This window comes from Brachyhypopomus gauderio, unplaced genomic scaffold, assembly GCF_052324685.1.
Source record: "Brachyhypopomus gauderio isolate BG-103 unplaced genomic scaffold, BGAUD_0.2 sc137, whole genome shotgun sequence".
NCBI classification, from domain to species: Eukaryota; Metazoa; Chordata; class Actinopteri; order Gymnotiformes; family Hypopomidae; genus Brachyhypopomus; species Brachyhypopomus gauderio.
The window spans coordinates 12,405-156,583 of record NW_027506958.1 but is presented as its reverse complement, the minus strand read 5'-3'; the positions used below and the strand labels follow the sequence as shown (position 1 = coordinate 156,583).

The following is a 144,179-nucleotide window of genomic DNA, read 5'->3' as shown; positions in this document are numbered from 1 at the left end:
CTCCGGACTAGAGAAATGTTTCACCATGTGGTTAGACCACAAAAACATCTTACAGGCATGAAAATCTGTCACCTTTCGGCGAAATTCGCCGTTTTGAAGTTGAAAAGGGTGACACACGTGAATCGTGTAGATCCGATGAGTTTTTTGGTTTTTTTTTTTAGGGGGGGGGGGGTCGGGAGGTTATATGTATATATTTTAATTATCATATTGACTTAATAAGCTGCTGCGGGACGAGAAGCAGGACCTATAGTGCTACACCGGAGACAAGTCAGAAGAGCGTACATTTACCAGATCGTACATTTACCAGTGGATTTAATTGGGTTATTAATGGTTTCAATCGTTTTCATATTTTGCGGTAAAACAAAGTTACTGCCGTTCGCTACAGCGTTGAATACTGTCAGAGCCACAAGCTCTTGTGATAAATAGGTAGATAGATAGAACTCTATTAAGTTCGCGTCAACCCCGTGTAGTTAACGGTGACATAAAATAAGAAACGAGATTTTTTTCTAGTGTCTGTAGTTGTAACTGGTGAATCCAGGGACGGGTGAGGATAACATTCGCGCCAGGGCTGAAAACGTTGAAGATGAAGTTGTAAACGCTTGTCGTTTGAGTCTACCCTGTGCTTTAGCCCATGTTAGAAAATAAAAACACGTGAACCTGGTATTTTTACACTCATTTTCGCCGCTGATGTATTTATTGGTTCATTAAGACGTAATGGTTTTGACTGAGCCGTCTGGAATGGCGAAAGCCGCTTCTCGCGTTTAAGGATCTGGCTTCATACATTGAATCCATTGACAAGACAGTCAAAAAAAAAAATTAATAGATTTTACTATATTTTATGGAGCCCGTAAGGTGACATCATGTAAAAAAAATAACGCGTGGCCACGACTTATTAACGCGTGGGAGATACTAATGTCGCCTTTCACACGCGACAACAAAGTTTATTTTTTCACAGCAAAGCAAGCAGATCCCAGGGATGTTCGCGAACTGACTGCCCAAGGAAGGTAAACCTGGCTTTATATAAAGTAATACTTAATTATGTTGTTCGCACGCGTTAGTAAGTCGTGGCCACTCGTTATTATATTTTTTACATGATGTCACCTTACGGGCTCCGTAATATTTGGCATCACCTGTGCTGTATCCCCGTACACCAACAGCCCCCCCCCCCGTCGCCGTATACCAATGACGTCACATGTCAACGCCCCGTCGCCGTATCCCCATGACGTCACACTTTTTAACCCCTGACCCATTTTCATGCCTGATCTTAATTTCCAAGACCCCTTTTGGCAAATAGGTGGATTTCTGTTGTCCTCTTTCTGATACAAGATCTTTTGAGCGCTTCTTTTCGTCAGGGAGCAAAGTGGCATTTAACAGAGGAAGAGCATGGGGTCAAAGGCCAAGCCACTGAACATGAAAGCTACCATGGACCAGAATAACGGATGCTGTGATTTGTCATGTTGATGGCATAGATTGTAGCTAAGTTAGCCCAGATTGTTTCTGTCATGGGTGTAAATGGTATGGGTAGATATTGGAGGCATTCAGTGACAGATTGGTGTTGATGATGATAAAATGGTTGTTGTTAACTAATGAATTTATGTATTTGTTGCATTTTTGCTTAACCAAAATGGTGTCGCGCGCGTCCTCGTGCAGGATGACAACTGGGGCGAGACGACGACGGTGGTGACGGGCACGTCTGAGCACAGCGTTTCCAACGAGGACCTGACACGGGCGTCCAAGGAGCTGGAGGACTCGTCGCCGCTGGAGTGCCGGCGGTTTGCGGGGCCCGTGCTGAGTGCCGTGCTGGGCCTCTTCGCCCTGCTCACGCCGCTGGCCTTCCTCCTGCTGCCGCAGCTGCTGTGGCGGGACGCGCTGGAGCCGTGCGGGACGCCCTGCGAGGGCCTCTACGTCTCGCTCGCCTTCAAACTCCTGGTGCTGCTGCTGTCGTCGTGGGCGCTGTTCCTGAGGCCCCCGCGACACACGCTGCCGCGCTTCTTCGTCTTCCGCTGCCTCCTCATGGCTCTGGTGTTCCTCTTCGTCGCCTCCTACTGGCTATTCTATGGCGTGCGGGTGTTGGAGCCGCGCGAGCGTGACTACAGGGGCATTGTGGGTTACGCGGTGTCCCTGGTGGACGCCTTGCTGTTCATCCAGTACCTGGCACTGGTGCTGCTGGAGGTCAGGCACCTCAGGCCGGCTTTCTGCCTCAAGGTGGTGCGCACGACCGACGGGGCCAGCCGCTTCTACAACGTGGGACATCTCAGGTGTGTGGGGGTGGGGGATGCTGGGGGCGTGGTGGTGTGGCTGGATGTGCATTCTGTAGAAAAATACGTCAGGTGTGTGTGTGTGTGTGGGGAACATAATCTAGAACATGATGGTGGCTGTGAGGTGGGTGTTGTGTGTAAGCTGGCGTTGTTTTTTTTTTTTTCCTTTCGTTTTATTGTTAGCTGAGGTGTAATTTGAGTATTTCAGCAGTGGGTGTGAGTTGTTGAATAGAGATTGATAACCTGTGTGTGGTTTAACTTTTTGTTGTTGGCGAGCAGTAATTTGAGTGGCACTTCCCCCTCGAAGGCCCCAGTTCTTACACAGCCATCATTAAATGCTTGTAAAACTTCTGTGGTAATAATGGTTATCTGAATATTTAGGTGCTTTGGTGTCAGTGATAGTTTGGCTAAGACGAGTTCATGTCTCATTATTTGCATGCTTTATACACGTGTTAGGGTCTTTATTTGCATGTTGGTGGGTGAGCTCCATTTCCTGTTGTGGTTAACAGTCTTTAGTTTTCAGTTAGGTTAGGGCTTCTCTGGGTGTGGTTTCACCCACCGGTAGGTTTGCAGTGACCCATTTCCTGGCACATTTTCCAGCATTGCTAACTGCATTAAAATCGTTCTCCACTAGAGGTCAGCACATTATAGTAGTGCAAGATGCAAAGTTGCAGTTCTGTGAATGCAGCCTTAAATTAGTAAATGTGTGATTTTATTCAGTCACTTCATAGCTTGTCATATTAACATATGTAATACAATAATGATGTATAATAATAATAATGAGATTGCCTAAAGTTCTGGTTTTAGTTTAAGTTCAGTTTAGTTTGCCAGATGTTGTTAGTATGATGGTGGTAATGACTGGTGTGCTGGTCTTGTTCTCCAGTATCCAGCGGGCTGCAGTGTGGGTGCTGGATCAGTACTACAGTGACTTCCCCGTGTACAACCCAGCCCTGCTCAACCTGCCCAAGTCCATTCTGTCTAAAAAGATGTCAGGCTTCAAGGTCTACTCCCTGGGGGAAGGTAAGACCTTCACTCTGTTCTTACGCGCACGTCCGTCTTCTTCATACGATCATTATACCGGTCTCGGCTGCAGTGCAGTCGTGACTGCTAGGCTCGTCGAGTCCATCAGCCCAGTGGTAGAACATCATCTGAACGTTTCTCCCCATCCCTCCTGGGTGGTGTTGCTCCTCTCCAGAGAACAGCACCAATAACTCCACGGGCCAGTCGCGGGCCATGATCGCCGCCGCCGCCCGTCGTCGTGACAACTCCCATAACGAGTTCTACTACGAGGAGGCCGAGATGGACCGCAGGATACGTAAACGCAAGGCCAGGTGAGGGGCTGCCGTCCCGCTCCGCTAACACCGAGATCGGATATCAGTAATTATGGGGCCATATTAGCATACACAGTTTAAAAAAAGTAAGTTTTCTCGAAGGGTGAATGTAGGTTGGTTCAAGATCAGGACGGAGACGTTCTCCTAACCCTCTGTCCTGGGTCAGGACGGAGACGTTCTCCTAACCCTCTTGTCCTGGGCTGCTGCAGGCTCGTGGTGGCCGTGGAGGAGGCGTTCACGCACATCAAGCGCCTGCAGGACGACGAGACGTCGGCGTCGTCGCCCAAACACCCGCGCGAGGTGATGGACCCGCGCGAGGCCGCCCAGGCCATCTTCGCGCCCATGGCTCGCGCCATGCAGAAGTACCTGCGCACCACACGGCAGCAGCCGTACCACAGCATGGAGAGCATCATCACACACCTGCAGTTCTGCATCACGCACAACATGACGCCCAAGGTCAGCGTGCCGCACAACGACATTTGTTTGTTTGCGTAAATGAAATAATAACGTAAAACGTTATTATTTTAACAAAATAACGTAAATCATGAGCAAAAAAAAGGACAAAGGTATTTGTAAAGGGATTAATGTACTTGCTAAAACCTTCTTGTGCCTTATGTATGTGCGTATTGACCCTGTAGGCTTTCTTGGAGCGGTATCTCACCCCTGGCCCAACCATGCAGTACCAGAAGGAGAACGGCAGAGGGCGCCAGTGGACGCTGGTCAGCGAGGAGCCCGTGACGTCGGCGCTGCGACAGGGGCTCGTTTTCTCTCTGCGCCGTCTGGATTTCGCGTTAGTCGTCACGGTGACCACCCTTCCCTTCCTCACCCTGGGGGAGGAGTTCATTGACCCCAAGAGTCACAAGTTCGTCATGAGGCTGCAGTCTGAGACGTCCGTATAGGGAGAGGTAACAAACGCGGAAAGAAACGGATAACGGACGAGGGGCGGAGCATCGAGATGGCGTCATTCATGTAGAGCATGGTGTAAAGAGAGGGAGAGAACCACTTTTTAAAAATAATTTTTATATTGTTGGGCTTTTTATTGGCCTGTTTTTATATCATTTGAATTAGTTCAGAAACTGCCTGTTCCTCAAAGACGGGCAATTTGCGCCTAATTTGGACTGAATGGTTCTTATGCATTTCTAGCCTAGTCGTTGGCATTCCTGTCTTAGATGACTCCAGCTCTGCACAGTTCAGTGTGTTCCCTGCGGACACTCCTATGGCTCCTATGTTAAGCCCTTTGTGGTAGATGGAGGTCAAGATGAACCTGTGAAATGTTGCGGCCCTCTGGGACTTGTCTTGTGCTAGAACGGTTTAATCGAATCCTTTTCAGAGACTGTTCCTTCCTCAGAATAAGGGTCAGTGTCACATGAATAATGTGTACAGGTTGTTTTTAAGTAGAAGTTGACAGTTTTCTTTGGTTTTTCCTTTTGAAATTTGTGTGGCCGATAATGGGACAAGCAGCCACTCAAGTCCAGTGTGACCTGGAGTCACCCAACACTTCGTCCAAAAGAATCCAATCATGGATCCTAAAAGAATGAGGAAATGCCTCCGTGCTCATTGTAAGGGGATTTACTGCAGTATCGAGGTCTTGTGAGGTGTGGACTAATTTGACAGCTTACAGGCATGTGATGATTTGGGGGAGTTGGTAGTAACTCTTATGCTTGGTAAAATAAGGAAGACGGCATATTTATTTAGAAGTGGTTTTAATCACATGCCTTTCACATCCACAGTGTACTGACCAGAGGAAATATGCTCTGAAAGGTGTGAACTAAAACAGACTAACCAGGCTGAGCAAAACACAAATCATTTGTATTCAGGGTGGTCATTGTGAACACTACAGTCCTAAGTCCAAAAGTAATTGACTCCTTTATGATTCAAAACTAAGCGTATCTTGTATTCAGGAATCATTAACAATGTTCCATGCTGGCCTTAGATTTGCAGACTTCCGAATAATGGCTTCTTCTGAGACCTCGATACAAAGTAAATCCTCAGCACTGGCTGTAACACTACTGTAATGTCTTTAAAGTGTGGAGGAACAAGTCTTTCCACAGAGGAGAAGTTATTTACAATCAAAACCTTTGTCTTTTCAAAGCTGTGTACACTCCTCATCACTGCAGTCCTTATTACTGTCTGCTAACAGGGACCAGATTGCAAGGGCTCTGTAAAACTGTACTGTACTGTTGTTGTTGTTGTTTAGGCCTTGAGCACATGCTCCATCTCTCTGGAATGTAGCAAATAGTTCACCCCCAAAATCCTTAACAGCGATGTTAGGAAAGGTGTTTTAACATTATGCAAATGACATCGTACTGAGAGGTCTGCTCCAGCTCCATGGTCATCCACGTTTTAACACAATTTTAGGTGGTACTACTCCTTTGGGCTGAATTTTTGCAATGTCATTATACATTTTTTTGATCATGCAGCCCTTTTAATGTTTGTTTACATTTACAAAAGAAAAAGGTTTGGCATGTGCCCTCAAGCATGGAGTTTTTCCTTCAGAATAACAAAGTAAAGAGTTTTTTTTTTACCACCATCAATAACGTGAGGTCGATTGATTTTGTAATCACAATGGCTCAAATGGACAATTTATTACAAAGGCAAAACTACTGGCTCGCAGTTGAATGTGTGGCGAAACATTTTACTGTAATTGCTGGAAGAAACAGACTTCCTGTCACGTTGGTTATTGGAGGTGCACGTAGCACGTCGGGTTCTGTTCTCCCGCCTGTGTGTGGAGGGGAGAGTGACGGCACACTCATTTGGTTTCCTGTAGAACTTGAGTCACCACAGAGTCTGTGCTTCATGGGTCGTTCATGTGCTTCATGGTTTCACTCTTGCTAGTCCGTTGGCAGCTTTGGGGGGCCAGTTTAGGGTTTTTTTTTTTATTATTATTCTGTACATAACTGTAATATTTCTTTTTTTATTGACAATGGGACTGAAATCTTTTTTTCTTTTTTTTTTTTACCTTTGTGTAGAATTTTTTAACGAACCCTTATCAGCTTTCTTTCTTAGGCCTAATGCATGCATGTAGGTAATGATTTGTAATTTTTTGTATTCTTTGCCTTGTTCTCTTAAAATGAAACTAAAACTTTTGCCTTTTCTTTTCAAAAAAGGAGAAAATGGAAAAACTGTAAAGAGCTGTAGATTTATTATTGTCTTTTTTTGCATTTGATACTTTTAGGTCTGACCCAATTACAGCCATTTTAATAAATATTTCAACTCTGCTCATGTGTTAAGTCTTCTTATGTGGCAGATGCAATTTATGCAGATTTCTTGTATGACGAGTATGTATGACTTGGTGGTCAGCGTTGTCCATTATTGTGGAACAATGATGCAAATTTTGAAATCATTACTGCAAGTGTTCTGTGTATATTTGGTGTCTGATGTTTCTAGACCATGGATGATTCTTGGGAAGAATGAGGACACAACTGAGATGAAACCCCAGAGTCTAAGAACTGACAGGGACTGGTGAAACGGTGCTCTTTGTTTTGTGATTGCTTGGTTTGAACCCAATTAAGGTTTTCTCAAATAGCTTTGCAATTTTCAGAAATTTTTCAAGTTATTTCAATATTTCGAAAAAGTCCACATGACTACTGCTAACCTCACACCAACGTCAGATGACGTATTCTTTTTGTCTTCCCTAAAGTCATGTTCATACTTCATTTATCTTCGGGTAGCGACTAACATCCTCCAACAGTTTTGTCTAACAGTTTTTTTCTGGTTTCTGTGGTTAAAGCAAAGTGGTGCCTGTGTTTTGCAACGATTTGCTATTTCTACAAGACAAGATGGTTCTCACAACAGGAGTTCTAATAATCTATACGCTGATACATTTTTGTCAAGGTAATATTGCTGCTTGTGTGTGTTTACTTCTTTGCTTGTTTGTTTCCTTGTTTTTGTTAATTTAAGTATGCCTTGAACTATATAATGTTCATGTATGTACTGAATTGTCTAGTGTCTTGTTCACCAACTAAAGCTAAACTCAAGGTATGTTAGCATTAGCCTTTACAGTGCGTACAGCTCACATGGATAAAGAAGTGTTAATGTCTGCTGTTTCACAAAGGGAAATAACACCACTTCCTTTATTGTGAGTGTAAGAAACCTGCCTGTTAGAAACACGATTGACTGTTTCTAACACTCATGGCTTGATTTTGAATAGTTTTCGGTAGTTTAATTCTGTATAATGGTACCATGTCCTGAGAGACGCCATTTTTGTCCTTTCAGTAGTAGGAGGAAACGAGAACCATGCTACTGGTTACATCGGCCATTCAGTTATCTTGTCATCAGGAGTAGACCCAGCGTGGAAGCCAGTCACCATTCGATGGTCTATCTACCCCAACAAAACCTACATTGCTACCTGGCAGGGAGGGAAGTTTCAAAACAAAGGCGGGAACTACCAAGGCAGACTTCAGCTAGACAGCATCACGGGAAATTTGGAAATAAAAAATTTAAATGCAAATGATGGTATAAAATACACAGTGACTTTATACAATGGAGCCCTAGCTGAGCAACAAAACCACGTTACTTTGACCGTCCGGGGTAAGCCAACATGCTAGCTTATGAATTAGTTATGCAGCAATAATTGTCTTCATTTATTCAGGAAGTGAATTTTTAGTCATTTAATAATGGCTACAAAAAATAACACAATTTAGATATAATATATGCACAATACATTGGTATACACAGCAGGCTAGCTCACTATGGGTGCATTGTGTCATTTTGTAGGGAATTATACAGCCTAAAGAGATCTCACTGATCTTTTGCTTTTCTTTCAGAAAAATTCAGAGCCCCAAGTATAAATGTTACCTTCAGTACCTTGAAGGGTGGGGTTTGTACCGTTTCACTTCACTGCACATCAGAGGACAATGTCACACTCTCCTGGAAACCTGAACTAGGGTTCAGTGGGCACGTCTTGAGTGGGAGGCCCAACCTGAGCTCCAGTGAAGCAGTGCTGTGGACATCGTTTAGTCCTAACAGAGACGTGACCTTTAACTGCACAGCCAGTGATGGTGTCATTACAGATATACTTCCATATAAGGTGAAATGTCAAGGTATGTGTGCGATTTCACATCACAAGTCATAATAAAACTGTTAATCTTATACACAAAATTTTAAGCCAAAAAACATTAGCATATCATGATTTTGTTCTTCCAGAGGATGGATGTCCGAGCTGTTCACCGTGTATTACAATTCTGGTTCTATTGATTATTGTAATTATTTTGGTATGTGCATGCCAAAACCAAGGTGAGGTTTTAAAATGTTTAAGCTTTCTGTTTTCTCATTTTGGAGCATTAATTACAGTACAGTGGTGCTTGAACGTTTGCGATCTGTTTAGAAATCCAGTTTTTAGGAAACTGCTTAAAATTAGATAAAGAGAAACAAATCAATATGACAGACAACAGAATCAGACTCTGACATTTATGTATTGAGGACAATGATCCAATCACATCGGTGTGTGAATAAAGTGTGATCCTTTGTTTGCAGTATCTGGTATGACCCTCTTGTGCAGCACTGCAGCTAAAGGCTTGTTGTAATTGATTAAACCTGCCCACGGGTGCAGGACACTTAGTCCGTTCATCCATACGAAGCAGCTTCTGTCCTCTTATGCAATGCTCAGTTATATTGGAGTCCTCTCAGGTTTCCGGTTCATCCAGAACATTTATAATGGATTATGGGGACTTTGACTTGGCCATTACAAAACCTAATCTCTATTCTTCTTTGGTAGAACTGGTGTCCTTGTCTCAATTGTTTGATTTGGTTCCCTTTATCTGAATTTAGGATTTGTGTGACAGTCCGATGAAGTTTTAGGTGAAATACAGAAATTTCTAAATAGTTAAACTATTATCGCTACTATTTCACTACTATCATACTCCACTTATATCATTAATATCATGTTCATTTGTATGCGTCTCTTAATGTACATCTATGTCTTTTCCAGGTAAAATCAGCTCCTGTGTGAGGAGTGCTTCAGACAGCATTCGTAGATATTTCCAGGATTTATTCCCAGGTACTGAAGGAGGACACTCACAACAGGCGAGACCCACCTGACCAATGAGCAGCTCTCTGGCACAGTGGCCAGATCACCCATATAGCCCTTCCTACGTGACGGACTCAGACACCCAGTCCAAAGGGGAGGATGGTGTGTCAGTCACAACCTGGTTCAGGAGGCACTGGAACACTGCTTCAAGAAAGGCTAGTCACAGCCACTGCAGTGCGATGAAGACTTGTCTGCCGTCGGGTTTTCCTTTACATTTTATATATAAATAGAATTTGGAATTTTTGTGATGTTTAGCTTTTTAAAAATTTTTAAATAAATGTACAGTTTGTACTTTTTTTGTAATGTCGTGTGTGTGCAGCTGGGTGTGTATGGAGTGATTTTTGTTTCAATAGTTCCACAAAAGCAAAAGTAAATCCAAGAGCAGAAAGTATATGTTATGAATGCAAAACAGAAAAATATATATCAAAAGTATATCTTTTTTATATAATTGGTTATTTGAAACTTATTTTCGTTTGCATTTTGACAAGTTTTTGGTTCCATTGTTTTTGTTTTTTTGGATTTTCCCAGTAAGGTCTTTTGCTTCTGGAATCTCTCTTTGCTTCTGCTTCGTTTTTTGCTTCTGACTTTTGGAACACATTTCACGTGTGGGAGGGTCTTAGATGAAGGCGTTCCTCTGCAATCTCCATTGGTCACTGATTCCGGACTGACACAGAGCTCTGAGACCGCCTCTGGGACCCCGCATTCAGCCATGTTTGAAAACGCTGGGAAGCTGGTGGGGTGGGCGTGGCTTGGTCCCAGAGGCGGTCTCAGAGCTCTGTGTCAGTCCGGAATCAGTGACCGGACTGTTTATTACACACACGATAGTAAACTGGGTCTCACATACAACTGAAGCCAGACAACGACACACACTTAAATATGCAAACATAAACAAGACACATGTGCAACATGAGACAAGAGAAAGGTGAGAAGAGGAAGCCATACAAACACTTGCATGCAAAACCACACGAGCACCCAGCACCAGTATACCTGCAATTGGCCCACCCTAGACACACCCCAGGCCCACCTTACACACACCCCAGGCCTGGCAGAACAGGATCCGGGAACTCTTTAATTTTGAAGCATGCGTTCCGGAAACCATCTGCCTCGATCCGGTAACATTTTACGCTCGCAGCCCCCCCACCCCCCGGTCGACAATTTACGTTCCGGCATCGTTTGATTTACAAATTAAGCACTGGACACAGTCATGGGCACAAAAAGAGGGACAGACACAGTTATGAGAACAAAGACAGGGATAGACACAGTGATGTGCACAAAGACAGGGAAAGACAGTTACAGGCACAAAGACAGGAATAGATACAGTCTTTGGCACAAAGATAAGGAAAGACAAGCAAAAAGAAAAGGAAAGACAGTCACAGGCACAAAAACGGATAGACACAGTCACAGGACAAAGACAGGGATAGACACACTCATGGGCACAAAGACAGGAATAGGTACAGTCATGGGCACAAAGACAGGGATACACCGAGTCACAGGCATAAAGACAAGGACAGACAGTCACGAGCACAAAAACAGGATCAGACACAGTCACGGGCACAGTCAAGGGCAGGTGCACAAAGAGAAACAAAAGGTTAAGGCACAAACACAGGGACAAGCATACAGTACTCAAGCATCTTAAGCAAGTATAAATATGGATTGTACAGAAAATATTGTCCAAACGTACAAAAGTTTATTTTCAGTAACAGCATTGTAGAAAACATAGATTCCGTACCCCTTTAGATTAATGTCAATAAAGAAATGTTACATTAGTCAAATAATTCATTCATGCTAGTAGTTACAAGCCATTCCTTGCATCAGAAAGTTTCCCTATACAGTAAGTAACATCTCATCCAGAGACATGTCCTGTCTGTTTCTGTGTGTTTGGACATTGGACATTTAAAGAGTATATGTTACAGTGCAGAATAATCTAGAGAACTGACTTTAAATCCCTTAAAATTGTTCACTGGAAAATGACGAAATAATTCATTTTTTAAATGAACAATCTCATTACCCATATCATTGATTCTGGGTCAAGCAAGCAAGTGTAAGTATTCATTAGTTGCCTAATTGAATATCTTGTTAAGTAGTTAATTGGCACAAATAAATGAACTAATTCTGGGAGGTTTTCTGTTCATTTCTGTAAAGACATCCATTGCTCTTTATTTAATGCCACAATGATGATTTCAATCATCCTCAGTTAATAATATTCTGTTGACGGACATTTTGCGCTGCATGTTGAGACTAACATTTAGATTTGCACCAAAATAGCTTATATAGTGCTTTAAAGTCTATAGTACAAATGATAACAGAGTGTATGTTATCTAATAATACAGTTAATACATGTAATCTACTAATACAATTTTTAAAACAGGAAAGGAAAAATGTCACAAAACATGTTTTTACAGAACCTTTTGGTAAGGCGAAGACACGGTTGAGTAGTCTCTGGTGGGACGTGCAAAAGTCACCTTGTCATAAAGTGTCTGTGGCTGAGGGGTGAGAAAGAGGAAGATAAAGAAGATAAATGTGTTATTGCTGTTTCACAGTTTCACAGGAAACGCTGCAGCTACATTTAATATTTCACTGGCCTCTGGAAATAATGAAATAACTGTCACAGGCGAGGTCTGGGGCAGGATGTGGAGACTAATCTTACAAAACATACACGACGAGAACGGGACAGGACAATCACACACAATATATACATAACACACAACGAGCCTTGCGTGTAACACATTAGTCTGCCGAGACGTGTACACAAACAACTACTCCCACAGGAAGTACATATATGGACGCGGACAACGTATACGCAGGCCCGAAGGGAGGGGTCCGGGGCTGTAACGTAACAAAATGCTTTCATGGTCACAAAGGTACAGTATAATATAGTACAATATATTAATAATTATATGTGGTTGCAGCATCTTGTCCTACATTTGGAGAGTTCTTTCTCCAGCTTTAGTTTAGTAGTTTAGCAGGGGTTTAGAATATGTATATTCATGTTAAATATTTAAAAACAACAAAAAACGTATGGCGTATCGTGTTTTATCATCTATTATTACACTGCAGTAATTATGAAATGTTATCCATGCAATACAAGGGCAGCTTTAAGACCTTCCTCATATTTTCATTATCATCCTCCCTCGTGGCTGCTGCTTTACTCATCTTTATTCATTTGCTGTTCATTCTGGAGGGAAATTCCTCAAAACCATTTCTAACTGTTGTATGACAATAATAATCCAATTTGCAGTCTGAAGGGAAAGTATATGATCTCTAAGGTGCTAAAATCTCATGCAAAAAAAAAACCCCTTGTAATCAACAACCTTTATGCTACTAAAGGTTATAAAAGGTCACGTTCATTTTTACAAAGAAAACAACACAATACATAAAAAAATTATTGCTAAATTATATAGTACACTTGTTTTTGGAATCTGGAATATGAACAGTGTGTCAACATCTGCAGTTTGTTCCTGAGACATGCAGTCTGTCACTGCTCATCACCTGACCATGACCCCCTCATGAGCCCTGGCCAGAATCCCAAATCTCCCCACCGGTGGTCTGCTGATTACTTATGTCTATGTACCCTGTGTTCCACTCTCTCATTGTGAAGTATTGTTTGCCCTGTGATCACATTCAGCTCTTGATCTGCTGCTGCTGCTTGATCTGGTTAGTTAGAGCTTCTCTACTCTGGCCTCCTGACTAACAAAACCTCTGCATTCCCTTGGTCCTTGTATTTTTGTACCATTGCCGTGCCCAAAAAAAATTTATGGTAACAAAAACCGTCACATGAAAAGAGGGGTGGTCCAAGGCAATAAAAGCAATCCCCAGTGTGGCATAATGGCTTTATGGAAACATTCAAATGCCAAGAGACTATAGCGGGGTCACGTTCTGGGCTTTCAGCAAGATTATTCAGAATATATCTCTGAATCGACACAAACATGGCTCCATGACTCCAGAAGCTGACAACCCAACTGTAAACCTGAGGGGAATGCCAGGCAGAATTTCAGACTTTGCACATTCGTCTAATTTTGGTCTGCGTCCCCACCTCTGTAAGCATTAGAAGAGTTATTATTATCGGCTCTGTATATTTTAAGCAACGAAGATGACCAACCTTGTCTGTGTCTGACGTTACTCTGAGCTCATCCACCGTTTCATAAATGGACGCTCCATTAACGATGCTCTGTGTCCGCTTCTGCAAAACACGTATACACTATTCAAAACAACGCTAAACATAAACACAAAAAGAGTGACTGAACTAATACTGAATACATATCTTTTGCAGCAAGGTTTTGTTTGTTTTCATTAGACTGCACATCTGTGTATACGAATAATGAGAATAACCTTGATCTAAATGTGCACACCTCCCAACTGCCAACGCGCACCTCCCAGGACCTCAGCTGACCCCAGGGAGGCTCGGCCTGCTCTTGCCCCTGCGGGTCAGCACCCCCCAGGACCTCAGCTGACCCCAGGGAGGCTCGGCCTGCTCCTGCCCCTGCGGGTCAGCACCCCCCAGGACCTGAGCTGACCCCAGGGAGGCTCGGTCTGCTCCTGCCCCTGCGGGTCAGCACCCTCCAGGACCTCAGCTGACCCCAGGGAGGCTTGGCCTGCTCCTGCGAGTCAGCACCCTCCAGGACCTCAGCTGACCCCAGGGAGGCTCGGCCTGCTCCTGCCCCTGCGGGTCAGCACCCTCCAGGACCTCAGCTGACCCCAGGGAGGCTCGGCCTGCTCCTGCCCCTGCAGGTCAGCACCCCCCAGGACCTGAGCTGACCCCAGGGAGGCTCGGTCTGCTCCTGCCCCTGCGGGTCAGCACCCTCCAGGACCTCAGCTGACCCCAGGGAGGCTTGGCCTGCTCCTGCGAGTCAGCACCCCCCAGGACCTGAGCTGACCCCAGGGAAGCTCGGCCTGCTCCTGCCCCTGTGGGTCAGCCCCCCCTGGACCTGAGCTGACCCCAGGGAGGCTCGGCCTGCTCCTGCCCCTGCGGGTCAGCACCCCCCAGGACCTCAGCTGACCCCAGGGAGGCTCGGCCTGCTCCTGCCCCTGCGGGTCAGCACCCCCCAGGACCTCAGCTGACCCCAGGGAGGCTCGGCCTGCTCCTGCCCCTGTGGGTCAGCACCCCCCAGGACCTCAGCTGACCCCAGGGAGGCTCAGCCTGCTCCTGCCCCTGCGGGTCAGCACCCCTCAGGGTTCCCCCGGCATGGCAACCGGCACCCTCCCTAGTCTTTGTGCCTCTCTTCCAGTCTTCCTCTTTATGTCCCTGCTCCTTCACCCTCCCTGTCTCTGTGTCTGTCTCTTGTTTTGAAAAGTGTTTTTTTTTTTTTTTAGGAATCTTTTTTTTCAATCGCGCTATCCGCTTTTATTTTGAAATCGCGCACAGCGATCTCAAGACGATGTCGGGGATTGCCTTTATGACAACAACAAACACGTAGCAGACGACCAAATGCGTTCGGTACCCACCCGTCGACAGTTTACTTCGCCACGCCCCCCCATAACCGGTCCCTCCAGTGATTGATAAAATGTGGCCCGTCATGATTTCTATTTGAGTACCCCTGCTATATAGTATAGTAATGTCTTATTGAACATTTAGTAAACCATTGGCATACTTACATCTTTTGATGGACCGCTAACATCTGCATACACTGTATTCCCACTGTCTTGGGGTCCTGCATCTGATTTACATAAATAAATAAGGCATTTTACCAGTTAAGATGTTAGGGGACGTACAATAAATGATGTCATGAACTAAATATGTAATTCACTGGGAAAAGGTTTATAAAATGCTCTAAGTTATGGAACAGAACCTAAATCCTCAATACTAAATATGGAGATCTGTGTGTGTGTGTGTGTGTGTGTGTGTGTGTGTGTGTGTGTGTGTGTGTGTGTGAGACCCGCCAGACACCCTCACCTTTATGACACTTCCACCACCTCAGTGCCACGGCAACCGTGATGATGAGGAGAACACCTGCTCCTACTGCAGCCCACATCATCCATGGGAATGGTTTGGGGCCTGCAAGATTACCCCAATCCACAGTCCTGTTTACTCTCAATATGATCGCTTCTGATAATGATTAGTTATGGTAGTTGTAGTAACTATAACAGTAATACTAGAATGAGTAGGGTTACAAGGTCACTGGTAGGATTTGGGAACTGGGATGGGAATACTTCAACACTAGGAACACTAACACTGGGAATACTTCAACAATGGGAACACTAACACTGGGAATACTTCAACAATGGGAATACTAACACTGGGAATACTTCAACACTAGGAACACTAACACTGGGAACACTAACACTTTAATGCTGGGAATACTTCAACACTGGGAACACTAACACTGGGAATACTTCAACACTGGGAACACTAACACTGGGAATACTTCAACACTAGGAACACTAACACTGGGAACACTAACACTTTAATGCTGGGAATACTTCAACACTGGGAATACTAACACTGGGAATACTTCAACACTGGGAATACTAACACTGGGAATACTTCAACACTGGGAATACTTCAACTTTAGGAACACTTTAACACTGAAAACACTAACACTTTAATGCTGGGAATACTTCAACACTGGGAACACTAGCACTGGGAATACTAACACTTTAAGGGCGTACTCACACTAGGCACGGTTTGCTGGTTCCGTGCTGGGGCCCGGTTATCCCCCCTCCCCACTCCCCCTCCGGCCTGCACTCACACTCGCTTCAGCAACCCGGCCCGAGCACGCTTACGTCATCACAACGTGACTTTATTTGGAAAAATGCGCGCTCGCACAACACTATGGAGTTCACGATTCTCTTTTTATTGTATTTTTGGAGTCGTTTTGGGAGTGCAGAAACACGGTGCAAGCACAGATTTATCGATAATTTAACACAACGATTGTCTGCTAATCGCTTTGCCGCTATGACTGTTTAACGTGAGCATCGCATCACTGACGTCATGTTTGCGTTCCAGCGAAATGAACCAATCACACGAGTCACCAAGCGGGCCCGGGCACGGATAGCGCTCACACTAGAAGCGAACCGTGCCCGAGTCCACATGAATCGTGCCCTGGCCCACCTCTTCAAGCGGGCCCGAGCACGGTTAACTGATCCGGGCCTGGGCACGGTTGGAGCGCTCACACTAGCCAAACGAACCGTGCTTCGGCAGGCAACCGTGCCCGGGCCCGGATCACAGAGCATAGTGTGAGTACGCCCTAGAAGCGAACCGTGCCCGAGTCCACATGAATCGTACCCTGGCCCACCTCTTCAAGCGGGCCCGAGCACGGTTAACTGATCCGGGCCCGGATCACAGAGCCTAGTGTGAGTACGCCCTAACACTAGGAACACTAACACTTTAACACTGGGGGCATGTGTGACATTTAAGCCTTCCACTTTTCTGCTAAAATGAAAATCTCAGATGTCCTGAGTTAAGACATTCAGTGCTCAGTGACCTATAGGAATACTTTACATCAATAGTAAGCGCTCATTATTGTTGCAGTTATTTTTATTTTTATTATTATAAATTGTTTAAACAATCAGTTTTACTAACATGGCTTTAAAAAAATATCATTTTAAATTGCAATTGCTATCTGTGAAGGTAATTACTAAAAAATGCAGAAAATGTCATTCGGTTCCTACACACTTGAGCATCAGTAGTAGTAGTAGTAGTAGTAGTAGTAGTTGTAGATTTATTCAGACATATGTTATTTGTTATTTGAGTAAGCAAACCAACCACATGCACAGCTTACCTGTCTCTGGCTGCTGTGGTCTACATGCCAGTGGTTTTGTAGCAGTCTGGTTGCTGACACTGTTGACTGCAGTGCAGATTAAGGTAATGTCTCCCTCTGCAGGTGGAAGAGTGAAGTGCAGCAAAGCTCCACTCCCATTCTGATACCCGCTCCATGTGTAAGATGCACTTTGGTCGTCAGATGCTTGACACCAAACATGAACATCACAGGCCTTTATATGATCCAGCCAGGTCTGGTTGCTCTGAATAGTGACTGTTTCAATTCGGGCTGCATATGAAGAGATTATATAAGAGCATTTTCTCTATATAAGAGCATTGATGATGTACCTTCATAAATGAGATTACTAAATATCTAAAGTACAAAGGAAATACATGAATGTTGAGTGCACAAGACCTTTGTTTATATTGCATTGTTCGTATGTCACAATATAAATAAAGTCACTGTGTCCAGAAATAAATGGAAATAATCTGTACTGTATAATGTCTATACAAACTGTAGCTATAAGCAGCCTGAAGGTCTTGAGATGACAGGTGAAGGTGTATACAGGTGTACTCACCATCCACTATTAAATTGATCGTCTTTGTTGGAAACTGATTTGGAGACCCATCTGCAACAATAGAGAAGGTCCCAGAGTCTTGAACTCGAAGATGTTCCACTTCTACACTAACAGTAATATTGTCCACCTTTAATCTTCCCTTGAACTGGAGATTATTAGGTTTATGAATTTGCTTGTCTACATACATAGCAAGTATATTCCTATTAAATCTCCACTCTGCATATGTTACATTTTCTTTTGACCATCCAAGTGGTAGAAGGAGGGAACCTCCAGTAGTTCTGTGTTCTGTCACTGTGTTCACATCAGCCACAGCACACAAACCTGCAAGAGACACATTTATAAAACCAAACATGATAAACAGTCTCACTCCATGGCTTCATCAGTAGAGTGACACCAGTACAACACACATTTCCTGAGGTTTGCTGAACCTAAGACACTACATTTGTTCAGATGGAAGTTTATAAAACAGATACAGCATCAATAAGTCAACCATGCGGTGCATTAGTACTGCTGTACTTGTGTAGTCATGAGGGTCTTTAAACAGTCCCATTCTGTTTACACTACACATGAATGCACATTCTGGATCACACTAAATAATATATACTGAATCATTTACATTAGCATTTCAGTTCAAAACAATATTAATTGTAGTTTTAATGTAAAAAAAAATCTACATTCATTTATTTCTAATATACAGTTTGTTACATATTGGTGTAATGTTAGTACCTTTAACAAACGGTGTATTACAAATTCATTACTTGAGTACTTAAAATGTTTGTTAAATACAAAATTCTGACTAGAGAGCTTTTAAACAGAATGTGTAACTACTCATTTTCCAGGCTAAGAATAAGGAAGTTGACTTATGTGAATCAATAAAACAGAAAATCACTAGGTGTCTGAACTGTATGTATATGTGTACATACCCTGAATAATCCCAAACAGCAATATTCCAGAATATGAAGCACAATATTCATTAAAAGCTTTCATCGCTGTTTATGACTGTTGCAGACGGTTTCCTCCTGCTGCAACTTGTCAGAGACGGTTGACTCAACACTACGGAAAAGGGCCAAGGGAACACACACACACACACACACACACACACACACACACGTCCTCACTAACGGTACATCTGTCTCTTAATTGTTAGGTATTTGCTGTAGAACGTCAAAAAAAAAATTCAAGCAGTTGTCAGCCACACACATGTAAACGCTTCACATGGTTCTTCTGCTTCTTGTACGTATTGTCTGAATGTGTATGTGGTTTAGGGGCTTTCTCTGTGTCTAATTGTATCTGCACCACCCACGCTGACCGGTTTTCATATGCTGGGTAAATTAAAACCGCACTAAAAAAACGAACCCAGCTGAGCAGGTTGACTCTGCACACAGCCTCTCCAGAGATACCGCACTAAAAAGGTTTTATTTATTTATCTGAATAAATACTCTAGTAAGGAAAGGACGACATTTCCTCTGTTCAGCCTCGATTAACCTCTGCTGACAAGTTCAGTTTCGGGCAGCTCATCCGGCTGATGTTCCAGTAAATCCCTCCTGCTCTGGATCCCCAGCAGGCGAACGCAGAGCGAAAGGGGAAGTGGTGCCTCCGCCCTGCCCTTCACGAGCAGCCTTGAGTGGGTCAGAGTTGCCCTCAGCACTCCTGCTTTTGCTCCTGGTCCTACTGACTGCACGGTAAAGCTTTAGATAATGACCCCCACACAGGGCTCCGCACGCAGTGACCATGGGGTTCTTTGCAGTGGCGTCTCCTGCTGTAACTTCCTGTGGAATCCTTCAAGCAGGCAGCAGTCAATGCTACTCTGGTCAACCACAAGGCTTCCCACACAGAGCTTCATGAGAACACATATGTACCTACCTACATTTGTATACTCATGTGATGCAAACTGAAAAACCTCTTGTAAACAACGCTGCAAAGATACAAATTCAAAATCAATATGCATTAACTGCTTCAGAACATTTCTGTATATGGACAAGTACAAGTACTAATATTACATATGTGAATGTTAAAAATTACATTTTTATAGGTAGAGAATTAGAGGAACCCTTAATGTTCCTTAGTGTTACTCTGACTACATTACTGTAATGACGTAAAAGGGAAGTGAGACCTAAAGTTTATTGTTGGTCTGGAGCAAGAGCTGACCATTTATGGCAGACTTGCTAAGGGCAGATTATACTGCATGTAACACATACAGGACTCTGATAATGTTGATGTTTTATTACAAATGGAAGGCTGATTTTGTAATGTTGAGTCTCAGCGTGATCAGCCAGTGTAATACATGAACGGCACTATGAGTCTTGCAGAAGACACGTGGAATGTCTGTCAGCAACCTTTTTGACAGACATCAATTAAATGAATGTAAAGGATTACAAAATGAAAACTTAATAAAGACTTAATTAAGAACTGTTAGAATTGAAGGCCTATTACATAAGGAAACACTTTGATAAGGTTACTCTGTCATCTTTGAGTTACTCTCCTTAATCTAGTGGTTTACAGTGTCAGTGCAGTGGAACTATATGAACAGCAAATTTTATGCTGTAACAAAGTGGTTTCATCTGCTGAGGGCTTCATGATCAGAGAAACAGAATGTGGAGAAACCATAAACTGAGATTAGAAACAGATACCAGATAAGACACCAGAGAGAAATAAAAAAGTTCTACACCAAACCCTCAATCAACTTGTGTTGCTAAAGTTTATCTTAATCTTTAATGTTTAAAAACTTCATAGTGAAGTGATACTGCTTCATAGTGAAGACTTGACTGATTCCCAAACCTAACACTGACTCTAACCTTCTCTTGGTGATGGAAATTGATGTGAGTAGATTCAAGGTGGAGTATTCTCCCACCCTACACTCCACCCTCCTGTCTTTCCAGTGCATCCACCCACTACCGCCAGACTCTGAATACAGCGTGAACAGAGGGGCACTCCTTTACACCTGCACTATCTTGTGAACTGTTTTACCATTAGAGACAGTGGCTTTTTATTATTATTTTTGCTGCTACAGATATGTACCCCTCTCATCCTACTACATACACTCACCCCCCATCCTACTACAGACACTGACCCAATCCTACTAGACACTAACCCACATCCTACTACAGACACTGACCCAATCCTACTACAGACACTCACCCCCCATCCTACTACAGACACTGACCCAATCCTACTAGACACTAACCCACATCCTACTACAGACACTGACCCAATCCTACTACAGACACTCACCCCATCCTACTACAGACACTCATCTTCCATCCTACTACAGCCACCCCATCCTACTACAGACACTCACCCCATCCTACTACATACACTCACCCCCCATCCTACTACAGACACTGACCCAATCCTACTAGACACTCACCCCACATCCTACTACAGACACTGACCCAATCCTACTACAGACACTCATCCCCATCCTACTACAGACACTCACCCCATTCTACTACAGACACTCACCCCATCCTACTACAGACACTCATCTTCCATCCTACTACAGCCACCCCATCCTACTACAGCCACTCTCCCCATTCTACTACAGACACTCACCCCATCCTACTACAGACACTCATCCCCATCCTACTACAGACACTCACCCCATTCTACTACAGACACTCACCCCATCCTACTACAGACACTCATCTTCCATCCTACTACAGCCACCCCATCCTACTACAGACACTCACCCCATCCTACTACAGACACTCACCCCATCCTACTACAGACACTCTTCCTCCATCCTACTACAGCCACTCTCCCCATTCTACTACAGACACTCATCCTCCATCCTACTACAGCCACTCTCCCCATTCTACTACAGACACTCATCCTCCATCCTACTACAGCCACTCTCCCCATTCTACTACAGACACTCATCCTCCATCCTACTACAGCCACTCTCCCCATTCTACTACAGACACTCATCCCCATCCTACTACAGACACTCACCCCATTCTACTACAGACACTCATCCTCCATCCTACTACAGCCACTCTCCCCATTCTACTACAGACACTCACCCCATCCTACTACAGACACTCATCCCCATCCTACTACAGACACTCACCCCATTCTACTACAGACACTCACCCCATCCTACTACAGACACTCATCTTCCATCCTACTACAGCCACCCCATCCTACTACAGACACTCACCCCATCCTACTACAGACACTCACCTCATCCTACTACAGACACTCTTCCTCCATCCTACTACAGCCACTCTCCCCATTCTACTACAGACACTCATCCTCCATCCTACTACAGCCACTCTCCCCATTCTACTACAGACACTCTCCCCATCCTACTACAGACACTCACCCCATCCTACTACAGACACTCATCCTCAGGGCTTAATTTGTAAATCAAACGTTGCCGGAACGCATTGTAACCTGAGTGAGGGGGGGTGTGGCGTTGGCGAACGTAAATTGTTGAGCGGGGGGGGGGGGGGGGCGGGGGGGGGTGGCGTTGGCGAACGTAAAATGGACACAGATTGAGTGTTATATCGCCGGTGGTTGGCGCCAGAGCTAGCGAATTAGTAACTCACGCAATGCGTGAGAGTTGGCAAACCAGCGGACAACATTAAATGTTACCGGATCGAGGCAGACAGTTACCGGAACGCACGCTTCTAAATTAAACAGTTCCCGGATCCTGTTCCGGCAGGATCCGGCTCAAATTAAGCCCTGCTCATCCTCCATCCTACTACAGCCACCCCATCTTACTACAGACACTCTCCCCATCCTACTACAGACACTCATCCCCATCCTACTACACTCAACCCATCCTAATACAGACACTCATCCCCATCCTACTACACTCACCCCATCCTACTACAGACACTCCCCCCAACCTAATACTGACACCCCATCCTACCACAGACACTCACCCCATCCTACTACAGACACCCCCATCCTACTACAGACACTCACCCCATCCTATTACAGACACTCATCCCCCATCCTACTAGACACTCCCCCCAACCTAATACTGACACCCCATCCTACCACAGACACTCACCCCATCCTACTACAGACACTCATCCCCCATCCTAATACACTCACCCCATTCTACTACAGACACTCATCCCCCATCCTAATACACTCACCCCATTCTACTACAGACACTCCCCCCCAACCTACTACAGACACTCTCCCCATCCTACTACAGACACTCATCCCCCATCCTACTACAGACACTCACCCCATCATACTACAGACACTCATCCCCCATCCTACCACAGACACTCACCCCCATCCAGAATTTGCCTTATTATGGTGTCCTGATGTCCAGGGTGTCTGGTGTTTTTCGAGCCTATGTGACCGTTCCCGTCCTTTAAATGTTCTGGGTACTTTATTTCCTGCTGTTCATCACTTGTCACTCTTGTGTAACACACACACTCACATTCAATGTCATTCTCCGCGTTGCTGTTTCTGGGTGTTGCACCATAGTCCCAGAGAAACGACATCCAACCCAACAAGAAACACAAATGTATGGAATAGTACAATAAAACCTGAACTTCACTTGAACTTGTACCAATGACTCCTGCTGTCACAATGTTAATTTCTAACATCAGCATTACCAATAAATGATTTTATTCACAGTCTCTAGTCTGAAATGCTTTGATCAAGAGTTTGGCTTATCTGGAACTCATTAAGACATTTGACCATCATGCTTCATATGTAGGTTTGAGCCCTCTAGAAGAAGCCGTGCTCCAGCGTGTAACACCACGTTCATATAAAGGTTCTCTGTGCTCTTTATCACTGTGCTGTTTACGGTCTCTACTGAAGCTTCCTCACTTAGTGGGTCTTACTGTAGTTTCATATCTTACATCTAAAAATATCTGAAGAAAGAAGATCAACAGATAAATATGCATCAGCAACATGCATGCAAACCTAAGAAGCTTGAATACTGCAATAATTTTAGATGTGCTGTCTGATGGCGTGTGTGGCTCAGGCTTGCTTAGCTTTCAGTGACAGTCTGCACACTGGCTTTCATCTTAGACCATCAGCTAAACGTTTGCTTGTTTATATTTTTTTGTTTATTTTTATCAAGTTATATAACGCAGACTGCACAGGCTTCTCTGTTCTCTGTGTCTTTGTTTTTTAGGTTATCGAGATAATCCAGATAACAAACCAACCTCCTGAAGAGCTTCCAGAAACCTTCATATGTTGCTGCTGTGCACTTCAGTGGACAGAACCACCACCGTTTCTGCTGTTCCACTGCTGGTCCAGTTTGAAGTATTTGACCTTTTTGCGCCTGTTCACAGGTCATAAAGGTGGTAAAAGCTGCAGAATTGGTGCGTTGATGTTCTCAGAGCTGATGTGTGGCAGACTGACCTCTACATGATATACTGTATTTGTTTCTCCTAATGCTACTGGATGGGAGAAGTAAACGTGTAGATGAATCTGGGGTCTCTATGTGCATACTGACTGGTACAAAGTGCACTGGTCAACCACAAGGTTTAACTCACACTCACAGTGAGTTTCTGCGGAAGTGTTCTTCACAAAACCTGCTCTCAGACCATAAACCTGCAGCTACACTGGCCTTCTGTACCAGAAAGAACAAAGATTTTTATTTCAAATGAGCACTTAAACTATGTTTTGGCAAGAAAACCATTATAGAACCAGTTTAACAACTGTTCGATTGTGTGAGCATTGTGTAAACCTTTAGCTGCCTGGAATTTTTTTTTTTTTTTAACTTAAACAGTGAAGATAATTAATTCGCTTTCAACACGAATATGTGATTACCCTTGTGCCACTTAAGAATATCACACACTCTTCTCACCAGAGGTTTGTCACTGATCAAAGATTGTTAGATAATTGGTGACCATTTCAGAAATACCGTGACAACAATGTTTCAAATGTTGTTTATCTTTCTGCACTCTTGGTGCCAAGTAAGCGGTTGCCAGCATCTTGAAATCAATAGATTAGTTACAGTGAGGAAAATAAGTATTTGGACACCCTGTGACTTTGTAAGTCCTCTCACTTAGAAATCATGGAGGGTTCTGAGATTTTCATCTTAGGTTAATGTCCACTGTGAGAGACATGATCTAAAATCACAATATTTGACACCGCCACATAAGAGAACCTGTGGGGATATATCTAGTGGTTATTGACACTCACACCGATTCCTGGTAGTGTTGGTTCAGGTTATCCCGGCAGAGTAAAGTCCCTAATTATCTCGGACTGTTCATTGAGATGAGTTGAGAGGGAGTGTGGTTTTTCTTTTGGTTGTGTCTGGTTTGCGAGCATATGGGGGTAGGTGCATATATCCTTATATATTTTGAAACACTTTCTTGTGAATTCCCAGAGAGGGAGGCTTTTATTTTGAAATTGAACCCTGTTTGGAGAACAGGAAAAGGAAGTGGAGCAGCCATCTTTTGGGATGGTAAAAGTTTGAGATGGAGACAGGTACTCTTGGGGGAAAGGAGGCCTGGAGAGCATTGCTGAGGAGGCCTCATCAAACAATCACCTTTTCTTGCACTCTCATTCTTGTCCTTGAACAGTGGATTGCCCTTTTGAAGAGGATACAAATGGAAATATATCAAGGAACTGGGTGAGCTCATTCCATTTTTAAAAATTTATTTGGGTTTTTTCTTATAAGCCGGAACTGTTGGTGTTGTTTGGGACTCTTTTTGGGGGGGTTTTGATTCTACTGGCCTCATCAATGGACTGCAACACATTCAGGCCTCGGACTGGTTGTAGTTATTGAAGTTCTGAGCTTGGATGTTCTTTTTGTAGCTGTTGCTCTGAAATGTCAAGTAAAGACTAACCTGAACAATCTCTGTGGATGTCTGGTGTTTGCATGGTTTGTACTCACCTAATTAGACCTCGAACCTTATTAGTAACGGCTGAGTTGGTCAGATTGATTTTTGAATATGATTTTTAAATAATGAGCTAATGAGCCAACCAGTTAGCTAACTGAAGTACACATAACTTAATGTAAGGTGTTGTTATTAGCATTTCTATTACATGCATTAAAATGACAAAATAAGGCTGGATGCTTAAGACCTTTGCACAGTACTGTACATAATTTTATGGTTTTTCTTTCATCTCTTTTCAATCACTGTATTTCCTTCAGGAAATGTAAATCTAGTTAGTGTGTGCTTTCCACAGCAACAGGAAGGCTAGATGCTGTGATCCATTTCCTCATTAATGTCCATGACTCGATGCCTCTGAGATGATCCAGCACACAGTGAAGTGTAAGATGCTAGTGGAAAGAGAATACATGGAACGCCATAACCAATGTATGCAGACACAGTGGTGGACAAACAGCAGTAGATGTAGATAATTTAAAATAAAGTTACGAAGTACATTTTGTAATGTAATGCAAAATGTTTGTAAATGCATTACAAAATGTAATGAAGATATTTTGACAGTGTCTTATGGTGGCTGTGGTACAGGTGAGAGGTGTGAGTGGAGTACATATGGTTGCATGGCTTCTGCAGGTGACATTAACCTGTAAGTCTCAGTGAGCCTCCACGTGTGTACAGTTCCATCCACTTAAGAATTTACGCTTCATAGAGAAATATTAGAGAAATCTAATTTTTACTTTGAAACGTTTATTCACTGCACTGATCTGAGAGTTCTGGCTCGCAATGCCTGTGAGCACCACCAACATGAGACAGGAGCTACTCATGGAGCTACAGCCTGCTGGTTACTGCTGGTTTCATGGACAGTGATCCTCTGTTGACTTTCTTACCTGTCCTCATTCCTCTTGTGTCTTGTATAATTTACAGTTCTATATAATACAGAATTACCGGTACTTAAAGATAACAAAAAAGATTAACAATTGACACCAGAATTTTTACATAAATGTGTTTTAATATGAAATGTTAAGATATCTAAGGTATTGTGGTGTGGTGTAGGAAGGAGAGGCAGCAAACAGATCCATTTCAACGCAACAAAGCTTTTAATGAGTTTCCTCAGCAACGTAATCACATATGAAACCGTAATTCCATAGAACTTAACTTAATACACGACACATGAGGGCAGGTCATTAGCATAGTAACACTACACAAACATGGCAGGGAGTAAACACATCTGTACACGTACTTAAACCGATAAGGGGGGGACTTAACTGACAAGCAGGCATAATTACACACATATCAATAACCACATGACATAACCATACACAAACTCAAAGCAATACCGGAGCCACAGGGGCTCATGGGAAAGTAGCCGACACTACAGTATTTATAAAATAACTAATTGAATTAATGTGATCGAGTCGGAGGCTCCGACCCATCACCAACCTCAGGTAACAAAGGACCGCAGGTCACCAAGGAGGTTATAGTGAAGGTGCAGAGACATGTAAAGACAACCCCTTTTTACATATTATCAGGGACAATTTAGTGTGGGAATGTATTGAATGTATGATGACGGCTGTTGACACTAGTCATTGTGGATGTTTGTGTAAAAAAAATAAAGCGTGAGAAATGGAAGAAACGGAGTCCTGATCTTTGTGAAACATTATTCTGAGGGGCCTTCGCACCACTACTGGCTCACTCTACCACAGTTAAATATTTTTAATGGTTCACATTATTTTATTGTGATCATTCACATATTTGTCTCCGTTACAGCATACTGACTCTCATATTCAGTGCCAGCTGAAACACACAACACATAAACCAATAAGTCACAGCACCTTTACTGTTATTTTATTTACAGTGATTGATTCTTTGAGTAGTGAATTCTTACCTCGAGCTCTGTAGCATTTAACCCCTAGAATGATGGACACTAGCAGATATGGAGCAGCTGCCAGGAGACTACTGAGAGGTCTGAGGACTGAGAATGGATCTGACAAACGTGATATAACCGACATGAGAGAGGGAGAGAGAGGAAATTAGTGTGGTTCACAAATATTAGAGCTTTTGGATTAAGGATATTTTTTGTAAAAAAAGAAATGCAGTATAATATAAAATTACATTTGAAATGCCTGCTCTACAAAGATTTTTCTTTAATAATTTCAGTGACTATTTCTTGAATACATTGTAGGTGGTGTCGCTGGGTAAGAGGACATAATGTATTAGATCCCAGGGAAACTGATAACTGCTCCTGGGAAGCAGCATCCTTAGTTTTTTCTACACACACACTTTGACTATAAGAATCTGGACTGAGAGAGACAGTTCAGAGTTACTGCATGAAGCGTACGCTTCACATCATACTTTTATACTTTTATATTTTGTAACTCTCTTGCCATCAAATAAATACTGCTTAATATATTATAAGACCTCGACTTCTGTGCCATCAATTCCACCACAGCATATACAGGTAAATGAGTTTGGTGAATATGTGGCACTTGGAGCACAGTATTTGTGCTGGTAGGCACAGAAGAGAACGATTAACATGTGTATAGCGTGTTAGCATTATAGTTCCGAATAATTTTGGCTCAACTTTGTTCGTGAAGCTCATTACACATCTGACAGAAGCTAAAGGAATAGCTCATGCTCCTTCATACTCCCCTCATTAAAATCCCCCTGTTGAACTTACAGACATATATTTTATATGGTTTAACCTACACAAGTCACCAAAATAAATGAGATGTTAACCAGACATTACAATCCTGAGATTATTAGTGGAGTATAATTTCGGTACTGTGATTATAACTTAGTTCACTGAGCACTCTAGTTTTGTCCAATATCTTATTAAAAAGTAAATAAGTTGGTAAGATGTATAGGCCCTAAGATGTAAAGTTGTCAGTAATGACAAGAAGCAAAGTAACACTGCGAAGTCACATGGTCAGAGGTGAACTTCTGTATAGCAAATGTTACTGCTCCAGACCTAAAAATATAGGTGTTCTTTGCATGACTGAAAGGCATTCTAAGTGCTACGGTAACAACCAATCTTTGGTACAGGTCTGTTCCAGGAGGCAGTGCTGCTGTTTTGTCTGCGTTGCGATTAGTGGTTTGTGATTATCTGTCTGCTTTGTCTTTTCTGTTATTGGTTGTTCGTTCTGTCTGTTAGATTGTTTTACGTTTCTTGGTTTGGTGGTTGATTTGTTTCTTTATTTGCACATTGGATTTGGTTAAGTGGGTTTTGGTGTGTTTTTTTTTTTTTGGTGGTTTAGGTAATTTTTTGCTTTCCTTAATTTTTTGTGCCAAGCTGTTTTTGGATTATGTTTAGTGTCAGTAATTGTGAAGAGAGTTTTCATTTTATCAAGTGTACATGAGACGTCTCCTTATCCATCCCTGTTATTGTGTGTAACTGTTTTGTTTGTGAGCAGGACAGGAGATGCAGGCTGGACAGGGGCAGATGATCCTGGTGGTGGAATATTTTGCAATGGTTTGGAATCATAGAGTATTCTGGGTGTGAGACTTGTGATGTGGTCATGGTGGATATATAGTGTAGGAGATTTCTGATCCCCCTGTTTTCGTCCTGTTAAGCCACAGTCCTGTTCCTCCTTGGACTTATTAGTTAATTGCGTAGGTGAATATTGGTGCTTATATTGTTAATAAATGAATCATTGGAACTACATCTCAGGTCCAAGTGGTGTTGAACCTGTGCCTTCCTTTAGTTCTTGTTTTCTGTTTTGGGGCCTCATTAGATAGTTAAATTTCCTGGAGTGCAGTTCCCTTAGGTGGCGTAATCATGCAATTTGCTTTCGCTTTTCCACCCGCCTCACCACATAGTTTAATACTAGTTTAACAATGTCACTCTGAATTGATCTGGTCTGATCTCAACCCCATACAGTCCATCAACCAAGTCCAACACTCGACTGATGTTATTTGAGTAAGCAAAACATGCACAGCTTACCTGTCTCTGGCTGCTCTGGTCTACATGCCAGTGGTTTTGTAGCAGTCTGGCTGCTGACACTGTTGACTGCAGTGCAGATTAAGGTAATGTCTCCCTCTGCAGGTGGAAGAGTGAAGTGCAGCAAAGCTCCACTCCCATTCTGATACCCGCTCCATGTGTAAGATGCACTTTGGTCTTCAGATGCTTGGCACCAAACATGAACTTCACAGGCCTTTTTATGATCCAGCCAGGTCTGGTTGCTCTGAATAGTGACTGTTTCAATTCGGGTTGCTATAAGTGATATTAGTTGATATACAATTATGATATACCTTCATAAATGAGTAAAAAGGATAGGGTGAACCCTCACATGAGGGTTGAGGGCACAAGGCCATTTATATTGCAGTAGTTTGTACATAATGGCATCATGTCCATAAACGGTGTCCAGAAATAAGTGGAAATGATCTGTACAGTATAACCCAGAATGACTCTACAAACGGGTGAAGGTGTATACAGGTGTACTCACCATCCACTATTAAATTGATCGTCTTTGTTGGAAACATATTTGTAATCACATCTGTAACAATAGAGAAGGTTCCAGAGTCTTGAACTCGAAGATGTTCCACTTCTACACTAACAGTAATATTGTCCACCTTTAATCTTCCCTCGAACTGGAGATTATTAGGTTTATGGATTTGCTTGTCTACATACACAGCAAGTGTATTCCCATTAAAGCTCCAAACTGCATATGTTACATTTTCTTTTGGCCATCCAAGTGGTAGAAGGAGGGAACCTCCAGTAGTTCTGTGTTCTGTCACTGTGTTCACATCAGCCACAGCACACACACCTACAAGAGACACACTTATAAAACCGAACGTGATAAACAGTCTCACTCCATGGCTTCATCAGTGGAGTGACACCAGTATAACACACATTTCCTGAGGTTTGCTGAACCTAAGACACTACATTTGTACAGATGGAAGTTTATAAAACAGATACAGCATCAATACGTCAACCATGCGGTGCATTAGTACTGCTGTACTTGTGTACTCGTGAGGGTCTTTAAACAGTCCCATTCTGTTTACACTACACATTAATGCACATTCTGGATCACACTAAATAATATATACTGAATCATTTACATTAGCATTTCAGTTCAAAACAATATTAATTGTAGTTTTAATGTAAAAAAATCTACATTTATTTATTTCTAATATACAGTTTGTTACATATTGGTGAAATGTTGGTACCTTTAACAAACGGTGTATTACAAATTTATTACTTGAGTACTTAAAATGTTTGTTAAATACAAATTTCTGACTAGAGAGCTTTAAACAAAATGTGTAACTAGGGGACAGTGGGGACAGTTGCAATGTGTGGCAGTTGCAACACTGCAGATTTATCAAATCAGAAACAACCTAGAGTGTTGACAGTCATACTGCACATGCTCATTTGGACCCTCCTTCTTTCTGCAAGATTGCAGCCACTTTTGAACATCTCTTCTGGATAAACAAAAAACCAAGGTAAAAAAAGTCTCATAGTGTCTAATCTGTTTGCATCAAGTATTGGAAAGTTGTCATTTTAATCTGCAGTTTCTTAACTTTTAAAAGACAAAGCTACCATTTGTCATGTGCTAAGCTATTATAGCTAGTTATAAGATGGCTGCCAGTGTGGGGACAGTTGCAACATGTTGCAACTGTCCCTCATGACAATAATAATGGAAATTAGATAAAATAAATTGAACAATTTTATTGGCCTGATCATGAATACATCATGTATATCAATAGTTTATTGTATTAAAGGAACCAAACATGGCTGTGTTGTTTTTCACAAGTCTATCTTTGTGTTTTTTGTAAGGATGTTACTTACGCCTATGGTACAACAGTTTTTGCAATAGGTTAACAAGGCTGTTTTGCCTTCCCCACTTTTTAATCAAGTCAGTAAACTCATTGAACACTGTCAGATCACAATTAAACAAAACAACATGAATAATGATTCTCAAGAATAATCTTTGATTACATTTTTATAAGTGTTACAACTGTCCCTTTATATGGGGATGGTTGCAACATTTCACTTTCTCCATTATAATATTTAGACATGTTGAATCAGTATGGCTAGATAGGTGACAGATGTGGGTTTAATGTATTTAAAAAATTGTCTTTCTATTGCTGTAACGCTGGGGTGGTACCATGACTAGGGGGCGGACGCACTGGCGCTAGAGAGCGGGACTCAAGGCTGCTAGAGGTAGCCATACTGGCTAACCGTAAAGCGCCCACGGATAACTCTACTCTTGCGTGGCATGGCACAACACAAACACAATGACTACAGACTCAAGGAAACTCATAACCAGATTTATATGAAGTATACGAGAAAGATGATTATATACAAAGAACCACAACATACGACGAGAGGCTATACAAAGACACCGGGACTAAACACGAGACCTAAGCAGAACAAACAGAAACGAAGACCATGATACATACTATACACTCTAAACCTGAAAACACTGAACACATTGTAACAGTCAGAACAGTTCTGACTGTTACAACATCGACTACTACACTGAACACAGACACTCAGAATAACACACAGCTTGATTACAACCTAAGGACACGATAACACTGAATCACCTTACACACTTAAACTAGAAGGAAGTACACACAGCAGACTTTAACAAGGAGAACGGATTCAAACATACAAACCGAAGTACATGCAAGACGTAGAGTGAAACAAACAGAACAGAAGCACACGCAAGATTCAACCTTCTATATACACGACCTGAAACAAGACGCTCAAACATCAACATATGAAATGAAACATTGACCCACACTGAAGACCTGAAACACACTGAATAAATACAAACCCTAACGAACACTCAAACAAGCAACAGCTGAAATCAATGACAAAACGAGAGGTGGAACTAAACAGAAGACCAGGGGAGGAGGAGCCGGGCTAGACAGACAGGGAGGGGGCGGAGCCAGGCGTGACAATTGCAAATGGTCTCTGAGATACTGAAGGAAATACATAAAGTGTTGCAACTGTCCCCACTCTCCCCTACTCATTTTCCAGGTTAAGAATAAGGAAGTTGACTTATGTGAATCAATAAAACAGAAAATCACTAGGTGTCTGAACTGTATGTATATGTGTACATACCCTGAATAATCCCAAACAGCAATATTCCAGAATATGAAGCACAATATTCATTAAAAGCTTTCATCGCTGTTTATGACTGTTGCAGACGACGGTTTCCTCCTGCTGCAACTTGTCAGAGACGGTTGACTCAACACTACGGAAAAGGGCCAAGGGAACACACACACACACACACACACACACACACGTCCTCACTAACGGTACATCTGTCTCTTAATTGTTAGGTATTTGCTGTAGAACTTCAAAAAAAAATTCAAGCAGTTGTCAGCCAGGGCTCCGCACGCAGTGACCATGGAGTTATTTGCAGTGTCATCTCCTGCTGTAACTTCCTGTGGAATCCTTCAAGCAGGCAGCAGTCAATGCTACTCCGGTCAACCACAAGGCTTCCCACACAGAGCTTCATGAGAAGCTACCTACCTACATTTGTATACTCATGTGATACAAACTGAAAAACCTCTTGTAAACAATGCTGCAAAGATACGAGTGCAAAATCAATATGCATTAACTGCTTCAGAACATTTCTGTATATGGACAAGTACAAGTACTAATATTACATATGTGAATGTTAAAAATTACATTTTTATAGGTAGAGAATTAGAGGAACCCTTAATGTTCCTTAGTGTTACTCTGACTACATTACTGTAATGACGTAAAAGGGAAGTGAGACCTAAAGTTTATTGTTGGTCTGGAGCAAGAGCTGACCATTTATGGCAGACTTGTTAAGGGCAGATTATACTGCATGTAACACATACAGGACTCTGATAATGTTGATGTTTTATTAGAAATGGAAGGCTGATTTTGTAATGCTGAGTCTCAGCGTGATCAGCCAGTGTAATACATGAATGGCACTATGAGTCTTGCAGAAGGCACGTGGAATGTCTGTCAGCAACCTTTTTGACAGACATCAATTAAATGAATGTAAAGGATTACAAAATGAAAACTTAATAAAGACTTAATTAAGAACTGTTAGAATTGAAGGCCTATTACATAAGGAAACACTTTAATAAGGTTACTCTGTCATCTTTGAGTTACTCTCCTTAATCTAGTGGTTTACAGTGTCAGTGCAGTGGAACTATATGAACAGCAAATTTTATGCTGTAACAAATTGGTTTCATCTGCTGAGGGCTTCATGATCAGAGAAACAGAATGTGGAGAAACCATAAACTGAGATTAGAAACAGATACCAGATAAGACACCAGAGAGAAATAAAAAAGTTCTACACCAAACCCTCAATCAACTTGTGTTGCTAAAGTTTATCTTAATCTTTAATGTTTAAAAACTTCATTGTGAAGTGATACTGCTTCATAGTGAAGACTTGACTGATTCCCTGACTGAACACTGACTCTAACCTTCTCTTGGTGATGGAAATTGATGTGAGTGGATTCAAGGTGGAGTATTCTCCCACCGTACACTCCACCCTCCTGTCTTTCCAGTGCATCCACCCACTACTGCCAGACTCTGAATACAGCGTGAACAGAGGGGCACTCCTTTACACCTGCACTATCTTGTGAACTGTTTTACCATTAGAGACAGTGGCTTTTTATTATTATTTTTGCTGCTACAGATATGTACCCCTCTCATCCTACTACATACACTCACCCCCCATCCTACTAAAGACACTGACCCAATCCTACTAGACACTCACCCCACATCCTACTACAGACACTGACCCAATCCTACTACAGACACTCACCCCATCCTACTACAGACACTCATCCCATCCTACTACAGACACTCATCCTCCATCCTACTACAGACACTCATCCTCCATCCTACTACACTCACCCCATCCTACTACAGACACTCCCCCCAATCTAATACTGACACCCCATCCTACCACAGACACTCACCCCATCCTACTACAGACACCCCCATCCTACTACAGACACTCACCCCATCCTACTACAGACACTCACCCCATCCTACTACAGACACTCATCCCCCATCCTACTACACTCACCCCATCCTACTACAGACACTCCCCCCAACCTAATACTGACACCCCATCCTACCACAGACACTCACCCCATCCTACTACAGACACTCATCCCCCATCCTAATACACTCACCCCATTCTACTACAGACACTCCCCCCCAACCTACTACAGACACTCACCCCATCCTACTACAAACACTCATCCCCCATCCTACTACAGACACTCACCCCATCATACTACAGACACTCATCCCCCATCCTACTACAGACACTCACCCCCATCCAGAATTTGCCTTATTATGGTGTCCTGATGTCCAGGGTGTCTGGTGTTTTTCGAGCCTATGTGACCGTTCCCGTCCTTTAAATGTTCTGGGTACTTTATTTCCTGTTGTTCGTCACTCTTGTGTAACACACACACTCACATTCAATGTCATTCTCCGCGCTGCTGTTTCTGGGTGTTGCACCATAGTCCCGGAGAAACGACATCCAACCCAACAAGAAACACAAATGTATGGAATAGTACAATAAAACCTGAACTTCACTTGAACTTATGACAGTTACATTGTACCAATGACTCCTGTTGTCACAATGTTAATTTCTAACATGAACATTACTAATAAATGATTTTATTCACAGTCTCTAGTCTGAAATGCTTTGATCAAGAGTTTGGCTTATCTGGAACTCATTAAGACATTTGACCATCATGCTTCATATGTAGGTTTGAGCCCTCTAGAAGAAGCCGTGCTCCAGCGTGTAACACCACGTTCATATAAAGGTTCTCTGTGCTCTTTATCACTGTGCTGTTTACGGTCTCTACTGAAGCTTCCTCACTTAGTGGGTGTTACTGTAGTTTCATATCTTACATCTAAAAATATCTGAAGAAAGAAGATCAACAGATAAATATGCATCAGCAACATGCATGCAAACCTAAGAAGCTTGAATATCCATCCATCCATCCATCCATTATCTACCGCTTATCCGGAGCCGGGTCGCGGAGGTAGCAGTCTGAGCAGGGAAACCCAAACCTCCCTCTCCCCAGACACCTCAGCCAGCTCCTCGGGTGGAACACCGAGACATTCCCAGGCCAGTCGAGAGACATAGTCTCGCCAACGTGTCCTGGGTCTTCCTCGGGGCCTCCTCCCCGGGGGACATGCCTGGAACACCTCCCTAGGAAGGCGCCCAGGGGGCATCCGAAACAGGTGCCCAAGCCACCTCAACTGACTCCTCTCGATGTGGAGGACCGGCGGTTCTACTCCGAGCTCCTCCCGAGTGACCGCGCTTCTCACCCTATCTCTAAGGGTGCGCCCAGCCACTCTGCGGAGGAAACTCATTTCGGCCGCTTGTATCCGCGATCTCGTTCTTTCGGTCATTACCCAAAGCTCATGACCATAGGTGAGAGTAGGAACGTAAATCGACCGGTAAATCGAGAGCTTCGCCTTTTGGCTCAGCTCCTTCTTCACCACAACGGACCGGTACAGCGACCGCATTACTGCGGAAGCTGCACCAATCCGTCTGTCGATCTCACGCTCCATTCTTCCCTCACTCGTGAACAAGATCCCGAGATACTTAAACTCCTCCACTTGAGGCAGGACTTCTCCACCCACCTGAAGGGAGCAAGCTACCCTTTTCCGGTCGAGAACCATGGCCACGGACTTAGAGGTGCTGATTCTCATCCCAGCTGCTTCACACTCGGCTGCAAACCGCCCCAAAGCATGCTGAAGGTCCTGGCCCGAAGCTGCCAACAGAACAACATCATCTGCAAATAGCAGAGATGAGATCCTGTGGCCTCCAAACAGGACTCCCTCCGGCCCTTGGCTGCGCCTTGAGATCCTGTCCATAAAAATTATGAACAAGACCGGTGACAAGGGGCAGCCCTGACGGAGTCCAACATGCACCGGAAACAGGTCTGACTTACTGCCGGCCATGTGAACCAAACTCCTGCTCCGATCATACAGAGACCGGACAGCCCTTAGTAGAGGACCCCCGATTCCATACTCCTGGAGCACTCCCCACAGAATACCACGAGGAACACAATCGAATGCCTTCTCCAGATCCACAAAACACATGTGGACTGGTTGGGCATACTCCCATGAACCCTCGAGCACCCTATGAAGGGTATAAAGCTGGTCCAGTGTTCCACGGCCAGGACGAAAACTGCATTGTTCCTCTTGGATCCGAGGTTCGACTATCAGCCGAACTCTCCTTTCCAGTACCCTAGAGTAGACCTTACCAGGAAGGCTAAGAAGTGTGATACCCCGATAATTGGGGCACACTCTCCGGTCCCCTTTTTTAAAAAGTGGAACCACCACCCCAGTCTGCCACTCCAGGGGAACTGTCCCAGATTGCCATGCGATGTTGCAGAGGCGTGTCAGCCAAGACAACCCCACCACATCCAGAGACTTAAGATACTCAGGACGAATCTCATCCACTCCCGCTGCCCTGCCACTGGGGAGTTTGCGAACCACCTCAGTGACTTCGGCTTGGGTAATGGACGGGTCCACCACTGAGTCGTCAGTCTTCGCTTCCTCCATGGAAGACATGACAGAGGGATTTAGGAGATCCTCAAAGTATTCCTTCCACGGTGCGACAATATCCTCAGTCGAGGTCAACAGCTCCCCACCCGCACTGTAAACAGTGTTGACAGAGTACTGCTTATCCCTTCTGAGGTGCCGGACGGTTTGCCAGAATTTCTTTGAGGCCGACCGATAGTCCTCCTCCATGGCCTCACCAAACTCTTCCCAGCTCCGAGTTTTTGCTTCTACCACTGCCTGAGCCGCCGCACGCCTGGCCTGCCGATACCTATCAGCTGCCTCGGGAGTCCCAGTGGCCAACATGGCCCAATAGGACTCCTTCTTCAGCTTGACGGCATCCCGTACTTCCAGTGTCCACCATCTGGTACGGGGATTGCCGCCGCGACAGGCACCAGTGATCTTTCGGCCACAACTCAGTACAGCAGCTTCAACAATAGAGTCGGAGAACATGGTCCACTCAGACTCCATGTCCCCCGACTCCCTCGAAAGCTGGGAAAAGCTTTCCCGGAGGTGGCAGTTGTAGACCTCCCTGACAGAGTGCTCAGCCAGACATTCCCAGCAGACCCTCACCATGCGTTTGGGTCTTCCAGGTCTGTCCAGCCTCCTCCTCCGCCAGCGGATCCAACTTACCACCAGGTAGTGATCAGTTGACAGCTCAGCCCCTCTCTTTACCCGAGTGTCCAAAACATAGGGCCGGAAATCAGATGAAATGACAACAAAGTCGATCATCGACCTCCGACCTAAGGTGTCCTGGTGCCAGGTGCACTTGTGGACACCCCTATGTTCGAACATGGTGTTCGTTATGGACAAACCATGACTAGTACAGAAGTCCAATAACAAAACACCACTCTGGTTCAGATCGGGGAGGCCGTTCCTCCCAATCACGCCCCTCCAGGTGTCACTGACATTGCCCACATGGGCGTTGAAGCTTGAATACTGCAATAATTTTAGATGTGCTGTCTGATGGCGTGTGTGGCTCAGGCTTGCTTAGCTTTCAGTGACAGTCTGCACACTGGCTTTCATCTTAGACCATCAGCTAAACGTTTGCTTGTTTGTATTTTTTTGTTTATTTTTATCGAGTTATATAACGCAGACTGCACAGGCTTCTCTGTTCTCTGTGTCTTTGTTTTTTAGGTTATCGAGATAATCCAGATAACAAACCAACCTCCTGAAGAGCTTCCAGAAACCTTTATATGCTGCTGCTGTGTACTTCAGTGGACAGAACCATCACAGTTTCTGCTGTTCCACTTCTGGTCCAGTTTGAAGTATTTGACCTTTTTGTGCCTGTTCACAGGTCATAAAGGTGGTAAAAGCTGCAGAATTGGTGCGTTGATGTTCTCAGAGCTGCTGTGTAGCAGACTGACCTCTACATGATATACTGTATTTGTTTCTCCTAATGCTACTGGAGGGGCGAATTAAACGTGTATATCAGGGTTCATACACTTTTTTGACAATTAATTTCCATGACTTTTCCATGACTTTTCCATGACTTTCAGGCAAATTTCAATGACTATACATTCTCTAAACATATGTGTAGACATGAAAAATAAGAAAAAATCCAGGCCAAAATTACACAGTATATCATAAATTAATGAAAAGCCACGTGGTTTAATTGAAAAAATAAACATTTACCGTATTTTCAATATCAATATACGTCGCACCTACAATGTTTTTTAAATGGAAAATGTTGTAGCTATAAGCCGTATCCGGGCTAAAAGTGAGTCCCCGCTTACCGACGGGTCTGGTTAACGACGGACTGGAGTTACGACCGACTTTTCGTAATTTTGCGCGGTGCGCGAAGGTGCAGTGGCAGCACAGTGGAGTGTAGTGGAGTGGTGTATAGTGTATGATAAGCTGAAGCAGCGCAGCCTCCACCGTAGCCCATCTCGACAACGCGATCGCTCTTTCTCGCGTTGTACGCACGCAGTTTTTTTCTATACTGTATTTATGATTAAAGCGTATCTAAATCTAGGGTCACGCTTAACGACAAAAACTGCTTTACGACAGACTTTTCAGTCTCTAACCCCATCGTTAACCGATTGGTTAACCGCACATTTTGCACGTGTCCTTGTCTTTCTCAAACCACAGCTTGTATTTGTCCAACTGAAGCAGCCATTGTTGAATCGGCATTTACCAGCATTACGCTGATTTACATGTCAAAGTACAATCTACAGCTCCGTTTGGAGTCCGTCGCTAACGCAGCGAACTAACGTGTGAAGTTACGTTAGCGGTCCGCACAATGAAAAAAAAGGCTATATATATATTTCTTCCGGTTATCAGAACGACAAACATTTATTGTGTCAAGCAAATTTCCATGACTTTTCCAAAACATTTGAGTATTTTTATTTTTTCCAAAACTTATCCAGGCCTGGAAATTGCTATTTTCAAATTCCATAACTTTTCCAGGTTTTTCATGACCGTACGAACCCTGGTATATGCATCTGGGGTCTCTATGTGCATACTGACAGGTACAAAGTGCACTGGTCAACCACAAGGTTTAACTCACACTCACAGTGAGTTCCTGCGGAAGTGTTCTTCACAAAACCTGCTCTCAGACCATAAACCTGCAGCTACACTGGTCTTCTGTACCAGAACTCTCTACCCCTGCTTTAAAAGAACAAAGATAGTTTTTAAATCTCTTTATTCAAATGAGCACTTAAATTATGTTTTGGCAAGAAAACCATTATAGAACCAGTTTAACAACTGTTCAATTATGTGTGCATTGTGTAAACCTTTAGCTGCCTGGAATTTATATATTTTTTTACTTAAACAGTGAAGATAATTAATTCGCCTTCGACATGAATATGTGATTACACTTGTGCCACTTAAGAATATCACACACTCTTCTCACCAGAGGTTTGTCATTGATCAAAGATTGTTAGATAATTGGTGACCATTTCAGAAATACCGTGACAACAATGTTTCAAATGTTGTTTATCTTTCTGCACTCTTGGTGCCAAGTAAGCGGTTGCCAGCATCTTGAAATCAATAGATTAGTTACAGTGAGGAAAATAAGTATTTGGACACCCTGTGACTTTGTAAGTCCTCTCACTTAGAAATCATGGAGGGTTCTGAGATTTTCATCTTAGGTTAATGTCCACTGTGAGAGACATGATCTAAAATCACAATATTTGACACCGCCACATAAGAGAACCTGTGGGGATATCTAGTGGTTATTGACACTCACAACAATTCCTGGTAGTGTTGGTTCAGGTTATCCCGGCAGAGTAAAGTGCCTAATTATCTCGGACTGTTCATTGAGATGAGTTGAGAGGAGTGTGGTTTTTCTTTTGGTTGTGTCTGGTTTGCGAGCATATGGGGGTAGGTGCATATATCCTTATATATTTTGTAACACTTTCTTGTGAATTCCCAGAGAGGGAGGCTTTTATTTTGAAATTAAACCCTGTTTGGAGAACAGGAAAAGGAAGTGGAGCAGCCATCTTTTGGGATGGTAAAAGTTTGAGATGGAGACAGGTACTCTTGGGGGAAAGGAGGCCTGGAGAGCATTGCTGAGGAGGCCTCATCAAACAATCACCTTTTCTTGCACTCTCATTCTTGTCCTTGAACGGTGGATTGCCCTTTTGAAGAGGATACACATGGAAATATATCAAGGAACTGGGTGAGCTCATTCTATTTTTTTCATTTTTTTATTTATTTGGGTTTTTTCTTATAAGCTGGAACTGTTGGTGTTGTTTGGGACTTTTTGGGGGGGGGGTGATTCTACTGGCCTCATCAATGGACTGCAACACATTCAGGCCTTGGACTGGTTGTAGTTATTGAAGTTCTGAGCTTGGATATTCTTTTTGTTGCTGTTGCTCTGAAATGTCAAGTAAAGACTAACCTGAACAATCTCTGTGGATGTCTGGTGTTTGCATGGTTTGTACTCACCTAATTAGACCTCGAACCTTATTAGTAACGGCTGAGTTGGTCAGATTGATTTTTGAATATGATTTTTAAATAATGAGCTAATGAGCCAACCAGTTAGCTAACTGAAGTACACATAACTTAATAAAAGGTGTTGTTATTAGCATTTCTATTACATGTATTAAAATGACAAAATAAGGCTGAAAAAAATGCTTAAGACCTTTGCACAGTATTGTGTATAATATTATGGGTTTTCTTTCATCTCTGTTCAATCACTGTGTATTTCCTTCAGGAAATGTAAATCTAGTTAGTGTGTGCTTTCCACAGCAACAGGAAGGCTAGATGCTGTGATCCATTTCCTCATTAATGTCCATGACTCGATGCCTCTGAGATGATCCAGCACATAGTGAAGTGTAAGATGCTAGTGGAAACAGAATACATGGAACTCCATAACCAAGTGGCTGGCATAGTATACAGAGACACCTGTGCTTATGCTGGACGTTCATAGGTCAAAGTGAGACACACTCCCGAAAGTGGGTGAGAATGGCCAAGTTATGGACTGTAATGGTAATGGATAAGTATGCAGACAAACAGCAGTAGATGAAGATCATTTAAAATAGTTATGAAGTACATTTTGTAATGTAATGCAAAATGTTTGTAAATGCATTACAAAATGTAATGCAGATATTTTGACAGTGTCTTATGGTGGCTGTGGTACAGGTGAGAGGTGTGAGTGGAGTACATATGGTTGCATGACTTCTGCAGGTGACATTTAACCTGTAAGTCTCAGTGAGCCTCCACGTGTGTACACTTCCATCCACTTAAGAATTTACGCTTCATAGAGAAATATTAGAGAAATCTAAATTTTACTTTGAAATGTTTATTCACTGCACTGATCTGAGAGTTCTCGCTCGCAATGCCTGTGAGCACCACCAACATGAGACAGGAGCTACTCATGGAGCTACAGCCTACTGGTTACTGCTGGTTTCATGGACAGTGATCCTCTGTTGACTTTCTTACCTGTCCTCATTCCTCTTGTGTCTTGTATAATTTACAGTTCTATATAATACAGAATTACCGGTACTTAAAGATAACAAAAATGATTAACAATTGACACCAGAATTTTTTAATAAATGTGTTTAATATGAAATGTTAAGATATCTAAGGTATTGTGGTGTGGTGTAGGAAGGAGAGGCAGCAACAGATCCATTTCAACGCAACAAAGCTTTTAATGAGTTTCTTCAGCAACGTAATCACATATGAAACCGTAATTACATAGAACAGACTTAACTTAATACACGACACAGGGCAGGTCATTAGCACAGTAACACTACACAAACATGGCAGGGAGTAAACAAATTTTTACACATATGTAAACCGATAAGGGGGGAGGGGGGGACTTAACTGACAAGCAGGCACAATTACACACATATCAATAACCACATGACATAACCATACACAAACTCAAAGCAATACCGGAGCCGCAAGGGCTCATGGGAAAGTAGCCGACACTACAGTATTTATAAAATAACTAATTGAATTAATGTGATCGAGTCGGAGGCTCCGACCCATCACCAACCTCAGGTAACGAAGGACCGCAGGTCACCAAGGAGGTTATAGTGAAGGTGCAGAGACATGTAAAGACAACCCCTTTTTATATATTATCTACAATTTAGAGTGGGAATGTATTGAATGTATGATGACGGCTGTTGACACTAGTCATTGTGGATGTTTGTGGAAAAAAAAATAAAGCGTGAGAAATGGAAGAAACGGAGTCCTGATCTTTGTGAAACATTATTCTGAGGGGCCTTCGCACCACTACTGGCTCACTCTACCACAGTTAAATATTTTTAATGGTTCACATTATTTTATTGTGATCATTCACATATTTGTCTCTGTTACAGCATACTGACTCTCATATTCAGTGCGAGCTGAAACACACAACACATAAACCAATGAGTCACTGCACCTTTACTGTTATTTTATTTACAGTGATTGATTCTTTGAGTAGTGAATTCTTACCTCGAGCTCTGTAGCATTTAACCCCTAGAATGATGGACACTAGCAGATATGGAGCAGCTGCCAGGAGACTACTGAGAGGTCTGAGGACTGAGAGTAGATCTGACAAACGTGGTATAACAGACATGAGAGAGGAAGAGAGAGGAAATTAGTGTGGTTCACAAATGTCGTAGCTAGTCCTCCAGTTTACAAAACATCATATTGTACGTGAAGCTCATTACACTTCTGACAGAAGCTAAAGGAATAGCTCATGCTCCTTCATACTCCCCTCATTAAAATCCCCTTGTTGAACTTAGACATATGTTTTATATAGTATAACCTACACATCAGTCACCAAAATAAATTACATGTTAACCAGACATTACAATCCTGAGATTATTAGTGGAGTATAATTTCGGTACTGTGATTATAGCTTAGTTCACTGAGCACTCTAGTTTTGTCCAATAACTTATTAAAAAGTAAATAAGTTGGTAAGATGTATAGGCCCTAAGATGTAAAGTTGTCAGTAATGACAAGAAGCAAAGTAACACTGCGAAGTCACATGGTCAGAGGTGAACTTCTGTATAGCAAATGTTACTGCTCCAGACCTAAAAATATAGGTGTTCTTTGCATGACTGAAAGGCATTCTAAGTGCTACGGTAACAACTGTGACGGTCGTGGACGGACCGCACATTTCCTCCATCTTTTCCCTTTTTATTTCACGCACACACACACACACACGTATACGCACATGCTCATACGTTTGCTCACATGCTGACGTTGGCGTTCAGTTCCCCAAAGGCGCTGGATGAAAGTGCTGCCCAGAAACGCTATGAGCTAATCGGCAACCGAGAGACTTTTGTCCCGCTATGGACTGCGGCGGAATGAACGAAATATTTAAAATGAAAAGAGGACGCTAGACAAATTGTTTCCAATGCTTGTCTTTTATTGTGCTTACAAAGTTATTGGTGTTTCTTTTAAGTACAAAAAGAGAAAATAACGAGAGTTCATACCACTGTTTGTTCTTCAGGGGCGACGGACTTGCGGGCGGCAAAAAGGGGTCGGCGAGGAACAAAGGCCTGTTTATTTGTTCCGGCCGGAAACGGTCCAGTTCAGCTTGCCGAAATGTCAGGGGGTTGACGGAGATGGGTTGTGGCTGAATGGTCGTTTCTTAAATGTTGGCTGCAATGTTAGATTTGGATTTTCATTCATGTAAATTGTGTTGTAAATTGTGTGTAGTGTTTTACTGATGCATCAGAGTCTGTCTAATGTATGTTTGGTCAGGTGAATGTTAAGTGTTCCCCTATTGTGTAGGAATGGTGCTGGCCACCTTCTTTATATGTGTAGTTTGAGTCCTATGTGAAGGCCAAGCATTTGATCTTGTATAGGGAGCGACCCTCTTTTTGAATTCTGCTGCCATAGTGGTTTCTGACTCTTGGAGAGAGACTCAGCAAGTTGAGATTTTTGAATAGTATGTTACTTTTGAGATGTTGATGCTTGATTATTGTTATTATTATTTTTGAGTAATTATTTGCACAAATATTCACTTTCTAAAGAAAAATAATAAAAAGAAGAGAAAAAGAGAATTTTTGCTTGGACTTTGTGCTCCCTCTGCTATCTTGGCCTGATCCACTTTGCATTTTTGCAAGTGCTCGTCAAATCCTTCACAGCTGGTGTCAGAAGTGGGATCAAGGCTATAGAGGGTAGCAGTTTTTTTTTTGTTAGTTCGTTTTGTCTTTTTCACTACCCTGGATTGCTGTGGCTTCTCAAAGTGCATGAGATGGGTCCCAAGAAATGCAGCGCTAATCAATCTAGCCGAGTCAACCAATTAGAAGGTGCCACCGGCGGGGAGGATGATAGTGGTGCTGACCCGGAATTAGCTGCGGTGGCTGAAGACTTGTCAATGCAGGAGCTTCGTGATATGTTTCGTGCACTGATGGCAAGGCAGGAGGCACGTGAGGACCAGCTTGAGCAAGAAGCGGTACGACAGGAGGGTCGATGGAAGTCCATACAACACCAGTTCAACATGCTGCAAAGAGAGGTCCATACCCGAACAACTCTTGAACCAGACACTGTCATCACTATGCCCGTAAGGGTCGCTAGTGCCGATCCGGCGGCTCCCTCGCTGTCTGCGGCGCCATCTCGTCCAGCTTCAGTGGCACCACCCCGTTCGAACAATCAGGGAAGGACAGTTTTAGAGAGAGAACCTAAGTTGCAGTGCCTAGGTGAGCATGATGACATCGAACATTTTTTAGTTACCTTTGAAAGAGTAGCGGTGGCGTGTCAGTGGCCGACCGTGGACTGGGCAGTCAGGTTAGCGCCCCTCCTGACGGGCAAAGCTAGGGCAGCGTACGTTGCCATGGACAGCGCTGAAGCCCTGGATTATGAGAAAATGAAGGACGCCATAATGGCCAAGTTCAACATTAATAGGGAGACTTATCGGCTTAGCTTCAGGAACACCGAGGTAAAAAGAGAAGAATCACCTAGGGAGTTGTATGTCCACCTGTGGGACCTTTATCAGAGGTGGGTCCAGCCGCAGAAGAGAACCAAGGAGGAGATCGGGGAAATGATCGTCATGGAACAGTTCTTTCACTTGCTGTCACCAGACCTCCAGGTGTGGATTAAGGAACGCGACCCGAAGTCAGCGTTAGAGGCTGCGTCCTTGGCAGATGTCTTTGTAGCAGCCCGACGAAAGAATGAGCCATGGACCTATGCCCAATGGAGAGTAAACAAAGACCCTGGCAGACCCCGCCACCAAAGAACAGCGCGCTGCTAAAAGCCGGCATTAGCAACAGCACGTCTGTAGGTGGTAAGAATGGCCCCCCTAAGTTTACCTCTGCTTTTAGGGCTAGCCCTACACCTAGACCTAGTAGCCCTAGAGTACCAGTGTGCTTTCATTGTGGGGAGGAAGGACATATTAAACCTAAATGTCCCAATAATCCTGCCAACCAGTCCAATATATGTACAGTATCAAGGGATAGCGCTCCTTTAAAATCAGAAGCTCTTAGTTTGCATACTGTAATATTAAATGGGCAGGAGGTTGAGGCATTGGCAGACACGGGCAGTATGCAGTCTTTAGTCAGGGCAGATGTTGTTCTGGTACATCTCTATGATTATTCGGTAATGACCAATTTTAAGTGTGTGCATGGAGATGAGAAGGCGTACCCCACTGCCAGCGAGCATGTGAAGGTGTCAGGTCAGGTTTTTTCGCTGGAGGTTGGGATAGTGGATAACTTACCATACCCCATGATTTTGGGTCAAGATTTTACGCTTTTGTGCCAGCTTGTTGCTGGTGTTAACGAGTGTAACGTGGCTGTTACCCGAGCTATGGCTAAGAGTAGAGAGGAAGAAGCTCCACTTTCGGCCTTGCCGTTTTTCAATGCAGACATTGAGGCTCGGCCGGGTAAGTCCAGAAAGTCAAAGAAACAGAGGAGGCGAGAGAAGTTGCAATTTGGAGGTGTTGGGGAGCAGGAGGATTCTTGTCTTGCTTTGGAAGGTGTACCGGTAGAGATTCCCCAAGGTATGGCGTTAATGCAGCAGCAAGACCTTGATATCGGCCTTTTGTATCGGCAGGCCCAGGGCAACGTTGATGCGGGTGAGGTGTCAGGGCAGGATTTTGTTATTAAGGATGGAGTATTGTACAAAAGTGAAGGAGCTAGTTCTAGGATGGTGGTCCCCTTGGAGGCTCGAAAGATAGTTCTTGAGTTGGGCCATTCCATACCTTGGGCAGGCCATTTGGGCAAACATATGACTGTGGGCAGGATCATACGGTACTGTTACTGGCCAAACATGGCAAAAGACATCGCTGAGTTTTGTAAGACGTGCCCAGAATGTCAGAAGACTGCTAACAGGTCCCCTCCTAAGGTCCCCTTAGAACCGCTTCCGGTTGTGGGTACTCCCTTTGAGCAGTTGGGTATGGATGTTGTAGGCCCCCTTGAGCGTAGCAAGTCTGGAAATAGGTTTATGCTTGTGATTACGGATTATGCTACAAGATATCCTGAGGTGTTTGCTCTTAAAGCCGTCAAGGCTAGGACTGTTGCCATGTGTTTGATCCAGTTGTTCTCGCGCGTCGGGTTCCCCAAAGCTATAATAACGGATCAGGGGTCAAATTTTATGTCAAAACTCCTCAAGCAGGTGTATGGGTTGTTAGGTATTAAGAGGTTACGCACCACGCCTTATCATCCGCAGACGGATGGCCTGACTGAACGTTTCAATCAAACTCTCAAGCAGATGCTGCGCAAGTTTGTGGATGAGTCAGGCGCGGATTGGGACAGTTGGCTTCCTTATCTCCTCTTTGCCTATCGCGAGGTGCCACAGGCCTCAACAGGATTTTCACCGTTCGAGCTGCTTTATGGACGTGAGGTGTGGGGCCCTCTGGCACTGTTGAAGGAGACTTGGATGAGTGAGGAGGACCCACCAGTGCAGAACACCCTCACGTATGTGTTACAGATGCGCGAGCGGCTGAAGAACATGACCGAATTGGCGCGGCAGAATCTGGAGCAAGCCCAGCAGCGACAGAAGTTCTACTACGACCACAAGGCTCATGCTCGCAGTTTCAAGGTCGGGGACAAAGTGCTGGTGATGTTGCCAAGCGACACCAGTAAGCTGTTAGCCAAATGGCAAGGCCCTTTTGAGGTGACCCGGAAACTGGGGTCGACTACTTATGAAGTCAGTGGGCCGGGTTCGAAGCGTTCCAGACGAGTGCTACACATCAACCATCTGAAGGAGTGGAGGGAACGGCCAGGTACGAGTGTGGAGGCGCTGCTGATCCGGCGGGTGCAGGAAGAGGATGAGGTTGAGGAGCAGTACCTACCTTCACCAACAGAGGGCACCCTTGACCTTAACCATCTCTTCCCTGAACAGCAGGCGGCCATCAGGCACCTATGTACACCCACCCTGTTCAAGGAGCAGCCCGGACACACTCAGCTCGTCAGTCATCACGTTACCCTGTGTGAGGGGGCGGCTCCTCGCCGCATGAGTTACAGGATACCGGAACGACTTCTGGTCGGGCTGCGGAAGGAAACTGACCAGATGCTGGCCCTGGGGATCATAGAACCATCACATAGTGAGTGGTGTAGTCCGATAGTCCTAGTTCCGAAGAAGGATGGTAGTCTTCGGTTCTGTGTTGATTTTAGATATTTAAATTCAGTGTCAAAGTTTGATTCCTATCCTACTCCTAGAATTGATGATATCATTGATTCCCTTGGTTCAGCAAGATGGGTGACAACATTAGATTTGGCAAAGGGATACTGGCAAGTCCCACTGAGTGACTCGACCAGAGAACTCACTGCGTTCCGTACCCCTTGGGGCTTGTTCCAGTTTTCAGTTATGCCATTTGGGCTCCATGTCGCCGCCGCAACCTTTCAAAGACTGATGGATCAGGTGTTGGAAGGTACGCAGGGGTATGCGGCCGCCTATCTAGATGACGTAATCGTGTACAGTGCGTCTTGGGGGGACCATCTACAACTATTGAGTGAAGTCTTCAAGAGGATTGAGAGGGCGGGCCTTACTATCAACCCGGCTAAGTGTACCATCGCTGAGAAGGAGGCGGAGTACCTGGGGTATGTTATTGGGGGTGGAGTGGTCAAGCCGCAGGTGCAGAAGTTGGAGGCTATCCAGCAGTGTCCTTTACCCCAGACTAAGACCCAGACAGATGCTTCCGATACAGGTTTGGGGGCGGTGCTCCTGCAAGGTGACCCAGGCGAGAGACATCCAGTGGCGTACATCAGCCGGAAGCTCTACCCGAGGGAGGTGCGGTACTCAACCATCGAAAAGGAGTGCCTGGCGGTGAAGTGGGCCCTCGACGCCTTCAGGTACTACCTCCTCGGCCGTGAGTTCCGGTTGGAGACGGACCACCGGCCCTTGCAGTGGATGGACCGCATGCGTGACTCCAATGCGAGAATTACCAGGTGGTACTTGGCCATGCAGCCATTCCGATTCACCGTCCACCATATTCCTGGGAGGGATAACGCCATTGCTGATTTCCTCTCCCGCCTGCCGACGTGAGACAAGAGGTGGGGGGGTGTGTGACGGTCGTGGACGGACCGCACATTTCCTCCATCTTTTCCCTTTTTATTTCACGCACACACACACACACACGTATACGCACATGCTCATACGTTTGCTCAGAGGCGGACGAAGTACTCAATTTCATTACTTGAGTCAAAGTACAGATACCACTGGTCAAATGCTACTCCAATACAAGTGAAAGTTGCATGCTCAAAATCTTACTTAAGTGAAAGTACTGAAGTACTTGCTTTTAAAAATACTTAAGTATTAAATTACACCTTCCGTCACATTTGTAAAAAAGTTATAGTTTAAAAGTATTATACATCCTACCAAATCCTCTTTGGGCATAATATTCATACAGTCTTTGATAATAATCCATAAGGCATATTCCAATGATGTACATCATTCAGGTAGTGGTAGCAGAAAAGTTTAACCTACACTTTAGTTTAAGGAACAAAAACATTTTCTAAAACCACAATTCACTGATTAGCCTAGCCTAACCTGTTTAAGCAAATTATGTTACCATATTAAAAGTCAATAATAAAATGACGGTTTTCTCTCTTTGCTAGTTAGGTATTCAGTCATCCAATACAACATTATGCTACAGTCAATATAACAAAGACAAAGTAAAATTAGCAGTGTGGCATCTTGGTAGTCTAACCTTGCTACAACCTTTTGCAGTATGGCTAAAGCCCACCAACTCCATGCCACCCAACATGCTAACAAACTCTTTTCAAACTAGAAATCACAGCCACATTAGAATTATTGACATTAATTCTACACTGACATTAGAATGGAAACATTATTTGACAAGATTCGATTAACCCACACGGTTTCCCTTATTGATGTTTCCGTAGTTTGAATTACTTGCCAATATAATGTTAACATTATTTATAGTGATCCTAGCAGACCTAGCAGTGGAGTGAGCAGGCAAAGTCATTTCACTAGCCTTACTGCAAAGCTCCTCTGACTACATAGTCACTTAACAAAACATTTAGGCTGCATACCGTAATATACTTCCTCAGGTGGGACGGTGAATTTTGGTATGCAGTGATATAGTTTGTTTTTGGCAAACAAAGCATGCATTTAAAACGATAGGAATGATTCATCCGTTCAGAAAACTGGAACATTTTGTCAAGATACGGCCATGGGTGCAAAAGAGCATGCCAGGGTTGCCAGCTCTCACGCGTTGAGCGTGAGACACACGCATTTGACCGTTTTCACACGCTCTCACGCCACAGTTCCGATATCTCACGCCGATAAAAAATCTAGTTTATTTACCTCTGATCTATATCTATCAACCACCGGCGATCGCGATATAATACTTAATTTGTGTCCATTTTTCACCGCCCCGGTAACGTTCGCCACCCCCGATCAACAATTTACACTCACCACCAAGTCCAGGTTCAAATCTCCCTCCAAGCGATCTTGAAAAGTTGGCAACCCTGGCATGCTCCATCACCGCCGTCTCCGCTCATGTTGCTGTTATTTAGGAAAAGAACGACTAGCGACACCGAACTTGATTTTACACCTCACAGACACATCCTTGATTGCTGATAGGCTGTCACCTGTGAAAATACTATCGGGGGAGGGGAGGAGAGTTGTGTGTGGAAGTAACGAGTAACGAGAGCTGGACAGAAATGTAGTGGAGTGATAAGTACTGTATTTGTTATTCAACTGTAGTGAAGTGAGTCATAAGTATTTTAAAAAGAATCAACTTAAGTAAAGTACAAATACTCAAGAACTGTACTTAAGTACAGTACTTAAGTAAATGTACTTCGTTACTGCCCACCTCTGCGTTTGCTCACATGCTGACGTTGGCGTTCAGTTCCCCAAAGGCGCTGGATGAAAGTGCTGCCCAGAAACGCTATGAGCTAATCGGCAACCGAGAGACTTTTGTCCCGCTATGGACTGCGGCGGAATGAACGAAATATTTAAAATGAAAAGAGGACGCTAGACAAATTGTTTCCAATGCTTGTCTTTTATTGTGCTTACAAAGTTATTGGTGTTTCTTTTAAGTACAAAAAGAGAAAATAACGAGAGTTCATACCACTGTTTGTTCTTCAGGGGCGACGGACTTGCGGGCGGCAAAAAGGGGTCGGCAAGGAACAAAGGCCTGTTTATTTGTTCCGGCCGGAAACGGTCCAGTTCAGCTTGCCGAAATGTCAGGGGGTTGACGGAGATGGGTTGTGGCTGAATGGTCGTTTCTTAAATGTTGGCTGCAATGTTGGATTTGGATTTTCATTCATGTAAATTGTGTTGTAAATTGTGTGTAGTGTTTTACTGATGCATCAGAGTCTGTCTAATGTATGTTTGGTCAGGTGAATGTTAAGTGTTCCCCCATTGTGTAGGAATGGTGCTGGCCACCTTCTTTATATGTGTAGTCTGAGTCCTATGTGAAGGCCAAGCATTTGATCTTGTATAGGGAGCGACCCTCTTTTTGAATTCTGCTGCCATAGTGGTTTCTGACTCTTGGAGAGAGACTCAGCAAGTTGAGATTTTTGAATAGTATGTTACTTTTGAGATGTTGATGCTTGATTATTGTTATTATTTTTGAGTAATTATTTGCACAAATATTCACTTTCTAAAGAAAAATAATAAAAAGAAGAGAAAAAGAGAATTTTTGCTTGGACTTTGTGCTCCCTCTGCTATCTTGGCCTGATCCACTTTGCATTTTTGCAAGTGCTCGTCAAATCCTTCACAACAACCAATCTTTGGTACAGGTCTGTTCCAGGAGGCAGTGTTGCTGTTTTGTCTGCGTTGCGATTAGTGGTTTGTGATTGTCTGTCTGCTTTGTCTTTTCTGTTATTGGTTGTTCGTTCTGTCTGGTAGATTGTTTTACGTTTTTTGGTTTGTGCCAAGCTGTTTTTGGATTATGTTTAGTGTCAGTGATGTGAAGAGAGTTTTCATTTTATCAAGTGTACATGAGACATGTCTCCTTATCCATCCCTGTTATTGTGTGTAACTGTTTTGTTTGTGAGCAGGACAGGAGATGCAGGCTGGACAGGGGCAGATGATCCTGGTGGTGGAATATTTTGCAATGGTTTGGAATCCTAGAGTATTCTGGGTGTGAGACTTGTGGTGTGGTCATGGTGGATATATAGTGTAGGAGATTTCTGATCCCCCTGTTTTCTTCCTGTTAAGCCACAGTCCTGTTCCTCCTTGGACTTATTAGTTAATTGCGTAGGTGAATATTGGTGTTTATATTGTTAATAAATGAATCATTGGAACTACATCTCAGGTCCAAGTGGTGTTGAACCTGTGCCTTCCTTTAGTTCTTGTTTTCTGTTTTGGGGCCTCATTGGACAGTTAAATTTCCTGGAGTGCAGTTCCCTTAGGTGGCGTAATCATGCAATTTGCTTTCGCTTTTCCACCCGCCTCACCACATAGTTTAATACTAGTTTAACAATGTCACTCTGAATTGATCTGGTCTGATCTCAACCCCATACAGTCCATCAACCAAGTCCAACACTCGACTGATATGTTATTTGAGTAAGCAAAACATGCACAGCTTACCTGTCTCTGGCTGCTCTGGTCTACATTCCAGTGGTTTTGTAGCAGTCTGGCTGCTGACACTGTTGACTGCAGTGCAGATTAAGGTAATGTCTCCCTCTGCAGGTGGAAGAGTGAAGTACAGCAAAGCTCCACTCCCATTCTGATACCCGCTCCATGTGTAAGATGCACTTTGGTCTTCAGATGCTTGGCACCAAACATGAACTTCACAGGACTTTATATGATCCAGCCAGGTCTGGTTGCTCTGAATAGTGACTGTTTCAATTCGGGTTGCTATAAGTGATATTAGATGATATACAATTATGATATACCTTCATAAATGAGTAAAAAGGATAGGGTGAACCCTTACATGAGGGTTGAGGGCACAAGGCCATTTATATTGCAGTAGTTTGTACATAATGGCATCATGTCCATAAACGGTGTCCAGAAATAAGTGGAAATGATCTGTACAGTATAACCCAGAATGACTCTACAAACGGGTGAAGGTGTATACAGGTGTACTCACCAGCCACTATTAAATTGATCGTCTTTGTTGGAAACTGATTTATAGTCCCATCTGCAACAATAGAGAAGGTTCCAGAGTCTTGAACTTGAAGATGTTCCACTTCTACACTAACAGTAATATTGTCCACCTTTAATCTTCCCTCGAACTGGAGATTATTAGGTTTATGAATTTGCTTGTCTACATACACAGCAAGTATATTCCCATTAAAGCTCCAAACTGCATATGTTACATTGTCTTTTGGCCATCCAAGTGGTAGAAGGAGGGAACGTCCAGTAGTTCTGTGTTCTGTCACTGTGTTCACATCAGCCACAGCACACACACCTGCAAGAGACACATTTTTCACTCTATACATACATGGATGCTGATTCAAGAAAACTGCGTGTTAGGCCAGTATACTGAAAACTATAATTTCATTTGAAAAACAAGCAGGCTTACAATTAGGTTCAGGTTAGGTTTAGACTTCAGTTTAGGAATCACTTAGAACATGCACAATCTTCTCAGACATTTGTTTTTAAAGACTTTATATGACTACACTTTTGGCTTAGAAATGAAGTCCACTTGTTACACAAATCATTACAAGAAGAACTCATTATGTGCATTACCTGAGATACAGTACACATATAGGTACATACCCTGAAGAACCCCTAGCAGCAGTGAACTCCAGTATGAAACACAATATACATGACAGACTCTCATTGCGGCTATAGAGGACTTGTCCGAGATGACTGACCTGATAGTGGTAAAGAGAAAAAACTAAATTTTCCACTTCCTGTGGATCTGATGTATATGTACATGTATACTTCCTGTACGTTTTAGAAAAGGCACAAATGTCAGTTTCCTAGTGACACCATTTTTTTTTGTACGAATAGTATGCTGTTACAGCAGGGACATTTGCTAAGGACATTTGCTAAGGACATTTGCTAAAAGAACTATTCCTGTCTTGTTTGTTTATCACTTATGCATAATTGTTCATGATTCTTGCAGTGTTTTCTTATGTTCTGCTGTGCTGATTCCCAGACATTGTTATTGTGTGCAGGGCTCTTTAAAAATCTTCCCCTTGACCCTCTGCTTCTGTAACTCCGCCCTTCTTCTTGCATCATTCGTTTGCTGTTATGTTTTTCTGCCTGTGTGTCCGAGGAGCCATTACTCTTTCACCCTCGGCTTAGGAAGGCATTCTGTTTTGACCGCGTTATTACAACATCTCTTCTCTCAAGGTATGACAAATAAAGTACCTAGAAACGTTCTTCACGCATCTATCTTCATGGAAGCTTGAACATCGGGAATGAATGTTTATGCGAGTTCTGCTATCTGCCATTAGCTTATATACGGAGACTGCAGCATATCTCATGAACCTTCTCTACATATATCTGTGGCGGAATAAATAGACTGGTCCTAAACCAATATTACATTTTTTTTTTCTTGATGAAAATTGCTGTTAGACAGTTATTACACAACTCTGTTGTGTTAATAGAATAATTGTAGGCCGTACATGAATCTATTTAAAATTAACAAATGTAATATTAAATTATTTATGCAAGCTAAGAACTTATTTCTATGTTCTTAAAACAGTATCACTATGTAACTATTGTAGGCATATAGGTACGAAACCTGAAACGGAAGAAATGGAAGGCTGATTTTGTAATGTTGAGTCTCTGCGTGATCAACCAGTGTAATACATGAATTGCACTATGAGTCTTGCAGAAGGCACGTGGCATGTCTGTTGGCAACCTTTTTTGACAGACATCAAATAAATGAATGTAAATGATTACAAAATGAAAACTTCAAACTATTAGAATTGAAGGCCCATTACATAAGGAAACACTTTGATAAGGTTTCAGTGTCATATTCGGGTTACTCTCCTTAATCCAGTGGTTTACAGTGTCCGTGCAGTGGAAGTATATGGACAGTAAATTTGATGCCCTAATAAAGCGATTTCATCTGAGGGCTTCATGAACAGAGAAAAAAAATGTGGAGAAACCATAAACTGAGATTAGAAACAGATACCAGATAAGACACCAGAGAGAAATGAAGTTCCTCCATCAGCTTCTTTTGCTAAAGTTGATCTTCATCTACAGTGTTCAAAAACTTTGCTTCATAGTTTGGTCATTTAGTTTAGGTTCTTCCCATCTGTATCTCTCTAGTAATCAGCATGTAGTCTCAGCATTAATCAAGTTGACGTCTGTGCCTGAATTTGATTCCTAACCCACTCTAAGATTTTCTTGGTGGAGATGTATGGCATAGTGACAACCTGAACTTCATTTGAACTTATGACAGTTACACTGTACCATTGACTCCTGCATCATTGAGAATTTCTTGAATACATCGTAGGTTTTGATGCTGTGTAAGAGGACATAATGTATACACGCATCTGTAGAGTCTGCAAGAAATGTTACAGAAACACTACATATAATTCTGTAAGTCCTTAACTACTTAATGTTCATACAGCGGTGATCTGGGTAGCTAGGGGCAGGTCTAACAACCTGTGCACAGAGCCCATATGTCTAAGTGTGCAGGTCTAAATATGTTCCATTCTGCATTTTTTAGATGTTCACTTATATCTATTAAATAAGATCTATGAGGAAGGACTACAAAATAAGGTATTTGTAGGAGTGTGAGTGAAGGGCGGTGGTGAAGGTTGGAAGGATGTTCAAAACAAAAACAAAAAACCCACACGGCGCCACTGTGTGTGTCATACTTGCCACGACACTTCTCCTGTTCACAGCCCTCAAAGTGAAGGAGGACAACAGAACAGAAAGATCAAAATGGAGCAGAACAGAGTGAGGGAATCAAGGAACATTCTGCTGTACCTAGTCTTGTGACCAGGACGTGCACGGGGTCAGATGTTTTCTCCCCGCTGCCCTGTGGTAGCCACACCTTGACCTGGCAGGAATACAGGCCGGAGTCCGAGCGTTGTGCCTTGGGAAGGAAGAGCCTGAACGTGCCTGGCCCAGTCCTGCTTGTGCCCAACACCTCCGAGCTTGTCAGTATCTGCCCATCACGGGCCACACTGAGCAGTCCAGGGCACCAGCCGGCCTGAACAGCCACGTAACCTCCAGACTCAGAGAGTCCAGGCCTTCAGCAGTCACTAAGCAGGTCAGGTTGAGAGTGTCTTCCACGCTGAGGGTCATATTCTTGTGTGCAGTAACTGTCAGAGACTGGGCTGGTGGTGAGGAGGAGGGACGTTAAAAGCAGCCAAGTTACCAATGAAAACAACCAAACTGCACAGGACCTGCAGGATGGACTCCCAGTAAAGTCCTGGTTATGGCCTGAATGTCCACCTAAGCTCAGCAGAACCACGTTGAGAGGGCCCTGGAAGGAAAACGTACATGCAGTGGTGCGCTGAATAAAATACAGTAGAACCCTGGAACTTGACCGCCTCAAGTTTTGAGAATTTTGTCTTTGAGCTCGAACAAAACTTCAGAATCCGACCGACTCATTTGACTTTTGTAAACAAAATACAGTTCGTGCTTCGGTCACATGCTGCTAGTTGGCGTTTAAGCTAGGCTTATACTTGACGCTTTGTGACCGGCGCGAGGGTCGTGCAGGTCATGCACCTCTCAAATTTTGTAACTTTGCGCGTGCCACACTTCAGTGCAATGAATAAAGTCATGTTTGCAGGGTTCATACACCTTTACAAGATGGAATTCAAACACTTGTATGTCATTAAGGTCCATTTTCAATATTTTCCAGCAACTTAAGCTTAATTAAGTTATATATATATATATATATATATATATATATTCAAAATTATTTGCAATAATTCACTTTATCACATTATTAGCGCTACGGTCACTCGCGAAAGTATAACTGAGCCTTTAGTTGCCGTTGTTGTTCAATGGGTTTTAAACCATTTTGAGGTTGTGCCCCAAGCTTTTGCTGTATTTTTGTTGTTTTTTGTGAGTTTTGTACTGTTTTAGACAGAAAACATGAGTCCCAAGAAAGACAGCAGAAAGCAGAAGAGGAAAACGGTAATAACAAAAATAGAGTTGAAAAAGGCGATCGTGTGACGGACTTAGCATTGGAACTCAACTTGTTGAGAAGCAAGGTTGCCAACTCTCACGCATTGAGCGCGAGACACACGCATTTGACCGTCTTCACATGCTCTCATGCCACACTTCCGATTTCTCACGCAGAAAAAAAAATCTAGTTAATTTATCTCTGATCCACATCTATGATTCAATGAGTTACTAGTTTGCTCCGGCGCCAACCACTGGGGATCGATAGATTGCGATATAATACTTAATTTGTGTCCATTTTACAGCCCGCCCGGTAACAACTTATGTTGGCCACCTCCCCAGTCAACAATTGACACTCGTTACCTCCTCCAGGTTCAAATCTCACTCCAAGTGATCTTGAAAAGTTGGCAACCCTGGTAAAGGGATTAATCCGTTTTCAGTTATTTCTTATGGGGGACAATTGATTCGGAACTCGACTGAATCGCTTCTCGATGCTCCTTCCGGAATGAATTGGCGTCGAGTTCCGGGGTTCTACTGTACCATAAAGAGACCACAGTGCAAACTGAACACTCCAGCACCTAACTCTCATTGTTCTTGGAGCTTCATTATTATAGATAGGTTTTAAGAGAACTGATCTTCTGTTCTACTCAAGTAACCTTCTCTTCTCAGTTAACCCTGCTTTCATCATGAGAGGTTCTGTTAAGGACACCAAAGTATTGACACCAGCACAACTTTCCTTGACTGTGAACTCAGCCTGGATACCAACTGCTGGTAGAAAAACAGCCAAGCAGTTACCTTTCCCTCCTCCAGGCTGTCTGGTCCACTCCCTGGCTGTGCACACATACGCTCCCTGATCCTGCGCCTTGACCCCCTTCAGCTGCACCCCGTAATGGCCATCACCACGCAGGTCCAAGAAGAGGCCGCCGTCCTCATAACGCTGGGTAAAGACAAAAATGACTGTAACTCTTGAAATATTGAACATGGAACAGAAATACTTTGGATTTTTCCACGAAACATATCTGCCTACAAATGGGGAAGGTTTGAAGAGATTCTGAGATGGTCAATCTAAATTTTGGTTGATTTGACATGGAATGACCCTATAGAGAGAGAGTTCCTCTCTGAGAAAGTCATTATCTCTTGTATAAACTGCAGTAAAATCTTTAAACCTTCACAGAGAAGCTACACTTAAATTGTACATGGTAGACAAACCTGTCCTTTCTGGTAGTCCTAAATGTCATTTGATCAGTTAGCTCTAGAGTTATGAGCATTTGTTTGGCCCTAAGCACTCAGAGAAGATTAGAGATTCTGCTTCGTAGAAGCAGTGATGGAGTGAAAGTTATTTTTGAATGTCTCCCCCCCCCCCCCCCCCCCCCCCCCACACATATATATATATATAGATACATCTCTCATACCGACACCACACACACACATTCACACACACACACCTCTCATAACCACACCACACCACAGTCACACACTCTCTCATACCCACTCCACACAGTCATGCATATATACACTACAGAGATACACACACACACACACACACACACACACACACCATACCCACTCCACACAGTCACGCACATATACACCACACACACACACACACACATACATACATCTCTCTCATACCCACCACACACACACACACACACACACACACACTCACACACACACACACACTTACCTAAGGAGGTGTTGTCATACACACAATAAACCCTGCACACCTTCATACACAAAACATATAATACAGATCAGTAGTGCAAACTAAATGTTCACCGACGACAAACATCGGCATAAAGAACCCAGCAGAGCCCAGTAGTCACGTTAAAATGCCACATCGAACACTCTGCGATGAGGCCAAGAAACGCTATGATTACATTTAGGATGTTAATAAAAGATGTAACTCACCAAGTTCCACCACTAAAACAAAAAATAAATAATGTTCCTTTTTCTTTTCGCATCTTGAGAAAGCGTAGATTTTCCCACGGGAACGCCTTTGTCAAACCAAATCGACCAAAGAATGGCCGCTAGTGAACGCCAGACCTCCTCTGTGTAGCAAACTTCTCTCAAGTTGTGTCACTACCGTAGCGTTTTGAGCTGAAAATGTTTTTACAGAAACAGCAATCCAAAAGTCTGTGTGAGATGGTGCGTATGTTTCATGATGAGGAGCTGGCTACCTAGACTGGAGTGCGTGACTATCTGAGCTATGACGTGTGTGTCTTATTCCTTTCTTATTGGACAAGGGAACGGACAGGTGAACTGCTACAACCCCATCACGAACCTGCATAGATGTGTGCCACTAATTATCTCTTCCAGAATAGCTCAATATCTAGAGAGATTTTGGTCCTTCTGGTTTAGATCCAGATTTTCGAGTATTCTCTGAACAGCACCAAATAACTTATTTACATTAAGGAGAAAGACAGGGTGTAGGCAGGAAACTGTTAGTCAAAGTGTTGTACTAGAAGGAAAAGCATACCAGTTTCAGCTGTTTAAATGTTTCGATTTGAGAGCTGTTTTATTGCATCTATTAATATCATTATCTTTAACAGATTGAAAACACCAGTGTTAGATGCCTGGATAGTCACAGTGAATGAATGAATGAATGAATGAATGCTTGATTTATATAGCGCCTTTCCAAACTCCCAAGGCGCTTTACAATTTAACACAGGTACAAGTCACAAACAACCAATCACACACACACCGGCGAGAAGCGGCAGCCAATTGCGCACAGCGTACTCTCTACCGGAAGCCACAGCCCCCTGGGGGACTGAATGGGGTGCAGGAAGGGGAGAGAGGACAGACCCTAGTGGCAGAGCACCATCCACCACTGGGCATACAAGCAAACACAGACACACTCAGACACTACTTTGCTGTCTGCACTACAGTGCTTAACCAGCTCGGTTATGGACCTTGCTGTCTCTTTCCACCAGACATCAGACATCATGGTGCACAACCCACAGAACCCACACAGCCTACATTCAGACTCTACCCTCATTCTCACAGACTCCACTACATCTGTAGAACATATAACTATGAAAGGGTCTTCAGTTGCTATAGGATTCATGAAATGTTGGTAAGTGCAAGTTTATGTAAGTTGAGTCTGAAGCATTCTTAAAAGCCAATGGCGTTTAGGCACAGGTGTTTTCCCCAATGCCATTCAACTGAAAATGGTTTTAAGGAGGTACCATGGTTGGACATGTCATGAGGGCAACACTGTGGATTGGTGGACAGCATGTTTGCCTCTCAGCAGTGCTTTGAACAAGGTTGAATGATAAACTAAAGCAGTCATACCTCAAAAATAAGAGAATAATCCTTTGACTGACTCCTACAGTCTACACGCTATCTCAGGTTTAGAATGGGTCAGTTGGTTCTGTTTTTACACTGTAAGATCAACAACAGACTGCAGAATATTTTCTGGGTTAAAATTAAATTCTTTGGGAGAAGCACAATATCAAGTTAGAATGAGATTTAAGCAGTGTGGTGTGTATTATGTTGTTAAAAGAACATTAGGTGGCATAATTCTGCACATTAGAAAGTGTCAAATGTTGCAAATTCTCCATTTAGATTTTCAAACATTCTTTGCAGGATTCCAGTGGTCTGTCATTATTTATAATGGTGGATATTATTAACACCTAAATTAAAAGGCCCAGTTGCAGCCAGATACTTCTGCTGCTCTCCGTCTACCACATCAGTCCAGGGTGAATTATAATGAGTTTATAGTGAGTAGTAGAGAAACTCACCAGCACTTCACTTTTGTGACAACTTTTCAAGGGCAAATTCTTTACAACATAAGAAAATGTATATTTAATTAACAAATATATATGAATTAAGATGTAATAGTAGTCATATTTTTTTAGTTGAATTAATTTATTTACTTTGAATGTAATTAATCTCAATTGTATAAGCATGTGTAATGTTGACAGAGTGCCTATTGGTGTTAAAGCCTGCTGAAGTCATGAGGGTTTTGTGGTTAAAAGCAGGATTGGTGGTGTTTGTTTGGTGGTTTGTGCATTTCAGCTATTTTCCTTTCTCCTAAGAACATGGCCATTTTTGCTCTTTGTCCTTGTCTATTTTGTAAACATGAATTTTCAAAACCTCATTTAAAATCTAATTTTTTTGCACCTAAAGTAATTGTGCACAGTAAATAAATCCTCTGCCATATTACATACCAATCATTCAAATACTCTCTCTGACTTATAGCTGTCAGGGACAACTGACCTTTTTCCCCACCATCACTTCTGCTCTGATCACTTTGCTTAATTCCTGAATTTCCAAGGGTTGGAGGATGTGATGCAGAATGTTCAACCGTACCCAACAGTGCTACAGTACACACCTGTGTCTGAACAGAGCAGTTGGACATCTTTGCTTGTTTTCTTACTGACTTTGTTACTTAATGTGCAAGATACATTTTCTCCTACACCAATCAGAGAGAAGTCTAAAGTCAGTGTTTGTTTCGTCGTGTTTATCCATGGGATTCCGTGTTTGCTCCAGGACACAGACGTGTCAGGGTAGTGTTCAGCACCACACGTGAGTGTTACCACTGCCTTCCCACACGTGGCTGTCAGCCAAGGTTCGGACAAGGGCTCTGAAATGCATCAAACTCAGAAGTGAACTGGTGATTTTTTCCCCGACTCTGGAGTCATAGCTGTGTCCACAAAGCTTGTACTCACCAAGAACACACAACCTCACTGTGGAGGAGTGTAGCTGAACTCAGTCCTTGCTGAAGACTGTGGCGTGATAATGCCCAGCACTGCTTAACTGGACATTCTCCAGAACGAGCGCTCCGTTAGGCTTTGCTTTCAGCATGGCTATCCTGACGCTGCTGCCCCTCCGATAGAAGACTTTTGTCTGGTTATGGATCCAGGACAGATGACTGCTGCGGTCTAAACCACCAAATCTCAGGGGCAGTTCCACCGCAGTGCCCACTGCTCTGTAGATGCACGGGTTGCCCTCTTCTTCTAGATGAATGTTACAAATTATATAACATTTTACACAAAAATAAATTATGGATGACATGAGACAATTATTAGAAAATTTGAAAATCCTTTAGTTTTCTTGTTTGTTTTCTGCTTTGGGGCCTCATTGGACAGTTCAGTTTCCTGGGGTGCAGTTCCTCTAGGTGGCGTAGTCATGCAATTTACTTTCTCTTTTCCACCTGCCTCGCCACATAGTTTAACACTAGTTTAACAGAAGGTCTCTACTGAACTGATCTGGTCTGATGTCATCAACCCCACATAGTCCATCAACCTCAAGTCCAACACTCAACTGATGCTCAGATGTTATTTGAGTAAGCAAAACATGCACAGCTTACCTGTCTCTGGCTGCTCTGGTCTACATGCCAGTGGTTTTGTAGCAGTCTGGTTGCTGACACTGTTGACTGCAGTGCAGATTAAGGTAATGTCTCCCTCTGCAGGTGGAAGAGTGAAGTACAGCAAAGCTCCACTCCCATTCTGATACCCGCTCCATGTGTAAGATGCACTTTGGTCTTCAGATGCTTGGCACCAAACATGAAAATCACAGGCCTTTATATGATCCAGCCAGGTCTGGTTGCTCTGAATAGTGACTGTTTCAATTCAGGCTGCATATGAAGAGATTATATAATAAGAGCATTTTCTTGTGTTGTAAGAGATATTAGATGATGATATACAATTATGATCTACATTCATAAATGAAGACACAATTTCTAAAATACAAAGGATGGACATGAGGGTTGAGGGCACAAGACTGTTTAGTTATGTTGCATTAGTTTGTACATAACAGTGTCATATACATAAAGACGGTGTCCAGAAAACTGGGATTAATCTGTACACTATAAACCAAAATGACTTTACAAACTGTAGCTATAAAGCAGCCTGAAGGTCTTGATGATGGGTAAATCAGTACTCGGGTGTACTGATCAGAGACTCTCAAATTGATCGTCTTTGTTAGAAACTGATTTATAGTCCCATCTGTAATAATAGAGAAGGTTCCAGAGTCTTGAACTTGAAGATGTTCCACTTGTACACTAACAGTAATATTGTCCACCTTTAATCTTCCCTCGAACTGGAGATTATTAGTTTTATGAATTTGCTTGTCTTCATACATAGCAAATACATCTCCATTAAAGCCCCACTCTGCATATGTTACATTTTCTTTTGGCCATCCAAGTGGTAGAAGGAGGGAACCTCCAGTAGTTCTGTGTTCTGTCACTGTGTTCACATCAGCCACAGCACACAAACCTACAAGAGACACATCTCAGACTATACATACATGGATAATGACAAAAGCTGATTCATGAACCTGCTTATAAGGCCAGTATACTGAAAACTATAATTTCATTTGAAAAACAAGCAGGCTTATAATTAGATTCAGGTTAGGTTTAGACTTCAGTTTAGGAATCACTTCGTATGACTGTTTTTGGCTTAGAAATGAAGGAAGTCCACTTGTTACACAAATCATTAAAATAAGAACTCATTATGTGCATTATCTGAGATACAGTACACATATAGGTACACACACAAAGATAAATACCATGAAGAAACCCAAGAAGCAGTGAACCCCAGAATGAAACACAATATCCACGACAGACTCTCATTGTTGCTATAGAGGACTTGTCTGAGATGACTGACTCAATAGTGGTAAAGGAAAACTCACTTTCTCACTTCCTGTGGATCTGTTGTATATTATGCACATATTTCCTGTACATTTTTGAAAAGGCACAAATACATTAGTCTCCTAGTGCCACCATGATGATTGCATCCTGTAGAAAAGATTCATTCTAAACATTTTTAAAGATACTGTTTTTTGTCAAAGTTAAATTTATTTATATAGCACATACATATTTACTTATATATTTATTTCTATAGCACAAAGCAGCTTTACAATCTCATGGGTCCAGATCCCTAATGAGGAAGCCAGGGGTGACAGTGGCAAGGAAAGCTGCCTATTTTGGCAGTGATTAATATATTTAATGATTTATGTAAGCTAAGAACTTGCTTCCATGTACTTATTAAAACAGAGTATCAGTATGTAACTATTGTGTGTATATATATATATATATATATATATATATATATATATATATATATATATATATATATGTACAAAACAGAAGAGGCAGCCCTCCATGTGATTAAGCACCATTTGCTCAAAGTGATTCGCTGTCCTTTATCACTTGTGTGGGATTAAAGAATGAGAGAAACGCTGTGGGTCTTGTGTGCAAATCATACATATTTGCAGCTGGTGGATGCAAAGACAAATGTCAGCAACATGCATGAGAACTGTTATGGTATCATTAAGCAACAGCATTTTTGCGCGTGTGTGTGTGGTTTCATTGACTTACCAATAATCCTGTACAGCCGCATCACTTCCTGCTAGAGTGGCCATCACTGTCATCACCATAGGAACTTACACAGAGTGGTAAGGTCAGGTGATCTCTTCATAGGCAAGTGTAGCAAACTACTCAAAAAGGACTGACAGAAAACCAAATAAGCAAAAGCAAATATAAAGTTTAGCAAATACACCAGAGTCTGTAATTCAACTACCAAATGGAAAGACGTCCTAATGTTACTCACTCACCATGCTCAGCACACGCAAGTCTACCAGAACCACCTGTTGCACCATATCTACACGGCATCTACAGCTACCACCAACCACCAGCACTACAGCATGTGAACCTCCACCTCACTCAGTTTAGCAGGACGTACTTTCCACAGACCCTGGCTGTCCTTTTATCTGAAAAAAGGGCATTAAATACAACACCAGCAGGACAGGACCCTGGTTTCAGCTGCTGGCATTCATGAAACATTACTGAAGCACTCACATGCACACAGACACAGCTACTACCACCAAGCCATCAGACTGCAGGACACTGCAGGACATTGAGGGAAAGTCAAAACCACACTGGAGTATTGCTCTACTGTGTGAGCAGCTTTCATCAGTTTATGTTGTAGAGTTTTCAAATGCAGGCTGGACATGATGTTTTCTGGACTTGGTTCTTGTGTCCAAAGAGGCTTTGCTGCAGGAGTTTGTGCCTTTTCATGCAAATGAAAGAGAGGCAGGGTTAGGGTGACCAGATGTCCTCTTTTTCCCGGACAAATCTGGTCACCCTAGGCAGGGTCTACTAACAATTTCTTTGTGTGTTGTGATTTTCACTGTGTTCATTGACCACTTCAAGGTCTCGTGTCTGTGATACTGACGTTACCAGACAGTGATGCAGCTACAGAGGATGCTCTTATGTTATGAGAACGGAGTTTGGTTCTAACGCCCTTTGCTCTGCTAATCAGATGACACTAAAATGCACGATCATGCAGATTCTCTCCTTCACAACATTCGGAGGATTCGGCCATTTCTCTCTAGGGAGGCCACTCAGGTCCTTGTCCAGTCCCTTGTCATCTCAAGACTGGACTACTGCAACTCTCTCCTGGCTGGTCTTCCTATGCATGCCATCAAACCCCTGCAACTGATCCAGAATGCTGCAGCTCGGCTGGTCTTCAACCTTCCCAAGTTCAGCCATGTCACCCCCTTGCTGTGCTCCCTCCACTGGCTTCCGGTAGCTGCCCGCATCAAATATAAAACCCTGGTGCTGGCCTACAAAGCAAAGAATGGTCCAGCTCCTCCTTACTTGATGGCCATGGTAAAACCCAGATGCATACCTAGAGCCCTCCGCGCCTCAAGTATGTCTCGTCTTGACCCTCCATCATCCAGGACACATGGGAGACAAGCATCCAGACTTTTCTCTGTCCTGGCTTCAAGTTGTTGGAATGAACTTCCCTTGTGTGTCCGAACATCAGAGTCACATGCTGTCTTCAGACGCCAACTGAAGACCCACCTCTTTCAAGTGCACTTTACATAATTATACTTTCGTCTACTGTGCTTTATCGTCTCTTTCCTCAGGTGTTTGTTACAGGTATTGCTTACTGTCCTTTTCCTCAGGTGATGTGTATATTCAGGTATAATAATGACTTGGCATAATTGTTATCATATGGTATCATATGACTTTCGTCTAGTGGTTTTTCCAGCTTAGAGTACCTTGTGTTCAGGACTATCTATACTACCTTGGGGATTCCAAGCAACTACGTGGCACTTTTGTAAGTCGCTCTGGATAAGAGTGTCTGCTAAATGCCATGAATGTAAATGTAATGTAAATGATTAACGAGTGCTAGAAATCAATTCCCTGAGAACTCTCTACAAAAGGATTTGTCAAATTTATTAAAACATCTTTGTTGTCTGACTGGACACTGCTGGACACTGACTGACAGGGCTGAAGTGTTATTTCTTAACAGATGCTGATTCTGCAACATTTGATTAAACACTGGTTTATCGAATTTAATAACCCAAATAGCCGTTAAGCCAATGAGAATAATTTTGCCATTTGTGTGTGCATATCTCAGAAAAGCAGATCATGAATACTTGTGTGTTTAGTAAAATTATTATTTATTTTGCATTAATTTAGGGAATTATGTCTGTCATTGCATGTTTGCTTAAATTGCATTCCTTTAGTTTTAAAAAAAGGTCAATATAAGAAACTGTCAGAGGCAGGAATTCTAACAAACAAACTAAAAATAAGAAATCAAGCAAACCAACAAAAACACAAAATAAAGACAATAAAGTTCAAGTTCAAGTATTTGTGTTGTGATGGAGGCAAGAATTTGTAGAACACTGTAGAATTCCTGTACGACACTCTAGTAAAGCCCAACACAAATCAGTTAAACAAAAATAAAGATAAAGATATCAAATTTATCACATCACTGATTAAAGATGTAAGTTGCACAGTGGCCCTCCTCCTTTAGAGACCTACAAGAGAAAGACACTTTATAAAATATCTTGACAAATTACTTTAAAGAACAACAGATATTGTTGTGGAGATTGCATGAAAGTTTTAAAAAATAAACTTTATGCCTCATCGTTAAAAACATTGAGAAATGTTCATTTTAAATGCTAATTTATTTATGTCCTGTAGGGCACTTCTTTAAGCATGCCCTACAGGAAATATAGGAAATGTTGCAGAGCTGTGGTGCTGTAATATTCACCATTAGCTGATGTCTGTGTCAGTTCTGAGTACAGTGTACACGCACCCCCACTGGCCTCTCTGGTCTTCCCTAACAGTGGGCAACACACAGGAGGGAGCTTTCACCACAAACACCACCTCACAGGAGTGAGCTTTCACCACAAACACCAACTCACAGGAGTGAGCTTTCACCACAAACAACAACTCACAGGAGTGAGCTTTCACCACATACAACAACACACAGGAGTGAGCTTTCACCATATGCAATGTCTCCTTTTATGGAACAGCTACCATAGTTGCCATGTTCTGTTACAGGACCATTCAGTCTATTAAATACCAAAGTGCTATTACTGCATAATTCACAACAGTGTATATTCACATATACTTTCTCAATCTCACTCACAAGCACGTAGTCTCACACAGTCTCACCTGTTCGTTTTGGTTTCTTCTTGGCTTTTACTTCAATATCAGCATAAGTCACCACACTGGGTCCTGCATCATCTATAAAAGAAAATAAACCCTGTTCTTTCCCCATGGTCATTTACTAACATACTGCGTCATAAATGACCCTCCAAGTTCATTGTTCAGACATCCCCACCACAGACCTTGGCCAGTCACACCCTGTAGACTTCAGTAAGTCTTTGCTGCATAACCCAATACTGAGTACTGGTCTCTATCAAATTAAAATTACAAGATTTGGTTGGACTTCAATTTCTCAGAGAAGACATGAATAGATTTATATATATTGGCTAAATTCAGTTGCCATCTTAACACTTATATAACAAAGACAATGTCACTATTGTTCTTGCCACTTGTGTAATGCTGAGTTAGCAGAGTGATAAGGAGACGGACACACGCTGAAGTCTGAGGAGTCTTCATGCAACAACCAACACATTGACGGTTTCCATTTCAACTATTAGAATAGATAAAATAGCACAAAATTCATTCCAAAAATATACAAGTTTCCAGGTATGTAGCTGCAGTCTACACACACACACACACACTGCCTGGCCAAGAAAAAGGTCACACACTAATTTCGTTGGTTTGATTACTGCATGCACTCGCTGTGACATTGTTTCCACAAGCTTCTGCAACATCACAATATTTAACTGTCCAGAGTTGCATACCCCCCCCCATAATGAAAGGAGAGCCATTCATATGAGACAGGTAGATAGGCATACTGACAAACTAATAAAACAAGGCAAGATAACGCAGAACAGGCAGGTATACATGATAGAGGAAATAATACTAACGACAAGACAAAACAACAGATCGCAAAAGGGCACAAGTACAAGGCAAAAAGCGAACTGAGCAAATGAACAAAGAGCATGAATGAACAAAATACAATGAGCACTAGGATCGCAAAAGCACAAATGGCACGAAAGAACAAACCAAACATAACAACCGAAAACGACTAGGAAAACACAGGGACTATAAATACACAGAACTAACAAGACACAGGTGGAGATACTGATGACACAGGCGTAGCAGACAAAGGGAAATCATGGTAACAGACAAGCAGGGAACAACACAGACACAAGGAGCAGGGAACTGGAGTGAAAGCTAGAAGAGGGGGCGTAGCCCTATGTGACATTTTAGTAGTTTCAGCAATCTTCTTAGATGTCTTCGGTAGTTTCAGCAGTCTCCTCAGATGTTTTAGTACTTTCAGCAATCTTCGTAGATGTCTTTGGTAGTTTCAGCAGTCTCCTTAGATGATTTTAGTAATTTCAGTAGTCTCCTGTTGATTTTAGTAATTTCAGTAGTCTCCTCAGATGATTTTAGTAATTTCAGTAGTCTCCTTAAATGTTTTCTCTGCTTGATGCATGCCAATAATTTCCCCTTTTTAAACGGATTATCATCTTTTCCACAACCACAGCATGTGTCTTTCCACATGGCTGTTCAAGGTCGGAGTGGGCTCCTTTTTCAGCCCGGGAGTTTCATGCCCAAATCCGGCCCAAAATTATTTTTCCCTCCCAATCGGCCCAAACTAGAGATTGACATGAGCCGGCCCATCGGGAATCCTCCCGAATCTCCCGATTAGTCACTCCGGCTCTGTGACTGTTTAACAAACGAGAAGCTACTCAGTGCATCAGTTAGGGATAAATCACTTGTTGCCAGCTTGTTATGAAATCATAATCTCCCATGCAATAATTATTATTACCTATTTGCTTAGTTATTTATTACCTATTTGCTTAGTTAAATCCAGGCAGTGATTTTTTTGGCCAGGCTGTGTGTGTGTGTGTGTGTGTGTGTGTGTGTGTGTGTGTGTGTGTGTGTGTACACATGACAAACCCAACAATCCTACCTGTTTGTATTTCAATTTCAGCATAAATCACATCGCTGGGTCCTGCACCATCATCTATTAAAGAGAAAATAGACTGATTTGCCTCTTTTTCATTCTACTGTCATATTATTTTAAATTTGCACTGTGTGCTTTTTTGTTATTAAAATTACATTGTGTGGCATTACTGAGTCAAGAGGAGAAGATGGTAAATGTGTGTCCTTGTGCTGCTGCATAACACATTACATAAAAAGTCATTCAAATCACATGAACATGGTGAGAGAGAGAGAGAGAGAGAGAGAGAGAGGGGGGGGGTGAGAAAGAGAGAGATTGAGAAGAATTTATAGCATTTTTTGTGTCTTTACTTTCCCTTAAATGTTATCTATGTATTTTACATGCATTATTAAGTAACAATTACTAATTGATGGTTTTCTGTATGTGTGTCTAAACATTTTTGTACATGAAGTGTGAATGCTGCTGGTATCCAGCTGATATGACTGTGATAGATCTGGCAGTAACTATAACACTAAAGTCAGAGTTATTGGATAAAATCTACTAAGAACTACAGCAATGTCTTGCTTGTAAAAACAAGGGATAAAATTGTAGACATTCGACAACTGCTTTGCCTCCTCTCTCTTACACACACACACACACACACACACACACACACACACACACACACACACACACACACACACACACACAATATGGCATATTTACATTTGTATTTACAAAATAAAGTGTAGTCGGTGGTATTTACCTCTACTGTGACGTCTGAAGTTTTTCAGCTCAATTAGGGCATATGTTCCATCCAGTGGTCCAGTTGATGTGTTATCTGCTATCAAAACCAGACATCAGATCTATTTGATGAATTAGTAGTAAAGATAAATCTCAGACATACAGAGTTATTATTATTTCTAATGTGTTTTATTAGTCACCGTGTGTGCACATCGTTGGATGAAGCAGTAAAAATCAAACATGAGATGATCTCTACCTGAAATCCTATTACCAACATTGGCATAAACATGATCGCTGCCTATTAAAGAGGAAATAAGCCCTTGTAAATGAATGGGTTAATTCACACACAAAAGCTGGAAGGTTCATTAGAAACACAGACCAACCTGGCTGTAACAGTGAAGGTCCTGAAAGAGAACTCCCAGGCCCAGAGCAGCTCTGGCTAGTGTTCTGCTGACGTCCAGTAGGGGGAGACGGAGATCCTGAACCTTCTCACACAATAAAACGGCAGAAGAGTTAACACAATAACTTACATGGTCTGTCGTTAATGTGCATTCGCTAAACATTTGGGGAAAAACATGAAAAAAACTTTTTATCCTATAAATTGACACCTGACAGACAAGTTATTGATATCACACTGAAGAGCACATTCACCATGGTGTAGAGCAAGGGTCGGCAACCCTTGAGACAGGGAGTGCCAACTTTAACATGTCTAGTCAATGAGTGTGACACTAAATTGGAGCGGGGGGGGTATTGGGGGGTATTTGGCGGCGGTGAGTTCAAGTCGATGACGGGGGGGGGGGGGGGGGGGGATTGGGGGGTGTAAATGGACACAAATTAAGTATTATATCGCGATCGATCGCCAAGTATAAACGCCTCCGCCGCTCACACAGGTTCGCGCGAGGTGTGCGGAGTCACGCGCTATGGTCACTCGCGAAAGTATAATCCATTAATATAAATATTTATATTAATTTATAACATTTTTTGCTGATCTGGTCCAGCGTGACGCGTGCCAGTGATTATGTCTCGGCGTACCACTGCTGGCATGCCATAGGTTGCCGACCCCTGGTGTAGAGAGTTCATTTGTCTTTAGATAGTCTATAAAACTACCACATGCTACAGGAAAATGTCTGCTTTCAAACCTTTGTTCTTCTTAAAGCTCCAGAGTAAGATAAGTAAGATAATGAACAACAGGGTTAAACAGAGTCCCACGATCAATCCAACTGGTACATCACTGGACCCAGAACCTAAAATAAATGTACAAGAGCACTTTAGGTCTACTGAAATGATGGAAAATAAATTAAATATCAAGAGATGGATTTCTCACCTTTGACTGAGACCCAGCTGTGTGGAGACTCTCCACCCTCTGGGTATTTACAGTAGTAGAGACCCTCGTCTGATTTTGAGACAGCACGGATGGTTATCTGTCCTGTGGTCTGAGTCTGAAAGGGTGATCCATCTTTATAGAAGGACGCTGTGAGGTTTGAAGGTGTCTGGCTGCATAAACATCGTAGAGTGAGAGAATCTCCCTCAGTCACGGGGTGGACAGGACTGTCCAGGATCACATCACCATCTGTGAATAAGAGACACCAAAAATAAAATGTGGAAAATACACACAGCACAGGTATATTCACATGCATGGAATGTTATTCATTTACAAACAAAATGTACATTTATTGGATTCTATGTTTAGTCTTATACTGAAAATAAGAAGTACTGAAATCTGACCATGCACTGTGATGTTGACAGCATTATTGCTCCCTGCAGATTCAGACTGACACCAGTACACTCCAGTGTGGGATGTGGAGAGAGAGCTGATGGTGCATGTAGATCCTGTAACTGATCCCCAGCCTGATGAACAATCTGACACACTCCTGTTCTGTGTGTATTTCATGACTGTCCATGCAGTAGAGTGACTCTGGTCCTCACAGCTCAGTGAGAGAGAGTGACCACTGAAGTGTTGACTTCTACTGGGACTGATGATCAGAGACACTAGAGAAGACACACCTGTCAAAGGCAGACAGATCAGACATTGTAGAAACCTGCTCAATACTGGCAAAACTAAAGCCACATAAATGAACAGTTCACTATACTACAGGGACACTTTTAATTGAAAATACTAAGAAGGAAGGCAGTTCATTACATAAATAAATGAATTTATTTACTTTACCATACCACACAGTGTGAATGTCCAACCACACCAGCACACACCTGATCTCAGATCTGTACTCCTAATGTTCTGGTCACTCTGAACTTTATGTAGTTTTTAATTCTACAACAGCAGATTGTTAACTGTACTGTCTACTTAACACAGTGTTTAATGTGTCATCTTCTTAACAGTGTAATTAAAATGTTTTACTGAATTAACTGTATTACCTTTGCAACACTATGTACTTTTAACTACTATCTTCGTAACACTGTATTACTGTTTTATCTTTGCAACACCACTGTTAGCTATATTGCCTTCATAACACTATTATTAACGGTATTGTTATCTCGGCACTCTATTGTTAAATTGTATAATAACTATTATATTCTTAACACTATATTGCAGTGTACAACTTAACTGTAATTGTATTGTCTTAACACTACATTATTAACTGTACTGGGATCTTAACATGACATTATTAACATTATGTACTGGGATCTTTACGCTACATTATTAACTCTACTGGGATCTTAACACTACATTATTAACTGTACTGGGATCTTAACACTATATTATTAACATTATGTACTGGGATCTTAACACTACATTATTAACATTATGTACTGGGATCTTAACACTACATTATTAACATTATATACTGGGATCTTAACACTACATTATTAACTCTACTGGGATCTTAACACAACATTATTAACATTATGTACTGGGATCTTAACACTACATTATTAACTCTACTGGGATCTTAACACAACATTATTAACAATATGTACTGGGATCTTAACACTATATTATTAACATTATGTACTGGGATCTTCACACTGTGTTCCAGTCTAAAGGTGGTGCTCTGCTCCCACTTATGCTGGTACTGACACATGTTGCCACTGGGAGATCCTGCCTGTGTCTGTAGCTGGAACTCAGTGAAGCTTCTTTTGTGCAGTCATCAGTCCATCAGTCTAAACCAGCCTTGTGTCTCCTCTGCTGTATGGATGCTGTTTATGTGTTCACCAGTATATACTATGACTTAGCAGAAACACCCTTACCAGTAACGTTTACCCAGAGTGCATCACTGTAGTGTGTGTAGTAGACTGGGTTTCCTCTTCCAGCTCTGCACCAGTACTGGCCTCCATCAGAGGGCATCACTGAGCTGATGGTGGTGGAGCTGGTTTCAGTGCTGGTCTCATTATCCGGGTTCTGTGTGTGTTTGGACCAGTAAAACCTCCACCCAGCAGACTGCTCCAGCTTACAGTACAGAGTCACTGGGTTTCCTATCAGTGCAGCTCCTTGAAGGCTGGATGTGAGTTCAGGTTTAGGTTTCACTGCTGATGGAGATGAATCAAATGGTTCAGGACATAAAGTGAGTTCACACACTGCTATACTAGGATGTAACATCTCAACCTGAGGAGGAACTGATACTGATCTGATCTGCTGGTGACCTGAACCTGACAGTGAAGTATTTAACTCAGACTGATGGACTACAGAACTACTGCTGGTTTTACACCACTGGTATGTTCAGTTAATTTATCTCACTCAGCCAGAACAAGTCAATTTCAGGTCAATGTGGCATGAGGTTATTTCAGTTCAGTGTGACTTCTTGGTGGTCATGTGATGTTGAGATTAATATTAATAAAGATTAGACCACACTCACCTGATACAGTCAGTGTAACAGCATCACTGGTGTGGGAGTAGCGGGATCCTCCTGCAAATGTTCCTCTACAGGTGTATTTACCTGTATGATAATCTTTAACATCATTGACTGTGTACACCTGTTCATGGCTGACGAGACTGGCTGGACTGTCTTTCATCCAGCTGTACTGCCACCTAGTGGCACCTCCTCCCTTTATGTCACATGTGAGAGTGACAGTCTCTCCCACAAATACCTGTGGATCAGGATCTATGGAGGCCACAGCTGTTGGTCTTTCTGTGAAAAGAAAACAAAATATTTTTTATGTCAAACAAAAAAGACTAATTTACACTAAACACTAGATTTGATTAAGGTAATCACACATCTGTGTATTCTAAACCTACTGGTATTACAAAACTAGACCAGCATCTATAGCAACAATAGGCAACAAGGCAGATACTACACCCAGTACAACCAGTATAAGAACTCTACTCTCATACAAGAATAAGCTGTGTTTGAACTTAGTTCTCTTCTGTAAGGTCCAGGACTCATAGGTCTAAAGGCATGTGGACTAACAGTAGCATTAATCAGTACTGATGTCTCAGATGTTTGTATGCTGTATGTACTTCACTTGACCTAAATTAATGTCTAGCACTACATTTCATGTCTGCATGTCTGCATTGTCTCTGTTGCACATGTTCTAAGGTCTTTGTAGTGGTAGATCAATTAAAACCTAATTAAAAGTCAAATGTTATTTTTATCCTGACGCATACACAGTTGTCTGGAAACAGATTATTTATGTACTATGTGTACATCTAGGCTTATACAATTCAGGCTGTCATAAGGCAGGTTGTGTCTGAATTAACCATTTAGGGAAGCTGTACATGTCAGCATCTGGAAACCTTGTGTTTGAAGATTAAATTTTAAACCGACCTTGAGGTAATTTGTCCGTTTCTTCAAGGTACATGTTAGCTATGTTAACCATGTTACATCCCTTCTAAACCTGTAACATGACTCAAGCCAAATAAGACTTAAACAAGCACTGTGGAATATTAACCAACTTCTCTCATCAGTGTTCTGAGGTGTAATTCCTCTGAATTTATTTTAACATGCTTCTACCCAGCCAAGAGTGTATTATAGGTAGCCAGTTCATGACCACATCCTCTCATTACGATTCCTCACTGACTACTTGTTTTACCACCAGGATATTCTCTGTTTTGCACTACAAATTTCTAATTGTAAATTGCCTTACTGGATAATATTAGTCACATGTGTGTGACATCAACTTCAACATCGACTACTGCCATCAATTAAATAATTTATGAATATGAATATGAATATGTGGCACGAGATACATGAATATGTGGCACAAACTCTGTAGATCGGTGGAAGGGATCAGCCCCTCTATTCATGTTTTAGTATTTACACATTTTACACATATTTGTATTATCACTTCTGTCAAATAATTTATAAAGAAAATAATAAAGCTTGTTAATTTTTCACCTGTCATGAAAAAAAGAATGATTACCGTAAATGTAAATAAAATATGTTACAGTAAGCTAAAAACTATAGCACTGTAATGATGTATGTGTCTAATCTCTGTCAATACATAAAAAGTCAGTTCAGGGTGAGGTTGAGGTTAATGAATATTGAAGAGATGATCAGACTCACCTGATACAGTCAGTGTAACAGCAGCACTGGTGTGGGAGTAGCGGGATCCTCCATCCTCTGTTCCATTACAGGTGTATTTACCTGTATGAGCCTTTCTAACATAACTGATTCTGTACTCCTGATCAATGCTTACAACACCGTATGATCCCTCTTTCTTCCAGCTGTACCACCACCAGTAGACATCTCCTCCCTTTATGTCACATGTGAGAGTGACAGTCTCTCCCACAAATACCTGTGGACCAGGCTTTATAGAGACCACAGCTGTTGGTCTTTCTGTAGAAAACAACAAAATATTTCTTAACTTTACTATGTGTCAAGTAAAAGAAGAACTACTTTTGATGAAGATTTACACAAATCTATATGATATAAACCTGCTGGTATCACAAAACCTGAACTGTTTCTTCTCTTGTATTTTCTTCTCAAGTAAAACCAGTGTGAGAGCTCCACTGGTCTGTGAGTATTTTAGCTCTGCTGACTGTGTTCTCATACAGGAATAATCGTGTTTATGTATCTGATAAACATTATGGATTGTGGACTCCTCCTTATTAACATCATCACTAATCCAACTGTACTGCTACTCCAAATATCATGTGTGAGAGTGATCTCTCCTAGATCAGATGTGAGAGAGATCTCTCCTAGATCAGATGTGTGAGTGTGTACAGATGACTGTACTTTGTTTTTGTAACACATCGCCCCTCCCCCCTGTCAATCATTCCTCATTTTGCCTTTGCTTCTGTGTTTTTCCTTTCCCCTGTATTCCCCAGTCTCAGCCCTTCGTTTCTGTCATGTGTTTCACCTCTCGTCCCCACCCTCATTTGTCATGTATTTAAACCCCTTGTTGGTCTTTGTTTCAAGTTCTCTGTGCGTTTAAAACCCCACTTCCTCTGCCCTTGTGTCTGCCTCCCACCTCACTTAAACCTGCAACGCTAGTTTTTAGCCTATGGATTTGCTTTCCAAAATGATCTCAGTGAAATCATGATTAAAAACAATATTTTTTGTAAATGTGATAAATATGTTTCTAAACAAAAGCCAAGTATTAAGTTAATTAAAAAGTAAAACATACCTGTTACTGTGATCTCTACATCTCTGTAATATGTGGAGAAGTTTCCCCTGTGCGCCATGCAAGCATACTTGATACTTCCTAAGGCAATTGCTTTCTGACTTATTGTTTTTGTGTTTTTAGCTATCTCAGTCCACGTTGTGAGAGGTGCATAACTTCTGTACCAATACAGTTGAAATGTCCATCCAACATACGGATGCACCTCACAGTTCAGAGTAACAGTGTCTCCAGTGTAGACAGAACTTTGAGGACTCACACTCACGGTTGCTGTAGGTTTATCTGTTGAGAAAATGTTGAATGAATCAGATTCTTTCACTATATTAGTAGAAGTTGTTTGACATTTAAAGATATGCTTTGTACCTAATGGAGTATTTAGTTCAGAGATGTAAAGTAATTAATTAATCAGGTTCTCCCTTTACAACACACGTCATATCATCAATACAATATTTATCATCTTAAGATTCTTTCTGCCTAACACAATATTCAGATTCATTGTTTATTGAAAATGTTGTAGTGGTAAAGACTGGTATGCAATATATTGTCTAAATGACCACAGTGCTGTAACAACTGTGAAATATCTTTATAGCAAAGTTAATGCTTGCTGGGTGAATTTGGTTTTTAACTTGATTTTTCATGAATGTTGAACCAAATCTTTCTTAGTATAGAATATATATGCACTACCAAATCACACATCTGTTTTTATAATAATTAACTAAACAGACATATATGACAGTATGAGGCATAAGTGTCAGTAGAGATGGAGGGAAGTGAGAGTTTCTCACAGTAACAGGGTCTCCAGATCTATCAGTATTCACTTTCATACTGGGCTTTGTTGTTGTAAATTAACAATAAATAAAATATCACCTCAGGTTGATCATAGTAAAGTTAAGAAAGACACCACTGTAAGGATGAAGGTACCTAGTCTCTCTGAAGACAGTAATGAGTGTACAGTGAGGTGAGGTTGAGGTTAATGAATATTGAAGAGATGATCAGACTCACCTGATACAGTCAGTGTAACAGCATTACTGGTGTGGGAGTAGCGGGATCCTCCTTCAAATGTTCTACTACAGGTGTATTTACCTGCATGAGACTTTGTAACAGGACTTACTGTGAACACCTGACCACTGTGGACATGTCTGTTTGATCCCTCTTCATTCCAGCTGTACTGCCACCTAGTGGCACCTCCTCCCTTTATGTCACATGTGAGAGTGACAGTCTCTCCCACAAATACATGTGGATCAGGCTTTATGGAGGCCACAGCTGTTGGTCTTTCTGTAGAAAAACAACAAATATTTCTAATGTCACAAATCTATATACTACACTCAGTACAACCAGTTTGAAAGCTCCACTGGTCTGAGTATTTTATCTCTGCTGACTGTGTTCTCATACAGGAATAATCATGTTTATGTATCTGATAAACATGGATTGTGGACTCCTCCTTATTAACATCATCACTAATCCATCTGTACTGCTACTCCATATATCATGTGAGAATGATTTCTCCTAGATCAGATATGAGTGATCTCTCCTAGATCAAACCCTGCTAGATGCACAATATCATTGCACGAGCAGTTACACATCTCATGATGTGCTTACAATGAATAAACAAAAAGACATCTGACAATATGTGTGTGTCGTCCCAAACAGGCACATGTTGAAGAGTTGATCAGACTCACCTGATACAGTCAGTGTAACAGCATCACTGGTGTGGGAGTAGCGGGATCCTCCTGCAAATGTTCCTCTACAGGTGTATTTACCTGTATCAGACTCTGTAACATAACTGATTGTGTACTCCTGAACACTGCTCACAAGACTGTCTGATCCCCCTTTCATCCAGCTGTACTGCCACCTAGTGTCACCTCCTCCCTTTATATCACATGTGAGAGTGACAGTCTCTCCATCAAATACCTGTGGATCAGGCTCTATGGAGGCCACAGCTGTTGGTCTTTCTGTGGAAAGAAAACAAAATATGTTTAATGTCAAACATAAAAGACTAATTTACACTAAACACTAGATTTGATTAAGCTAATCACACATCTGTGAATTCTAAACCTATTGGTATCACAAAACCAGAGCAGCATTTATAGCAACAATAGGCAACAAGGCAGATACTACACCCAGTACAACCAATTTAAGAACTCCACTGGTTGGTGAGTATTTTAGCTCTGTTGAAAGTGCTCTAATAGAAGAATAAGCTCTGTTTGAGCTTAGTTCTCTTCTGTAAGGTCCAGGACTCATAGGTCTAAAAGCATGTGGATTAACAGTAGCATTCATCAGTACTGATGTCTCAGATTTCTGTATGTACTTCAGCTGACCTAAATTAATGTCTAGCACTACATTGCATGTCTGCATGGTCTGTGTTGCACATGTTCTAAGGTCTTTGTAGTGGTAGATTAATTAAAACAAAATTCCAGTCAAATGTTGTTATTTTTATCCTGACACATACACAGTTGTCTTTGAAGCAAACAGATTATTTATGTACTATGTGTACATCTAGGCTTATACAATTCAGGCTGTCATAAGGCAGGTTGTGTCTGAATTAAACATTTAGGGAAGCTGTACAGTGAGCATCTGGAAACCTTGTTTTTGAAGTTCAAACTTTAAACTGATCTTGAGGTAATTTGTCAGTTTCTTCAAGGTACATGTTAGATATGTTAACCATGTTACATCCCTTCTAAACCTGTAACATGACTCAAGCCAAATAAGAATTAAACAAGCACTGTTGAATATTAACTAAGTTCTCTCATCAGTGTTCTGGGTGTCATTCCTCTGAATTTATTTTAACATGCTTCTACCCAGCCAAGAGTGTATTATAGGTAGCCAGTTCATGACCACATCCTCTCATTACGATTCCTCACTGACTCCTTGTTTTACCACCAGGATATTCTCTGTTTTGCACTACAAATTTCTAAATGTAAATTTCCTTACTGGATAATATTAGTCACATGTGTGTGACATCAACTTCAACATCGACTACTGCCATCAATGAAATAATTTATGAAGAAATATATGTTGCATGAGATATATGTGGCACAAACTCTGTAGATCGGTGGAAGGGATCAGTCCCTCTATTCATGTTTTAGTATTTACACATTTTACACAATTTTGTATTATCTCCATCACTTCTGTCAAATAATTTATAAAGAAAATAATAAAGCTTGTTAATTTTTCACCTGCCATGAATAACGAATGATTACCGTAAATGTAAATTAAATATGTCACAGTAAGCTAAAAACTACAGCACTGTAATGATGCACATGTACATGTCTAATCTCTGTCAATACATAAAAAGTCAATTCAGGGTTAGGTGAGGTTGAGGTTAATGAATATCGAAGAGATGATCACACTCACCTGATACAGTCAGTGTAACAGCATCACTGGTGTGGGAGTAGCGGGATCCTCCATCCTCTGTTCCTCTACAGGTGTATTTACCTGTATGTGACTCTGTAACATCACTGATTCTGTACACCTGAGCAACGCTTACAACACCGTATGATCCCTCTTTCTTCCAGCTGTACCACCACCAGTAGACATCTCCTCCCTTTATGTCACATGTGAGAGTGACAGTCTCTCCCACAAATACCTGTGTATCAGGCTTTATGGAGGCCACAGCTGTTGGTCTTTCTGTGGAAAACAACAAAATATTTCTTAACTTTACTATGTGTCAAGTAAAAGAAGAACTACTTTTGATGAAGATTTGCACAAATCTATATGTTATAAATCTGCTGGTATCACAAAACCTGAACTGTTTCTTCTCTTGTATTTTCTTCTCAAGTAAAACCAGTGTGAGAGCTCCACTGGTCTGTGAGTATTTTGGCTCTGCTTTTCTCATACAGGAATAATCATGTTTATGTATCTGATAAACATTATGGATTGTGGACTCCTCCGTATTAACATCATCACTAATCCAACTGTACTGCTACTCCATATCACACATGTGAGAGTGATCTCTCCTAGATCACATGTGAGTGATCTCTCCTAGATTAGATGACTGTACTTTGTTTTTGTAACACATCGCCCCTTTCCTCTCCCCTGTATTCCCCCGTCTCAGCCCTTCGTTTCTGTCATGTGTTTCACCTCTCGTCCCCACCCTCGTTTGTCATGTATTTAAACCCCTTGTTGGTCTTTGTTTCAAGTTCTCTGTGCGTTTAAAACCCCACTTCCTCTGCCCTTGTGTCTGCCTCCCACCTCACTTAAACCTGCAACGCTAGTTTTTAGCCTATGGATTTGCTTTCCAAAATGATCTCAGTGAAATCATGATTAAAAACAATATTTTTTGTAAATGTGATAAATATGTTTCTAAACAAAAGCCAAGTATTAAGTTAATTAAAAAGTAAAACATACCTGTTACTGTGATCTCTACATCTCTGTAATATGTGGAGAAGTTTCCCCTGTGCGCCATGCAAGCATACTTGATACTTCCTAAGGCAATTGCTTTCTGACTTATTGTTTTTGTGTTTTTAGCTATCTCAGTCCACGTTGTGAGAGGTGCATAACTTCTGTACCAATACAGTTGAAATGTCCATCCAACATACGGATGCACCTCACAGTTCAGAGTAACAGTGTCTCCAGTGTAGACAGAACTTTGAGGACTCACACTCACGGTTGCTGTAGGTTTATCTGTTGAGAAAATGTTGAATGAATCAGATTCTTTCACTATATTAGTAGAAGTTGTTTGACATTTAAAGATATGCTTTGTACCTAATGGAGTATTTAGTTCAGAGATGTAAAGTAATTAATTAATCAGGTTCTCCCTTTACAACACACGTCACATCATCAATACAATATTTATCATCTTAAGATTCTTTCTGCCTAACACAATATTCAGATTCATTGTTTATTGAAAATGTTGTAGTGGTAAAGACTGGTATGCAATATATTGTCTAAATGACCACAGTGCTGTAACAACTGTGAAATATCTTTATAGCAAAGTTAATGCTTGCTGGGTGAATTTGGTTTTTAACTTGATTTTTCATGAATGTTGAACCAAATCTTGCTTAGTATAGAATATATATGCACTACCAAATCACACATCTGTTTTTATAATAATTAACTAAACAGACATATATGACAGTATGAGGCATAAGTGTCAGTAGAGGTGGAGGGAGGTGAGAGTTTCTCACAGTAACAGGGTCTCCAGATCTATCAGTATTCACTTTCATACTGGGCTTTGTTGTTGTAAATTAACAATAAATAAAATATCACCTCAGGTTGATCATAGTAAAGTTAAGAAAGACACCACTGTAAGGATGAAGGTACCTAGTCTCTCTGAAGACAGTAATGTAAAGTACGATGAGGTGAGGTTGAGGTTAATGAATATTGAAGAGATGATCAGACTCACCTGATACAGTCAGTGTAACAGCATCACTGGTGTGGGAGTAGCGGGATCCTCCTGTCTCTGTTACTGTACAGGTGTATTTACCTGCATGAGATGCTGTAACATAACTGATTCTGTACACCTGAGCATCGCTCACAATACTTTTTGATCCCTCTTCATTCCAGCTGTACCGCCACCGGTAAACACCTCCTCCCTTTATGTCACATGTGAGAGTGACAGTCTCTCCCACAAATACCTGTGTATCAGGCTCTATGGAGGCCACTGCTGTTGGTCTTTCTGTGGAACAATAACAAAATAATGTGGTGTGTCTCAATAACAAAATAATGTGGTGTGTCTATTGCAACAAGATGTGAGACAGATACAACTCCCAGTACAACCAGTGTGAGAGCTCCACTGGTCTGTGTATTTTGGTTCTGCTGACTGTGGTCTCATACAGGAATCAGCACCTTCATACATGATCGCTAAACTGTTCATACTGCTACTCCATATCTAATACATGAACATGAACTCTCCTAGTTCATATGGCTGTATCTTTAGCCCATGGTCTCAGGTTTTGTATGAAAGCTACATGTGTAATACAGGACCTCACACATCCACTTCACTGATCCTTTCAGCTTCTCTCATCATACTGTTACTATAAAGATCCACAGGCTGAATGAGATGTAGTGAAAAAGTCTTTTACCATGACAGCTACTATTTATCAGTAAATAACAGCATTGATCTTACTATTAATTATCATAGTGTTTGTTGAGCCAGTGGAACTTAACAGTGACCTGATGGGAGAAACTGAAAGGAGGAGTGAAGGAGACGTGAAGGGTCCTTTATTATGGATGTAGCTTTACTCTCCACACACTGATAGAGCATAGTCTGATAGTCTGATAGTGGATAGTCTGACAGTGGATAGTCTGAGAGTCTGATAGTGGAGTTTGCCTTGCCTGATTGGATAGTCGGATAGTGGATTGTCTGATAGAGCATAGTCTGATGGTGGATAGTTTGATAGTGGATAGTCTGATAGTGAATTGTCTGATGGTCTGATAGTGGATAGTCTGATATTGGATACTTTGATAGTCTGATAGTGGAGTGTGCCTTGCCTGATTGGATAGTCTGATAGTGAAAAGTCTGATAGTAAAATTACTGTACTGTGCATTTTCCCATTTTAGGAAAGAGATTTAAAATGCTGAACTTATACTCACTGAAACCACTTTCCTCATTTTAACTTCAGAACAAGTGTTCTGGTTGTTGCGTTTACAGTGTCACTGACAGAATCGGTAAATGTACCAGGATAAGGAGGAAAACTTTCATCACATAAATCACTTTGAAAACCTGTTTAAAATGTGTCAAAATAAATATAAAAAACATTAAAATAAAATATTATCTTCCCATTTAATCTTAATCATGATCATATATGTGAGGAGGTGCTGTCTGTTCCTGTCTACTCTCTTTGTGCATCTATGCATGTAGGTTACCTTTGTCTGGGTCTGAGGATTTATTTGGTGTCTGAGGATTTATTTGACTTCTTTGGTCACCACTGGTGTGGTACTCGTGATCTATAATTAGAAGGTAAATGAGAATAGCTGAAGCGATTTCTGCTGACCTTTGAACTCTGGTGAGACAGTTGCACTCCAACATCCCTGACACTGCTAGTGTTGCCAGAGTGTGAATGATGCGTCTGAACACAAGTGTTAGTTAAGCATGTTGTGTTCATGCAGTTCATGTGTGTCACTGTTTGTCAGCTGACCCTGAAAGAGTTAGTAGGTGTAGAAACTCACACTGGCACATATAATTCATTTACATTTGTATTAGAGTTTCTCCCTGTTCCTCTCTCCCCTCTTCATGTGTGTCTGTGGCAGGTCTTCCTTTTAAATGTGGGAACATGTGTGAACTTCTCTTTCAGTTTCTGTTTTAACACTGAGCTGGTGGTTGTTTCCCTGTGAGTTCCAACCAAACAGGAAACACGTCTGATTCCACCCAACCAGCTGTTTTAATCTTCAGTAAGTGGATTATTCATGCTGGGTTGCTTGTATTGTTTTGTGCTTGAACTTTTAACATGTGCAGTACCACTGGCCCTTGTGAATAAACCTGCACACATCTAAGTGAATATATGAGTGTGAATCACCTTGAGCTTGTACATTGCAGATGACCAGGACCAGCACTAGAAATGTGGAGAAACACAGTACATTATTTATTAATGTGAAATATTCACCACTGTCACAGGACATTATGCATTAATGGGAAATATTCACCAGTATTACAGGACAATATGGGAAATATTCACCACTATCACAGGCTCCAAATGCCTGCAGAGCTGAATTTGATTAAACATCTCAAGTTGAACAGAATCTGTGCTAATGCTGCTTCAAACATCACATACATTATTCTCAGATACTCATGGAGACTCAAAGGAACAAACGTTCATATTGTTCACCGTTTTATTCTGTACCGTGTCAAACAGACATTTTCATTGCACTTTTCATTTAATCTCCACAGCAACTACCTAACAAATCTAACAAAGTACAAATGTTCAAACTGAGAAATAAAACTTCTGATATAATCAACTATCAACATCATAAACTGTCTCTTTCAACATATTAGCATTCACTGTAATGAAGACAAAGACATAATTCACTCACAGAGTATCACAGATAGACGTCTGAACTCCATACCATCCTAATACTGACTGAGTGACTGACAGCAATAATGTGAGTTAAAGTCTGAGCACTTCCTGTGGTCTTACAGTTACACACAGAGAGCAGGGCAGAGACAGACATGAACATTCACACACCTCTCATTTTCAGGAAAATGTTTTTGCATAGTATTAATAAACTATTCTGTTAAATTAATACCCCTAAACACCTCCAGACTCATACAATAACAAAGACAGGTGGTCAGTAACAACAAGACTGACACATTAGGGACGAACACAACTGCATATACTAAATACAAGTAAAGTATCGGCCATCTTCATATGTGGTACTTATACACTGAATAATTTAGAATATTAAATATGCAGATATGCTGGTGAGGAGCAAAAGCAACAGTGAGTTTGTTGGAGGAACTAGAGAGTGAACAGCTGCTGGTTCTGTATGTGACACATTTATATTTCTGACTTCTCTAGTGTCGTGTCAGTGTGAACTGCATACTGTGTTCATGCAGTTAAACTCTAAACAGCTTGTTGGTTTTACCCACAGAACTGGTGATGTTGGCTAATGACATATGGCTGATCTGTGCAGCTCCCTCTGTCCTTGCTGTGGTGGACGATCATGGTGCATGGAGATGCATGGTGGGACTCACTGCTGTGGTAAACTGAAACTGGCCCAGTGTCTGGAAGACCATCCGGATTCTCCAAACTACTTGAGGTTTGTACCCTTTTCTTCCATCATGTTGAACATCATATACATCTACCCAGAGTTTAAATAAAGCTCAACTTCAGGAAGTATTTCTGTTCGTTGTGTTTCAATTCCTCAATATTTAAAATTGTCATCGTCATGGCAAGATCAGAAATGAAGCTACACCACATCCCCTTATCAAATGCCTCTTCTCTGTCCGACACTGTGTATGTGGCACGTTAGTGTGGCTGTTTCGCAAATTACTTTTATTCATTTGCAATGGGTGTTTTTTTGCAACTGTTCTTTTGAAAACGATCACATCAAATTGGATGGTGGAATTGGAATGTTGAGATCATGTCATTGATGACCTCACTGATGACCTCACTTGTGCACATCACTCATGACCTCACATCACTGATGACCTCACATCACTCATAGTGCACTGATCTTGCTGTGCTGAGATGCCTCTGCTGGACAATATACTATGCAGATCTCAAACATTTTTATTTCAAATGATAAGTAAAATTACTGGACAATGGTTCTGCTGCCCCTGCATGCCACTGCCCGTCCCCAAAGCAATCAGAGGCCCCTGACACTTCTTACCCACGAACAACCTCCCCCACATTCTGACTAAGAGCACCAGCTGTGGTTTCCAGAAATTAACTGTTGTGTCTGCACCACCTCCTTCTGCATGTGTTGTTGTCTGTTTGCTTCTATAAACCTTTCTATTCTGAATTATTGCTCAGAGAAGCACATAGAATGCATAGCTGTATAACTGGATGATTTCTGCTGGTCTTACTACCTGAAACTGCATCTTTCACGTCTGCATGACGTTAACATTCATACATTTACGTGATCTTGTAGGATGACTTGCGTTTGTTGCATCCTGGATACAATACTGCATACTACTATGGGGACCAGTATCCATTATACAGTACATACTGAGTGGAGTATGCAGTATGTAGGATGCTATTTCACACAGAGCCTTACACACCAGTTAGTTTGTTGACTAGGATTGCTTGACCATGTTATCATCAGTAAAGCTCCAGTGGACCTAAGCACCTGTGTCTAGTGTGAAGGTTGATCTCCTCATCTGTACAGTCCTGCTTCTTCTCAGCTCCTGGTCTATGACCAACAGATGTGAATGCTGAGTGGGCCTGTTAAAGGCAACACTCCTGCTCATTATGCAAAGCTCACAACACAAAGCTGGGAGAAGATCTGGACATCCTGCTGTCTTCTGATCATGGAGCCAAACAGGAGATTCTTTGGCCATGCTCTGATCTATGAAGTCTCCTCTACAAGCATGGCTATGTGTGGCCTCCTAGAGATGGGGGTTATAAAACCCCAATGGTCACTTCAGCCCTGCCGCACCACAATTCAACTTCCTCCCATATTGTTTTCCTTCATTTCCTGTTTACCGTTCCATCCCTTCAAGTGTTTGCCCATTATTAGTCTCACCTGTTTTTCTCACCTGTATTTAACCTTGTGTGTCCTCTCCTTCCAGCTATTGGCTGCAGTGTGGTGAAGAAAATACAGTAACACTATGATGCTGGATCAGCTACACTGACATCTACACACCGGCACTGGTTTGTTCTTTGCCCCATTTGCTCATGTACTTGGTTTGAGACTCTTTGCTGCAAATACAAAGGCGATGCCACAGATGTTAGATGGTGGTGTGAATGTGCGTGTGTAGTTGTTTTAATTTGGTCTTTAGTGAGAAACTGAAGAACACAGCCCATCCTCCTTTCACAGTGACTAAACCCACAGAGCTGAATGAGCACAAAAACACAACCACAACAACCCTGTTAACCTGCTTCATTAGGAAGTGCAAATATGCACAAAACAGTTACACACAGCCATAAAATACAAAGTACTAAGTTTCCAAGTTTGTTAAAGATTCAATTAAGAAAATAACTTGACTCTGTATAAACCATTCAGTCATTACTTTGTAAATAATATAAACAGCTTTACTCCATCCAAGTTACCAACACTTTAGTTTAGAGCAAAAATGTGGAATGTACTGGTGGACCTCAAGGACTGTGTTGAAAACCCTGATCTAGCCCACAGGACAAACTCAAGTTTAGGTTTGTGGAACATGTTGGATGAGTTAAATAAAGATTTGGTTTACATTATCCTTTGACTGCATGTCAATCCCAATGACTTCGTTCTTCTAACCCGATGTTGTGCCGAATTTCGACTCCTCGGAAGAATCTGACTCCCCTCGTTTGCACGCACATAAAGACGCTGCAGATGATATTCAGGAGTATAATATTGGCAGGCATTGTGTTGGTCTCATCAAAATACTTCCCTTAGCGTAGAGACATGTGCTTCATATGGAACAGCCAACACATCCAGATAAGTCACAAAAACAAAAAAAAGAGTTAACCAGACATTTAAATCCTGTGAGTTACAGTGATTATAACTTAGTTCATTGAACACTCTAGTTTTGTCCTAACTAGAAATTTAGACATAATACTGCCATAATACTGCAAAGTCATGTGGTCAGAGGTGATCGGTGCAGCCAGTGTTTTTTATTTAAAATAGTTAACACCCTTGAGTCAGTGTGTCTTTAGACATAGATAATGTCGTGCCTTTTGCTGTGATGGATAATTAAAGTCAAGCTCTTATTTATGCATAGAAGCGTAAATTGTGAATATCATCTGTAGCGTCTTTATGCGCAGGTAAACAAAGGGAGTCAGATTTGGCACAACACCGACTAGTTGATCAAACTGATCGTTTAATTTCACCGGTCTTAAAGCACAATTACTAATTAGGAGTTTAGGGGAAGATAGAAGGCCATAAAAAGCAGCGATATCTTTGGAGAAAATTCCAGGCTGAACCTAAAACACCATTAGTCTAGCGTAGTCGCAGACACGTGTGACACATGCGCATTTTCCTCAGACTTCCAATGAGCAGGACAGCAGTAACAGTGTATGATGTAATGGTCATAAATCTTGGATTTTTCTAGGAAAAGAGCGGTCAGCCCATATGCCACTGTGTATGGGGATGAGCGTAATATATATCATACATATGCCACTGAATATGAGGATGGGCTAATATATATCATATACATATGCCACTGAATAGGAGGATGGGCGTAATATATATCATACATATACATATGCCAGTGTGTGAAGGGGGGAAAACCCCTAACCAATAAAGCTGGACCCTAAGGAGCCAATAAGGTCTATGGGAGATCCTACTTTTTTCTAAAAGGTTGAATCAGACTTAAAGACAATGGTAAATCCAATAGTAAATTCTGTAGACTAAAAACAAAGTGATATGATTGATCACTTTCACTTTTTGGATAAGGATAAAACGGGAATACAAAAAGGTAGTGATGGGATTTTCAGCTCTATTTTGATATGCGGCTCCAATAGCTCTTCATACTGTGGAGAGCCGGCTCTTTCGGCTCCCAGTATATATTTTTTACATTACATATACATTAATTCATTAATAGCTTAAACCTAATTTTATAACATTTTGTTTCATTACTGACATTGTTAAGCACTTGTGATGAGTAAAAATGCTGCATAACAATGCTTTATACATAAGACTTATTATAACCACACACTCCCCAGCGACAACGAGCCACCGAAGGACAAAAAAACGACGTTGGAAAGAAACTGTCGGTTCTGTGCAGAGTTGCCTAGTGATGGGCAAATGAAGCCTCTTGAAGCAATGAAGCTTTCCAACCCTTTGCTTTGCAAAAAGGTTCATTACTCGAGGCTTCATTCATCACTCACTAGTGACATCTGCTGGTGAAACTGTAACAGCCTCGTCATTCAGTTGGATCATACTTTCAAAAATGTGTAAATGCAATATTGTCACAAAGTTTCCATCAAACTCATGTTTAGCAACAGGAGAATCATTTAAATCATACTTAATTGTCATGTTTTAATTATTAAAATGATTTGTAGCCAATCTAATCCTTGACCATTAGTGGTTGTGTTGGGTTTTCTTGTATGTCATGAACGTATTTGACAATGAAGATATGTTGTACTTTACTATGTTGGGAATTGAGTGATTGTTGAGTGACTGAATATTTGGAGTTAGAAACTGATTAAAAAAAACAGAATGTGTTTAAAATAATTGCTTCTTGGGGCTTCTAGATCTGGTTTGGCAGTCATGACCTGGTGGTTAGGGAAGGGAAGTGGTTAGGGAACTGGGCTTGTAATCGGAGGGTCGTGGGTTCGATCCCCAGGCCTGAGGCCATGACTGAGGTGCCCCTTAACCCTCAATTGTTCACTTATATAAAAATGAGATAAAATGTAAGTGGCTCTGGATAAGGGCGTCTGCCAAATGTAAAATGTTTTTAACATTACAAATAAGGTTTGCCTCTTCCAATGGTTTTTAGTCTGTTTTTGATGTGTGAATCTGATGTACATCCTGATCAAACAAAAAGAATTTAGAACGTTCCAGATTTTAAATTTAACCACCTACTACAACACGAAGCAACAGGGTTCATAGCGCTTTTATTTAGAAAAACGATACGCAAAATGAAGCAATGACGTGGCCGATGTAATGCGAGGCCTCGGTTGTTGCTGATCACGTGATTTTGCTCAATATGACAAGCTCCGAAGCGGGGCTTCATCGGACACGCCCCTTTTTACCCGGTACACGCTTCGAAGCCTAGCTTCAGATGTCCCATCACTAGAGTTGCCAGGTTCGCGGTTTTCACGCCAAATTGGGATTGTTTGAAAATCCTGCCGCGGTTAAAAATTCTGGGGTCGCGGGGTGCGGTTTTTTTGGGCTACTTTAGAGTTGGGCTACTGCGGGAGTTACAAGTCAACACTAAGAATCGATCGCGATATAATACTTAATTTCCAATCGTTGACTTCAAAGAACCGGATCGTTCGCGAACGACACATCACTACAAAGAGGAGCAAGCCTGTTGTTCTTGAGGCAACTCCTTTGTTTTTACCCTGTGTGGTTGCAATAAATTATTTATTTCTCATTTTCACTTTCCTGTGTCCATGTATTGTTTCTTCAGTGGCCTGACATAGATTGTTTATACGGTTTTCTTTGTGTTAAATCTGTTGCACCCTTGAATGATTATCGTTTTTGTGGAACTTTAACAAAACCAAAACCCAGCAAGTCATGTTCGCTGCAGTCACATATTTTTTACACATGCATGCGCACCACAAACGCGGCTTGTCGTACGTTACATCGCTCTTATAACAGTAATCAACGAAACAATAAAATCAGTTTAACAAATGTTTAGCATTACTTTTAACCAGCTATTACCAAATATGAAATAAACGTTTGATCAAAATATGTCAATACATTATACATACATCTGTAGTACATCCGAGCCCTACACATCATCGCTGATGTTTCCTTTATTCGACAGTTTCACACGCAAACTGTTAATAGAGAAAAACACACATAGTGTTACCCAGAGATCACAATATAAAAGTGATCCACGTTCACTGGTAATCCACATCATTATGTCCCCAACATACGTTAAATGTTTTCCGATTAAAATCAGTATAAAACCCAATCTAAATTAACTATGCAATGCAAACAATATAAACATCATTACATCGCTCTCATTCAGCAGCGTGTTAAAGACTCCATCTCGGTTCTCTCAACATTAGTTTGTTCAGCTGCTCTCGCGATTAACGGATTGCACCGTTTGACCCAAATGAGCGATAAAAACAATTCCTGCTCCCAATCTAGGTTTGATCATGTCACAATAAAAGTCTCACAAACCACGAAATACTAATTGAATAGTAATGAGAAATTCTAAACGATATACTGACTAAAATATTTCCCTTAATATTTATATAAAATTGTTCAAATTAAAACAAACAGTAATTTAAATAAACAGGTTTCTATTTCTGTAATATATAACTCAGCTGTACATGCTAACGATTTGATTTTAACAGAGACTTTACAAAATGCCCCCGCACGCTCATTCAGTTCAGAAGCAGCGCTGAGCTTCTCTTACTCAGCGCAGACTGGAGATGTTTAAAATATACAGCAAGCACCACCAGACTTTCCTTGAACATCCACATAATCATGAATTGCTGGGAAAGATTTTTTGATCCATGCCCGTTGTGGTGTATTTATATAAAAATTCTTAAAACTAAAACAAGCAAAAAACAGTAATTTAAATGAACTATACATCTCAGCTATACATGCTAACAAAAATTGTAAAAATAAGAACCCAAACCAGCTAGATATATAAGAAACAACAAATCACAACAAACCAAACAGATTTCCTTTATTGACGTACTGACCAAACATGAAAAACTAATGAAATTATATAGAGTTAAACGCTAAAAATGAATAAAGTAAAGACGCTGCTTTCTCTGTCCACCAGATGGCGCCAAGGTCCACTGGTTCATGATGCCTCATGAAGTGAACCTTTTTCGGTACAATTGGATGGGATGCTTCAGTGTTTCAGAAAGCGTCGAATTTCCATCACTAACATACAGATTAAGCAACAAGAAAGAGTTCCACTTGCTAACATCCAGAAACTCAAGTTACAACAGCGTTCACACATTCAATAACCAGCACTGAATAAGACAAAGAACAGGGATTAAATACACTGGAAAAATAAAGGAAACAACTAGAAACAGGTGGGAATGATAATCATGGGGTTACAAATGGCCTGTGATTGACAAGAGAAACGCATGGTAAACCAAAACAGACACATGTCTATGTCAAACATACACCTGACAGGTGGGGGCGGGGCTAGACATGACAAACAGCAGAGCAGAACTAGAAATACTGAGAGGTTTTATTAAACACGTTTTGTACAAGGTGTGCTGGTCTTAAAGGTTTCTCTTTGAGTAGTGAGGAGAGATACCTCTCAGATCTTCCTAAACAGAGCTTTATAACAAACTGAACTGTAATTGTGATGTAAAAACACACAGCACAAAATTGTACAGCATTTCATCTCCTTAAGCAGACGTTTCAGCCTCTGTGATTTCATAGAGTCGGTTCTCATCAAGTGTGGCTGTAAAACAATAATGAGTGTTACAATAAAGCATATTTGTTTGTTGGGTTCTACTGGTGTATTTTATCCCATAATTGCATTTATTGGCTTGTTTTTTTTTTTGCTAAAATACTGTTTTTCTTAAGTAGTCAAATCAAAGAACTATTTCTAAAGTTTAGTAAGTAAATGATCAGGAAATGATTCTTACTTTGAGCTCTGTAGTATTTGACAGCCAAAATAAAGGACAGGAGCACATACGGAGAAGCTGCCAGTAGACTACTGAGGTGTCTGAGGACTGAGACTGGGGCTTCAGAAACTACACCTACACACAAACACACACACACACACACACACACACACACACACACACACACACACACACACACACACACACACACACACACACACACACACACACACACACACACACACACACACACACACACTTTGTACTGAGTGGCAGCTACCAGCAGCAAGCTGTGACAGGAGAGGCAGAGTCAAATATAACACTCATACTAGCATGTATTCTATAAAGGTAGCAAGCTCCACTAGAGGAGAAGAAAAGGTCAGCATTTAGTCTACTAGCCTACTAGGGTGTTGGTAATCTGGGATTACAGAGATCCCTGTCTATTCCTGTGTAACCCCTTAATGCAACATAGAGGAAATCTGACATTTTATCCACTTTCACAAGTGTTTAGCTGAATTGTTTTACAGAAAACTAATTTGTCACTTTTTGTCTGCCTTTCAGCATCGGCCTGTGTAAAAGTGTATGCTTTACTCCTTTAACATCCTTGTACATGGAGCTGGAAGAAGGCAGCCATGCGTTTGAATGCTGAGTCATTATGGTCTGCTGTCCTTTAATATAAAACCTTATTCATCTAATCCATCTATCCATCTAATTTAATCCATCACTCACTTTCAGAAGTTAGTTAAACGTTTCATATTAGCAACCATTCTTGATATTCATTCCTTTTTCATCCTAGACTTAATCATGATGTTTGAGGTTAATTGGTTCTTTAATTATCCCATCAGAATAAAACTGATTAAAAAATAAGACATTTTTTGATGTTTCACATTCCATAAAGAAGAAAACAATAAAACAATGTTTGAACACAGATCCTGATGTAATTCTAAAATGTTCTGATGTGTTTTTATGCCTTTACCCTGAGAAGGTTTTAATAACAGATCACTGCTTTCTGACCTTTGACTAAGACCCAGCTGTGTGGAGACTCTCCTCCCTCGGGGTGTTTACAGTGGTAGAGACCCTCGTCTGACTTTGAAACTTTATGGGTCATCATCTCTCCTGTAGTCTGATTTAGGATAAGTAATCCATTCTTATAGAAATCAGCACTGAGGTTTGAGGATTATGTGAGGGAATATAAACAGCGTAGAGTCAGATTATCTCCCTCGGTTACAACATGGACAGGGCTGTCCAGGATTACTTTACCATCTAGAACAGAAAAATACCAGATATTTACAGTGAGAATGATTCCAGCAAGAAAGATTCAATAGTAACATTTGATTTGTCATTATTGGGATTGTTGGGATATTTTTTCTTGACCCAGATAGGCCCCAACACTGCCCCGATGAACCGATTGGTTTTGACTGAATTACCCAAGCAAAGTCTTAACACCAAAAGTTCTTTTAGATTAATTTATATGGAATATAATTGAATACGATATAGTCAAAGTATACGTGGTACAAACTCTCCAGTGCACTGGTGCTAGTTGCCTAGAACTCTACCTAACCCAAGTGGATCTCAGCAGCGTCCAAGCAAAAAGTCCTCGTGCTGGGCGATGTCCTCCCTTTCATACCTCATCTCTAAGTTTCGATTCTTCTCTAAGTTTCCATATCTGCCCCCACCTTTGCTACTCTTCCTTAGAGCCCCCCCTGCTCTTCACTAGCCGTCCATCTCCTTATCTCAAACTGCTTGTTTTGCAGCTTACACTGAATAGGCCCATTCTATTCTCCTCAAGGCCATTGAGGCCTTCTCACTTCTGCTCTTCCACAGTCTTTCAGGAAAACATTAAGTTTAAACATTAAGTTATTCACCTTTAAATTTCTTTTTTTCAACATTCCCCCTTTTAGACCAAAACATTGGTCTTGTCAGGGCTGGCTCGGATGCCGTGCCGTCTACATCCACAAGGGGCACCCGAGCCAGTCCTAGACTCCGGCAACGCAATCAGCAATGATCTGTCTCACCTGTTGCCATGGCTTCTTAAGGAAGCCAGTGGAGACAGATCATTGCTGATTCGTTGTGGTTATGCCGTTACGCTCTCAGCCTCTCTCTTACTCTGTTTTGCAGCGTTTGCCTCTTTAGGTGTCTCGCCACCTATCTCTCTTCTCTGTCTTTTTTCAAGTCCTCTCCTGCGTCCCTTACTGACCTCCCTCAAGTTTTCCTCAACCTGTTTACCTTCCTATCCCGTTGCTGTTTGTATGGGAAGGGTTTTTTGTTTGAATAGCCTTTTTGCTATTAGTCAGCTCCTTCCCCTGACGTCCTTGTTTTTGCCTTATTTCTTTTTACGCGTTGAGCAGTCCGTGTTTATTCAGGCGCTCCTTTTAGTTCTGTTATTTATTGTGGCACTTGGTTCCACCTCTCTCTCGCTCTCTCTAACACGGTGTGTGCGTCCCTACCACCGTCGTTACAGAACGAATCAGCCAGTGACATGGAACCAGCCGCTTCTAACGAAGCAGCAGAACTAAGGGCAGCCCTCTCCCAGCAGGGTCAGTTGTTAGGCAGCCATGACCAGGTCCTCCGCCAGATCATGGATCAGCTCAACAACGTGACCACTGCCATTCGGGCTTTAAGTAACCCGTCTCCCGCTCATCGGGATCCGCCTCCCGCAAGCCCAGCCGAACCCGCAGCAGCCCCGCGGCACTTCGAGCCTACTCTCCCCGCCCCGGCTCGCTATTCAGGGGATCCTGAAGGGTGTAGGGGTTTTCTACTACAGTGTTCGCTTGTATTCGAACAGCAACCTCTACGCTTCCCTACCGAACGCGCAAAAATAGCATACGTGATAGCCTTACTTACAGACAAAGCCCTGGCTTGGGCAACCCCGGTATGGGAAAAACAGAACGAAGTTTGTGCTACTTACGATAGCTTCTCCCGGGCCATGAAAGGAGCCTTCTACCATCCCTCGTCGGGCGGGGTTGTCGGTCAGCGGCTTCTGCGTCTCAAGCAGGGAAAGCGGTCCGTAGCAGAGTACTCCATAGAGTTTCGCACGTTGGCAGCCGAAAGTGGTTGGGGTTCGGACTCCCTCATGTCCGTGTTTTTGGAAGGGCTAACGGAGGAGTTGAAGGACGAACTAGCTCTCCGCGACCCTCCGTCTGATCTAGAAACGCTGATCAGCCTGACGGTACGGCTCGATAACCGCCAGCGCGAGCGCAAAAACACCAAAAAGCATTTCCATCGCGAAACACCCCGCATGCCTGACGTTGTGCAGTCCGGTGAAACCGATAATCCCAGTAGTGAACCGCAACCCATGCAGCTCGGTCATACACGCCTGTCACGGCAGGAAAGACAGGTGCGTTTACAGGAGGGGCGGTGTCTGTATTGCGGGGGCGGGGGACACCAACGTACCAAATGCCCCGAGCTGCAAAAAAGACACGACCCACCAGTAGACGGGAAGGCTCTGGCGGGTCGTAACACAAGTCCTCCCACAACCGGTTTATCCATCCACGTTTCGTTGTCGTGGCATAAAACGCAGGAAAAGCGCCTTATGGCTTTTGTTGATTCTGGTGCCGCGGCAAATTTTATCGACAGCTCTTTAGCGCAGGAATTACAAATCCCTCTGGTTCGCCTTGAAAAACCCCTCGCTGTCGCCGCGGTGGACGGCCGCGCCCTTATCTCCGGCGGTATCGACCGCCAAACCATACCGCTGGAGATGCACGTCGGGGAGCACTTTGAGTTAGTCACCCTATATGTCATCAGCGCCCCTCACATGCCGCTCATACTAGGGTTTCCATGGCTGCAACGACACAACCCTGACATAGACTGGCTCTCGCGCAGTATCGGGTCTTGGGGTGCTATGTGCAAAAACACATGTCGTAAGAGCCTCCCTGCTTCTTCTGCTGAAAAGCCGGTCGAGATCGTTGACCTGTCCTCTGTCCCTGCTGAATACCACGACCTCCAAGCGGTGTTCAGCAAAAAGAAGGCCAGTTTTCTTCCGCCTCACAGGTCTTACGACATCGCCATTGACCTACTTCCCGGGTCTAGTCCTCCTAGGGGTCGTCTCTTCTCTTTGGCCGCCCCCGAGCGAAGAGCCATGGAAACGTACATCCAGGAGGCGTTAGCCGCTGGGTTCATACGGCCCTCCACGTCTCCAGCCGGTGCTGGTTTTTTCTTTGTCGGCAAGAAAGATGGTGGGTTGAGGCCATGCATTGATTACAGGGGTCTCAATAAGATCACTGTCAAAGACCGTCACCCCCTGCCACTTATGTCAACGGCCTTTGAGGCACTCCAACAAGCTACCATTTTCACTAAGCTAGACCTTCGGAGTGCCTACAACCTAGTGAGGGTCAGAGAGGGGGATGAGTGGAAGACAGCCTTCATCACACCATCGGGTCACTACGAGTACCTTGTGATGCCGTTTGGTCTGATGAACGCCCCGGCTGTCTTCCAGAGACTTATTAATGAGGTGTTGCGTGAGGCTCTCGACCGGTACGCCTTCGTGTATCTTGACTACATCCTTATTTACAGTAGTTCACGGTCTGAGCACGTCAAACACGTCAGGAGGGTTCTCCAACTTCTGTTGGAGAACCACCTGTTCGTTAAATTAGAAAAATCCCTGTTTCACGTCCAGGAGGTGGCCTTTTTGGGCTACAGAATAGCCCAAAACGTTCTTGCTATGGATCCTGCTAAGATCAGAGCAGTCGCCGACTGGCCCACTCCCACATCGCTTCGTTTGGTTCAACGGTTCTTGGGGTTTGCTAATTTCTACCGTCGCTTTATTAAGAACTACAGCACTCTGGCTGGTCCCCTCATTGCGCTTACCAAGAAAACCCCGGGTCCCTTTGTCTGGTCTCCTGCTGCCCAGGAGTCTTTTGATAAGCTCAAGGAGCGGTTCACCTCGGCACCTGTTCTGTGCATGCCTAACCCTGACCTACCGTTTGTGGTGGAAGTCGATGCGTCTGACTACGGGGTTGGGGCCGTCCTTTCCCAGAGAACGGGTATGCCACTTAAGCTCCACCCTTGTGCTTATTACTCACACCGTATGTCTCCTGCCGAGCGTAATTACGATGTGGGTGATAAGGAACTCTTGGCTGTAAAGCTAGCCCTGGAAGAATGGCGGCATTGGCTGGAGGGGGCCAAGCACCCGTTTCTTGTGTGGACAGACCACAAGAACTTGGCCTACCTCCAGCAAGCCAAGAGGCTCAATCCCCGTCAGGCCAGGTGGTCGCTTTTCTTTGGGCGCTTCGAGTTTACCCTCTCCTATCGCCCAGGGACTAAAAACGTTAAGCCCGATGCTCTCTCTCGTCAATGGGAGACACCCCCCGACTCCACCGAGCCCGGTACGGTCATTCCCGCCTCCAAAATCGTTGCGCCCATTCAATGGGAGGTCGAGACTGCCGTTAAACGGGCGTTAGCAGCCGATCCTGGCCCAGGTGGTGAGCCATCGGGTCGTCTCTTTGTCCACCCTAACCTGCGAAAGAAGGTCATGGAATGGGGTCACAACTCACCCTTTGCTGCGCATCCTGGCTCTCGTCGTACGGCAGAACTTATTCATAGACGGTTTTGGTGGCCGGGGATTGATAAGGACGTTAGCGACTTCGTTTCGACCTGTGCCACGTGCGTACAAAATAAAACGACCCACTCTAAGCCCTCGGGTCTTCTTCGCCCCCTGCCTATTCCATCCAGGCCCTGGACTCACGCCTCTTTAGACTTTGTTACGGGGTTGCCACCCTCCCGTGGCAACACTACCATATTAGTTATCGTGGACAGGTTCTCCAAGGTAGCTAGGTTCGTAGCCCTCCCCAAGCTCCCGTCTGCCAAAGAGACCGCCTCGCTCTTCCTGCACCACATTGTCAGGCATTTTGGGTTCCCCGTCGACGTGGTTTCCGATCGTGGGCCGCAATTCACTAGCCGGTTTTGGGGGGCTTTTCTGGGTCTGCTGAACGCCAAGGCCAGTCTGTCCTCGGGTTTCCATCCCCAAACCAACGGTCAGACCGAGAGGACCAATCAGGACCTGGAGCAGACTCTCAGGTGCCTGGCATCCTCCAACCCCTCCTCCTGGGCTGACCAGCTCCTCTGGGCCGAATACGCCCACAACACCCTATGGCACTCTGCCCTCGGGATGTCACCTTTTGAGTGTCTCTATGGCTATGCCCCTCCTATGTTTGCTGACCAGGAGGACGAGGTGGCGGTTCCGGGTGCCCGTGCCTTGGTGCGGCGGTGCCGGTTGGCGTGGAGTAAGGCCCGTAGGGCCCTTCTGTCTGCCTCAGCCGGTTACCGTCGCAACGCTGACAAGCACCGTCTTCCGGCTTTGTCTTTCCGCCCCGGGCAGCGGGTCTGGCTTTCCGCCAAGGATCTGCCGGTCCGTGGTGGAACCAAGAAGCTGGCCCCTCGGTTCCTGGGTCCCTTCAAGGTGGACAGGCGGATCAATCCCGTCTCTTACCGGCTGCTGCTCCCTCCTTCCATGAGGGTCCATCCGGTGTTCCACGTCTCGCGTCTCCGCCCTGTTTTATGTCACATGCCCCGTGCTCCGGCCCCGCCGCCTCCCCGCATGGTTGACGGCGGTCCGGTGTACACCGTTTCTCGGTTGTTGGATCACCGCCGTGTTCGTGGTCGGGACCAGTACCTCGTTGACTGGGCGGGTTACGGGCCCGAGGAACGGTCATGGGTCCCCGCCTCTCGGGTTGTCGACCGCTCTCTTATTCGTGACTTCCATCGTGACAGGGCTGTCGCTCTGGGCCCGCGGGGTCTCGGGCCTAGAGGGGGGGGCTCTGTCAGGGCTGGCTCGGATGCCGTGCCGTCTACATCCACAAGGGGCACCCGAGCCAGTCCTAGACTCCGGCAACGCAATCAGCAATGATCTGTCTCACCTGTTGCCATGGCTTCTTAAGGAAGCCAGTGGAGACAGATCATTGCTGATTCGTTGTGGTTATGCCGTTACGCTCTCAGCCTCTCTCTTACTCTGTTTTGCAGCGTTTGCCTCTTTAGGTGTCTCGCCACCTATCTCTCTTCTCTGTCTTTTTTCAAGTCCTCTCCTGCGTCCCTTACTGACCTCCCTCAAGTTTTCCTCAACCTGTTTACCTTCCTATCCCGTTGCTGTTCGTATGGGAAGGGTTTTTTGTTTGAATAGCCTTTTTGCTATTAGTCAGCTCCTTCCCCTGACGTCCTTGTTTTTGCCTTATTTCTTTTTACGCGTTGAGCAGTCCGTGTTTATTCAGGCGCTCCTTTTAGTTCTGTTATTTATTGTGGCACTTGGTTCCACCTCTCTCTCGCTCTCTCTAACACGGTGTGTGCATCCCTACCACCGTCGTTACAGGTCTAACTCTAGTCTAATACAAAATTTTATCTAGCCCAGTGCACTTCTTAAAAGAAAGACAATCATAAAAATCCCTAAATGTGTATACATTCATAGTGTGACTATGTCAGTTAGTACAATGTCTATGTGTTCTTTTATGTGATTTGTGGGTTCTGGATCACTCCCCTGTCGTGGGCCGAGACCTTTCAGACTATTTGGAGATGCCCCCCTTCATCTCCCACGGTCTCGTGACTTGACGTTGTCCCCGAGACCCAGGTCCCGCCTGGTGGGAGATCACCTCGACCCGTTCTAATAATGTGCCCATGTGTCATGCATATTACTTCTTAAACTAGTGGATTGGCTTTCATGTACTGTTGGTTGTGCTCTAATATGTGGTGCGTCTTCATTCTTCATCAGTCGCAGACGCTGCCAATAACTATAAAGCAAGCATAATTAATCAAAAACAAGTTTTTCACACAGAATCGTCTTCTTCGGATGATAGGTCATCATCATCCGCCGTCACCAGTGGCATGGTACATGGCGGTGGGTTCTTCGTGTCCCCCTTCTCGATCACAACACTGCTCAACCTTTGGGCGAGAGCTCTGATACATGTTATACAACATCCACATTTAACAACAATCGTGGTTAATACCAAGGTTATAATCCTTAACGAAAATGAACGAAAGAACGAAAACTGTGACAAGTAATAACAGTAATTAAAATCTTGAAATATTAAGTATATTACAAAAAGTTCACTACAAAAATAGCTCTGTATTTGCAATTGTTGTGTATTTACATACATGGTGTGGCGTCTAAATACTACTATCGGGACAGGGATGCGGGGAGAGATTGTATTCTCCCATGGGGTTGCTCTCATGGAAGTCAGCACTAGTGGTAGTGCCTGTACATAGTCCATGTCCCCCTTTGCGCTAAATGCTTTGGCCAGTTTGGTCTAGTGCAACCATTTCTGCCAGTTGAGCTGAGGCTGGTTGTGGAATCTCTCCTGATTCCACCTCCTCCCACTCTCCTCCACACGCTTGTACCACAGCGTAAGAGGCCTTCAGTTCGTTACCTTGTCTCCAACAACTCCCATCTGAACAGAGCTCCCATGCTCCTGGTTTAGTAATTCTGACCTTGTGCAGTTCTGGTCTGAGCTGAATGTGTCTTTCTGTGGCGTCAGCACAGTCATGTGATGTCCTATCTTCTGCTACTTCAATGTTATCAGTCAGATTCACTAATTTTGACTCAGTATTGTATGTGATGTGTGGCTGTGTGAATATGGCTTTTATCTTATTCTGTTGTGCTCTTGATAAAGAAAAGGCTTGTGAATTTATGAACGCCATTACTCCATGATTGGTGCTGATTATTAGTGGATGACATTACCAAGTGTGCTGTTTTCTCTATTGCTATGGTGAGTCCTGCAATGTATGCTGTGCATGGTCCTGTTCCTATTACTGGTTGATCCAGCTTTGAACTATGAAAAAATTTTCCTGCTTTCTTCACCCTCCCCCTTTTACTGTAAGAGACAATCATTAACAAAATTGTCTCTTACAGAAACATTAAGGTTAATTGTTTTAGTGTAATCTGGTGCTGCTAATTCAGTTGCGCTAGCAAGTGCTTGTTTCAAAGTTATTAAATCCCTCTCTGCCTCAACCATCCAGTCCAGCTCCACTTTCCCGTTACCCAGACCCTTAGACACTGTTAGTTTCCTAAGACTGTGAGCCAAATCACTATAGTTAGGTATATAGCTACGCCAGTAGCCTGTCAGGCCTAATAATGACATAATTTCAGATACTGTTGTGGGCTTTGTCAATGACAATATTGACTGTCTCTGATTTCTTGGGCTTTTAATTATTTCTCTTTTAACAGCTTGAGTAACTCATCTTTCATTAACTCATCTTCTTCTTGCCTTATGGCTTTCTCCACATCACATACCACTGTTGTGGAATTGATGTCATGCAAGTTGAGGTCTTATAATTTATGAATCAGTATTTATTTGATAGCAAGAGAGTTACAAAATATAGAACTATAAATGTGAATTTTGATGTGAAGCTTACACTTCATTTAGTAACTCTGAACTGTCTCTCTCAGTCCAGATTCTTTCTAGTCAAAGTGTGTAAAAAAACTAAGGATGCCTGCTTCCCAGGAGCAGTTATCAGTTTCCCTGGGATTCAACCTTGGGTGCATAGAAATGGATAATCAGTATTATCGCTAACTCTGCTACTGCACAGAAGACTTCAGTCTTGCAGGAAAATATCTTCAATATGGTTACAGTTAGTTACTAATCAGTGCAAGCAGTACTTCACACACAGACTGTGCTATAGTGTCTGCATGGATCTAACATCATTTAAGTATGTGTTCTGACGGTTCAGAGTGTATGGCTAATTTTAACTATTAATGTTATGTATTTATAGTGCTTGAAAAGCACTATATTGTTATTCCTCATACTTCTTCTTATTATTCTTCTCCAAATTTTTCAATTAATTCAACCCAAACCGCTTAATGTACACTCTGTTCCAACTGCGTTTCTGAGGTCTCTGCTCTGACAGGTGTGCTATCTGTTTTTGGAGTCGATTATAGTTTTAGATTTTAATCAAATTTAGTTTAAAAATAAGAAAGCCCCATTAAAATGAATGGTGTAATGTTCATAATTTCAAATATCAACTGCCAGTTAGTGTTCTGGCACGAAAGTGATCAAAACGCTCCTGGATAAACTGCTGTAAAATCCTTACACATTCACCTAGAAGCTCAATTTAAATTTTAAATGGCAGATAAACCTGTCCTTTCTGGCATGCAGAGATATCTTATAATTTGATCAATCAGTTTTAAAGTTATGAGCATTTGTTTGTCACTAAACACAGAAAGCTGCCCCATTAGCTCCCATGTTAATTTCTCTCAATCAGAATTGGCTTTTTTTTGTGTTTAACTTGACATAAATCAGACACTATTTGGTCAAACCACACAAAAATACATCAATCATCAGCAAGCTGTCCTCTCTCACACAAACTCTCCAGTTAAGCGATAAGTTAAATGGGTCCCGAATTACGACCGTTTGTTTGGATGGTCCAAATCACACTTAAGGCAAGACTCTACAGGTGACTAGGTTAAAAATTTTATCCAATAGCAATCACTGTGAAACTACATATATACATACTAACTATATAAAGATATACATTTTGAAATTTAATGGATTTGTATTGGAAACCATTGTTTACTTACTCAAAATCTAATCATATAGTTATCAGCAGTGATATAGATCATCCCCAACGATAGAAAGACAAACAACAGCAAAACAGAACTATGTAATGACTAATTTTAACATCAATAGAACGGAAACACAGCGCACACACTGTGCTCAGGATTGCATTTATGTTTCACGCTGGCGGACATGTCAGATGTTACGGCCTCTGCTTTTGATACTCTGATCATATCAGCTTCATTACATTGACAGTAAGATTGTGCTCTGCAGCCACAACCTCTCCATACTAGTCAGCATGGCAGAATCACATTCACTAAAGGTAGAAATGGCCATACCTGCTGCTGCCTCAACCCTGCATTTACCAATAAAATTAAATGTATAGGATATCACTACCTGTTCATCTCCTCAGGTTTAATTGGTGCATTTATTTTTTACTTTTACATAACATAAAATAGGTATGTGTTTAAAACTTTTATTCATAAAACATTGTATTCATTCACTCTTATTCGTAATTTGTATTAAACTTAATGTTTTGTCCATTCTGCCACTAAATAAAAATCTGTAGTGTAAAAGTAAAACTAACAACAAATTGAAAGTCAGGGCACTTTATTAGTCTGTGGATCAGCTTCTTGTCTCTATCTCAACAGTCACTGATCTCAACCCTGTCCCATACCTGTATTATTTTTGTAAACCTGCATGTCCCAACCCTAACTCATGTGCTAAGAGCATCATTCACACGTTCACTTCAAATGCCACATCTTCCCTAGTTACACCTTGAAGACGCATTGATGTATATAGTTTTGCGGCGTCCATCTCTTTCACACAGACTTCACTCTAAATTCAAACTGCTGCAAAACCCGTGGTCTGATATTAATTTTAAGCCCCGTACCTACACAATTAGGACAAATTAATCCACTAATTAGTTCAAACGCGCTTCACTGTGTGGCGCATCGGTCCGACCCGCTATCTAAAGTCTACTTATTTCTTAAGGACAGCTTACGCATCGATGCACTGCGTGAAAGCATTTCATTATCTAATTGGTTTTTGCAAGTTTTCCCTTACATCTTCTCACAAGTGACAGTTTTTGTCTTTTCTGTGATGCTGTTAAAAGTAATACTTTCGGCGTTTTATATTATAAAGATACTGAAAAGCTAAACCAGGAAATGTAAGTGCATGTGACCACGTGACCCATCTGAACCAATCACGTTCTCAGAAATCGACACCTGCCAACGAGATGTCAGGCTTGCGTTTAAATCACCCTCTTTTCTTTCACGATTGGTTGCTGATAGAAAGGAAATGACCATATTTGAATCAGTTATTCTTGTTCACGAGAAAGAGAGCTTTACAACGATACCCACGATATGTTGTTCATGCTCCGTAATGATGCTAACTTTTCATGAATTTAGAAAAAATCTACAGGCGCATCCAGACAAAGTTTAGATAAATAAACACCTAAATGTTTAACTTGGACATTTTCTTTCCAACATTTTGAAATAATGCATGTTACAGAATCAAAATAGCCTAAAACCTCAAAATTGACCAGTGCATGATAAAACAATGTTCTCGCCTTGAACAAGGATTCTCCAGTCAGTGAGACAGTGAGTGTCTCTGTCCCCCACGCACACACTCGCACATTCATACATCTCTACCATACAAACTCCACACAGACACACACATGCATACTGTACATCTTTCTCGAATACTCACTCACACAGACACACACACAAACATACATACATCTTTCTCACACGCACGTCTATCAAACCCACTACACACAAACACACATACATACTGTTCATCTCTCTCCCACAAACAAAGGCGCCATCAGCCTCTATCTAGGGAGGGGCTGAGGAGAGTCTGCCTTTTTGGTCTCAGACTTTTCTTTGGAGTTAATATTTAGACAATTTTTTCTGAATGTTCTTACATATGGCATAAGTTTCTGCTTTTTCCAGTTGGTTTTTACGCTTCTTTTTTGTCAAAACTCCACTAGTTTCTAATTTTCTTTTCTCTTTATTGATTTGTGTAACTCAGTGCTTCTCAATATGTTCCCAATCCACCTTATACATACCGCGATCGTCCGGGTCTGGCCACAACCCTTCGGATCGCATTTTCTCAAAACACCTTTTAACATACACCACTGTGTCCGATCTCACTTTCGGCACAGCGCGCTTCTCCATAGTATCAACCAAATAATCCTCCAAACTTTTAATATTATCCATGATGTAACTCCAATTTTTCAAACTACACCCAATTCACTTTTGCTTAAATTTATTACTTTATCGTATAGTATTACCTTATTACTTTATCGTCATACTCGCAAGCGCTTTAATTCGCCAGCGCACACACCAAGGACAGACAGACCCAAAGTTACTATCTCCATACTCCAAACAACTCCAGCTCAACAAAGCTCGCGCGAGTTTCACTTCCAGCACTTAAATCGTACATCTAGAGTGTCACAAACCAAATTATAATTTCATGCATGAAAATAATGCAATAATTTTTGTTTTACTCTTTAACCTCTTATGAAATGTTTCTCTTGTGCTTGTGTACACAATGATGAACGTCTTTCTTGGGGGCTCATGCAATTTACTCAGGGGTTCAAATGTCCTCGCATAAGAGGCTCATAGATTTTATCTAGATTTTAAGTTCCTGGAAAGAGGCTTATATTTATTTATTATTCTAAGTCCTCAAACTGAGGCTCATGGGTGTGGTCCTAATTTATAGAACACCTCTTTCTCAAGGCTCATGTGATTTACCAGGTTCTAAGTCCTCCTTCTCTGAAGCTCATATATTTCACGAGATCAAAAAGTCTCTCAAAACAAGACTCATAATGTTTATTACATCGTTGTTTAACAACAATTTATATAGGCCTTTAGTCAGCATAAAACCACACAATACATGGGAATCAACCGAACACTGCAGATTCACACACACACACACACACACACACACACACACACAGCTGCAATTTCACCAACCTCACACGGAATTTTAACAAAACACACGGGGCCCCCAATAATCAAAATGGCGCGTCCTCCGGAATCCACAGGATTCCAGGCTACCTGCCTTAATTAAAATAATAAACTGGCGCGACCTCCGGAATTCGCAGAATTCCAGGCTACCTGCCTTAATTAAAATAATAAACTGGCGCGTCCTCCGGAATTCACAGAATTCCAGGCTACCTGCCTTAATTAAAATAACAAACGGCGCGACCTCCGATTGTTCCAAGAATAATCGGGCTACCTGCCAAATTTACTGCAGTTTACAGGGCGTCCTCCTACGACTTTATGAGTCGTAGGGCAATCCTCCTGTCTATATATCGAGTTTGTAACACGTATACAATTTTAATACTAAATTTACAGAGAGTATTTCGCCTCGACCATTCAGTGACTGAACTTTAATTTCGCCTATGATATATCAGTCAATAGGAGAGAATGGCTCCTTACCTTTTTAACAGGCCGCGCGGCTTAGTTCAGTCACCTCACGGGCGGATTGACCTCCTCTCTCGTCTTAATTGCAGAATTCGACTCCAGTCAAAACCATCCTCTGCTACCATTTGTTGGGATATTTTTTCTTGACCCAGATAGGCCCCAACACTGCCCCGATGAACCGATTGGTTTTGACTGAATTACCCAAGCAAAGTCTTAACACCAAAAGTTCTTTTAGATTAATTTATATGGAATATAATTGAATATGATATAGTCAAAGTATACGTGGTACAAACTCTCCAGTGCACTGGTGCTAGTTGCCTAGAACTCTACCTAACCCAAGTGGATCTCAGCAGCGTCCAAGCAAAAAGTCCTCGTGCTGGGCGATGTCCTCCCTTTCATACCTCATCTCTAAGTTTCGATTCTTCTCTAAGTTTCCATATCTGCCCCCACCTTTGCTACTCTTCCTTAGAGCCCCCCCTGCTCTTCACTAGCCGTCCATCTCCTTATCTCAAACTGCTTGTTTTGCAGCTTACACTGAATAGGCCCATTCTATTCTCCTCAAGGCCATTGAGGCCTTCTCACTTCTGCTCTTCCACAGTCTTTCAGGAAAACATTAAGTTTAAACATTAAGTTATTCACCTTTAAATTTCTTTTTTTCAACAGGATATATAAATCCATCACTGCACATCATTCTGCACTAACTCGGTTTAGGTTTTTTAGGTTGTAGGTTTGTTCCCACCCTTGTTTTGAGCGAGCCCCATTTTACATATATCTTAAAGGCCTCAGCATCTGCAGGTATTTTATTCTCCTCTACAGCAACTGCAGAGAGCTGCGCCCTGTGGAAAATCTGAAACAACCAATTAAACTGCAGCCTCAGATCACCTGCTTGCCAAAAGTTTATGCATCTACATGCGATCTCATTAGACCGGCGCCCCGCACACAGGAAGTGTGCACAATGTAAGCAATTAAATTAAAATTGCTCAGGTTAAAATAGACACATATATGGCATTTTAAGGACTATTTGATTTGTTCTGATTGAATTACAGACATGTACAGCCAGAGATGTACCTATCACTGTAAGAGTCACTTCATTACTCCACTGAGAACCTCCATAGTCACTTCTTCCATAACATTTGTATGTGTGACTTTGCTCTTTTAGGTCCCTTATGATGTAAGAGTTTAAATCAGAAGAGTGAACTGTTTGGCCATTTGTGTCCCAGTGGTATTTCCAGGAGACCCTCCATCCACGAATGAGACATGTGAGTTTGACCTTCTCTCCACTGAATATTTGAGGCCCTGGAGGGTCTGCACTCAGAATGGGGGAAACGTCTGATGCAAAAATCAAACATACATGAGTATTAAACTAAAACCATTCTCTTCTCAATTTCTGAATTTCTCAATCGCAGAATACAACAACATGTTTGGTATCTATACAAGCCAAACATACAAAAAAGTACAAAAATTGTATATAATAATCACCTTGAGCAAGACCAGATTGAGCAAGAGAAAGCATCACTAAAAAGGGAAGAGAAAGAGGAAAGTGAATAATGTGCTTTAGACTCTACAGGAAACATAAGAACAGCCATCCAGTTTATCTAAAACACAGTGAAAGCAAATACAATGTGTAAACAGATAATAAAATACATACAAATTTTTACAAATTCCATCTTGAACAAAATTGAAGCCATGACTCTTCTAGTAATCCACAGGTATGTTATAAGTGTTAAACAGCACTGCGTACACTGACCATCTCTTTACTGGTGGTTCAGAGACACCATCGGGCCTTTCAAAATATTACCACAAAAACATACACTATGCACCATAAAATATATTGCTCAGAACAACCAGGTCTGAAATATCATTGTTGAAATGTCAGCTTGGTTGTTGCTTTAATAATTAAAGCAGAAAAAGATTAAAAGAGATCAAGAATTGGTTTCAAATGTTATAAGGACCACAAGGAACTAAAACCTACTTGTTGAACTTTTCCACATATGTCTAATGTACATGTCTAATACACATGTCTTCAGAATCCACAGATATATTTCAGTAACTTCAGTCACCACCACCTAATGTAATGAAGACCTAATACACATAACAATTATTTACTTACGGAGCAACTGAGAAACTGGCTTGAACTCCATATTGTCACACTGGCTGACTAGCAAAATGTCAAAAAAACTGAATACAGTTTGAGGGCTAAATGGAGAGTTAAGTATATAGACAGAGAGTCACTATACACCACTGGAAATCTGTAATGATACCAAATACCCAAGACACAGAATCCAATTGTGAGAGGTTTGAGCAGGTCCCTCAGGACTCATGCATTGAGTGCATTGGGTGAAACATGCATCTCAAGCAGTTCACATGCTCACATGCCACACCTTGTATATCCCACACACAGATTACTAGGACAACGCCCATCAAGGTGTACCACATTTTTTTTTTACTGTGGATGAAGGCAGGCATGAAGCAATGATCTCTGCTGTGATTCTGATCGCTGCTGTGATTCTGATCTATAGATCTTGACATTTTGAACCTTAATTTATAGCCAGAAATATGAAAAAATGACTAGGTCAACACCTTTTGGCTTATGTTTTAATAGGGTAAAACAAGGTTCTGTGCTTATGAATGAATAAAGACATCACAGTATGCAATAATTTTGCAGACACACAGATGTTATTGGTGTCTTTTAAACATACTGTATTACAGATTATTGATTTATATGAATGCATTTAAACTGTGGCTAAAACCACTAAGAGGCCTCAGGTCAAGGGTGTAAAATGTCATCTCAATTTCTCCTTCTCTTCCAGCTGAATCCTCTCGCCCCCTTGTAGCTCCAAGTTGAAGGCCAGTATTGACCACCAAATGTGACGGGCAGGGTGAGCGAAATAAAATGGAAGAGATCACGCAGAGTCTCAGGGAAAAAGGATGGTTTAATTGAAAAAGTGCGCAAACCAAAACCCGTGAACTGATCCAAATTAAGGATATAATAACCAGCGGTCAACTGGTACAAAGACAAGACATATATAGACAAACAAACGACCCTCAGGTGAGACGGATCCAGGGCCGGCGCCACGGGAGGGCGAATGGGGGCGTCGCCCCCTCAGGCGAGGTGTCCCACCCCCTCAATGTAAAAAATAAGACCCATTTATTTTACAACAATCGTTACACGCACCCCCCCCCCCGCTCAACAACTTACGTTCGCCACCCCCCCCGCTCAACAGCTTACGTTCGCCCCCCGAAATTTTCTGACGCCCCCTCACTGTATATGTTCTGGCGCCGGCCCTGGACGGATCACGGGCTCCGCCCACCCGAGGGACGAACACAACGCAACAATTGACAGGACAGTTGCCGCTGTAGACGGGGGCAACCAGTAGGGGGCCTGCCGTACCGTGACACCAATGTATAACTCCCAACAAGAAGATAACTGTAGTGAACATATTTACCTTGGATCAGTAGCTACCATTATTACGTCTGCTTTATTGCTGAAGCCACTGTGAAATGTTAATGCCTATGTTTAGGCCAATTCATATGCATTTAACATTCCTTGTTTAGGAAGACAAATGTAAAGATCAGCATGCAAAGCATGAGAGCAGTTGAATTTCTCAATATAGAATTGTAATTAAATAATGAATGTACATATTCCTCTTCATTTGTGATTCACAGTGGCTGTGGGTCGCTGTACTGTGTCTGATTGGCTGGTTCTCCACTCTCTGCTCTGCCCACATACACTCCTGTATGATGAAGAGCAGCAGGACTGAGAGTGTATGGCAGGCCGTTTTAACATATAATGGGCTTCGTCTGATTATCTGTAATTACATTCTGGATATCTAAATATTAGTTTTGACAATAACAACTACAATTTGACTATCCGGAATAACAATTCAAGATATGTACATTTGCATTCTACCTAGTAAGAAGAACAATTCAAGATTTCTGCAATTTCAATTTGACGGATCAAACCGGCTTTTAAGATATCTAAAATGACGTCACTGGATTCGTCATTTTATGAGTCACACATATGGCAAGCCGTTTTAGCTTTTATTCCTTTTTTCTTGATATCAGGAATTAAATTAATACATGTGAAAATACAATTTCCACTAGTACAAATTTAATTATTGATATCATAAATTAAATTCATTCAAGTAAGAATTCATTTTTCACTAGTAAAAATGTTATTTCTGCTAGTAAATATTTAATTTCTACTAGTAAGAATTTAATTATTACATGTACAAATTATATTTTTGATATCAACAATATAAATTTTACTAGTGAAAATTATATTTTTGATATCAAGAATAGAATTCTTACTAGTAAAAATTTTATTCTTACTAGTAAAAATTTTATTCCTACATGTAAAAATTTAATTTCTACTAGTAAAAATTTAATTATTACATGTTCTAATGTTAATTAGCTTGATTTGCATGTGGATACAAAGGCGGAGCTAGTTAACGTTGCACTTTTCTTAAAGAGACCACATCAAGTATTGTCTAGTTTTCAAAAAAAAAAAAAAGTAGAGCTTGCTCCTTTCTTCATGGTGTCATACACACAAGATTACTCCTTACTTTAAGTGTGGGCTTAAACTCTTGTAAATTCAGCCAATTTAGGTTTATCACAGATTATGAGGAGAGTCAGACTACTTCATAGGGAAATGTAATGGGGGCTTGCGTGCGTGGAGGTTGCCAGACAACTTGCTACAAGTAGAAAAATCAAAAGCTCTGTTATCTTAAGCGTCAAAATGACCCGCCACCACATTTAACTGAAGAGACTGCATATAACCCCTTATTGATCTTTTTTCAGCATGAAGTTTGATTACTTTTCCTACAGTGTCTCAAAGATTGGACAAAGTGAAGAAAACCTTTGTTAATATTTTCATGAAAGCTGTACAACTCCAGGGTACAAAGATTTTTGTAAGGTCATTTTTGACCCACCAGTCTCATATTCAGGTACACACACACACACACACACACAGTCTTGTGCCAGTTCACATGAGTTCAAAGTTCAGTTCATACTAATGAAAACGAGCTACAGTGAGTCCCCACATAACGATGGGGTTAGAGACTGAAAAGTCCGTCGTAAAGCAGTTTTCATTGATAAGCGTGGCCCTAGATTTAGATATACTTTGATCATAAATACAGTATAGAAAAAACTAACAATGTTCTTGTGCGTGCGTACAGCGTGAGCGTATCATACACAACACTCCGCAAACCGCGCAAAATTAAAAAAAGTCATCGTAACTCCGGTCCGTCGTTAACCAGACATGTTGTTAAGCTGGGACTCACTGTAGTTCAGGGGTCGGCAACCTTTGAGACATGGCGTGCCAACTATAACATGTCTAGTCAATGAGTGTGCCACTATGGCGGCGAGTGTAAATTGTTAGCGGAGGGGGGGGGGGGGTGTAAATGGACACAAATTAAGTATTATATCGCGATCGATCGCCAAGTATAAACACCTCTGCCGCTCGCGCACGAGTTGTGCGGAGTCACGCGCTACGGTCACTCGCGAAAGTATAATCCATTAATATAATAATTTATATTAATTTATCATTTTTTTGCTGATGCTGGTCCAGCGTGCTGCGTGCCAGTGATTATGCCTCGGCATGCCAACGGTGGCACACGTGTCATAGGTTGCCGACCCCTGCTGTAGTTCATATTCATAGTTCATTTTTTAAAGCACTGCAGATCACCCACAATGTAAACCAGTACAAGCCTGTCCACGTCTTGGGAAACAGGCAGCAGATACTTTACAAAATGCTCGGATGAATGGACTTTTGCAGTTGTTGCATCATACTTCTTAATTTCTTGTACTCAAGTCGTGTGTATTCCACAAGACGCCTATAATGCTTCCAAAAAAATGTCATTTTAAATTTTATGCCGATGTGGCCGATGTCCTGACTTGTTTTTTCAGACCAGGTGAGCACATTTTGCATGAAAACATGCACAACACTGCACACTGCAAAATGTAGGATTTGCATTGGACAGGACTGCTCGGCCTGGATATTGAACAATAAAAATGAACTGCTACTAACTGGACTGCCCAATGGAGCATGGGTTCTAATCCATCCCTGGAGTTTTTCCTTGCAACGGTATTTTTTGCTCTTACGACAGGATGTGTGTACATTATTTTAAGACAACATGAGGGCTAAAAAAAAGTATGCTACCATAAATGCATACAATTTTGTAAACATGGAAAGCTTCTATTAAGATACTGAATCCATTGCCATTTTGTCAGGAACCACTCATATTAAAGATGGCTGCATACTTGGCAACCTTAGATCTTTGGAGCCACTCCCACAGACCGTGACAATGGGCCACTATTGGATAAGTTTATACACATGCTTCATTAGCTCATTTGTATAGATTTATACTAGTAAAAATGTTATTCTTACATGTATGAATTTAATTCTTGATATCAATAATGTTATTTTTACATGTAAGATTTCAATTCTTGATATCAAGAAATAAATTCTTACATGTAAAATTAACATTTTTGACATCAAGATAAGAATTCTCACATGTAAAAATTAAATTTTTGATATCAAGAATTACATTGTTGATATCAGAAATAACATTTTTGATATCAGAAATGTAATTCATGATATCAAAAATTTAATTTTTACATGTAAGAATTTAATTTTTACATGTAAGTATTAAATTCATGATATCAAAAATTTAATTCTTGATATCATGAATTGCATTCTTACTAGTAAAAATTCTATTCTGATTTTTCACTAGTAAAAATTTAATTCTTACATGTAAGAATTGCATTCTTACTAGTAGAAATTGAATTCTTACATGTGAAAATTATTTTTGTACATGTAAGAATACAATTCTTACATGTAAGAATTTAATTTATACTAGTAAAAATGATATTCTTACATGTAAAAATGTTTCCCCCATTCAAAATGAATTGGAAAAGTCATGAATTATCACATGTAAAAATTTAATTTTTGATATCAAGAATGTAATTCTTACATGTAAGAATTCAATTTTTACTAGTAAGAATTTAATTTTTACATGTAAGAATTACATTCTTGATATCAAAAATAAAATTTTTACATGTATTAATTTAATTCTTGATATTAAGAAAAATAGGAATAAAAGCTAAAACGGCTTGCCATACACACATCCGTAATTCTTATTCAAGATATCTCTAATGTAATTATGACTAGTCAAAATGACATTTTTAGATATCTGAATTAAAGAAGTGCGTGCACTACGCCCCTTTTGCAATGTTGCCGAGTCGTCGAAACTGCTGCCTGCGGAATTTTGGGTGGCTAAAATGGCGTTAGCTGTTCTTGAAAAGAATAATTTCAGTGCGCTTTCTGTGTGCTTAACTACTCAATATGCCGTGTTTCCAGGTAGATTTGAGGTATTAAATGATGTTGGATCAGGCTAAAATCAGGTTCCTCTTAGAGTGACCTGTTCTTCATAATGCATTTGTTATTTCTCTGGCCCACCATCAATAAGGCCTTCAATAAGCCTCTGAAACTGCCCCTTTAAATCCGTTAACCTATGCCCACTGCTCAATGCCATGTTGTGTGCTGGTATTTCTTCTTCCAATTAATTTGTGTTCTAGAACAGCATTTCTGTATTTTTAGTTTTCAAATCTAAGAATATGTTTCCTTACGTTAGAAATGCTGGCGAATTCAATCATCATGTACAAACCGCGTACAATTGGAACAACTTGAAATAGAAACCATTTACAAAAGGAATGCTTTCATTAAATTATTTTTTTTCTACATGCACAAAATCAGTATGGGAAACAATAACCTCTTAAATGTTTGCTCGTATGCTCGTTTGTTTAATCTATCGCTTTTAAACAAAGCGGGCTGCAAACACGCATCGTGAACACACCCTTTTTAAATAAGGAACCACTTCAGCCGCCGAATAAGTAACCAAACGAATCTCAAACTGCGAATAAGTAACCAACTTCAGCGTCGTGAAAAATGGCACAATCTTGAAAGATCTCAACAGTATGGATTATGCGGCACTAAAAATCGTATTAAAAACACGAGAATGCGAGTTCGACTGTCCTGACATCGCGTACAGACCACTGATTAGCTAGGGTGACCAGATGTCCTCTTTTTCCCAGACATGTCCTACTTTTGAGACCTAAAAAATGTCCGGGGGGAATTTCAAAATCGTCCGGGATTTTGTTCGTGTGTGTGTGTGAGAAGAAGAAAGCGTGGGCCTGCCAGTCTACCCCCGAGTGTTTACAAGCGAAAGCACGTGTGTCCGCCGGTTCTGGGGCAAAGCCGAAACGAAAGTGAACGTTTACGGGGGAGTTAAAGAAAAAATTCCTGTGCTTTCGCCGCGGTCGTGATCCGTATGAGGCAGAGTGCTTGATGTGTACGGCAGGTACTATGTTGTTTTGTGCTGTTCAATAAATGCAATTTTTACACAGACACCATGTCATTTGTGTCATATCAAACACCGATACACCGATGACCCCAGCAAAAAATGTGTCCTCCTTTTCAGAAACCCAAATCTGGTCACCCTAGATTGGCAAATACAAAGAGTGCCAAGCTTGGCGCTAAAATGCTACGTAAATCTGGGACGTATTGACTAGACAAAATGATTATTGAAGATATCTACAAACACATTCCGACTAGTCAGAATAATTATTCAAGATAACAGAAATAAAAAAAAAACGTCTAGATAAAAAATGTTCAAGATATCTGCAATTTATTTGTAGATATCTTTAAATGACTTTTGACTAGTCAAAAATACAGTTCTGGATATCCCTAACTTTGTTTTGCCTAGTCATTACTTACTTTCAAGATATCTGATATTTAATTTGCACTAGTCAAATCTTAGTTTCAGATATCTAAAAATATTTTTAAGATACCTTAAATAATGAGTATGTTTAAGATATCTTTAATTAGAATAATGACTAGTCAGAACAAAAAACTAGATATCTGTAATTGACTTTTTGACTAGTCATAATTTAATTGTAGATATCTTAAATGTACATTTCAGATAGTCAGTAATTAATTGCAGATATCTTGAACTTGAGCCTCCATACAAATCAATGGTGAATATGATGTAATTTATACTAGTCAGAATGTAATTGGAGATATCTCAAATTGACATTTTGCCTAGTTAAAATATAATTAGAGATATCTTAAATTAAATATACAGATATCTGTAATGTAGTTACAGATATCTGGAATGTAAGTGGGGTGAAGCCCATTTTATGATAAAACGGCCTGCCATAGAGAGTGTAGGGGCCTGCTGCTAGTGATGGGGAGAGGATACCTCAAGGAGTGTATCGACACACTACACAAACTGTGTTGGTCACTCAATAGTGACCCCTGCAGTAGTTATAATATAGCAGGTAAACAATATGAAAATAAGTTGGAAAAGCATCCTGAAAACACAACTTGTGAAATATTTAATCAACTTTTGTTTACTTAGAATATAATCCCAATATTATAACTTAATTTGCTCAATTTGTTTGCGGAGTTCAGATGTTCTTTAGAAGAGTCCAAAATTTGCTTAAAACCTTGTGTAAATGTTTAACAGTAAAATATAGCAAATTCTTCTAATAAAATTCAGCAAAAATGTGGAACTTGTGTATGGATTTTCATGAATGAAACAAACAAAAAAAATACATTCCAGACAGTGGAAAACTTCCTGGTTCGATCCGTGAGGGCAAAAATACAAAATCCAAAAGCAACAGCAAAACTCCATCCAACAAATCCACAACATTGGCGATACAGTTTGTTTCCTTATAAACACAATTTGGCATGACACATCCAAACGATACTCTTCCTGTATCAGTCACATGATTTATGTTTAAAGCAATACACGCACCAATACGTGGTTTCACTCTTGTGCGATCGGCACAGTGCTGACGCACCAGTGTCGTTCGTCCCATCACTACCTCCAGCTCCTCTGCTGCTGTCTGAGAGGAGCTCTGTACTACACTCGACTGGAAGATCAACGTCTCTTCTTTCAGCTCAGCCTGCAACACACTGCTCTCAGAATCTAAGAGTCCAAAGAGGTTCAGTGAGCTGATCTCCTTTGAATCAGCCTCCATGATGCAGAAATAAAACCTGCTCTCTGTTGCATCTGTTTCAAATTAGAGCCTTCAGTAGCTACATATTCAATTTCACAATGATTATGTAACGTTGGGGAGCTAAGAGGCGGACACAAATGCTGAGGAGAGCAGGCTTTAATAACTGGAGTGTTAGCATTGAGGGTACGAGGGTAATAAGGCATACTAATTAAAATACAGCTATAACAAGAAACTAACAACCAGACAGGATAACTCAGATAATGAAAGACTCAGAACAAGGTGACAGAAAACAGGCAGATAAACACAGGAAAACTTACAGGGCAGGAATGCAATAAACCAGGGTTACCAACACAATCACTAACCACAGGGAATCTAACACAAGAAGTACAACACATTGACTTACAAAGAGGGAGAGAAACAGGGAGTACAAGTACCAAACAAAGTACCAAACAAATCAAGACAAATTACAAACACCTGAGCAGAATGCAAGGAAGGGGGGACAGACAAGACAAGATGATCAACAGAAGACACGGACTGGACTAACTGGGGAATTGATCTAAACAAGATTACACAGAAGACATGGACAGGACTGACAGCAGGAGAGAACACCGACAGGGGTGTGACAGACAGAGGGAAACCATGGAAACCAGGTGGGATAAACAGACAAGGAAAACACAGACACATTGAACAGTACCGGAGTGACAGCTAAAAGAGGGAGGCGGAGCCCTACATGATTACAACTAGTGCTTTACTTAAATTTACACAATTAGAATTTGTGCTTTACAATCAAACAAACCCATAGACATAGTTGAATTCAATGGACACAAATTATATTTACAAATCTAGCTTTATCTGCTAAAATAAATCACACAATTTCTACCATTTCAACACAGTGTTTAGATTTTATCCAACTAAGGCCAATGGCATGGCTAACAGTCACCTTCTTGTGGGCTTGAAGTGTAATAACTTAATCTTAATATTCTCATAAAATACAAAGTGACATTTCATAGCTGTCATATTTAAATAAAAAAAGAAAAACCTTGATAATAAAATATTACATCTCTTTTCTTTCCAACGTACTATATGAGGGCTGATGGAGCAGTGTGTGGGGTGCGACCCAGCGGAGATCTGAACGAGTGTACTAGCATTAAACATTCACAAACAACCAGCCACACACAACCACATGCACACGTGAGCACACCTGAGCATTAACCCACATCCACATGAGACTGAGGTAGAGAAAAAACCACGCAAAGTGACATACAAACACGAGACACCCGAACAGTGTGGCAATGGGACTATTGTAACACCACAGCATCTATAGCTCCATGGAAACGAAATAACTGTTCACCAACCCGTACATAAACCAAATGGAACTGAAATCATCATTTATAAACCCCATTACAAGCCACAGTGTAACTACAATAAGTTCAAGAACCCCTTTACAACCTGTCATGTCTAGCCCCGCCCCCACCTGTTTGTCATGTCTTTCTCACCATGTGTTTAATAGCCACGCCCCTAGGCGTTGCCTCCCCAGCTGTTCCGTTAATTCGTCTTTGCATATATTAGTGTCAATGTTGTTCTATCATGGGTGTTGTCCTCTCTCCCCTCCCTGACCTGATTAGGTCCTCTAAGTGCTGCTTAGGTGTCTAGATGAGAGTATGCTGTGTGAAATTGGCTACCTCTTCTCACTGGTGTGGATGTAAAAGCTGGGTGTGTTAATTATGAAGTGACCCAGGATTTCTTGAAAGGTGCTATATGAATTGAACTTCATTTCCTATAAAAGCTCCTGCCATATGGAATAAAGTTCCGATCATTTTCTGAGATTCAGACACAATCTCAATATTTAAGCCTTGACTGAAAACCTGTTTATATAGTCAAGAAACGTCTTATTTCTCATCTTAGATCTGGGGTTTTGTGGGATGTGAGAGTTTTGGTAAACTGGGATGTCATGATCCTGTCACTTCACCTCATTTATGTTTCTCAAGTTTGTTGAGATCAGCGGAGTGCTGATGTCCCAGGGAGCCATCATGTCTCCTTCTGGCTCTGTGGCATAGCTAGATCTGCCAGAGTCCATCTTTACACACTATAGAGTGCCTATCTGTTTACTTTGGCCTTTGATTAATCTGTTACATATTCACCACATCATGTATCTTTTCTCTGAGGTTCACCTGGGGAGTAGCACTGCAGTCAGAGCCTACAATACCAGCATCACTGCTCCGACACGGAATGAAAGCCTGGCGTTCATCAACAGACATTTACAGTGACAATATCAAAGCCAAGAACTTTAATTTTTACCTTTTACTTAGTCTGATTGTGTGATTTGTGTGTGACTTGTGTATTTGTCTGTATTTTGTGTAATTCGTGTGTTAACGGGCCGCCCAATGGAGGATGGGTTCCCTTTTGAGTCTTGGTTCTCCCGAGGTTTCTTCCTATTCCCCACCATCATAGGGAGTTTTTCCTCGCCACTGTGGCCTTTGGCTTGCTCATTAGGGATCTGGACCCATAGTATTGTTAACCCTGTACATCCTGTAAAGTGCTTTGTGACAACATGTGTTGTGAAAAGCGCTATACAAATATATTTGATTTGATTCGATAGAGTCCTAACTGACACCCAATAGTATAATACAGCCTCAACCCATCTCTGCTGCACTGGCTCCTCCCAACACCCCTGATACGCCCCTAATGTGACTCATCCCAGCACCCCTGATACGCCCCTAATGTGACTCATCCCTACACCCCCTGATACGCCCCTAATGTAACTCATCCCAGCAGCCCTGATACACCGCTAATGTAACTCATCCCAGCAGCCCTGATACGCCCCTAATGTAACTCATCCTAGCAGCCCTGTATGCTCCTAATGTAACTCATCCCAGCAGCCCTGATACACCCCTAATGTAACTCATCCCAGCACCCCTGATACGCCCTTATTGTGACTCATCCCAGCACTCCTGATACGCTCCTAATGTGACTCATCCCAGCCTCATCCCAGCCTAACTAACCTCCATGTCTTTGGACTGTGGCAGGAAACCGGAGACCCCGGAGGAAACCCACACAAACACAGGAAGAACATGGAAACTCCACTCAGGGACTTGAACCCAAGACCCCAGTGGTGAGAGGCAAACATGCTAACAACCAAAGCACCATGTTGCCCATATGGGTTTCAAGAACAGCCACATGCTTTTAACCCAGACCAGCACCTCTAGAAACACAGAATAGACTATTTGTTACAATTTGTGGCAATAGTACCAGGATAATAGTACCAGATTGTCATACAATCTCATAAATCCTCTGGAATATGTTAAGAAATGAATTGCCCTATAAATTTTGTTTTTTTCTTATGCTATCAAAAACAAGTTTATGTAAAGGGAATAACTAAAGTTATATACAAGAATAACACAAATGTTAATGTGATCAATAAAAATGAAATTTTACAATTAAGTATGAGGAGATAAAACCTTATAAAAACATAAAAGTTTAGCATGATCAAAAATTATAATAACGCATCGTTACTCTTGACTGTGCAGTTTTGATTGGATTGATACTGTATATACTGGAAGGCCAAATTGGCAAGGTTAGGGTATACAAACCCAAATACCTTCAGTTCAGATCCTGCTTCCTCGTGTTCCCTAAAACCACAAACAGGACCTTGAAAAAGCTTGTGTACAGCAAGACCACAGGGAACTGAACAACAACATGATCTCCAAAAACTACACTGAGCATAGTTGTTAGCACATGCTGATATAGCCTGACACTGGCAGCTCTGACACTCTTCAAGATTTAAGTTCCACAATATTCCTCTTCCTTTAGAGACCTAGAAGAGAAAGAAACTTTATAAAATATCTTGACAAATTACTTGAAAGAACAACACACATTGTTGTGGAGACTGCATGGAAGTTTTTAAAAACAAACTTCATGCCTCAGTGTTTAAAACATTAAGAAATGTTCATTTTAAATGCAAATTTATTTATGTCCTATAGGGCACTTCTTTAAGCATGCCCTACAGGTTAATCTAGGAAATGTTAAGGAACTGTTCTCTTCTTGCTGGGATCAGTTCTTCCTCACTCCACAGACTCCAGATGGTCCAGACTCAATGCTGCTCCCTGCCTTCTCACTCACACTCGCTGTCACACCCATATTACACCTGGTCTCAAAGATCTCAACTAGGCTTCTTGTAAAATATCGCGTTTGAGTCAACGTCTTTCTACTCACTTGTGAAGCTTTTAATAGCTTCACTTCATCCTGCATGTCTGAACTTCTCCATCCTTACAAACCCAGCAACACTCTCCAGATGATGATGGAGAACAGGTGTGATATGGTCATGAGTGGAGATGATGGAGAACATGTGTGATGTGGTCATGAGTGGAGATGATGGAGATCAGGTGTGATGTGATGGGCAGTCATGGCCTTGTGGTTAGGGAACTGGTCTTGTGACCAAAGGGTCCTGGGTTTGATTCCCAGACCTGAGGCCATGACTGAGGTGCCCCTGAGCAAGACCCTTAACCCTCAATTGCTCACTTGTATAAAAAATGAGATTAAAATGTAAGTCGCTCTGGATAAGGGCGTCTGCCAAATGCCATAAATGTAAATGATGTGGTCATGAGTGGAGATGATGGAGAACAGGTGTGATGTGGTCATGAGTGGAGATGATGGAGAACAGGTGTGATGTCATGAGTGGAGATGATGGTGAACAGGTGTGATGTCATGAGTGCAGGTGAGTAGCTGAGCAGCAGTTTTGTACCATCTGAAGTTTATGGAGTGAGGAGGAGATAATTCCAGCCAACAAGGAGTTACAGTAATCTAGTCTACTGGACTGAGAAAGGGATCATTGAATTATGGCTTTTCTACGCATTTGAAAGGAGATACATATGAATATAGACATATCCATATATTAACATAAACACTGACTCATGAGTCTCTTGAGTCTTTCCCCCCTCATATACACTGTTTCACCCCATCTCCCATCATTAAATGTTTTACACAGTTTTGATAATTTTGTGGTTATGGTTGTTAACATGATCATTAAAAAATTATGCAAATATGTGTGTCCAAGATGTACAGTGAAGAGCAAAAGGACTGGTATGTACTGTAGTCCCAGACTGTACTATAGTACTGTAATTTAGTACTGCACTTTACTATAGTCCTGTAATTTAGTACTGCACTTTACTATAGTACTGTTTAGTACTGTACTAGACTACAGTACTGTTTAGTTCTGTACTGTAATTAAAGTACTGTGTAGTTATACATATACATATATAGGCCAAAAAAGTAACAAAGAGATCAAAGGTCAATACATAAATCAGTGTTTTCCTCATGTGCCCAACATATGGCATGGTGATCAGTGGTGTTGTGCCCACTACCACTGTCTGGTGTTTATGAAGCAGAGCTGTGGTGCTGTAATGTTCACCATTACCTGACGTCTGTTTCAGTTCTGAGTACAGTACACACGCACTCCCACTGGCCTCACTGGTCTTCCCTAACAATGGGCAACACACAGGAGTGAGCTTTCATCACAAACAACAACACACAGGAGTGAGCTTTCACCACAAACACCACTACACAGGAGTGAGCTTTCACCACAAACAACAACACACAGGAGTGAGCTTTCACCATAAACAACACCACACAGGAGTGAACCTTCACCACAACCGACAACAACACACAGGAGTGAGCTTTCACCACAAACAACACGACATAGGAGTGAACTTTCACCACAAACACCACACAGGAGTGAGCTTTTACCACAAACAACAACACAAATGAGTGAGCTTTCACCATAAACAACACCACACAGGTGTGAGCTTTCACCACAAACAACAAAATACACAGGAGTGAGTTTTCATCACAAACAACAACACAAATGAGTGAGCTTTCACCATAAACAACACCACACAGGAGTGAGCTTTGACCACAAACAACAAAATACACAGGAGTGAGCTTTCATCACAAACAACAACACACAGGAGTGAGCTTTGACCACAAACAACAAAAAACACAGGAGTGAGCTTTCATCACAAACAACAACAACACAGGTGTGAACTTTACCACAAACAACAAAAACACAATAGTTTTCCTTTCTGAAACATATTATCATCTTTTCCACAACCACAGCATGTGTCTTTCCACATAGCTGTTTAACAAATGAGAAGCTATTCAGTGCATCAGTTAGGGATAAATCACTTGTTGCAAGGTTGTTATGAAATCATAATTCCCCATGCAGTAATTTTCCAACGTCTCTTACCTATCTGCTTAGTTAAAGCCAGGCAGTGGCTTTTTTGGACAGGCTGTCTGTATGTGTGTGTGTGTGTGTGTGTGTGTGTGCGTGTGTGTGTACAACAATTCTACCTGTTTGTATTTCAATTAGAGCATAAATCCCATCTCTTTCTCTATTAAAGAGAAAATAAACTGATTTTCTTCATTTTCATCTACTGTCATATCATTTTAAATTCGAGTTTAAAATTTGAGTTTAAAACACACAAACACACGTGGTAAAACTGTTCTTTAAAGGGGTTTTGGTATTTTTACCTTTGCTCTTTGGATTTTTGGTTTCAAAGGAGTAAATCACATCCTTTGACCGACATATAGTATCATCACATAAAAATAAAATAATTAATGATTTAGGGCAGTATAGTTTGATATAAAGAATCAGTGTCATCTCTCCCTCCATTTGTTCATCTTTCAAAATAAAGTGTAGTCGGTGGTATTTACCTTTAATGTGACGTCTGAAGTTTTTCAGCTCAATTAGGGCATATGTTCCATCCAGTGGTCCAGTTGATGTGTTATCTGCTATCAAAACCAGACATCAGATCCATTTGATGAATTAGTAGTCAAGATAAATCTCAGACATACAGAGTTATTGTTATTTCTAATGTGTTTTATTAGTCACAGTGTGTACACACTGTTGGATGAAGCAGTACAAATCAAACACAGAGTGAAATTTCTTTGAGATGATCTCTACCTGTAATCCTATTACCAACATTGGCATAAACATGATCGCTGCCTGTTAAAGAGGAAATAAGGCCTTGTAAATAAATGTGTTAATTCACACACAAAAGCTGGAAGGTTCATTAGAAACACAGACCAACCTGGCTGTAGCAGTGAAGGTCCTGAAAGAGAACTCCCAGGCCCAGAGCAGCTCTGGCTAGTGTTCTGCTGATGTCCAGTAGGGGGAGACGGAGATCCTGAACCTTCTCACACAGTAAAACGGCAGTAGAGTTAACACAATCACTTACATGGTCTTTCATTAATGTGTATTCACTACACATTTGGGAAAAATTATAAAAAACTTTTTATCCATTAAATTGACATTTGATAGACAAATGTTATTGATATCACACTGAAGAGCAAATTCACCATGGTGTAGAGAGTTCATTTGTCTGTAGATAGTCTATAAAACTACCACATGCTACAGGAAACTGTCTGCTTTCAAACCTTTGTTCTTCTTAAAGCTCCAGAATAAGATAAGTAAGATAATGAACAACAGGGTTAAACAGAGTCCCACAATCAACCCAACTGGTACATCACTGGACCCAGAACCTAAAATAAATGTACAAGAGCACTTTAGGTCTACTGAAATGATGCAAAATATCAAATATCAAATTTCAAGAGATTTCTCACCTCTGACTGAGATCCAGCTGTGTGGAGACTCTCTACTCTCTGGGTATTTACAGTAGTAAAGACCCTCGTCTGATTTTGAGACAGCAGGGATGGTTATCTGTCCTGTGGTCTGGGTCTGAAAGGATGATCCATCTTTATAGAAGGAAGCTGTGAGGTTTGAAGGTGTCTGGCTGCATAAACATCGTAGAGTGAGAGAATCTCCCTCAGTCACGGGGTGGACAGGACTGTCCAGGATCACATCACCATCTGTGAAAAAGAGACACAGAAAATAAAATGTTGAAAATACACATGCATGTCTTCACATACATGGAATGATATCCATTTAATACTACAAACAAAATGTTGTAGATTTATTCTATTCTATGTTTAGTCTTATACTGAAAATAAAAAGTATTGAAATCTGACCATGCACTGTGATGTTGACAGGATTACTGATTCCTCCAGATTCAGACTGACACCAGTAGACTCCAGTGTGGGATGTGGAGAGAGAGCTGATGGTGCATGTAGATCCTGTAACTGATCCCCAGCCTGATGAACAATCTGACACACTCCTGTTCTGTGTGTATTGCAGGACTGTCCATGCAGTAGAGTGACTCTGGTCCTCACAGCTCAGTGAGAGAGAGTGACCGCTGAAGTGTTGACTTCTACTGGGACTGATGATCAGAGACACTAAAGAAGGCACACCTGTCAAAGGCAGACAGATCAGACATTGTAGAAAGCTGCTCAATACTGGCAAAACTAAAGCTACATAAATGAACTGTTCACTGTACTACAAGGAAACTGATAGGAAATACTCAGGAGGAAGGCAGTTCATTAAAATAAAATCATTTATTTACTTTACCACACCAAACAGTGTGAATGCCCAAATGAAGCGTGTTCGGGAAAACAAGGCAGAAACAGCTTAATCCAGAAATCCCGAGCAGGGAAAACTTTATTTTCCACGCAACACCGCCCTCTGGCGGGGCAGATGCACAGGCCGGTTGACCAGCAGGGCGGACAGGACCAACGACCGGGGGCCGCCCACGGCTCGCTGGCTGTGTCTTCACCACAGCACCATCCAAGTCCAAGTGGGCCGGATTCAGACGGTCCACCGAAACCTGCTCAATACTGGCAAAACTAAAGCTACATAAATGAACTGTTCACTGTACTACAGGGACACTGAAAATTTAATTGATAAATACTCAGGAGGAAGGCAGTTCATTACATAAAGAACATAATTTATTTACTTTACCACACCACACAGTGTGAATGCCCAACCACACCAGCACACACCTGATCTCAGATCTGTACTCCTCATGTTCTGGTCGTTCTGAGCCTTTTATAGTTTTTAATTCTGCAACACTGTATTGTTAATTGTACTGTCTACTTAACACAGCGCTAAATTAACAGTGTCTTCTTAACAGTGTAATTAAAATATTTTACTGAATTAACTGTATTACCTTTGCAACTCTGTGTACTTTTAACTATTATCTTCGTAACACTGTAGGCTATTGCAAACTGTTTTGTCTTTGTAACACCACCGTTAGCTACATTGCCTTCTTAACACTATTATTAACTGTATTGTTATCTCGGCACTCTATTGTTAACTGTATTATCTTGTATAACTATAATATTATTAACACTATATTGTAGTGTACAACTTAACCATAGTTGTATTGTCTTAACTCTACATTATTACCTGTACTGGGATCTTAACACTACATTATTACTGTACTGGGATCTTAACACAACATTATTAACATTATGTACTGGGATCTTAACACTACATTATTAACTCTACTGGGATCTTAACACTACATTATTAACATTATGTACTGGGATCTTAACACTACATTATTAACATTATATACTGGGATCTTAACACTACATTATTAACATTATGTACTGGGATCTTAACACTGTGTTCCAGTCTAAAGGTGGTGCTCTACTCCCCCACTTATGCTGGTACTGACACATGTTGCCACTGGGAGATCCTGCCTGTGTCTGTAGCTGGAACTCAGTGAAGCTTCTTTTGTGCAGTCATCAGCCCATCAGTCTAAACCAGCCTTGTGTCTCCTCTGCTGTATGGATGCTGTTTATGTGTTCACCAGTATATACTATCACTTAGTAGAAACATCCTTACCAGTAACCTTTACCCAGAGTGCATCACTGTAGTGTGTGTAGTAGACTGGGTTTCCTCTTCCAGCTCTGCACCAGTACTGGCCTCCATCAGAGGGCGTCACTGAGCTGATGGTGGTGGAGCTGGTTTCAGTGCTGGTCTCACTCTCTGGGTTCTGTGTGTGTTTGGACCAGTAAAACCTCCACCCAGCAGACTGCTCCAGCTTACAGTACAGAGTCACTGGGTTTCCTATCAGTGCATCTCCTTGAAGGCTGGATGTGAGTTCAGGTTTAGGTTTCACTGCTGATGGAGATTAATCAAATGGTTCAGGACATAAAGTGAGTTCACACACTGCTTCCAGAAGATTTACTACAGTCATGATTTAACAGAGACACACACTACACTAGGATGTAACATCTCAACCTGAGGAGGAACTGATGCTGATCTGATCTGCTGGTGACCTGAACCTGACAGTGAAGTATTTAACTCAGACAGACTGAAGCTAAAAACTACAGCACTGTAATAATGTACGTGTCTAATCTCTCTCAATACATAAATATTGAGCTCATGGTGAGATGAGATTGAGGTTATGAGGTTAAGAGATGATCACATTCACCTGATACAGTCAGTGTAACAGCATCACTGGTGTGGGAGTAACGGGATCCTCCATCCTCTGTTCCTCTACAGGTGTATTTATCTCTATGAGACTCTATATCACTGATTGTGAACACCTGACCACTGTGGACATGTCTGTATGATCCTTCTTCATTCCAGCTGTACTGCCACGTAGTGACACCTCCTCCATCTATGTTACACGTGAGAGTGACAGTCTCTCCTACAAATACCTGTGGATCAGGCTCTATGGAGACCACAGCTGTTGGTCTTTCTGTGGAAAAAAAAACAAAATATTTCTAATGTCACAAATCTATATACTATACTCAGTACAACCAGTTTGAGAGCTCCACAGGTCTATGAGTATTTTAGCTCTGCTGACTGTGTTCTCATACAGGAATAATCATGTTTATGTATCTGATAAACATTATGGATTGTGGTCTCCTCTTTATTAACATCATCATTAATCCATCTTTACTGCTACACCATGTCCTGCATGTGAGAGTGATCTCTCCTAGATCAGATGTGAGTGATCTCTCCTAGATCAGATGTGAACGATATCTCTTAGATTAGATGCGAGTGATCTCTCCTAGATCAGATGTGAGTGGTCTCTCCTAGATTAGATGTGAGTGGTCTCTCCTAGATCAAATGTGAGTGATCTCTCCTAGATCAAATGTGAGTGATCTCTCCTAGATCAAATGTGAGTGATCTCTCCTAGATCAAATGTGAGTGATCTCTCCTAGATCAAATGTGAGTGATCTCTCTTAGGTCAGATGTGAGTGATCTCTCTTAGGTCAGATGTGAGTGATCTCTCTTAGATCAAATGTGAGTGATCTCTCTTAGAGCAAATGCGAGTGATCTCTCCTAGATCAAATGTGAGTGGTCTCTCCTAGATCAAATGTGAGTGATCTCTCCTAGATCAAATGTGAGTGATCTCTCCTAGATCAAATGTGAGTGATCTCTCCTAGATCAAATGTGAGTGATCTCTCTTAGATCAAATGTGAGTGATCTCTCTTAGAGCAAATGCGAGTGATCTCTCCTAGATCAAATGTGAGTGGTCTCTCCTAGATCAGATGTGAGTGGTCTCTCCTAGACCAGATGTGAGTGATCTCTCCTAGATCAGATGTGAGTGATCTCTTAGATCAGATGTGAGTGATCTCTTAGATCAGATGTGAGTGATCTCTTAGATCAGATGTGAGTGATCTCTCCTAGATCAGATGTGAGTGACCTCTCCTAGATCAGATGTGAGTGACCTCTCCTAGATCAGATGTGAGTGACCTCTCCTAGATCAGATGTGTGAGTGATCTCTCCTAGATCAGATGTGTGAGTGATCTCTCCTAGATCAAATGGCTGTACTTTGTGTTTAGGCTAATATCTTGCTTTCCAAAATGAACAAATGATCTCAAAATTGTGTCATGATTAAAAACAATATATTTTATACATGTGCTGCATATTTTTCTAAATACATTTTCTAAAAAAAACCCAAAGTATTAGAAATATGAAAAGGTAGAGCATACCTGTTACTGTGATCTCAACATCACTGTAATATGTGTAGAAGTTTCCCCTCTGTGCATAGCAAACATACTTGAAAATTCCTACGTGAATTTCTTTTTGATTTATTGTTTTTGTGTATTTATATACACTAATCCAGTCTGTGACTTGAGCATGTTTTCTGTACCAGTAAAATGTCCATCGTACAGACGGCTGCACCTCACAGCTCAGAGTAACAGTGTCTCCAGTGTAGACGGAGCTCTGAGGACTCATGCTCACAGTTGGTTTGGGTTTATCTGTTGAGATATAATGTTGAATGAATCAGATTCCCTCACTATATAAGTAGACATTGACTTTAAGATATGCTTTGTGCTTAATGGAGTATATGTGTCAGGAATGTCACCTAATTGCCACTCTGCTCAGCTGTTCCCCATCACCACACCCACATTCCTAACATACTTATACCTTTCCGTCCCACTTCCTAGACGCGAAGTATTGCCAACAATGTTGCGTACCGAGCATTATACCCTAGTGTTGATCCTCCTGTGCACCGACCTCTGCTTGTTTCCTAGACCTCAACTCCTGCCTAGCCCTCTGGTACCTTACGGACTCTGCCTACCCATCACGACCTCGGACCGGATTGACCACTTCAACGTAGCTAACGACAAGAGTTATCCTTCATACCACCGTAGCTCTCTCGTATGCTACTACTACTGTGCCTGTCTTTCTAAATAAAAGCCGTGAGCTTTTGCATAAGGATCCCTCTCTGTGTCCTTCAATCGTAACAAAATGATTAATTAATATGAAATTATGAATGAATCAGATTTCCTCACTATATAAGTAGACATTTTGGTTCAGTGTTATGAAACGATGAATGTAACAGGTTTACCCTTTACAACACAAGTATAAGCTCTATCATATTAAGATGCTTTGTATCTAATACATGATTTAGGTTCAGTGTTTACAGAAACATTTGTAGCAGTGGCAAATGGTATTCTATACAATGTCTAAATGATCAAAGGTGTGACAATTGTATTGCAAAGTTAAAGTTTGCTGGGTATTTAGATTTTTCACTTGATTGCTGAACCAAATCCTGCTGGGTGAACAATATAAATGCACTAACAGTTTGACATCTTATGATGTGCTTATAGTGAATAAACAAATAGACATACTACAAAATGGGTGTGGTGTCACAAATGGAGCTCTGGCTCCATTTTACTGTTATTTTACTGTTACCTTTTACATTTTATCCTGTTTTTCAAGCCTTTCTCTTTTTTTGCCAACATCTGAGATGCATCAGTATACGTTACATGATTATTAAACAATTTATTTTCAAACTCTGAATGGTCAGAAAGATTCTCTATCTCATCTGTCATTTCCTGTCCCTGTAGCAGTCACTCTGGTGTGAGAGTAGTGGTGTCACGTAGGGCTACGCCCCCCTCTCCTAGCTATCACTCCGGTTTCCCTGCTCCTCGTGTCTGTGTTGTTCCTTGCTCGTTGATCCTGCCCAGCTTGTCTGTTTCTATGGTTTCCTCCCCAGCTGCCACGCCTGTGTCGTCATTGTCTTCACCTGCGTCTAGTTTAGTTCTGTATACTTATAGTCCCTGTGTGTCTCTAGTCGGTTGACCGTTGTTTTGTGGATCTGTGTTTTGTCATGGTCCTGGTATCTACTTTCTCTGTTGTTCTCTCTCTGTTCTTGTTACCCTGCCTGGTTTCGTTATGATTCTGTGTCCGTCATGCCCATGTATTTGTCTAATCTGGATGGCTCTCCTGTTATGACTCCTGCCTGCCCTTTTGACTACAACTATGGAAATCCCCTTATTAAATCTTGCTCTCCTCAGCTTTTGTGTCTGCTTCATCGCTCCGCAGCGCGCTACGCATTACAAGTGGGTTCCTGTTACGATTCCTGTCTACTACCCCTCTTGTTTTGGTTTATATTTCCTGGTTTCCTTTTGTGTACTCTTATTTTGAAATTCATTGAGTCTGGTTTCAGTGTTTTTCTGTTCCATCCTTCTTGTTTGTAACCCTGCCCCTCATTAATATTCCCAGGTGTTTGTACTTGGTTTTCCTTGATGTCCCTGTATTTAATCCCTGGATTCTGTGTAGTCTGTGCTGGTAATTGTTGTTGTAACAGCCCTGTGGTTCATGTGTGTAAATCTGTTCTTGTTGGTTTTGTTTAGCTTTATTAAACATGAATGACATGCTCATGGATTTGACCAGCTCAGCACATGCATCCACCTCATTGCTTCCAGACACCACAAACGTTACAGTTCCTCCTGCCACTGTCCCTCTACAGGTGTATTTACCTGCATGACACTATTCAGCAGGACTGATTGTGAACACCTGTTCACTACTGACAGGACTGACTGAACTGTCACTCTTCATTCCAACTGCACTGTCAGCTAGAGACAGATCTCCTTCCTGTATGTCACTTCTGAGAGTGACAGTCTCTGCCACAAACACCTTTATCATAAGCACCTCTATGGAACCGATAGACACTTGATACTGTGGATTCCTCTAGATATTGTAGATTTACATCATCACTAAACTGTCTGTACTGCTACTCCATATCATGTGTTAGCGTGATCTATCCTAGATCACATGAGGGAGTGATCTATCCTAGATCATATGAGGGAGTGATCTCTCCTAGATCATAAGAAGGAGTTATCTCTCATAGATCACATGAGGGAGTGATCTCTCCTAGATCAGATGGCTGTACTTTCTTCCTAAGCCTGTGGTCTTGCTTTTGTGATCGTAGAAAAATAATAAATTGGTGATGAAAGCAAACCACTGTAAATGTAAGTGCTACATCAGTGTGATCACAGTAAGGTTTAGAGAGTAAATTCATAGATCCATAATCTTTCTCTCAAAAATATGTAATCAGTGCAGTATATTTGATTAAGCTGTTCACATATCTGTATATACTGTAACACTCCTGGTTCATTAATGACTGAAGCAGACCTGTTGTTCACTTTAAAATATGAAAATGTGACAAACACAGACTCATATTGTCAGGTCCTGCACTCCCAGGCCTCGCCACCAGAGGTCCGACTCCCCGGAGTTTTAAACAGATCAGCTGTTTTGCAGAGTAATGGACAGGCTATATAAACCCACCCAGCCCTTTTCTCACTGCAAAGTATTTCCATTCCACCAGTGTTTGCTTACCGAGCGTTTTCCCCTGATTTCTGTCTCTAGTGTATGATCTCTGCCCTGTTCTCTACCTTGCCTTTGCCTGGCCCTTCTGCTACCTCTGTTCTGTTGTGGATTTTTGGATTTTGACCCCTGTCTGTGTATTCGACTACATTCTCTGGATTGTCCTATAATTTTATTAAAACCTGCACATGGATCCAAATCAGCCTCATGAGTCTGCCTCGTTACACATATTAACACTTGTTGTTCAATATATGTAGAAAAATAGAAAATAAAGAATAAACATGCATCACAGTGCAAGACACGTAACTGTCAGTAGAGGTGGAGGGAAGTGAGAGTTTCTCAAAGTAACAGGGTCTCCAGATTTATCAGTATTCACTTTATACTGGGCTTTGGTTTTGCTGTTGTAAATTAACAATAAATATTAAATCACTTCAAGTTAATCATAGTAAAGTTAAGAAAGACACCACTGTAAGGATGAAGGTATCTAGTCTCTCTGAAGACAGTAGTGAGTGTACAGTGAGGTGAGGTTGAGGTTAATGAATATTGAAGATTATCAGACTCACCTGATACAGTCAGTGTAACAGCATCACTGGTGTAGAAGTTGTGGGATCCTCCTGTACAGGTGTATTTACCTGCATGAGACTCTGTAACAGGACTGATTATGTACACCTGAGCATCGCTCACAACACTGTCGGATCCCTCTTTCTTCCAGCTGTACCACCACCAGGAGACACTTCCTCCCATTTTGGTACATCTGAGAGTGACAGTCTCTCCCACAAATACATGTGTATCAGGATCTATGGAGACCACAGGTTTTGGTCTTTCTGTGGAACAATAACAAAATAATGTGGTGTGTCTATTGCAACAAGAAGATGTGAGACAGATACAACTCCCAGTACAACCAGTGCGAGAGCTCCACTGGTCTGTGTATTTTGGTTCTACTGACTGTGGTCTCATACAGGAATCAGCACCTTCATACATGATCACTAAACTGTTCATACTGCTACTCCATATCTAATACATGAACATGAACTCTCCTAGTTCATATGGCTGTATCTTTAACCCATGGTCTCAGGTTTTGTATTAAAGCTACTTGTGTAATACAGAACCCCACACACCCACTTCACTGCTCCTTTCAGCTTCTCTCATCCTACTGTTACTATAAAGATCCACAGGCTGAATGAGATGTAGTGAAAATGTCTTTTACCATGACAGCTACTAATTATCAGTAAATAACTGCATTGATCTTACTATTAATTATCATAGTGTTTGTTCAGCCAGTGGAACTTAACAGTGACCTGATGGGAGAAACTGAAAGGAGGAATGAAGGAGACGTGAAGGGTCCTTTATTATGGATGTAGCTTTACTCTCCACAGTAGTGTTGTGTCGTTCACAAACGATTCATTCGAATGAAGGAATCGTTTGAGTGAATGTAGTGAATCGAATCACTTCCTCAGCTGATTCGTTCCTTTCTCAGTTCAGTAGTTGAGCTCAGCAGCAACCGTGCAGGCCGGCAGGGGAACTGCAGTGTGGTCTGTGAATCACAGAATCACCCGCAAATCTAGAGGCAGAGACTCTCATTGCAAGGGAACTGTGCTTGCTCAGTGATTCGTTGCCTGAACTGAGGGCTCTCGTTCACTCTCTGATTTGTTCACTGTACTGAGGGCTCTCATTCACTTTCTGTTTCATTAGCTGAACTGAGAGCTCTCGTTCACTCTCTGATTCGTTCACTGAACTGAGAGCTCTCGTTCACTCTCTGATTCGTTCACTGAACTGAGGGCTCTCGTTCACTCTCTGATTCATTAGCTGAACTGAGGGCTCTCGTTCACTCTCTGATTCGTTCACTGAACTGAGGGCTCTCGTTCACTCTCTGATTTGTTCGCTGAACTGAGGGCTCTCGTTCATTCTCTGATTCGTTCATTGAATGTACTGTCACTGTGATTCACATTCGCACTGCCACCCAGAGAACTATCGCTAAGGATGTGATTCACATTAGCGTTGCCACTCACTCACATTTAAGTTGATATTGCACATTTAAATTGATATTTTTTTCTGAATGTACCGTTTTTATCTTAATTTTGATCTTAATTTAATATTTATTTTGCACTTATTTTTGCATGGCTGCACCACTTCGCGCTTCACCTTTTGTGAATTCACTCTTTCGCAGGTTTTTATAAGATAGGCGACTTTGAAGTCGCTCTGGATAAGAGTGTCTGCTAAATGCCGTAAATGTAACATAATACAGGAAGATGATAAAATCCTGCACCTAACATCTAGAGTCATGCAAAAGGCTTGACTAGGATGTATTATTAACCAACCAACAACTGTGATCTAGTAATACCCTACTACTATGCTCATGACCCATCGTCTCAGTACCCAGTACGACAAAGAAATTACTGCGATGACAGATTTCACACACCCTATGCACTTACTAGTTGCTTGAACAGAACACAGCAGCAGCTACAATCTGATACTGGCTCGACAAGTATCCAGAAGCAAAGCGTACTATGTTCATGGTCCATTGCCTCAACTGCAAAGTACTCAGACCACCACACAAACTTGGACTGACCTTCAAAACAAAGTAACAAGGACACACACAATGCCTTGCAAGCTTTTCATTGGGGTCATCAGGAAGGCACCTCCCTTCGTTGGTGTTTTGATGAATTACATTTAAATTTACATTTATGGCATTTGGCAGACACCCTTATCCAGAGTTGTGAACGTGGTACGAGTGGGTGAATATGGAGGTGGGTCCACTACAGAGAGTGAGATGGACATGCACGCACAAAAGTTCCAGTTCCAGGTGTTTTAATGTTGAAATCCAATGAATAAATAAATAACTGACGAATAAACGTAAAGGAAAACTGTATAAAGGAAAACTAATATGTACAATGTACTCAAGCCCGCAAAGGCTTATAAGCAGTACTTTTAAACAAGCACTGGCAACAGCAGCCAGTCTAGCCCCTAACTTCCTTGGGCTTAACGCAACACATACAATATCCACCAACCAATAACCAACCAACATCAACCTCTCCACCATCTACCCTTCCTCTAGCCTCTGAGAGGAAGCCCTCTTATACTGGTAGCCCCTCCCCTTAATTAAGCTGGGGCATACCATTACCACTAGCAGGGGTTATCTATAAACACAAACATACCATACATACATTACATAACATTACTGCAGTAACAATATATACATGACATTTCACATTCAGTGCACCATAACAATAATGATGATTAATATGTCCATCCATTGTGTACATCTGTCCTCAGGTATTCCCAGGACCTGTAACCCCCCCCTCCCCTCCTTTAGTAGGCCGAGGGCCCTTCGGCCACTATAAGAGAAGGAGCTGGCTGGGCCGCCAGTCCTCCTGAGAATCGCACATAGAGGTCAGTACTACATTTTGTCCATTACTTGAATGTCTATAGAGTCTTTTGGTGATGGGCCAGAGCTACTGGCATCATCACACACCCCCCCCCCTTACCGCAGTCACTCGCTAGAATGACGAGAGAGGAAGTCCGCTGTGACGTTCTGGGTGCCTTTCCGGTAGCGCACCTGGAACTTAAACGACTGCAGTGACAGGTACCACCGCGTAATCCTGGCATTGCTGTCACGCATGCGATGCATCCACTGCAACGCCCTATGGTCCGTTTCTAGCACAAAGTCAGCACCGGTGAGGTAATACCTCAATGAATCCAGCGCCCACTTAACTGCTAGTGCCTCCTTTTCAATTGTTGAATAGTTCAGCTCCCTAGGAAACATCTTTCTGCTGATGTAGAGGACTGGTCTCTGGTCCTCGCCCTCACCCTGCAGCAGAACTGCCCCTAGGCCGCTGCCTGAAGCGTCCGTTTGCACTATGAATGGTCTGTTGAAGTCTGGACTGCGCAATACAGGGTCTGCGCACAAGCACTCCTTGAGATCCTTGAATGCGGTCTCACACTCTTCAGTCCATTTCACCCTTTGAGGTTTGTCCTTTTTAATCAAGTCCGTTAATGCTGCCGCCCTGCTGGAGAAATTGGGGATAAACCGCCGATACCAGCCGACGAGACCCAAGAAGGACCTCACCCTTCTCTTTGTCGTTGGTGCTGGACACCCCTTGACCGCTTCCACTTTGTCAACTTGTGGGCGGATAAGCCCTCCTCCCAGGACGTAGCCCAGGTATGACACCGTGTCTCTTGCTAGGTTACACTTCGCCGGGTTCGCCGTTAATCCAGCGTCTGCGATGCGTTGGAGAACTATGCCCACGTGTTGGACGTGCTCCTCCCACGTCGGGCTGAATATTACGACATCGTCAATGTATGCTGCTGCGAAGTCCCCTGTGTCTTTCAGTACAGCATCCATTAGTCTCTGGAACGTTGCAGCAGCTCCATGGAGACCAAACGGCATGACCAGGAAATGATACAGTCCGCTCGGTACCCGGAACGCTGTCAGCTCCCTTGCTTCTGGGCACAATGGCACTTGCCAGTAACCTTTGCATAGGTCCAGTGTCGTCAGGTACCTTGCCTTCCCCAGCCGCTCGATCAGCTCATCTGCTCGCGGAATCGGGTAAGGGTCAAATGCAGAAACTGAATTCAATTTTGAGAAGTCAACGCAAAAGCGAAGCTCTCCATCCTTCTTAGGGACTAGGACCACTGGGCTGCACCATTCACTTGTGGATGGCTCAATCACCCCTAGCTCCATCATCTTTTCCACCTCCATCTTGAGGTTCGGGATCAGGCGTGCAGGAACTCTGCAATTGGTCTGCCTGATGGGCTCTTGTTTCAGTAGCCGTATTTTGTGCTCGGTGACATTAGTCCTCCCTGGGTCCTCACTGAAGACGTCCGTAGGAATGTGTTTCCTTAGCTGTAGCTGTTGCTGAAATCCCAGGTGTGAGAGACTAAGAGGTGCAGCTGGTCCGTTTCCTCCAGGAAAGTACTGTTCTTTACTCTCCTCTTCTTCATCCACGGCCCGAACCCATAGCTGTTCCGTGTTGCTTACTTTGGCTTCGTTCCATGATCTGAGCATGTTGATGTGTAGTATCTGGTGCTTCTTCTTTCTATCAGGAAGCAACAGTTCATATGAGGTTTGCCCCACTCGTCGTACAACCTCGTACGGCCCCTGCCATTTTGCAAGCAGGCTTGTGTCTGAGGTGGGCAATAAGACCAGTACTTTCTCCCCTGGCCTCAGCTCTCTGTCTCTTGAAGCCTTGTCGTACCATTCCTTCTGTTGTTGTTGGGCTTTCCTCATGTTCTCTCTGACCAACTCAGTCAGTGTTGTCATTTTTTCTCTCATTTTCAGGACGTGTGACAGAATGTTCAGTCTCTTTGTTGGATTAGGTCCTTCCCATGCCTCCTTGAGTACATCCAATGGGCCTCTCACTTCTCTTCCATAGAGGAGCTGGAACGGTGAGAACCCAGTTGACGCCTGTGGCACTTCTCGGTAGGCGAACAACACGTATGGGAGCCACTTGTCCCAGTCAGAGCCAGTCTCTGACACAAACTTGCGAAGCATGCACTTCAGGGTCTTATTGAAGCGCTCAACCAAGCCGTCAGTTTGTGGGTGGAAGGGGGTCGTCCTGATGCCTTTTATACCCATTAACGCAAAGACGTCTTTAAGCTGCTTGGACATAAAGTTTGTTCCCTGATCTGTGAGTATTTCACGTGGTATGCCTACTCTAGATATTAACTGTAGGAGTGCATTAACCAGCTGGCGTGTTTTCACTTTACTTAGCGCAAATGCTTCTGGATAGCGTGTTGCATAATCGGCAATTACTAAAATATAGCGTTTGCCACTCTGACTCTTGGGTAGGGGACCTACTACGTCCATGGCGATCCGTGAAAACGGGACGTCAATAACAGGTAAGCTTATCATGGGTACTCTGTCTGATTTTCTTTTTGGTGCTGTTAGCTGGTACTCTGGGCATGCTTTGCAGAACTCTATTATATCTAACTGCTGACGTGGCCAGTAGAATCGGTTCGCTACTCTGCTCTGAGTTTTAGCGTGCCCGAGGTGACCTGCCCATGGGTCAGAATGACCTAATTTAAGTACTTCCTGCCTCAAACCTACAGGTACCACGAGTTGTTCTATTTCACCTTTTACTCTGAAAAGAATGTCCCTAATTATTGTGAACCGGATCTCGCCCTTCTCTGTGCTCGGGTTCTCTGCCTTTAGGAATAATGGCTCAAGTGTTTTGTCCTGACGTTGTAACTGCGCTATGTTACCAGGCAATGCATCTACCTCTATATCAGGACATTCTACTTGTTCCTCAATAGCAGTGCCTCTGATTTTATCTTGTCTTTTCTGACTTTTAGACTTTTTAATTTTAGGAGTCTCATTATAGGGTAGCTCCTTCAAGAGAGTTTGATTTTCCCCTGCTACACTTTCTTGCTTAGCCTGCAGCCTGGTTACAACCATTACATCAGCTGTATTCTGCCTATCTGCTAAGAGGTCTATTAAAACGGGTACATCTCTGCCTAAAATCACGGAGTAGGGTGATTGCTGAATTATTCCCACGTTTAGTAGATAAGCCTGTCCCTGGACCTCTATGCTCACTTCTGCTGTGGGATATACCTGCTCGTCCCCGTGTATGCATTTTACCCGTAATTTCCCGGTGTGTACGACTTAATCGTTGGGAAAACATTTAGCAGATACCAGCGTCTGACTAGCTCCCGTATCTATGAGCGCTTTGAATTTTCTACTGCCTATTTTTACAGTAATTGTGCTGTTTTTAGTGTCATCAACAGTTTCAAAGCTAAACTCTTTCCTTGGGCTGTACGACAAACGACTGGAGCTACTCGATAAATTAGGACAAGCACTGATTTTGTGGCCGGTTTGGTTACAGTTAAAGCACCGTAGTGTTTTATCTGCGGGGCGTCTATCGCTAGCTGCTCTCACGTTAATCGCACTCGGGCGCCCGTGTGTAGGTGGTCTGCTATATTGTGGCATCGGACTACCCCGTCCCCCAGCAAACTTACCCAACTCGGCGTGCTGACGCGGTTTGTTGATTTCGTCTAAGCGGAAGTTGCCTTCTGTCTGTCGCGCTGCCACGAATGCCTCGGACATCTCTACCGCTTGGAGAGTTGAACCGGGACTACGCTCGATAATCCACCTCCTGAGCTCTGGCTTGACCATGCGCAGGTACTGTTCCAGCACGATCGCGTCGCCAATCTCTTCCTTGGTCTTCTCCTGTGGTGTCATCCACTTCTCGTAGAGTCCTTTCAGTCTAGTGTAGAGTTCCCGTGGTGTCTCTGCCTCGAGTATGTTGTTCATCCGGAACCTCTGACGGTAAGTGTCTTTGTTTATTTCGTATTTTCTCAGGATAGCGTCTTTTACCTTGTGGTAGTCGCCGATGTCCGTACCATCCATAGCTACGTAAGCCGCCCTGGCTTTTCCTTCCAGAAGCGGGGCCAGATGTAGCGCCCAACTTCCACTTGGCCAGTTCGCCGTTTGCGCTATGCATTCAAACATTGTGAGGAAGTGTTCGATATCATCTGACTCTTTTAACGTTGGCAGTCTTGGTGTCGGCCACGCTGTGTGTGATGAAACTTGCGATGTAGCTTGCCGAGTTTCACTTTCATACGCTTGGTCTGCGCATTCTGTTTGAGTGCGTCGTATAATCCGAGAATGAGCGAATTCGGTTGTGTCTTCGCTCTGCTCTTGTTCGCGTCTTCCTGCAGCCCGGTCCTTGTGGACTTCTTCCTGCAGTAAACCGAACTGGTGCTGCATTGAGCGCCATCTTTGCTCTTGTTTTGCGACTTCTTTTTGGAAGTAGTCGTCCCTTCCTTTTTGCTCTGTCATAAAGCTCTGGAGCATTGCACACAGCTGTTCTACGTCTGCGGGTGGGTCGCCAGACGCAGCTTCGGTGCTAGAGCTTAGAAGCGGGTCATCTTCTCTTTGCTGTGGTTGACTCATTGCTGGTGGAACTCTTTTTGGCGGCATTCTCCCAGTCTTGTAGCTTGTCTTGCATTAGAAGAGTTTGCCAACCTGTTTCTCTTCCGCAGGTGACCCTCCGTGGCCGTTTCACTGAAGCCAACCTCTTTCGGCGTCACTCTTGCAAGTCCTTGTTCGCTGCCACCATTTGTGAACGTGGTACGAGTGGGTGAATATGGAGGTGGGTCCACTACAGAGAGTGAGATGGACATGCACGCACAAAAGTTCCAGTTCCAGGTGTTTTAATGTTGAAATCCAATGAATAAATAAATAACTGACGAATAAACGTAAAGGAAAACTGTATAAAGGAAAACTAATATGTACAATGTACTCAAGCCCGCAAAGGCTTATAAGCAGTACTTTTAAACAAGCACTGGCAACAGCAGCCAGTCTAGCCCCTAACTTCCTTGGGCTTAACGCAACACATACAATATCCACCAACCAATAACCAACCAACATCAACCTCTCCACCATCTACCCTTCCTCTAGCCTCTGAGAGGAAGCCCTCTTATACTGGTAGCCCCTCCCCTTAATTAAGCTGGGGCATACCATTACCACTAGCAGGGGTTATCTATAAACACAAACATACCATACATACATTACATAACATTACTGCAGTAACAATATATTCATGACATTTCACATTCAGTGCACCATAACAATAATGATGATTAATATGTCCATCCATTGTGTACATCTGTCCTCAGGTATTCCCAGGACCTGTAACCCCCCCCTCCCCTCCTTTAGTAGGCCGAGGGCCCTTCGGCCACTATAAGAGAAGGAGCTGGCTGGGCCGCCAGTCCCCCTGAGAATCGCACATAGAGGTCAGTACTACATTTTGTCCATTACTTGAATGTCTATAGAGTCTTTTGGTGATGGGCCAGAGCTACTGGCATCATCACAAGAGTGACTTACATTTTAATCTTATTTTTTTATACAAGTGAGCAATTGAGGGTTAAGGGCCTTGCTCAGGGGCACCTCAGTCATGGCCTCAGGTCTGGGGATCGAACCCACGACCCTCCAGTCACAAGACCAGTTCTCTAACCACCAGGCCATGACTGCCCTGTTGAGCTGAATTGAGCCCCCAACACCTCCAGAAGGCTCATCAGTGAAGTCTGGCATCCCAGACCCACCCCCCTCCAAGCTCACAATGTAGCCCATCACTAGAATTTTCTAACAACCTTGCTACCCATATCCTACCATCACACACACCAAAAAATGTATCTCTTCAAGTACTATCCTTACCCCACCTAACCTCAGCCCTTATTAGCCGCACCCACTGACTAGATCTCTCAGAGCTACCGCTGACAACTCCTTTACCACTGCTCTCATCACACAGCCTCTAAATCCAAACTCAGCCAGTAGTCTTGTGGCAGACTTTACCACAAAACCCCTAGCCCCTACCTCTACGGGTCTAATATATGCTTGCCAGCCCCGCTCTCTTACCTCAGCCACCAAGTCTGCATATTTCAACCTTTTCCTTTCATATGCTGCATCAACTTCGTCTTCAAATGGAACAGTTAGCACTATGAAATACACTATCCGCTTACGTACAGAGTACAACACAACATCTGGCCTCAAGGTTGTGACTACAATACACTCTGGAACCTGCAATTTACAGCCTACATGAACCAACAGCTTCCAATTTTTTGCATCAGCCCACTTACCGCCAACTTTTGAAACCTGTGCTGGCTCCTTGCTATGCTGCCCCTCACACACAAACCTAATTACTCTATTGGAACTAGCAACTGGCATGCCATTAACTTCCAACCGCTTCTTACCCAGTGCACCTGCCAATGATTTGAGTACCTGATTATGCCTCCATGTGTAATGTCCCTGTGAAAAACTCACCTTACATGCCGACAGGATGTGCTTCAATGTACCACTTCCTGCATAGCTTACAAGTTGGATCCTCACCTAACCACTGTCCAAGGTTTTGTGGAGTTGGAAGCACATCATAAGTAGCTCCCACAAGAAATTTTATACGGCTGTCATCCAATGCCCACAACTCTCGCCAGGTGATTCTCCTCTTCTCCACACTTTCCCATTTCATCCACCGACCCTGCTTACTCTGTCCTGCAGCTTTTGCCCGCCTTACTTCCTCCTCCTGCTCTCGAATAAAACCAGTCACCATTCGCCTTCTCTCAGGTGATGTGGCCTTGCTGAATGCCCTCCATGTATCACCTGACCCTAGTCCTGCCCTCCCATTTTGCACCTGCCCTACAACATCTCTATGCTCCAATGCCCTCTTTGCTGCCTGAGTTGCCTCTTGGGAATTCCACTTTGTTCCTGTACGTGTCACTGGTGCCGCTGCTTTGATCAGTGCATCTTTCGACCCCATCAACAACATTTCTCTGCCTACCTTGGCACATTTAAACTCCTCAACTAAGCTTGTTAGTGGCAGTTCTAGCACTCTTCTTCCAAACCATGCCACACTACTAAGACAATGTGGAACCCCAAGCCATTTTCTTACAGCCTTATTAACAATCCTTTCTAGCCTCTCAACTTCAGTCATCGGAATATCATACACTGTCAGTGGCCACCTTAGACGAGGCAACAATCCAAACTGCAAACACCACAACTTTAATTTACCTGGCAAAAAGGACTTATTGATACTATTAACAGCCTCACCCATTTCCTTCCTTAACTCTACAACCTGCTCTTTGTCGTTCAGTGCTGCGGTGTACCACCTACCTAGACTCTTAACTGATTTCTCCAGAATAGACGGTATTACTTCTCCCTCCATCACATACTTTTCTTGTGTCAACTTCCCTTTCACAATTGAAACACTCCTAGACTTACTGGGTTTAACCTTCATCCTAGCCAGTCTAAGATTATCACTTAACTTCTCCAATAGCCATCGAGAACATGGAACAGTAGTTGTTAATGTAGTCATGTCATCCATGTATGTCCTAATCGGTGGGAGCCGGGTGCCATCATGCAACCTCTCCCCACCTACAACCCACTTAGAAGCCCTAATAATCACCTCCATTGCCATTGTAAATGCTAATGGTGAGATTGTATACCCTGCCATTATACCTACTTCCAGACATTGCCAAGATGTAACAAACTCCTCTGTGCTAAAACAAAACTGAATGTCTCCAATATATGCTTTATCTAGCCTCGTAATCTCATCTGGGATCTGAAAAAATTTGAATGCCTTCCACAACAGAGCATGCGGTACCGAACCAAAAACATTAGCCAGCTCTAAGAAAACCACATGTAGATCTCTTCTCTCTGTTCTTGCTATTTTAAATATTAATGGGAAAAATAATTCACAGGTCTTTGCTTTTTAGTCGGTTGTCTGCGGAATTCGATGGAAGGAAAAAAATATATTTTATGATTTTTTTTACATGACAAAATCTCAAAATGTATATAGCTATAATAAGTATTAATTCTAACAATAAAGGAATGTTATAAATAATAAAATAATAGGAATTACAGTAAATAGTGCATATTTACTCTCAGAAACGAGAACCAGGCGCTACTCGCATACATGAGATTGTAAACAGCAAGGCCCTAACCCTCAATTGCTCACTTGTATAAAAAATTTGTGTATATTTGGCGTCTGCCAAATGCCATAAACGTAACATAAAACACATTGCAGACAGGACATAAGTGCAACAGACAGACAGTACAGCACAATAAAGACAGTACAATATACAGAGTGCAAAATATAAAACAGACACTTTACTAGAGAGAGAAGTGTAAGAGGTAGGTTGTAAATCCTGTAAAGCTGCGTTGTGTTGTGAAAAGCGCTATACAAATAAAATCTGATTTGATTTGATTTAGGATTGGTTAGTGCAAATTGTGCCATGTCTCTACTTCTTCCGGCAGTTCTACCTTTCTCAGCTTCCGGAAGAAGTAGAGACGCTGCTGGGCTTTCTTGGCGGTAGAACTGGTGTTCAGGGTCCAGGTGAGGTTCTCCGCTAAGTGGACACCAAGGAACTTGGTGCTCTTAACGATCTCCACAGAGGACCCGTCGATGTTGAGCGGAGAGTGAGTGTGATGTGCTCTCCTGACAACAACCATTTCCATGGTCTTGTCCACGTTCAGGTGAAGGTTGTTGTCTTTACACCAGTCTGTCAGCCGCTGCACCTCCTCTCTGTACGCTGACTCGTCACCTTTGCTGATGAGACCCAGCACTGTTGTATCATCGGCAAACTTAATGATGTGGTTTGAACTGTGTTTTGCTACACAGTCATGAGTCAGCAGGGTGAACAGCAGAGGACTCAGAACACTGCCCTGGGGGACCCCAGTGTTCAGTGTGATGGTGCTGGAGGTGCTGTTCCCGATCCGGACTGACTGGGGTCTCCCAGTCAGGAAGTCCAGGATCCAGTTACAGAGGGGTGTGTCTGATGGTGGATAGTCTGATAATAAAATTACTGTGCTGTGTATTTCCCATTTTGGAAAGAGATTTAAAATGCTAATCTTACATTCACTGAAACTTCTCCCCTCATTAACTTTTAACTGTAACGTTGTGGGAGTCGGGGTTGGACACAAACGTGATAAAGGGCTGGTGGACACTTTAACGGAGTTGGTCTCATCTATATGAACAGCGCGCATACGGAGAGTGCGCGACTTACGAGGCATACTTAGAAACACTTTACTTAGACACTTATGGATGAATACGAAGGACCACAGTGACTACGAAAGGAAAAGAAGTTTATATGAAAGTGATTGCTGACATAATACGAGGCACAGAGAAAACACAGCAGGGACTAAAGTAAATAAGCGATACGGAAACAAAACACAATGACTAATAACACCGGACTACCGGATACACATACACAGGGGGAAACCATAGGTAACCAGAACCAAAGACAAGAAAGCTGGACTAACAGATATGAACGGTAAAACATACAAAGTGTTTAACAATGCAACACAGACCAAAGAGCACAAACTAGGACATACTAAGAATGAACATAGATTATACTTTTAGAAGTAACCATACA

At 42.2% G+C, this 144,179-nt stretch overlaps 7 protein-coding genes and 3 long non-coding RNA genes across 14 annotated transcripts in view; 3 read left to right on the top strand and 7 right to left on the bottom strand.

The window, feature by feature from the left end:
* Nucleotides 1–6,807, top strand: part of LOC143500212 (vang-like protein 2) — an 11,070-nt gene extending 4,263 nt beyond the window's left edge. The window contains exons 4-8 of the mRNA XM_076994231.1: nucleotides 1,651–2,258; nucleotides 3,142–3,278; nucleotides 3,454–3,589; nucleotides 3,799–4,045; nucleotides 4,228–6,807. Coding sequence (XP_076850346.1) covers nucleotides 1,651–2,258; nucleotides 3,142–3,278; nucleotides 3,454–3,589; nucleotides 3,799–4,045; nucleotides 4,228–4,488 — 1,389 coding nt within the window. The 3' untranslated portion in view covers nucleotides 4,489–6,807. The remainder of the gene's footprint in view (nucleotides 1–1,650; nucleotides 2,259–3,141; nucleotides 3,279–3,453; nucleotides 3,590–3,798; nucleotides 4,046–4,227) is intronic.
* A 439-nt stretch (nucleotides 6,808–7,246) lies between these two features.
* Nucleotides 7,247–9,916, top strand: LOC143500202 (uncharacterized). Of its 2 annotated transcripts, none has more exons than XM_076994217.1 (5): nucleotides 7,247–7,423; nucleotides 7,808–8,119; nucleotides 8,356–8,631; nucleotides 8,735–8,824; nucleotides 9,519–9,916. In XM_076994217.1, the coding sequence occupies exons 1-5, from the start codon at nucleotides 7,369–7,371 to the stop codon at nucleotides 9,626–9,628; spliced, it is 843 nt and encodes a 280-aa protein (XP_076850332.1). In that variant the 5' UTR covers nucleotides 7,247–7,368; the 3' UTR covers nucleotides 9,629–9,916. The 2 variants fall into 2 exon arrangements, with proteins under 2 accessions (XP_076850332.1, XP_076850331.1); XM_076994216.1 differs by having other exon boundaries at nucleotides 7,805–8,119; nucleotides 9,519–9,915.
* A 1,368-nt stretch (nucleotides 9,917–11,284) lies between these two features.
* On the bottom strand, nucleotides 11,285–24,233 carry LOC143500216 (SLAM family member 5-like). 3 transcript variants are annotated; one of them, XM_076994236.1, is made up of 8 exons: nucleotides 24,032–24,233; nucleotides 18,815–18,944; nucleotides 17,892–18,212; nucleotides 17,336–17,602; nucleotides 15,508–15,609; nucleotides 15,210–15,271; nucleotides 13,717–13,797; nucleotides 11,285–12,100 (listed from the first exon to the last, which is right to left on the bottom strand). In XM_076994236.1, the coding sequence occupies exons 2-8, from the start codon at nucleotides 18,876–18,878 to the stop codon at nucleotides 12,014–12,016; spliced, it is 984 nt and encodes a 327-aa protein (XP_076850351.1). In that variant the 5' UTR covers nucleotides 18,879–18,944; nucleotides 24,032–24,233; the 3' UTR covers nucleotides 11,285–12,013. The 3 variants fall into 3 exon arrangements, with proteins under 3 accessions (XP_076850351.1, XP_076850352.1, XP_076850350.1); XM_076994237.1 differs by lacking the exon at nucleotides 24,032–24,233 and adding an exon at nucleotides 23,143–23,290 and having other exon boundaries at nucleotides 17,336–17,518; XM_076994235.1 differs by lacking the exon at nucleotides 24,032–24,233 and adding an exon at nucleotides 23,143–23,249.
* A 3,195-nt stretch (nucleotides 24,234–27,428) lies between these two features.
* On the bottom strand, nucleotides 27,429–35,066 carry LOC143500195 (uncharacterized). Its single transcript, XM_076994206.1, has 6 exons — nucleotides 34,987–35,066; nucleotides 32,778–32,910; nucleotides 30,151–30,471; nucleotides 29,649–29,918; nucleotides 27,594–27,692; nucleotides 27,429–27,502 (listed from the first exon to the last, which is right to left on the bottom strand). The coding sequence occupies exons 2-6, from the start codon at nucleotides 32,839–32,841 to the stop codon at nucleotides 27,453–27,455; spliced, it is 804 nt and encodes a 267-aa protein (XP_076850321.1). The 5' UTR covers nucleotides 32,842–32,910; nucleotides 34,987–35,066; the 3' UTR covers nucleotides 27,429–27,452.
* A 17,272-nt stretch (nucleotides 35,067–52,338) lies between these two features.
* On the bottom strand, nucleotides 52,339–53,964 carry LOC143500196 (uncharacterized). Its single transcript, XM_076994207.1, has 3 exons — nucleotides 53,763–53,964; nucleotides 53,131–53,451; nucleotides 52,339–52,811 (listed from the first exon to the last, which is right to left on the bottom strand). Exons 1-3 carry the CDS (start codon nucleotides 53,824–53,826, stop codon nucleotides 52,597–52,599), a joined length of 600 nt encoding a protein of 199 aa, XP_076850322.1. The 5' UTR covers nucleotides 53,827–53,964; the 3' UTR covers nucleotides 52,339–52,596.
* A 3,922-nt stretch (nucleotides 53,965–57,886) lies between these two features.
* LOC143500198 (uncharacterized) lies at nucleotides 57,887–86,970 on the top strand. 2 transcript variants are annotated; one of them, XR_013126722.1, is made up of 3 exons: nucleotides 57,887–58,027; nucleotides 85,184–85,309; nucleotides 86,784–86,970. It is a non-coding gene; the product is annotated as an uncharacterized LOC143500198 (long non-coding RNA). The 2 variants fall into 2 exon arrangements; XR_013126723.1 differs by lacking the exon at nucleotides 57,887–58,027 and adding an exon at nucleotides 83,919–83,944.
* On the bottom strand, nucleotides 66,582–90,886 carry LOC143500193 (Fc receptor-like protein 5). Its single transcript, XM_076994205.1, has 23 exons — nucleotides 90,825–90,886; nucleotides 90,577–90,645; nucleotides 84,070–84,105; nucleotides 83,420–83,500; nucleotides 81,957–82,229; nucleotides 80,960–81,235; nucleotides 79,967–80,239; nucleotides 78,292–78,564; nucleotides 77,615–77,887; nucleotides 76,619–76,894; nucleotides 75,556–75,828; nucleotides 73,909–74,181; nucleotides 73,304–73,582; nucleotides 71,822–72,100; nucleotides 71,421–71,666; nucleotides 71,236–71,340; nucleotides 70,480–70,581; nucleotides 70,353–70,394; nucleotides 70,119–70,196; nucleotides 69,383–69,436; nucleotides 67,507–67,578; nucleotides 67,100–67,168; nucleotides 66,582–66,863 (listed from the first exon to the last, which is right to left on the bottom strand). Exons 2-23 carry the CDS (start codon nucleotides 90,605–90,607, stop codon nucleotides 66,856–66,858), a joined length of 3,672 nt encoding a protein of 1,223 aa, XP_076850320.1. The 5' UTR covers nucleotides 90,608–90,645; nucleotides 90,825–90,886; the 3' UTR covers nucleotides 66,582–66,855.
* A 16,509-nt stretch (nucleotides 90,887–107,395) lies between these two features.
* Nucleotides 107,396–108,443, bottom strand: LOC143500199 (uncharacterized). Its single transcript, XR_013126724.1, has 3 exons — nucleotides 108,432–108,443; nucleotides 107,801–107,836; nucleotides 107,396–107,650 (listed from the first exon to the last, which is right to left on the bottom strand). It is a non-coding gene; the product is annotated as an uncharacterized LOC143500199 (long non-coding RNA).
* An 11,680-nt stretch (nucleotides 108,444–120,123) lies between these two features.
* On the bottom strand, nucleotides 120,124–123,644 carry LOC143500197 (uncharacterized). The gene is made up of 5 exons (XR_013126721.1): nucleotides 123,430–123,644; nucleotides 123,303–123,344; nucleotides 123,053–123,130; nucleotides 121,758–121,820; nucleotides 120,124–120,158 (listed from the first exon to the last, which is right to left on the bottom strand). It is a non-coding gene; the product is annotated as an uncharacterized LOC143500197 (long non-coding RNA).
* A 105-nt stretch (nucleotides 123,645–123,749) lies between these two features.
* Nucleotides 123,750–132,296, bottom strand: LOC143500206 (leukocyte immunoglobulin-like receptor subfamily A member 3). The gene is made up of 8 exons (XM_076994227.1): nucleotides 132,262–132,296; nucleotides 131,879–132,171; nucleotides 128,189–128,458; nucleotides 126,676–126,945; nucleotides 126,084–126,362; nucleotides 124,367–124,645; nucleotides 123,962–124,207; nucleotides 123,750–123,880 (listed from the first exon to the last, which is right to left on the bottom strand). The coding sequence occupies exons 1-8, from the start codon at nucleotides 132,294–132,296 to the stop codon at nucleotides 123,750–123,752; spliced, it is 1,803 nt and encodes a 600-aa protein (XP_076850342.1).
* Nucleotides 132,297–144,179: the final 11,883 nt, after the last annotated feature.

Excerpts from the sequence above, each read along its gene's own strand:
- LOC143500202 (XM_076994216.1), top strand. The coding sequence starts at position 7,369 with ATGGTTCTCACAACAGGAGTTCTAATAATCTATACGCTGATACATTTT. Across the intron at positions 7,424-7,804 it reads GCTGATACATTTTTGTCAAG|TAGTAGGAGGAAACGAGAAC; the intron begins GTAATATTGCTG and ends TTGTCCTTTCAG. Across the intron at positions 8,120-8,355 it reads CGTTACTTTGACCGTCCGGG|AAAAATTCAGAGCCCCAAGT; the intron begins GTAAGCCAACAT and ends CTTTTCTTTCAG.
- LOC143500216 (XM_076994236.1), bottom strand. The coding sequence starts at position 18,878 with ATGAAAGCTTTTAATGAATATTGTGCTTCATATTCTGGAATATTGCTG. Across the intron at positions 17,603-17,891 it reads GATCAATTTAATAGTGGATG|CCCGAATTGAAACAGTCACT; the intron begins GTGAGTACACCT and ends CTTCATATGCAG. Across the intron at positions 12,101-13,716 it reads TAACGTCAGACACAGACAAG|CCACAGACACTTTATGACAA; the intron begins GTTGGTCATCTT and ends CTCACCCCTCAG.
- LOC143500195 (XM_076994206.1), bottom strand. The coding sequence starts at position 32,841 with ATGAAAGCTTTTAATGAATATTGTGCTTCATATTCTGGAATATTGCTG. Across the intron at positions 30,472-32,777 it reads GCTGTTTGGGATTATTCAGG|GTGTGTGTGCTGTGGCTGAT; the intron begins GTATGTACACAT and ends TGTCTCTTGTAG. Across the intron at positions 27,693-29,648 it reads ACCAGAGCAGCCAGAGACAG|ATCCATTCTCAGTCCTCAGA; the intron begins GTAAGCTGTGCA and ends CACGTTTGTCAG.
- LOC143500196 (XM_076994207.1), bottom strand. The coding sequence starts at position 53,826 with ATGAGAGTCTGTCATGTATATTGTGTTTCATACTGGAGTTCACTGCTG. Across the intron at positions 53,452-53,762 it reads GCTGCTAGGGGTTCTTCAGG|GTGTGTGTGCTGTGGCTGAT; the intron begins GTATGTACCTAT and ends TGTCTCTTGCAG. Across the intron at positions 52,812-53,130 it reads GATCAATTTAATAGTGGCTG|CATCTGAAGACCAAAGTGCA; the intron begins GTGAGTACACCT and ends TTTGGTGCCAAG.
- LOC143500193 (XM_076994205.1), bottom strand. The coding sequence starts at position 90,607 with ATGATGTGTAGGGCTCGGATGTACTACAGAT. Across the intron at positions 84,106-90,576 it reads GGCTCGGATGTACTACAGAT|TGCTGGTCCTGGTCATCTGC; the intron begins GTATGTATAATG and ends CCACATTTCTAG. Across the intron at positions 75,829-76,618 it reads TGTAGAGATCACAGTAACAG|AAAGACCAACAGCTGTGGTC; the intron begins GTATGTTTTACT and ends TGTTTTCTACAG.
- LOC143500206 (XM_076994227.1), bottom strand. The coding sequence starts at position 132,296 with ATGTATGAAGGTGCTGATTCCTGTATGAGACCACA. Across the intron at positions 132,172-132,261 it reads GATTCCTGTATGAGACCACA|ACACACCACATTATTTTGTT; the intron begins GTCAGTAGAACC and ends TTGTTGCAATAG. Across the intron at positions 124,208-124,366 it reads TGTCAACATCACAGTGCATG|ATGGTGATGTGATCCTGGAC; the intron begins GTCAGATTTCAA and ends TCTTTTTCACAG.